This window comes from Homo sapiens, chromosome 10 (genome assembly GCF_000001405.40).
Source record: "Homo sapiens chromosome 10, GRCh38.p14 Primary Assembly".
NCBI classification, from domain to species: domain Eukaryota; kingdom Metazoa; phylum Chordata; class Mammalia; order Primates; family Hominidae; genus Homo; species Homo sapiens.
The window spans coordinates 113,823,124-113,925,374 of record NC_000010.11 but is presented as its reverse complement, the minus strand read 5'-3'; the positions used below and the strand labels follow the sequence as shown (position 1 = coordinate 113,925,374).

Below are 102,251 nucleotides of genomic sequence, written 5' to 3'. Positions count from 1 at the left end.
TTTGTTCTTTTTTTAAGATTGTTTTGGACATTTTGAGTCCCCTGAATTTACATATGAATTTTAGGGTCAGTTTGTCGATTTCTGCAAAATAGAAGCCCTTATCTTGTTCCTGATCTTGGGGAAAAGTATTCAGTCTTTCACCATTAAGTACAGTGTTAGCTGTGTTCTTTTTCATAGATGCCCTTATTGGGTTAAGTTTCTTTCTATTTCTAGTTTATTGAGTGTACTTATTATGAAAAGGTGTTAGATTTTGTAAAATGATTTTCTGCATCTACTGATATTACCATGTGATTTTTTTCTTTTTGCTTTTTATTCCACCGATATGGTGTATTGCATTGATTAATTTTTGGATGTCAAACCAACCCTGAATTCCTGGAATTAATATCACTTGGTCATTATTCTGATACCAACTGGTGTGCTACATTTCATCTCTGGCACTAACCAGCCAAACTTGGTTCACATGCCACAAGTTAAAGGGCATGGTCCACAACAAGATTGCCCTCACTTCAGATCAACTGACTACAAATCTGGGGACTCACATGACCCTGTTGGGTTAATTCACTCGAATGATTCACAGAACGCAGAAAAGCACTATACTTATTACAACCAAATATAGAGTCATGTAGGGTGAGGTTTGGGAAGGTCCTGAACACATAACTTCTGTGCCTTCTCCCCGTGGAATCAGGGTATGTCACTCTCCTGGCACATTAATGTGTTCACCAACCCAGGAAGCTCCACTGATTGTGTCCAGGGGTTTTACTGAGATTTTATTACATAGGCATGCTTTATTAAACATTGACCATGTGATTGAACTCAATCTCCAGCCTCAGCCTCTCCCCAGCCTGTCCTTGGAGGTTGGGAAGCCAGGCTAAAATCATATGGCTCCAAGCTCCAAACTTCTAATTACATGGTTGATCTTTGCAGCTCCCATCCTGAAGCTGTCTCGGGGCACACAGTGAGTCACTTCATTAGTACAAATTAAGGTGTGTTCTAAGGGGCTCATAAATAAAAAAATACATTTTTATCACTCAGGGAATTCCAAGGGTTGTAGAATCTCCATACCAGGAACCCAGGGCAAAGACCAAAATCTTTATTAGACAACAGTCATAATTTTTTTTTTTTATGGCAGCTGTTCCTCTTCCCCATACATCTCATCCCCCTTCCCTGCTTGTCACCTTTTTTTTTTTTTTTTTGAGACTGAGTCTCACTCTGTTGCCCAGACAGGAGTACAGTGGCTCCATCTCGGCTCATTGCAACCTCCACCTCCTGGGTTCAAGTGATTCTCCTGCCTCAGCCTTCCAAGTAGCTGGGACTACAGGTGCCCACCACCACAGACAGCTCATTTTTGTAGTTTTTTAGTAGAGATGGGGTTTCACCATGTTGCCCAGGCTGGTCTCCAACTCCTGACCTGAAGTGATCCTCCCACTTCGGCCTCCTGAAGTGCTGGGATTACAGGCGTGAGCCACTATGCCCAGGTAACAGTCATAATTTTAAAAATGTGTTACTAGATACACCTTGCTAGTATTTTTCATTGAGGATTTCTGCATCTATATTCAAGCAATATTGGTTTGTAGTTTCCTTTTCTTGTGATGTCTTTATCTTGTTTTGGTATCAGGCTCATAGGATGAGTCGGAAAGTGTTCTCTGTTATTTTTTGGAAGAGTTTTGTGGAGAATTGATATTACTTACTCTTTAAACGTTTAGTAGAAGTTACCAGGGAAGCCATTTTTCTTTTGTTTGTGGGCTGTCTTAAAATTACTAATTCAATCTGTTCATGGGTCTATTCAGTTGTTCTATTTCTTCTTGAGTCATTTGCAGCCTTTTTGTCTTTATGGAATTTTAAAAATTTTATCTAAGTTAAATTGTTCATAGTATTCATTTGTAGTCTTGTGAGGTCAGTTGTCATGCTCCCTTTTATTTCCAATTCTCTATGCCACTGTTCTGGAGATGGGAGTGAAGTCAGTGCCCTGCTATTTTTGGAGTGACACCTGTGCTTTGTGAGCAGGGCACTAGGTGGTGGCGGCAGCCTCTGGTCTTCTTTGCTTGACTCTTGATGTGAAATCGCTGTCCTGCCAGCGAGCTGAGATGAGGGTGTCCAAAGCTCCTGTAATCTCAGCTCGTCATGCCTGGGGAAGAAGCTCCACTTTATGAGTGGGGGCTTAGTGAAGGGAGAGGACCCGTGGACTCAAGGCTGCCCTCACCTGGAGTTTAGCCTTTTCAACACACAGCTTGGGGAGAGGAAGATGCTGGCAGCCTGCCCCTCCTGGGGAACTCCTGTAGCCCTTTACTCGGAACTGGGGAAGGGGGAGTCCCACCTTCTTGGCCACAGCTGGAGTGGAGCTTCCATCACATTGTTCTGGGGCAGGGGAAGGGAAGGAATGGTCATGACTCTAGTGTCACAGACTCTCACAGTTCTTATCGAGGTTTAGATTTTCTTGAATAAACGTTTCATTAACTACATGCCTTTGGGACAATTTCCAGAGACTTTAAATAGCTCTTTTAAAAATAATTTTTACCAGTTATGGTTGTTCACTAGAGTTCCTCATGTGCCATTCAGGAATATACCTTCATCTCCAGCACTGGCTCTCCTGTCCACAGAATGCATTAATTCTTGGCTTTATAACTCCAGGTGGCTGTGAACAATTCAGGGAAGGCTGACAGAAAACATAAGACTGGGAAAGAAGATCTAGCAGGCATATGTGTGGGGAATTAATATTGAACTGAAGAAAATGTTAAAAATATGTAATGATTCACTTTGAAATGAGAAAGTTAAGGTTATAACGAGCTAGGAAACATGTTCATTGAACAACAAGCAAGTGGAATGCTTACATCACAGAGCAGGGTACAGAGATTAGACACAAGGAATCATCTCCTGGCAGGGCTGTTAAATAAGAATATACTTCCCATAAAGTTTGCAGAATAGCATTTTAAAATAGGCTAGATCCTTATCTTCACATAGTTAATCTTATGAGTGGCTAAAATGCAGCTTCTCTATCGCCTCACTCATTGTGGTAAGTTTTGACAGAAGGGCTTTATTAACACAAATTATTAAAATGACTTCAGTGCTGTACCTTCCACCTACAACACTGAACCACAGCAAAAACACCCAAGGGTATCCTACAACTTGTAACAGCAAGGTGCAAGGGAACCACAGAAGGTTCTTGGCCATGTAGATGGTCATCTTGTTCTTCCTCCAGAAAGTTACACAAATAAAAGCAGGTGTTTTTTTCTACTTGACTTTCTGCAAGGCTGACTTAAGTTTACTGTAATACTGCCCAAAGACGAGGGAACAGGGTAAACAGCCTCATTAGCTCCCATGCGACGTTAGGAATTTTAGGTCATGTTAGCTTCCTGAACATGGACAAGCTATTGTTCTTCCCTTTCCAGGATGGGCAGATAAACTATACTTCAAATATTTATCCTATCCTCCTTATCTTGCCTACTCTAATAAGGGACTTGGTTGTGATATAATTTCCAATGAAATGCCAAATATAGAACCATGTCAATTTAAAGAGATAGATACTACTGAATGAGATGACTCCTTTCAAATGAAAACCCTAAACATCTTAGGAGAAATGTATGCTTCTCATGTGTTGGCAGCATTCCAGAACTCAGCCTTTCTTAGGCGTCTCCCACTCTTCAGTGGCAGTTCAGTGATTTCTTCAATAAGCGGAAGTAACAGCAGACACATTATACAGTGATAATCTGTTAGTTTCTCTGAGCAACTGAAATTAAAATATGCTTAACATATGCAATCCCAATTTTCAAAGTTTGATGAAAGTTACTACTTACTAAAATGATACCCTAAGATTGACTAGAATTGTGACTCTGGCATCACAAAGCAGAAACTAGAAACTGCAACTGGTCAAATTCACTATATATATACACACACACACATAAAATGTTGGCATACATAATTTAGTATATACAATTTGTGTATTGTATATCTCACAAGAGAGATATAAGCATGGTTTAAAAGTTGTGGAGATGTTTTTAAATAAAAAGCTAAATTATCTGAACTGAAAGAAAGTAAACTTAAAGTGGTTTGAGGAACAACAAAATGGCCCACAGCAGTTAATGTGAAAACACTTTCTCATTTTAGTTTTATTAAAACTAACGATTTTAAAACTGACTTGAAGCAATTTCATTGCTTATTTTGAGGTGTTTATCTCCCTCTTGGAAAGTAACTAGCCAGCACCGACATGCTACTACATGCTGATGAAGGTTGCCTCACATACTAGAAGGCAGATTTCAAAGGGCAGGAGTGTGGAAATACAGTTGTCTGTCAGTTCGGTGATCTTCTTTGATAATTTCTGCTCCTTAGCAGCTGGCAAGATAAGAAATGAGCACAAAATATCATAAAGATCTAAATGTATTCCAGATGTCATGAAAAAAAAACTCAGTAAAGAACAGTATATTCCTTGGAAAACTGTTAAGACTGAGGTCACAGATTTGTAAAATAGCTTGATTATTGTATGTTGAATAGCCCATGATTTAAAAAAAAAACCCTTCCTTTTAATGGAGTTTTAAAATAGCTTGAGTTTTATGTATATAAAGAGTTTTGCAAATATTTTTCATGAACTACTTATACAGAAAAAAGGGAGGGGTGAATTTCACTTTTTTCCCTCAAAATCCTTTTAAGTCTTAAGTTTCTTACCTAGTTAAGAGTTTAAAATATAAGTCGAATTAGCGAGATTAGAGTTATACAAAATTGTATCCATTAATAAAGTTGCATTTGATTAAAAGCATTTTAAATAATTTTCTGAGCCCTATTAAAACTCTGTGTATCTGTAAAATGCACTATTACTTGAATTGGTTTGTAGCGTATGTCTCATTCCAAAAAGTATTATAAAATCCGAAGGCATAAATAACAAATTATTGCTTTGAAATAAAATGAAACAGATTTTTCCATAAATATCTCACATCATGGTCTCTGAGAATGGCTCAGAACTTCAGGTCATCTGGTTCCATTTCTCCCAATGTGATAAATACTCCGATCAGCCACCTCCCAGACTCTTATTTGAAGACAGTCACTGGCAGAAAACTCACTCCTCTCTATGGCATGAATAATGCAATTATTTGAGCATTTAGTAGTTGTTAGTCACTGTGTTAAGTGCTTTTCTAACATTATCATAAAATAATTCTGGGGTATTAATATCCAGATACAGATAGGAAACTGAATGTCGATGGGGATGAAGCAATTCTGTTAAGTGACAGTGTCGGGTCAGCTGGCACAGAGTTGGTATCTTAGACACTGCACTAAGCTGTGGCACGCTTACTCTCATTTTATATTTTTCTCCCTATATTCTAAGATAAACATCATAGGGTTTTTTTCCCCAAACATTTATGTATTCAGCATTCTTATATTCTCATTACAATTCTGGTTACCTTTTCCAGAAGGTACACAAAGCAAGCCTTGTGACTGTGGGAAACGGAAGCAATCTTTTTCCCACTTATTTTTTGTGGAGACAGGGTCTCCTTATGTTGCCCAGGCTGGTCTTGAACTCCTGGCCTCGTGATCCTCCCACCTCAGCCACCTAAAGTACTAGGATTACAGGTGTGCACCATCACACCCAGCCCTTCTACTCAATTTTGTTCTAAAAAAATTATTAATCTATGAAAATTCAAACAATACAAAAATATTGTAGGATCAATAAATACTAGTTCCTCCCTACCCCCTTCCCCAAATTCAACTCTATATTGTTAATTAGGAATTTGTTGTGTCCTACTATATTTCCTTTTTCTATTCCTTTATATATTTCCATAAGGTATGTGTGGAGATGCACATATATACATATATCCTGCATATATATATATGCAGGCAATCTTTGCTTTGAACAATTCTGACAGGCACAATTTCAGTTACATGGTTTAAATAACACCAGTCCCCAAACAACACAGTTCAAATTTCATTCCCATGGCATATTAGCTGTAATTACTAAGTACAAACTTCACTGTTAGCTCTTCAACCCACAAGTCACTAATAACAGGTGTGTCCCATGATCAGTAACCAATAATGTCATTTATCTCAAAATCCGTCAGTGACTGGTCACTATGCATCTGTTATGCACAGACAGCAACGTGTGTAGTTGTATTGCCTTTTTGTGTCCTGGTGATAGAGGCACATGACATTTTACAAAACTGGAGAGTTAAAACAGGGACTGGCCAAAAAAGACAAAAAACACAGCAAAGAAATGAAAAGCGGTTAACACTGGAAATAAAATTTGGGCTGACTGTGGGAATGCTGATACCATGCTCTTTGATAGAAACTCTAGGTAAGAAGCCAGAGACACTTAGTGAAAGGGAACTTAACATTTATCAACATAAGTGAAGATATTGGTTATAATGAAGAGACGATGTCCCAAAGGAAGTGATGCTGGTATAAATACATCATAGAACTCTTAGAGATATTTTACAACTGAAAGGAGTGTAACAATTTGCCAAGGCATAGAAAAGGTACTTGCTCTGTATTTCAAATTATGAGATGCAAGCAAGCACTGTTCAAATGCTCATGGTAAGTTTGACAAAAACTTAGATTCTCAATATTTGCAATGCTTTAAATTATGGTCTACTAAATAAATACTAGCTTTACTATGTTTTTCATTTCCCCATTTATAATTGGCAGAGAGCTTTTAATATTTTCACTAATGTTTTTAAAGGTCATGAGACAATCATCTTTTCCTTCATTGACTGTTAAGATTGCTTTGCACAGCTTCAGCTTGCAAGGTCATTTTTATGGTCATGCATTACTGTGCAAAGCAAGGATGGTTTATAGATGTACATATGTGGACGTGTATAGAGCTTTTAAAAATAAGATTTACATTTATTCAGACACTTGTTTTTCACAACATGTGAGAACAAGTAGATGTCTGATTATTTTTAATGGCTGCATTATATTCCATGGTATGGACAGACCATTGTTTACTTAATATGTTCCTATTGAGACATTTAGGTTATTTTCAGTTTTTCACTATTACAATGTTGATACGCTTTTGTGCACATAGGCAAGTATTCTACTAAATCAATTTCTACAAGTGCAACTACTGGATCAGTGAGAAAATGTTCAGCTTCACTGGTGGTCATGGCAATGCAAATCAACACAATGACATACCATCTTAAAACTAAAGGGCAAAAATTCAAGTCTTGACAATATAATGGTGAATACATGGATTCACTGGCTGTCACGTACTTTGCCAGTGTGAGTGTAACTGGTGGAATCCCTTTGGAAAACAGATGCCTACGTCGCCTCTGCACTTCCCACAGGTGTGCATGACTTGGGCTTCTCTCATCATTCAAATTCATTTGTGAGGCCTGGACTCCCCTATTTACCTTGTTATGGCATTTATCCTTTTTGTTTTATTCATTTTCTTGTCTCTCCTCCCAACTACAACACAAGTTCTAGAGCAGAGATCTTGTCTAATTTGTTCATCTGTGGGCCTGGAATATGGCATAAAACACGTGCTCAATAGATAGCTGAATGAATGCATTTGCATTTCTTCGTTTGGTGAGACTGAACATGTTTCATTATTTTATCTCTTTTGTGAATTGCATGCTCATATTCTTTGGCAATTTTCCCATTGGGATGTCTTCCTCTGATTAGTTTATAAGAGCTCTTCAGATACTACACATAGTAATCCCATGTCCATTTTGTGTCTTGAAAATATTTTCACAGTTTGCATTTCCTCTTTTCATTTCTGTTCTTTCAGTATACAGACGGTTAAAATTTTTATGGGGTCACACATGTCAACTTTTCCAATCATGCTTTTGGGCTTCAGGTCACTCTCAGGAATGCCATCCTCACCCTCAACACTATAGGACATCTCCTTTATCTTCTTCTGGCGTTTCTGTAATTTTATTTTTTATGTTATGTCATTAATTCCTTTCAAATTCAGTGTGCAGTGTTAGATAGAGATCTAATTTCTGTTGTTGTTCTTTTCAAATGTTCCCAGTATCGTTTATTGAATAGATTACCCTTTCCCAATATATATATTAAAAATCTCTAATTATGATTGCATGATTTGATCTTGAGGTATCTGCTTGCAGTTAAAAAAAAATTTTTTTTAAACTAAGTATTCTGCTTTCCATTTCCCCAAAAGCTCAAGTAAATCACAGCTTACAGGTTTCTAAGTAGTAGAGTTACCTCATGATATACTTAGAAAGCACATTAAAACAGAAACATGGTTTTAGAGAGAAAATATTTAATCTATTTCACGAAAAAAATGTACAAAGCTTTAGAAAAGAGGCATTAGGTTTCCATATACAGTATAAACACATTCTCACCTTCTATGATCACTTGTATTACACTTCTCTTTGCTAGTAAAGAAGCCACTGCACTCTCGTTCCAAACAATCTTCTGTTAACACATGCACTTGAAAAAGTCACTGAAAAGTACAGTCTTGAAATAAATGTAGAAATACAATGTTGTACAAAAATATATTAATCTGTCTACATGAAACACTTAAAAATGCACACCAAGTACATTCTTTTAGAACTAGACTATGTCTAGAAATACCAATATATGAACTTGTAGATTGGATTTTCGCTGCATTTTTAATCACTGGAGAAAAAAATATAATCAAGCCTTTGGAATAAGAAACATGAAGTTAGCACAGCAGACCAACTCTATTCTCAGAAATGAAACCATAAACTTTATCCATACAAAAGATGGGAAAGAGTTTGAGTTTCTAAAATTGACATATTTATGAAATGTTATAATTTAAAACTGCAATCACACAGCAAACTTTCATTTGTTCATAATCCACATGTAAAGATATGACAATTACAACATTTCTAATTGTCTCTCAATGCAACTTAACAGTGAGAATTTAAACTTAAAAAAAACAGCCTATGTAAAATATAATTAGGAAGGTATACCTCAAAGTAGAGAAAATTAATTTGAACTCATGGGGTATTGTTCCCCTCCTTTAAAAACTGAGCTATTATTAAGAAATGCTACGGAAAAAAATACTACAACAAAATTGTTCTGCCATATCTGTTATTTATATAACCATAATTTCTCACTGAAACTTCTACAGAAACTACTATTGTTTTTAGTAAGAGGGAGGCCTAAGCTGTGGAGAGGAAGCAGTAGTTTATTTTTTACAGGTATATTTTGATGATGAATATCACAGGCATGCACGAACAATACATTCCAACTCTATACAAACAAAAACTTGCTGGCATTTTGAAAAGTGTAATAAATACAACAGGGAGCCCACCCTGTACATGCTCAAAGAATGAATATATTTCCAGTGGCACTAAGAACAGTGACTACAAATTCTAAAAACAGAAGATAGTTGTAGGGCAGAGTCCTTCTAAATGTTCAGAGAGGAACATGTCTATTTTTCCCATTAATTAGCATAATTTATCAACTAATGTTTTGCCCTATTTACCTCAACATATATTTTTCACAAGCTTAGCACACATTAGATAAAGAAGGAATAACAGGCCAGGTGTGGTGGCTCATGCTTGTAATTCTAGCAATTTGAGAGGTTGGTGGCTTGAGGCCAGGAGTTCGAGACCAGTCTGGGCAACATAGCAAGTCCCCATCTCTACAAAAAATTTTAAAAAAATTAGCCAGGTGTGGTGGCACACACCTGTGGTCTTAGCTACTCAGGAGGCCGAAGCAGAAGGATCCTGAGCCCAGGAGTTCCAGGCTGCAGTGAGCTATGATCATGTCACTGCTGCACTCTAGCCTGGGCAACACAGCAAGACCCTATCTCTTAAAAACAAAAAAATGGGAAGGGAAAAAAAAACTATTTTAATTGGGGAGAGTTAAGTCTGAGAGCTGATTTTGTCTACTTCTCAGCATCAGTTTGAGGTCTCCTTTCATTTTATTTCAAATGGAAATAGATAACCAGGTATATTAAAAGCAAAAGGTAGTAAACTATGTCCGTATTATTCACACTTGGAAGTTTTCAACATTAAAAAATAACTGACCATTTGCTTAATGCTATATTACTTAAAGCCACCAAGCCTGTGGTAAGTTGCTGCTTAAAGAGGAAGGAATTCATACCATGCCCTGACAGTTACAAGAATGCTTTTTGGTATAAGGCTATTTAGTGTTCATTTGTGCTTGTTTAGTGCTTTTTAGTATATGGCTGCTTGTACAGGTAGGGAAGTATGTTTGCAAATAGTTGCAATATTTTCCTTTTGGTCCTGTGGCTTTCAACAGAACAAAATGTCCTTTGGTACACTTGAAAGCGACATGCCAGTGAAGAAGAGGGACACACCAATACAACCAGGCAAACATTCCACAGCAAGTGTCTAGGGTTTTCACTTTCCAACTCCAACCCTTGAAAAGAATTAAACCAAACCAACACACTCAGAAACAGGTGGGATGCAATCAGAAAAGCCGAGTGGGGCTGCCTCCTGTTCCACCTTACCCAGGCTCTGTGATTGGGGCAGCCTTCTGCAAGCCTGAGGCAGCCAGGCGAACCTCCAGAGCTCATATGTAAAGGGGCCAGGGTTTGTTAGCCATGGAATACATATAGGTAGATTAGTAAAGCCTCTGACTTTTAATACTATTCTTTATATTATCCTATTGCAAAGACATGGGAAAAAAGCAAACTCTTAATTATTCAGGACAAAATAGTGACATGATTATTGCTAATACTTCATTTAAATAAACTGTGCCACAGGGGGAAGAAAAGGTAATCTTGGTGCTTAACAGTGGATTCTACTTTTAAAATATGACACTATTATCACTTTCTTATTATCACATTTCCTTACGGATTTCAGGAGAGGGAGTTTATAACAAAATTAACAAAATTCCTTACTGCACCATACTACTACTTAATTAGCACACTAAGAATGAAAAGTTAAGTCTGCATTCTGTGTTTAGGTGATCATGAATCATAATCATTGGTACGTAGCATTTTGCTTAATTCCTTTTAATAGTATTTAGTGCGCTGGGCGCAGCGGCTCACGCCTGTAATCCCAGCACTTTGGAAGGCCAAGGCAGGCAGATCACCTGAGGTCAGGAGTTCGAGACCAGCCTGGCAAGCATGGCGAAACCCCATCTCCACTAAAAATACAAAAAATCAGCTAAGCGTGGTGGCAGACGCCTGTAATCCCAGCTACTCAGGAGGCTGAGGCAGGAGAATTGCTTGAACACAGGAAGTGGAGGCTGTGTTGCCATGGCACTCCAGCCTGGGCAACAAGAGCAAAACTCCATCTCAAAAAAAACAAAAACAAAACAAAACAAAACAAAGTACCTAATGCTAGGCTGGGTACGGTGGCTCACGCCTGTAATCCCAGCACTTTGGGAGGCCAAGGCAGGCGCATCACATGAGGTCAGGAGTTCGAGACCAACCTGGCCAACAGAAACCCTGTTTCTACTAAAAGTACAAAAATTAGCCGGGCATTGTGGTGGGCACCAGTAGTGGTGAGCGCCAGCTACTTGGGAGGCTGAGGCAGGAGGATCACTTGAACCCGGTAGGTGGAGCCTGCAGTGAGCTGAGATTGTACCCTTGCACTCCAGCCTGGGTGACAGAGTGAGACTCCATCTCAAAAAAAAAAAAAAAAAACAAAACAACAACAACAAAAAGTACCTAATGCTGGAATAGGTTGACCATGGTGAAAACTTTACTGTAACAGAATTGCATATATTAATATTTGAGTCATGGGGAGGGGTCTGCATACCAGTGTTATTTATGAAACAAGAAAGCAGAAGACTGTATTTCCAGAGCTCACTTGGACTAATATTTAATACAACAAAATTTTCTTAAATATGAATAGCTTCTTAGGGTTTGAGATAGTCCTGTGCAAAAGGCTCTTTATGATAAGGTCTTAATTACGTTTTGAAGACCAACCGTTAGAACTTTTAAAACAACTTTTGAAACAGCACTGTTGAGAACTAACACTGGAAAGCTATTTTTTTAATACATCCATCTGCCAAGAAAAACTCTGGATAATATCTGAAATTAAGAAAAAGTAGTACATAAAATCTTTTGACAAACAATTATAGACTGTTCCAAGGTCTGAATAACAGTATATAATGCAAAGTTGTATAATTAAATGGATTTATTTAAATTGCAGAAACAATCATTGCTAGTACTTTTGGGGTTCTTTGGATTAAGTTACTATAAATATATAAAGTTATGAAAGATTTATGTTTTAAGAAAACCTACTTTAAGAGGCAATACAGCAGAGAGTTGAACAGACTCCCATCCAGGCCCTGCCACTCGCTAAATGTGTGATTTTGGTTATGCTGGTGTATTTGATTATGCTTACCCTCTCTGTGTGCTTCTTCACCAATCAAATAAGGAAAAATGGTATTTCTCACATAAGGTTGTTGTGTGGATTAAATGAGTTAATACATAAAAGCACTTAATAGATGAGTGCTGGAAAATAGAAAGAACTCAATAAATATCTACTCAATAAATATCTATTATTCTTGTTATTTTATGTGAAGGCTTAAGAAAGTGTCCATGGAAGAACTCTTAATTGAGCAGTTCGTTTTCCCTCTGCATCTTGGAGTTAGGAATGAGGAGACCCGTGCCTGAATAAAGGCTCCACCACTACTTCCCCTTGTTTGACAGAAGTGAACATCTGCTGGCGCCAGGCACCACTTCAGGCATCGAGCACTATTCCGGTTTTCTATTCTTCAGATACGTCACCACTATTCCAAAGCTGTCTCCTCCTCTGTAAACTAACATCTACCTGCCCGATTTATAAGGTTATTTGAAGCTCAAATGAGGCAATACACATGAAAGCACTTTGAAGATTTTGTGAAGCACCACCATTGAAGTGAAACTTTTTGGTTAAGATATAAGTACTCTGGTGCAGGTTGTTGGGCATATGTTGTAGGAATGTGGTTCAGGATGAGTATGTCTGGACCCTCTCAAAGCAAGTTCATTACTTGTAGCTCCAGAAAGTCGTACAAAAAATTTTTAATAACACTATAGGCATGCTTCTTTATAACTACAATGTTGTTTATAAAATAGTTATATGCTTCATTATAAAACATTTCTCTTCTTGAACCCAACTCTATGAAGAATATTAACATAACCAATAGTTAGTGGGAGATTTTCCTTCACAAATTGTAGTTGCAAAGAAAATGTAGGGTGATATGTGTTTATGGTCCCAAATTATCATTACAGTAACTAAGCTAATAATTACCAGTTTCATTAATTACTAAGTGCTGTACACACAATATTTCATTGAATATGAGGCAGGTATATCAGCCCCATTTTAAAGGATTAGAATCCAAGTTACTGCAAAATCCAAGCTCTTAACCACTACACTACGTTACACAATAAAAATAACAGAACAAAAAAGCCATAACCATTGCTATCTTCACGAAATCACGTACTTAAGAGAACCGGTAGATCAAAGGACTCCAAACAATGTTCTGAGCTCTGGTAATAAAAATGACTTTTAAAAAGTTATTATATAAGTGCTTACGATTCAGTTAACTTTAACTCTTTAAACTTTATGGGTTTCCCCCCACCGTGATTTTAAAAATAACAGATTGCTCACTGAAAAGAAAAAAAAAACAGCAAAGTAGAATTAAAATAAAAACATCCATAATTCCTTCATTCACAAGAACTATTGACATTTTCCCTCTGCATATATTCTTATGTAACTGTTAACTATAGAATTTAAGTAGATTTTGATGATTGTGGTTAAACGTGATGCCAAATCTAACTATCGTATTTTTAACTGGTAGACATAAATTAATAGTAAACTTTGTGCAGGCAGAAAACTATTACATTATAGAGATATGTATTTTTAATAACTTCCTAAATTTTCCAACTACAGAAAAACAAGCAAAGAGTAACTTATCTCAGTTATACAAGCTCAAAAGTATATTGGCCATAAAAGAATCATGAATAATTCTTAATCTTTGTGTATACACACACCTATATAAATATACACATAGTAAATTTTTTTTTCTGGCTGTTAGGATTTATAACTTTCTGAAGGTTTGATAATATTATAACTAAATATTATTAGAACAGTTAAGAAAAAAATTATTTTTCATAGTCATTGAATTTTGCTAAAGTTACACTTATGGGTGATTAAACTACAAAGTTTTCTCTTGTTAAATATTTGCTTAAGACAGAATGTTCAAGATAAGCTAAACTCTTTACAAGAATCATATCAAGAAATTCTACCATTTGTGAAATAATAAAGAGGAGAGGAAAAAAATAGCGACAAACCAGCAGAATAATTTAGGGCAAAGATTCCAGGTATTATATAAAATGTGTGTAATACCACATTACTGGCATTTCAAGTGAGGTGACTTACACTAAAATCTTGTTCTTTTTAAACTATCACTGGACATAATAATTTATCCAACAAGAAAAGCAAAAGATAAAAAATATGCATTAGTCCTTATAGAATATGGATCAACAAGTTTTAAAAATAAACTTTCTAGTGCTTCCTCTTATGTGAGAGGTTTATCCTCGTCATAAATTCTAGGAACCTATCTATATTGCTTAAGTGTGATTTTATTCAAAATCATATTAGTCTACTATAAATAATACTTTTAATGTAAAAAACAATGCAGACTGGCAGTGGGTAAGAATAAGAATGTTCAATAAAACTGTATTTTGAAAGTCAAGAAAAGTATAAGCTAAGGCTAACCTAAAACTGTCTAGACAAATGAAGGGGAATAGAGTCTAAAAAATGCCTTTGCATTTTCACTGTACATGAACATGTATAACAAACACTGTGTTTGTATATTATATTGAAAAATAAACTCAGATATTTCTAAATTAGTAAATTAAAATTGTATATACTTCATTTAGAGTGTGAAATTGTTTAAGTCCTTAAACAGAAAATGATTGGGCCAAAATATTCTCATCCTGTCCATCTAGAAATGAGAAACATAATAAGTCAAATGAGATTAAAAATTAACTAAGGCCAGTAGGGCAAGGTGGCTCACACCTGTAATCCCAGCACTTTGGGAGACAGAGGCAGGCGGATCACCTGAGGCCAGGAGTTTGGGACCAGCCTGACTGACATGGTGAAACCCTGTCTCTACTAAAAACACAAAAAAATTAGCTGGGCATGGTGGTGTACGCCTGTAATCCCAGCTACTTGGGAGGCTGAGGCAGGAAAATCTCTTGAACCCAGGAGGTAGAGGTTGCAGTGAGCCAAGATCGCGCCACTGCCCTCCCAGCCTGGGCTACAGAGCCAGACTACGTCTCAAAAATAAAATAAAATAACTAAGGCCTATTCTCATAAAAGAGAGTATGTTATACACCCTTTTATTACAGAACATTTCATTTTTTTGATTGCTTGTGGAGAGAAAAGGTTTATGAGGTAATTACATATAATTTTAAACAGGATTCCTTTTAATTTTATATCTATATTTCTCTTTAAAAGTAGCTTCAGTAGATGACTAATTAAATCAATGTCATGATTTATACATCCTTACTTCAGAGATTCAGCTAACCTTATGAATAAAACAAACTAATACTACATTTCAAACAAAATTAAAAATAGACAATGATGTTTAAAAAAGATTACACTTCAAATTTAGCACTGTTTTTACAGGGAAGGGAAGCATATTATGCCATATTGTCTATAAATATTTACTGAATAAATAAACATGGTTCACCTGATGTTTTTAAACCCTTGTAAGCTGATTAAATCACAAACATGTTGAATAGGTCTTAAGGAAAACAAGATTAGGCTTTTAAGTAGTTATAAATTATGACAATAGAAAAAAAACCTTTCCAATATCTTTTTTTAGGGATAAAAAACAACAAAAATTAAAAAATAGTATCATTAAATCACTGTTTCGGCCTTAATATTTTGAAGACTAATATATTAGGATATACTGTATCTATTAATAGCATGAAAGCACCTCACACTGAAAATTTCACTTTTAAGGCTTAAAAGTGATTTTTAAAAACATCACAATAAATGATCATAATTTAAATTCTGAATATGGGAACGAAAAAAACCTCAAAACCTAAACTCAACAAATCTGCATTTAATGCTTACAAGTGAAATGTACATTTCCAAAACAAGATATGTAACCATCAGATTTAGCTGTCACAATAAATTATTTATCACAGACACTAAGTAATGTGTCCTAAAGTCCCTTTTTCCTTGAAAGTCATAATATTTCTGGGGACTCATTCATTATCTGGTAATGTAGTCACTCAAAAACAGTTAAAGGAGTCAGTCCTTAGAGATTCTATGTCCAACTTTATCTGTACAAAGTTTTAAGGCATTCATAATGGTATGTTAAATAACAAATAATTTATAATAAAAATAGATCAAAACTCTCTTTTAAAAATATCTCAACTGAGAAAACCACAGAAGAGAATAAAGATCGTATTTACCACTGATGTACTCCTTAAGCTTCTACAGTGATGAAAAGACTTTTTTTTGGCTTACAACAGACTTTATGCCTTGAATACTTGGTGTTCTTATACAAATGTGGCCTGGAGCTTAAGTTCTGCCTAAAGTTACTGTGAAATTTACACATTCAAGTGTGCTGATTGCTATTAATAAAGGTAGAAAAAGTTAGTTAAAATATCTGGTATTATTATTATCAGTATTTATTGCAAATTATCTTATAGTATTCTCTACTGTAGTGTGAACTTCAGTCTTGTGCCAAATAGCAGCATAGATTACAATATCATGGTACCAATGATGATCAATGACTCAGCTAGTATCAGCCAAAGCAAAGGAATTTGTTTATAATAAAAGAAGTAAGTAAGGAGCATAGCTTTATTTTAATATCAGTTGTCTGAACTGAGCAATGGGCATCTTGGTATCCAGAGGCAGAACTGAAGTTTTCTTTCCTTAAATTACAGTGATAGTCAGGATGGGAGACAGTAGGTGGTGGCAATGGGTTGCTAGCTAGCTGGCTGGCTAAAATACATACCTGAGCTCTACTGGAGCTATGCAACCTTGCTGTGTATCCGTTATTTGTAAAGGCTGACTGAACAAAATTGCCTTCATCATACAAGCACTGCTGTCTGCACTACAGTAATAAAGAAACACACTGACAGATACAATGGCTTCAAGTGATAAGCAATCATCAGGAATTTGTAGTGAAATTGTTGGTTGACTGGAAATGTTCTCTATATCTCCAGCTGCTATCTGTCCTTGAAGTAGCCATTCATTGCCTAAAAATCAAAAATGAAATTATTAAGACTGTATAAGATAAGTAGAAAACTGGGAACATCTTATGAAGACTAGATAAACTCGATCGACAAATATTTATTAAAAAATCTCTAAGTGCCAGGCATTGCGGTCTGTGGGAAGGACATAAATATACATAACATATACTGACCACTCATTAGAAGTTCCCAGTCTGATGATTATTACATCTAATTATTATAGTTCTTCCTTTGGATACTATAAAATAAATTACACATTTACTCTTATTAAAATCAAGCTGAATATTGCAAATATGGCTATAAAGCCTTAGTCTCTAAAGTTAAAAATAAAACCTATTAAATTTTAGAAATAAACATACGACACTTGAGAAAATGGATCATTTTTACCAAAGAGATGAAAGTCTTTAGGGATATAAAAACTACAAAATAAAATTTTATCTAGGGAATACAAATGTATGTGCAACTCTGTAGTGACTTTCTGGTTAATAATGAATTATTGAATATCTAAAAATAATTTAAAAATACACACACACTTTATTTAGAAACAGGTACCATTGCATATCTATTCTCTGTGGGCTTAAGTAATGTAAAAACCAAGAGATTTTGTATATCTCATTATAATACGTAAAACTCTTCCTAGAAATAAACAGACTATCTATAACAAAAATCGAATAAACCACTAACAAATTTTAAGCCCTCAAGAATTAAAATCATCTTTAAATGTCTTTATTCATCTCGACTTTCTCTTAGAAGGAACACACATGTCATACTGGGGAAGCACAGACACATACAGACATTCAGCCTAAAAAGGTGGCAGCCCTCAAGAGCCAGCATTTGGGAAATATATGAAATGCTTTCCCACCATGTAAATGGAGAACACTGAACATTTTCTAATGACTCATCTGTACAAAAACTGGACCACCTACTGAGTGTGATGAAATGCTGTCTACTTTTTAGCTTTTCTGTCTCTTTCTTTTGTTCTCAGGGTAAGTAAACCGACTCAGAGTGCCTGCCTTTATCAGTCCTCTTGATGTCTCTTTTAGTTTATTGCTTTAGTTTACTGAAAAATCAAATTTGAGAAAAATATGTCAAATAAGAGTACGAAGGTGAAAGATAAGAATCTAGAGAGATAAGTACAAAACTTCTATGCTGAAGCTTTTAAAGAATTCTTTTTAAATTCTCTTTAAAACTCTTTGGCTTTCTTTGTTTATTCCTGGGTTAGAGAGTATCTTTTATCTAATGCATGATTTTGCTAGAGAGATTAGTAGAGAACTTCTTATATTTTATTTATTATTTTTTGAGACGGAGTCTCGCTCTGTCACCCAGGCTAGAGTGCAGTGGCGTGAGCTTGGCTCACTGCGAGCTCTGCCTCCCTCCCGGGTTCACGCCATTCTCCTGCCTCAGCCTCCTGAGTAGCTGGGACTACCCCACTACCACACTCGGCTAATTTTTTGTATTTTTAGTAGAGATGGGTTTCACCGTGTTAGCCAGGATGGTCTCGATCTCCTGACCTCATGATCTGCCTGCCTCTGTCTCCCAAAGTGCTGGGATTACAGGCGTGAGCCACCACGCCTGGCCAATTTCTTATATTTTAAATCAAACAAAGAAAATAATACTGAGCTATTTTAATGTCCAAATCTAGAAATAAAACAGAAAATGTTTCTTTAGATATTTGTCATATATATCACACACACAATTTGTGAAGTTACAACACATGTGGTGCTTTTATGCTGCCTTTTTTTTTTTGGCTTAAAACTTGCATATATTCTAACTTCTTTAAGATTATACAGACCAAAATTTGGCTAAAAATAAGTGTTTCTAAATAACAAGCCAAAAGAGAAAATGTCCTTTAAACATAAGTGTACAAATGTACTCTATAATATTCAAAAACCTTAAATTATTAGGATTATTGCCTGAAAATTATCTGCTACTATATAATAAAAATGGGGCCCATATCTTGGACAAATTAGATAAAGTCTCTATAGACTACTTTATTTGAATACTATCTGTATTTTATATCCCAATGACTCAATATTAATTAGTGTGTCTGACAATGCAGACCAATGTTAATCTGTCAATATCCTATTTTAAAAATTAGTACACTGCTCCTACAGTGACACCATTTAATACACTGCTCTAACAGTGACTGCTCTTACAGTTACACTGAGAAAAATTAATGTTCTCCAACTGATGTAATACTTCCAGACTTAAATTGGCAGTCTAGAACTTGCTCTGAACCTACAAAAGGCTATGGAGTGGCCAGGGTTTGAGTATTCTTCTGTCTACAAAGCAAGCTCCAAAGGTCCTAGTACATGGTTAGCCTTCCCCCTTGTGGGAAGTGACAAGGGGTGGTTTCCCTACAGACTCAATCACCCTAGAACCAGCCTCCCAAACACTAACCAGCAGTTCCTCCCAGCCAGTCTACCAAGATACCGTTATCCTCTTGGTTTAGACACTAAGTTGATATTATAATTGCAGGCCAGTGGCTGCTGCCCTGAGAAAGTTGAAGGTAAGAAGGAATGAATTACCCAGGATTTGGGTAATGTACAAAAGAAAAGTGTGTGAGAGGGTATGAAGGAGGAGGAGTTGGGAAGGAAATGGAAAATTGAGTGAGAAAGTGTGAAAGAGCGTGGGAGACCAGGACAGAGGAATATCATTAGAGACAAGTTGTAATTTAGAAGTTCTGAACCACTAAAATTTCACTTTAAAATTTTTGTCCACCAGGTTACAGATGTTGGAATGCATACTGCAAGGCAAGCAGTATACTGATTCCTTACCATAGATTAATGAAATAAGGAGCTAGCTCATACTGTGATTCACAAATAGAAGAAAGGGAGGAATGCCCAAGAGTGACTGAAAGGAAGAGTCACAGAAAAAGATGTTAAATACGAGGGCTCCACTTTCTCTATTTCAGACTTTTTAACTCTAAGATTCTTTTTGGAACAAGAATAGAATGAAGAACAGGATCAGAATAAGGGATGAGGTATAGGAAAACCCACATTCCAAGAAATCATGCTAACAACTGACTTGTAACTTTTGGTGAGTTACACTGTTCTTTAATAAAAGGGAAGAAAGACTCTTGATGAGTAAAGCAAATGGCCAATGTGGGGTTGGATCTGGATTCATTTGTTCATATGATCTTCAAATCTTGCCTATACAGAGTAAAAATATCACCTAACAAATAAAAAATAACTAGATTAAACATCAAGAATATATGATGTATTAGTATTTGCAAGCTTATACTCATACCTTCAGCTGTTAGAAACCAGCAACTGGATACTCCTTCAGTTAGCTTTGATCCTGATGGGAGGTCTAATCTGAGTTTGAACTGAAGAGTCTGGCCAGCACACGCAGTCACGGGGGAAAGCCTAATGCTTGGAGCAGATTTAGGTAGTTTGGGTAATGTCTTCTGTTTTTCTACTAGGAACGGGCCATCTACCACAGCATTTTCAGATCTGAAGATGGGGAGCTAGGAAATAAGAAAATCTGTTATTAAAACACAAGAACTTTATATTAATTATAGAATGAGAGCATATTTTTAGACTTTAGTAGAATAATGAAGTTCTATGTCAATGAAACTAATCGCCATTCTAGTTTGAATTAGAATGTGTTAGATGCCCTCAAGATTATTTTCGTAGACACAGAGAAAGTTTATCTTAGCGACAACAACAAAACCCAACACTTATGAATGAGGCAGAATTAAAGTAACTGTCCAATGTATATAGACGGCAGGAAATTAAAGCAAAAGTTTATAAATTTAAACATGCTAGATATACATTTTCTTATAATTTTCATTGTCAACTATAAGAAGATGTTATTCATCTTATATCAGAGATCTACGTGAAGAGAAATGACATTTATGTTGCAATAGTAATCTATGTTTCTTTTAAAAATATACCGTGCAAATTACCAGTTTTTCAGAAAAAAACTGTTGCATTTTTTTCAGGTAAATGTCATACATCAAGAGTTAGTTTATAATAGACATTTCCCCTTGAAAATTCTATAAGAAACCACGTCCATATCTTTAAAAACTGACTATAACTCATTTAAGTTTCTTCCACAATCTTATTTTCGATGTCTTGAGAAAGTGGCTTCTAAAGCTTTTGTTAGATTATTTGGTAATGGATTCATCACAGGCAAACAAAGGTTACATGTTAATCTAAAGATCACTGAAAAAAAAAAAAAAACAAAAACAATAAGCTAAATAACCCAACCCACAGAGCAGGTGTATGTAGTGTATGTCAGTATGTCTGTACACTTAAAAACAGATCTGAGTCCTCTCCTTTTTTTTTTCTTGAAGGTTCATTAGATTATCTCCAATTTCCAGTATTTTTCTCAAACTCTCAGCACAGATGGAACTTTTATTTTAAGAATAAAAGGATATCCTTAAAGCAGTCCTGCTGGTCTCTTTGTCAAAGAATACAACAGAAGCATCCACTTAATACTCTCCTGGAGATGGTCTAACCAAAAATGCCTCTGTCAGTGCTGTGAGGATCTTAGTATCATTCTTAAAACCACATTCTTTAACTTATATTTTAAAATTACTTACCACAGATACCATTTTAGTTTCTAAATCCATCACTTTAATTTGATGATTATTGGTGTCTGCTACATATAATAATTCTCCATTCTCTCCAATACACAAGCCTCCTGGTTCATTAAAAGTTGACTCTGTAAAACTGGAACTGGTAACATTATTTGTGTCTCCAGTTCCTGCTAATGTTGTACAGTTTTTTGTTTTTGGATCCACAACTTTAATCTAAAAAAGAAAGAACAAAAACTTATATAACTGAAGATCAATCTCATGTTTGTTGTATGGAAGAGTATGGTATCAAGCAAGCTAATTTCTGATTGCCATTAATATTCTCAATAAGTCTCACAAAAGGAATAGTTATTTCCATATTTTCTTGAAAAGCCAAACATTCAAATTGCAGTCTAAGGGGAGATATTCTATTCTAAGAACTAAAGACTATGTAAAATCCTTAGCTCCATCTTGTCTTCTGGAAGCAATCTTTGATGAAGTTATTTCTGGAATTAAAAAAAATTTTTTTTTATTGAATTGTTTTTCTTCACAATGGGACACACTTTCACAACTGAACTGACTTTGTCTTCCTGAGCATCTAGCATTGCCTGAGAATTTGCTACCTTTGTTAAACTTAATGATTGACAGTTATGTCTCAATTATATTAAATTTATGGTCTCACATCATGAAGTACTGCATGAACATTTATTATCCACTGATTTTTGTAAAAAGTAAAAATGCAATAAAACTTAAGACAATTTAATAGACAAAAATGGAAATGCTGAAAACAAAATTATTTACTAACAAGCACTGTAACTATGCAACAGCTCAAAAACGTTCATTTGTTAGATGACATATAAATTTCCCTGCTACTTGCCTTCTCTTGATATACTGAATATGTTACTAAGCAGCTTTGATGGGTTGCAATTCACAACTGTTGGCTATTGCCATTGGAACTGGTTCTGTGCTTTCCCTAGTTCAGAATACCATCATAACCTCTTGGCAAAGAAAGGACCAAGAAAAGAGCAGAACAGGCTGGGTTATAGTTGTCAAAGACTGTTACTCCTTTCTATATTTTAGAGTGGCAGTTGTAGGAGGCTCACAGATCTTTCAGCATTTTAAATGCCACACACAAAAAGCAAGATATTATATAATTCTGTCACGACTCACCTTGTGATTGTAGGAGTCTGCAACATAAAGTAAATTCCTTTTTTTGTCCCATGTTACTCCAAGGGGGTGTTGAAGCTTTGCATTGATTCCTACTCCATCAACATCACCAAAAGCAAATAAATTCTTTAATTTTTTTTAAAAGAAAAGAAACAGCAGTTATTATAATTTTTACAGTGTTTTGTTAGAATATGAAGGAAAATTCAAACAGTTACAAATGGTATTTAAGTTAAAAGGGAAAATGCTGATTTTCATATAAATAGGGTTGGATACTTCATTCAGATTAGAAAAAAAATGACAGTATTTTGAACCTGTATTAATTGGTGGTGCTTAGTAGTTTTACTCACAATACTACATCTGGTCAGGAATAGGTCAAGTCCACTAGTCTGGTGCTCTTTCCACCCCACTGCCCAATATCTAATTTACATTTTTTTCTTTTCTCCAATAATCAATGCTTCATCCTTTCTTTCTCCCTGAAACCTTAACATTTATACATAATAAAGTAGAGTCAGTTCACTTTTCTTAGATGGTGTGTTCCTCACGTTGCTTTACATTCACATTTCCTTTGGTCTGACTTTCATTTTGATTCGCAGATAGGCCAAGGATGGTCTCTCTTAAATCTTATTAACTTTCCATAATTCACAAAATTGACAGCTTGCTCAGTGTCCGAGCGCACTGTGCAAGAGTGACTGTCATTACCATGGGGTCTCTTTCTCCTCCTACGAGGTGCTTCACTGCTCCATCTTTCAGTGAAACGGTTCTCACTGTACTGCTCTCACTATCTGCTACAAACAAGCAGCTCCAGGGATCTTCAGAGGCCAAGGAAAGGCCTGAAGGTTGGGCAAAACCTGCCTTGTGAGGATAGGCATTGTTTCGATTCTCTTCATTTCCACTTCCAGCAAACCTAAGGCAGGTTCCTTTTGTTAACTCACTGAAAAAGACAAGTTCATAGGTGGAGTCAACATGTGGTATATTGTGTGCAATTTAGTTCTTAAATAAATGAATGTGAATAATCAAATCAAAAGTGATAAGCCTCCTAAAAAAACAAACTAGTGATCTTGGTCTAGTTAAATTGTTCAAGTCAGCTTTCATTATCATTTTTCCAACCATTAACTTATTTACCCACTGTGTAGGGAACTTCTTACTTTACTTTGATACACACAAAACTGAAATCACTTTCAAATGTTAAACGACAAATCCCTGATAGAATTATAAGATAAAAATAATGATCAGATTATTGATGAGATAGGTTGTTTTTACTACCTTAAATTCTTAACTTCTTAGTTTCATGCAATATGAGGTTCGGAAAGGGAACTAAAAAGATCATCTAGCTCTTGATAGTTTAAAGCTTCAATTTTCATTAAAAATGTTTTGTGTTCTTATATATAAACAGAGACCAGCAAAAGGAATTAAAGAATAGTTTTTGAAAGTTGGCCAGGTCAGACATTACTATTATATGAAAAATAATATAATTGTACATAATTATCTTAAAATTACATGGGATAATTATGTACAATTATATCGATTGTACAAATCAATTTCTTATATACATTAGGGAAATTTCTATTTAAGGAACTATTGCAATGATTCCTTTTGTAATGCAGAGAAAGCTTTAGATCCTGGTTTCTAAGTTTATTCCAGAGAGACTGTAAAAAAGACATGGTAGTGTGTTGTGTTGAGGGAAGGGAAGCAGCTGACTCGGGACACAAAATGAGAGTCTGTGTAAATCATTTCTGAATATGGTACAACATGCAAAAGTCTGAACTCACCATCACTTACTGGCTAATATGTTCCCATAATAAGTTAGGTAGGGAGCAGGGGACAGAGGCAAAGGGATTTAGCACGCATAAAATATGGCCACTTATTCAAGAAACATATAAACATAGCAAGTACAATATATGTAATAACTAATATGCTGAACAAATTAATTGAAAGGAGTCTACAAGGAGTCTTAATACTTTAAAAAGGAGTTTCCTTAATTAAATAAAGAAAAGAGTAGGGAGAAACAATAACTTTTAAAATGCTAAGGGTCATTACTACCTGAAGATCGGTAATAAAGATAATACATCCTTAAAATTAAAACACAGGTCAGTGTGGTCCTAGTGCCAATTTCCTATTAAGAAGGAGAGTGACAACTCTACTTATGAGGAAATTCAGGCAGCTCTGAATCATCTATGCCTAAAACAGCCATCACCCAGAACAGCATATTCTGGCAACTTCTGTTACTTCTCTGCTGTTTATAATTATGCCTCATGTAAAATCTTATTGGTAATCTCACTGTTCAGGCTACTATCATCTCTTGCCTGGATAACAGCAATAGGCTCCTCAGTGGTATCTCTTATCTCTGTCTCTAGTCTTGTTCCACTCTGAGTGCTGCCAATGTTCTTTCAAAAACACAAATCTAATCATGTCACTTCCCAGCTTAAACCTTTCTAAAAAGGCTTGTAGAATATTCAGATCCCTAAAAGTACTCACAAGGCACAGTGTGATCTGGCTTCTACTGACATCACTAGTGCCAATTCTTGCCTGGAAAACTTTCCACTCTCCCTAACTCCTATACTCTTATCAGGTCACTGTTTAGTTGCCTCTTCCAAGAAGCCCTCCTTGACAACTCAAATCTTACTGATGTTGCGTCTTCCTCTTACTTATATAAGGAACAATTTCAATTTTTTTTTTTTTAAACGGAGTCTCACTCTGTCGTCCTGGCTGGAGTGCAGTGGCACAATCTCAGCTCACTGCAACCTTCCGCCTCCTGGGTTCAAGCGATTCTCCTGCCACAGCCTCCTGAGTAGCTGGGATTACAGGCAAGCGCCACCACGCCCAGCTAACTTTTTCTATTTTTAGTAGAGACGGGGTTTCACCATATTGTCATTCTGGTCTCGAACTACTGACCTTGTGATCTGCCTGCCTCGGCCCCCCAAAGTGCTGGGATTACAGGCGTGACCCACCGCACCCAGCCGAACAATTTCAATTTGCAGCGATTCCTTTTGCACACACTAACTTTTAATTGTTTGCTGATCTGATTCTTCCTCTGTAAGTTCACTGATGACAACCACATCTTTTCATTGTATCCTTAACATAGTGAGCATATTTCATCCCTATTGCCTAGCATAAATATTTGCTAAACGATTAAATGTCTTAAAACATTACATAAGTGTGTCCAAAGCAACATGCACAAACATACACACTATTTGGAATATCTGCTATTTTGAAGGATCTATATAAAAGCAGCTTTCTATTAATAACGGTAACTTGCAATGATCATTTTCCATGGCTACGTGACAGCCTTTCCGGTTAACGGCTTTTATTCATTTATCCTCAAACCGTTACTGAGCTCCTCTTAGGTACCAAATACTGTGCTAGGTACAAGGGACAGAAAAATGAATGGGAGAGGATCCTTTCCTTTAAGAGACTAGTAGGAGGAAATGGCTAAAAATAAAAACAATCAAAAGGAGAGAAGAGAGAGAAAGAGGAAGGGGCAGCGGGTTGGGGCAGGAAAACTTAGTGCAGTGATGTAACTATACACCAGGTACAGTGAGGTCACAGAGAAGAGTATGGCCAGTTCTGCCTGGGGTATTGGGGGAAGAGGAAAGGGTCTAAGGAAAAAAAATATGAGAAACTTTGCAGACACTACCCTTTCATCCTTATATCCTTGTGACAGCAAAGCTACCTATGTTTACTGTACATGTTAGGTACTATGCCAAGCTCTCCACATATATTATTAATTCTCAAAGCAAGCCTATGAGGTAATATAAATAAGGAAACTGAGGCTTTGAAAGTTAAAGTGGCTCTCCTAAACTCACACAGATAGTAAATGGCAGAGCCAGGATTCAACCTCAGGCCTGACTACAAAAACTGAGTTATTAAGCACTCTGCTATGTGGTATTCAACTGTTTGAATGAATGATTAGAGATAGTTCAACTATGTCTTAAAAGATAAGGGTCCACTGAATATTCTTAGTTCTCTTTCTAGACAGTAAGGAGAATGATTCTTTGCAGGTTCCATGAAGTGAAGTGTGGCCCTAAGACTTACTCTGGCTGATAAAATGTAAGTAGAAGTGACGTGTGTCACTTCTGAGTAGAAATTTTAACAGTCAGTGAGTGACTTACTACCTCTTTCTCTCTCACTGTGCCAGGATGACTGGCGAAGCTCCCGAAAGCTCCAGGCTGTTTCATCAGCCTGGGCAACAGAGGAGTGCTCCCCAGTGAACCCATGTGAGTGAGCAATAAACACGCCTTGTTTTAAGTCACTGAGAATCTGCGTTGTGTGCTATGGCAGTACAACCTAGCACATCCTGACTGGTACAGTGAGGATGGTGATTTTGAAAAAAGAAATTATATGAACACCAAGTAGTACAGTCTACTCAAAGAGAGAGGCTGTCACTTACTTTTTCTTTGGCAGTTTGCCAGAGTCCAGCAGGAGTGCCCATATCTGATGAGTCCCTGCCATGGCTATCCATAAAATGTCACCTCTTTGGACCTCTGAACCTTTATAAAAATAAATCATTATTATTATATACATATCTGGTTAATACAAACACTCCAATGGTTTTAAAATGTTAAATTTATGGAGGATAACAATATGTTTGTGAATCATCTGATAAATAAAAATATCTGCAATGTTTCAAGTTATCTTTGAAAATTTTGTTTTCTTGTGAAAGGTTTACTTTGTTAGACTTGTAATTTTACCCACAACAATTTCACAGGAATCCAAAGTATTCTTACCAGCAGTAAGTCCTCTGCATCTCTGCATCTGAACTCTGCCTCAGCAGTTTGTTAATTTTACAACGAGCATTAACAATGTTTTAAACATCTGATTTCTTATTTTACATGACATAAACTATTAAAAGTGACACTGGCACACATATATTCTGGGGACTGTCTCTGCTTAATCACCTTAAAACTACATCAAAAGCTTTCCACAATTAATTTTTAGCATACCACAATGTTTCAGTTATTCTAGAGCCACAACCCGGGACTACGAAAATGAACAGGAAACCTAAGCTCATAAAATATTCTGTTATGTTACATATACTGGCATCCAAATAAAAGGCTCAAAGCACACGATGCACTTAGAGTAATGCTTGGAGGCAATATCACTCAAATGTTAGCCATGATCATTTAGTGAATCTGGACCTTAATTTTACATATTTGTACTAGGAAAACATAAATACATTTACAAACTGAACAGCCCTTCAATAGACACCATAGAGGGTAAAAAGTATAATACAACCTCTTCCACTTAAGAAGTTCATTAATTTTACAGTGAGTATTAATAATGCATGTATTACCAACAGATCATATTTGGTACCTAAGAAAGCACTCAGTTTAGAATTGCTTATTTCTGTTAAATCTACCATAAATCTAAGATAATAAACTTTTAGTATTAAACAATGAAAATGACTTTTATGTTCCTGCATAGTCAATGATATTATCAACTATGGAAATGACCAAGCAAAACAAAAACTTCAGTAGGTAAGAGAAATAAAAACATGGAAAGCCCACGAAAATGAATAATCTTATTCATTCTAACTTAATTTGGAATGTTTTCCATTCACAATATTTCAAAGCATTTATTGGTTCAAAATTTTTTTTTTTTTTTTTGAGGCGGAGTCTCACTCCGTCCCCCAGGCTGGAGTGCAGTGGAGCAATCTCGGCTCACTGCAAGCTCCGCCTCCCAGGTTCATGCCATTCTCCTGCCTCAGCCTCCCGAGTAGCTGGGACTACAGGCACCCGCCACCATGCCCGGCTAATTTTTTGTATTTTTAGTAGAGACGGGGTTTCACTGTGTTAGCCAGGATGGTCTCGATCTCCTAACCTCGTGATCTGCCCACCTCAGCCTCCCAAAGTGCTAGGATTACAGGCGCTCATGAGCCACCATGCCCAGCCAGTTCAAATACTTTTTTTTCTTTTATTTATTTATTTATTATTATTACACTTTAAGTTTTAGGGTACATGTGCACAACGTGCAGGTTAGTTACATTTGTATACATGTGCCATGCTGGTGCGCTGCACCCACTAACTCATCATCTAGCATTTGGTATATCTCCCAATGCTATCCCTCCCCCCTCCCCCCACCCCACAACAGTCCCCAGAGTGTTATGTTCCCCTTCCTGTGTCCATGTGTTCTCATTGTTCAATTCCCACCTATGAGTGAGAATATGCGGTGTTTGGTTTTTTGTTCTTGCCATAGTTTACTGAGAATGATGATTTCCAATTTCATCCATGTCCCTACAAAGGACATGAACTCATCCTTTTTTATGGCTGCATAGTATTCCATGGTGTATATGTGCCACATTTTCTTAATCCAGTCTATCATTGTTGGACATTTGAGTTGGTTCCAAGTCTTTGCTATTGTGAATAATGCCGCAATAAACATACACGTGCATGTGTCTTTATAGTAGCATGATTTATAGTCCTTTGGGTATATACCCAGTAATAGGATTGCTGGGTCAAATGGTATTTCTAGTTCTAGATCCCTGAGGAATCGCCACACTGACTTCCACAATGGTTGAACTAGTTTACAGTCCCACCAACAGTGTAAAAGTGTTCCTATTTCTCCACATCCTCTCCAGCACCTGCTGTTTCCTGACTTTTTAATGATCGCCATTCTAACTGGTGTGAGATGGTATCTCATTGTGGAGGTTCAAATATTTTTAAAATGCTACATGAAAAAATGTAAATGATTATGTTTTCAAGTCCTCTACCCAGTTCTCCCATTTTTCTCAATGAAATGTAATTACTCCTATGGTAATGTGATAGACCACTAAAAGAAGAGGGCTCCTGAAAGCATTCCTTCACCAATTCCTTAGCTTTGGAACCAGGTGGGTCTGGATTTGAATTGTAGTAGCTACATCACTTTCTAATGTGTGTGCCTCCATTTCCTCATCTGTAAAATGAGCACATCATCACTCTCTACATAAGATTACTGGAAGGAATAAAACAGTGTAAGCAAAGCACCTAACATGGTGCCAGGCATCATGTTAGGTGCTAAATAATTTGCTGTCTTTCAACTTCTATACCTTAGTGTGCTCCCTCCTTTCTCATCCTAGAAAGCTTACATCCAGATATGAACATTCAGATCTCTGCTCAAGCTTCTTCCCTACTCCCCTTATCTAATACCACACACCCATCATTCTTAGCTCCTTACCTTGCCTATTTTTCACTGTAGAATTTATCACTATCTTACATGTTACATATTTATTAATTTACTGCCTTTCTCCTCTACTGAGCATAAGGTCTAAGAGGCCAGCAGCTTTGTTTTATTCACAGTTTTATTAGCAGCACATAGAATAGTGCCTGGCACATGCCAAATGCTCAGTAGGTATTTGTTGAATGAGTAAACTTTCCCCTAGAAACCACAAAAAAAGAAAAAAAGCCCTAAAGCTATCCTAATGATGGTTGGTATTTCCTAATAGTACTAATGATTCATCTCTAATCCCAGAAGTCTGCTATAGATGTGAACCTGTACTATTATCCTCTCAAACAATGATGCTGAATGGGAGTGGCAGCCCACCCTAAAAAATGCTGTGGATATTTGATGGGTAATATATCATATGATAATATAGTCATGCCAGATCACTTACATAATGACTACACTATTTTATTATAAATTATGCTTATTTCTTCTCTATATTTATATTATGTATATATCAATATATAGCACAGGTGGATTATACTACCTATGAATTTCACTTTAGGTATGGTAAAGGAGGCTTTTCATAAAATGTATTATAGGAAGGGGATCTGGGATCTGATAGGGCTGAGAACTCCAAAGCCACACATAACAATAAAGCCTTTCAACATCTCCAACAAGCTTCCATTCATGATAAAAACTCAGCAAACTAGGATCAGAAGGCAATTTATTTAATCTTATAAAGAACATTTTTAAGAAAGTCACAGCAAACATCCTACTTAAGAACAAAATCCTACAAACATCCCCGAGAATAAAAATGAGACAAAGATACCTACTATCAACACTTCTATTTAACACCTTATGGAGGTCCTAGTTTGTGCAACAAAGAAGGAAAAAGAAGCAAAGCACAAAAAGATTAGAAATAAAACTGTAGTTATTAGCAGATGACATAACTATGCACACAAAATCTTCACAATTTTATACAGGAATTTAGCAATGTTGTTGGGTACAGGGTCAATAAGCAAGGATAAATTCTTTTATCGGTTTACAGCAGCAAATATACAAGAAAATTTATAACGACATTCAAAAACATCAAACACCTAAGGGTAAAAAAGATTTATAAGCCTTCTACACTAAGAATCATTATTGAGAGAAATATAGACAGATATTTTTATACAACTTATCTTGATTGAAAAGTCAGCTCCAGCCAATGTTAGGACCTTATGGGTAACAAGACTGGAAGGTTGACCAAGTAAATGAAAATAAAAGGACTCCATCCTTTTAGCTTCTCAGGTCATAAGCCTTGGAGTCATCTTTAATTCCTCCTTTTTCTCACATGTCACACATGATCCATCAGCAAATTATGTAGGCTCCTTATTCAAAATATATTCAAAATCTGACCACTTCTCACCACCTCCACCTTGACCTAAGCCACTATCAGGGATTACTGCAAGAATTCCTTCTGAACTGGTTTGTCATCCTGTTCCCACCTTGAAAACTGCATTTTTCTTTCTCTTTCACATCAATGTCCCACTCTAAGAAAATCTCATAAGGGTGAGTTAGGCAAATTTAGCTCTAAGCTTTAGGAACAAAAACATTTGCTTTTCTTAGCTTGCTTTTAGAGCCTCTGTCTTGGCAAAGGAGAGCTATGTTGGTGCATAGCTGAGTGAAAGATCAAATTTAACTTTGTTATCTAGTTCTCCAAACAGGTCGGTCTAGCTCAGCTGGGGCTTACTATAATAAGGCAAAAGCTTCCCAGTGATAGATAAAGTATGGGCATTGGTTTAGTTTTGGTCTCTGTGTACTTATTTCCTTCAGATGCCCGAGGAAAGAGAAAAAGTAGAGAAGCAGCAGCAGTGTCAGGTCAGGGTTCAGGTGTTTGGAATTCTACATACCAACTTATGAGGATAATGATAATCATCACCCAGGTCACTTTCTGTGTTGATGGCACCGAGCTAATAATTTTACGTGGATTATTTCCTTCAATTTAACAACCTTAACAAGTCTTATTATCATCATCTTCATTTTATAAAAAGCCAGCTTCAAAGAGGCTAAATAATTTGCTGAAATTCACCCAGCTAAACTTGGAAAACGACTTCATTAGTGAATCTGACTCTAGATTATGAGTGTTCTGATGAGAATGAAGGAACTATTTGGTTCAGTTCTCTACTTGCCCGTTTTTCACCCTCCTTCTGCCTCTGACCCATGCAGACTTAGCTCTGGTAACAAGTACTCAAGTGCATTTCTGTCTGTGATCAGAAACAGGGATCTGATTAAATGTACCCACAGCCTCCTACTCCGGGATGCATAGTGAGGTTTACCCCTCTGCCTTTCTCTCCCTGTACCCCTGGGAATGGTCTATGGTTGGATAATGTCTTTAAAGTTATTTTCTAGTCCCTTGCCTTCCCATTTTTGGTTTGGTTCAGATCATCAGCATCTGTTCATGACACTTTATGACAAAATTCTTATCTTATAGAAAACAGTGATAATAGCAAACATGTATATTATATTATGCTTTCTATGCACCAGACACTGTTCTAAGTGCTTTACATATATTAATTCTTATCCTCATGGTAAGCCTTTCAGGTAGGCACTATTTGTATCATCAATTTAGATGGGGAAGTTGAGGTATAAAGAGGCTATGAAACTTGTCCAAAGTCACACAACTACTAAGATGTGGAGCTGCAAACCTAGCTGGTCTGGCTCCAGAGTCCTTGCTCACAGCCACCGTGCTAGACCACTTCTCCAGAAATTTTTACCCTGAGCACTGAAGAGTTTGTTTTTGTAAACAAAATGAAAGTTAAAAAAAAAAAAAGAGGGCTGGCATTTATAATGTCTATCAAAGTAACAAGAGTCATATTAACAATTTACAACTGTTCATCCTGGAGTGTGGCCTCCAAAGCACACAGTTCCATCACTGAGTATGGGTATTAGATTTGTTCCCTCTAAAAAGAATGTGGTAATCATGAACATTTCCATTTTAAATTAAGAGTATACTTACACCTACACAACAAACCTCATACATACCTCCCAATCTCAAATAGAAGGTAAAATTACAAAAAAGAGTGCACTTAATATTACTGACTTTCAACAATCACAAATTAAAAATTTTTTAAAACGACAATGACAGAGGCTGAAAAGGTTCTGAAAATATTTTTAAAGGCAAAACTCACTCATAATTATCAGTAGAGATTAGACATATTTTTAGAAAACAAATAAAATCAACAAAAGAAATATCAACATGAAAATTACCTGAAATCCAGCTTTAAAAAAATTCTGTCATTTTAAGTACCTATGACTAGAACCCTCCTAAGAGCATCCGTGAAATTCTCCATCAGTGCTTCTACACAGATTTGTTTCTACAAAGTCTCTAAACCTCTTATGAATCAAAGTCTTAAGCCACTAGGGAAGGGCAGCAAAGCCTGTCACTTTCCACAGAGCACAGGAAAATACCATTTACAGCTGTGGAAAAGGTAGATGAAAAAATGCTCTACTGACACCAAGCAGAGTTCTCATTCTGCTAGGGGAGAAACAGGAGGCTCCCCAAACCAATCACAGACACAAGACAGATTCTGGCTGCCAGAGAGAGGAACAGCAACAATGAAAAAGCTCCCCACATCCTTTCCTCAAGGCCTAGGCACTCAGGGCCTTCCCAAGGCTGAGGCTGAACAACAGAGAACATCCCCATACACAACACAAGCCTGGGGCAGAATAACAACGAGTAGCAGTCTATCCCTGGGACGGCTGCAAGAGTGGAGAGAGGGAACCACCATGTGGCTTCATTGTACAGGGACGACTGAAAGCTGAGGGTAGAGCACTAACACTAAGAAAACCCTCCAGCTAATCTAGGCCCATGTACTGAGGCAAAATCAGAAGGCAACAACTGCCCAGCTAGAGGAATTTAAAACATGTGGTGCATTGACATAGCAATAATAAAACCAAGGCCCAGCTCAGCTCCTGACCAAATTGACTCAATCTTTCATAATTATAACATAAGTACTATTTATCTCAGCCTCTATTGTTTTATACAAGATGACTGACATATAATAAATAATGAGAAGACACACATAAAAGCAAAAACATTACCCGCTTCCGAGTAACAAAGGAATGATCAGAAACAGACTCGAGGATAGTCCCCAGATTTGGAACTATCTAATACAGACTTTGAAATAACTATGCATAGTATGTTAAAGAACCTAGAGAAAAAGGTGGTCAACACACCTAAATAGATAAGGAATTTCAGCAGAGATGAATCTGTAAGAAATACAAATGCTATATTAAAAAGGCATAATATTAGAGATGAAAAATTCCTTCTACAAATGATATGGTTTGGCCGTGTTCCCACCCAAATCTCATCTCGAATTGTAATCTGAATTGTAATCCCCACAAGTCGAGGGAGGGACCTGGTGGAAAGTGATTGGATCATGGGGGTAGTTTCCCTCTTGCTGTTCTCATGATAGTGAATGAGTTCTTACGAGATCTGGTTGCTTAGTAACTGTCTGGCACTTCCCCCTTGGTACTCTCTCTTGGCTGCCTGCTAAGTAAGATGTGCCTTGTTTCCTCCTCATCTTCTGCTGTGATTTCAAGTTTCCTGAGGCCTCCCCAGCCATGTGGAACTGTGAGTTAATTAAACCTCCTTTCTTTATAAACTACCTAGTCTCAGGTAGTATCTTTATAGCAGTATGAGAATGGACTAATACAACAGGCTCATCAGTTGACTAGACACAGCTGAAGAAAGAATTAATGACTGAAGATAAATTGGTAGAAATTACTAGTACAAAAAGAAAAAATAAGAAGAATGAATAAAAAGAACACAATATGCAAGAGTTATTGAATATAATATTAAGAAGAAATCTAACATGAGTAACTGAAGTCCCAGAAAGAGAAAGACAGAAAGGGGCAGAAAAAAATATCTGAAGAGATAATGAGTGAGAATTTCTTGACAATAATGAACATCAAACCACAGATTCAAGAACTCCAAGCAGGATAATTCTTAGATATATCAAACTGCTGAAAACCAAAGATAAAATCTTGAAAGCAACCAGAGAAAAAAATACACTTTACATATAAAGAACAAGAGATAATATTAAAACAGGTGTCTTGTGGAAAACTATGTAAGTCAAAAGACAATGGAGTAATATCTTTAAAATAGTAAAAGAAAAAAATGTTAATCCAGATTCACATACGCAATAAAAATAACTTTCAAAAATGAAAGCTAGATACTTTTTCAGACCAGAATAAAGGCAAGAAAAATCACTGCCAGCAGACCTGTGTCATAAGAAGTTCTTCAGGCAGAAGCAATGACTCCCAACAGACATTTGGGACTTTAAGAAAACAGCCACTGTGGAAAACAGTCTGGCAGTTTCTTGTACACATTCACTTACCATATGACCCAGTAATCTCATTCTTAGGCATTTGCCCAAGAGAAGTGAATGCATATTACCACAAAACAAAAACTGTGCACAAACGTTTATGGAGGTTTTCTATAGCCACTGAAAACTAGAAATACCTTCAAATGTCTATTAACTGGTGAATGAATAAACAAACTGTGGTAGAGCCATACAACGAACTACTACTCAGTGATAAAAGAGAACAAATTACTGATACATGGAACCACAGGGATGAATCTCAAAAACATTATGCTAAATGGAAGAAGCCAGACATGAAAGATGACAGAGAACAGGAAAGAGATCACTGCTGCCAGTTGCTGCAGTGAGTGTGGTGATGGCGGGGGGAGACTCAACAACAGGCTATGAAATAACTTTTTGGGATGAAAATATTCTGTATCTTGACTGTGGTAAAAGTTACAAGACTGCACTTCTTTGTCAAATTTCATAGAATTATATACCTAATAAGGGTAAATTTTACTGTATATAAATTATACCTAATTAACCTAAAAAAAATCAACACCAAGTCAATGTGATAAGGCAGTATAAGAATCTTCTCTCAAATTTTAGACATAAAGATATAACTTATTTTAACAAAATAAAAATGTACTAGTCATACTGCATCAAATTTATTCCTTCAAAACTCCGTGTCATCTGATTTTTTTAAAGCAAAAATATTTTCATGGTATTTTATATCATATTAATAATGCGAGTCAGAGAAGCATTTATTGAAGCACATAAATACGAACACTGTAGATTATCAGACTAGCATACTAAATAGTTGGATTTCAACCATTAAAGGTTGTAGAAGAATGGCTAAACTTCTATCTAGGGAAAATGTTGATTAAAGGGCCAAGAAAGGTTAATGGGATTCTGGCACGTTATCCTTTCTATAAATGACTCAAAATCAGGTAAAGTCTTAAAGTACTTAGATACTGATAGGGGTTTTGGCTGGGCGCAGTGGCTCATACCTGTAATCCCAGCACTTTGGGAGGCCAAGGCGGGCAAATCACTAGAGGTCAGGAGTTAGAGAACAGCCTGGCCAACATGGTGAAACCCCATCTCTACTAAAAATACAAAAATTAGCCAGGCATGGTGGTGCACACCTGTAATCTCAGCTACTTGGGAGGCTGAGGCAGGAGAATTGCTTGAACCCGACAGGCAGAGGTTGCAGTGAGCCGAGATCACGTCACTGCACTCCAGCCTAGGTGATATGGCGAGCCTCAGTCTCAAAAAAAAAAAAAAAAAAAGATACTGATAGGAGTTTCAACCTTTATGCTAAACGTCTTTCAGGTTGTTGTCTGGTACAAATGGAGTCAACACAGACCTGATACACATTTTAGAAACATTACAATGTATCTGCTGAAAAAATGAACTTACTGTAGTAATTATTTTTGGTGCATGATGTTCTGACCACATTAAGAATGACAATTAAAAAATGAACACAGATAAAATGTAATTTTGTAAAAGTCACTTTATATTAATTATTTTTATAACTATACGGCATAGTCAGGTTAAATATTCAGATACCATTTAAAATACATAAACACATGCATTTACATACTACATGTAGATTTAAAATAATGAGATATTTCTAGTCCCTTTCCTACATCTTTTTCAAATTTTTAATTGACCAATAATAATTGTGTACATTCGTGGGGTACAATGTCATGTTTTGATCTATGTGTATACTGTAGAAAGATTCAATCAAGCTAAATAATATATCTATGAATATACCAACATTTTTTTCTGTGTGGTGCAAATGTTAAATATTTATTCTTTTAGCAGCTGTGAAATACACATTAATAACTACAAGTCAGTCACCATGCAGTGCACAATTATCTCTAAAACTTATTCCTCCAATTGAAACTTTGTACCCTTTGATCAACCTCTTCCCTTTCCCCATACCTTCCCTTATTCCTAGCCTCTAGCAACCACCTTCCTACGTTCTTTTTCTGAGATTTTCTTACAATTTTTTTAAATTTACTTTTTATTTTAAAATTTCTTTTGTAGAAATAGTGTCTTGCTATGTTGACCAGACTGGTCTCAAACTCCTGGCCTTAAGAAATCCTCTCACCTTAGCCTCCCAAAGTGCTGGGATTATAGGCATGAGCCATCATGCCCGGCCTAAGATTGACATTTTTAGATTCCACAAGTAAGATCATACAGTATCTGTCTGTCTGTGTTTGGCTTATTTCACTTAGCATAATGTCCTCTGCTTCCATCCATGTTGTCATGAATGACAGTATTTAAAGCTGTATAGTATTCCAGTGTATAGATATACATTTTCTTTTTGTTTTTTTAGAGACAGAGTCTTGCTCTGTTGCCCAGGCTGCAGTGCAGTGGCATGATCTTGGCTCACTGCAACCTCCGCCTCCCGGGTTCAAGTGATTCTCCCACCTCAGCCTCCCAAGTAGCTAGGATTTTTACAGGCATCTACTATCACGCCCAGCTAATTTTTGTATTCTTGTATAGACGGGGCTTCACCACGTTGGCGAGGCTGGTCTTGAACTCCTGACCTCAGGTGATCTGGCCGCCTCAGCCTCCCAAAGTGCTGGGATTACAGGCATGAGCCACCATGCCCAGCCTTAGATATACATTTTCTTTAACCATTCATCCACTGATGGACACTTGGGTTGCCTCCATATCTTAGCAATTGTGAATACTGCTGAAATAAATATGGGAGTGCAAATATCTCTATGACACAGCAATTTAAATGCCTTTGTTAAGTCAGACTGATGGATCATATAAATATTCTATTTTTAGTTTTTTCAGCCACCTCCATACTATTTTCCAAAATGTCTGTATTAATTTACAATCCCAACAGTGTACAAAGGTTCTCTTTTTTCCGCATCCTCATCAACATTTATCATTTGTCTTTTTGATAAAGTCATTCTAACAGGTGTGAGGTAATATCACATCATTGCTTTAATTCTCATTTCCTTGATGATTAGAGATGATGAATATTTTCTCATATATCTGCTTACCATTCATATCTCTTTTGAGAAATGTTTGTGATACCCTTTCCCTATATTTTAGTTAGGTTGTTTTCTTGATATTGAGTTGAGTTCCTTACATATTTTGGATATTAGCCCCTTATTGGTTATATGGTTTGCAGATATTTTCTCCCAACCCATAGGTTGTCTCTTCATTCTGTTAACTGTTTTCTTTGCTGTATAGAGCTTTTTAGTTTGATGCAATCCCACTGGTCTATTTTTGCTTTCGTTGCCTGTGTTTTTGGAGTCCTATCCAAGAAATCATTCATTGCCCAGATCAATGCTGTGGAGCTTTTCCTGTTTTCTTCTTGTAGCTTTACCATTTCAGGCCTTGTGAGTCTTTAATCTATTTTGAGTTGGTTTTTGTATATGATATAGTCCAATTTCATTCATCTGCATGTGGATATCCAGTTTTCCCAACACCATTTATGGAACGAATTGTCCTTTCCTCATTGTGTGTTCTTGGCACTTTTGTTGAAAATCATTTGACTGTAAATACTTGGGTTTATTTCTGGGTTTTCTATCCTGTTATATTGGTTGATATGTGTGTTTTTATAACAGTACCATGCCATTTTGATTACAATAGCTTCATAGCTTGAAATCAGGAAGTGTGATGCTTCCAGCTTTGTTCTTTCTGCTCAAGACTGTTTTGGCTATTCAGGATCTTTTCTAGTTCCATACACATTTTAAGATAGTTTTTTTCTATTTCTAAGAAAAATCACAACACAGTTTTGATAGAAATTACACTGAATCTGTATAATGGTTTGGGTAGTATGAACATTTTAACAATATTAATTCTTCCCATCCATGAACATGGAATATCTCTCCATTTATTTGTCTTCTTCAAATTATTTCATCAATGTTTTATAGTTTTCTGTGTACAGATCTTTCCACCTCCTTGGTTAAATTTACTCTTAAATATTTACTTTTTTAAATGCTGCTGTCAATGAAATTGTTTCCATAATTTCCTTTTTGGATAGTTCACTGTTAGTATATAGAAACACTATTAATTTTTGTATGTTGATTTTGTAATCTTCAACTTTACAAAATTTATCAGCTCTAATAGTCTTTTGGTAGAGTCATAAGGATTTTCTACATATAAAATCATGTCATCAGCAAATAGAGACAATTTCACTTTTCTTTTCCCATATGGATGCCTTTTATTTCTTTTTCTTACCTAATTGCTCCTCTTCCCATAAGGAACCACTAGTATAAAAATGTACATTTATCATTCTTCTTACTTTTTAACTTTATTATGTCTGAATGGATCTCCCAATGCTTGTATTAAATGCTATTGTACTTGCTATAAAAGAAATCATATTGTAGATTTCTACATACAAAGAAATTATATTGTACATATTCTGTAACTTTCTTTTATCACTCAAAATATCCCTTGCTATATTTGTCCATGCTGCTAGATGTAGCTGTAGTTTGTTTACTTGCACTATAGAACAACTCATGTAATAAATAACATCATACTAAAATACGATTTAGCAAAAATAATCAAAAGTAGAGCAAATAAGGCAGGGAGGTAAAAGTGAAAAGTACTGGTGAAGATTTAGCCCTGAAATTATTTAGAATTGCTAATGCATGGTAATAAAATGGAGACTGAATTTTAGTTCACTGTATTAATATTTCAAAATTCTCTACATATGAAGTATCCCTTTAGTTGGATGCACTGCTCCTACTATACTATCCCCTTCGGTGAGCTATGAAACAAATTATGTTTACAACATACAATTCCATAAGTAGAATTCTCAAAAATAACCTACACAAAATACTTAAGTGTTAAGTGCGGGTAGTACTAGAAGTTCACTCATTTATTTTATGAGTATTAAGTGCTTCATAAAAGTTAATAACAACCAAAAAGTAGGGTGTTTGAATCATAATTAAATTGGCATCATAAAAGAAAGTTACCTCAAATGTAAAGCTTTTCAACTAAGCTGGTACTTATATACTCTTTAAATATATGAAGACAACACCAACCATTTAGTCCAAAATTACATTTTCGACATATTCTAACTTTGTTTACTCATCAATCCAATTTTAGACATGTAGATGACCATCTCAGTATCACTGAGAGCCAATAAAAAATAAAAATACTAATAAGAGTACTCCTGGACTTCTTTTAGTCAATTAATATAGATAATAAAGATAACATTAAGTTTCATTCATTATCAATGTCTACACAATTCACTAGGGTAAAAGTTTAAAGAAGTTATCATACTTTAATATAAATTTTTTAAATCTAAAGCAAAAGCAGCTGCCTCTTTGATTTCTTTTTCAAACTAGAGTATATAATGACACTATAAGTTCCTTATTTATGAATAAATTTATTTTTATTATTACTGATTACTGTTCATGAATAACCTTTTGAAGTTCTGATACTATAATCCTTTCAGTATAAGAAATTCAGAACTACATTAATTGGAGGGTGCATCTAATATATAATTCTTTAGAGTAACACATAGTCTATCTTATAGATAAAATATGTAATATATATAATACATACTCTAGTATATATATATCTATATTACTGCTAGCTTTGTTTTTACACAATTAACAAACTCTGAGGCATAGGTATAAAAGTATAAAATAAAATAACTAGTAATGGAATCCAAATGACCACCTCAAGAATATTTTTAAATCTTACATGAAGTAAAATTTACCTTTACATTTAATATCAAAAGTTCACATACCTGATGTTCCAAAAACTACATCCCAAGGGGAACTAATGGGTTGTTGTTCTCCTTTTGCTCCACCTTCTTTATCTGTACCTTGAATTCCAATACCAGCTACAGTGCTCACCTTCTCAGCTTCTAGGTCAATCTATAGAAATTCAAAGGATGGTTTTATGCAATGAATGTTACTTTTGCTTTTGTCTTTTGCTGTGTAAAGATTTTCAATAGTCAATAGAACATTTAGAGTGTATGTGCAGTACAAAGTTTTATTATGAAAAAAGGCCAATCAATTATAGAATGAACTTCTTATTCAAATGCACATAATCAGTCCCTTTCATATCCCACCTGTCCATTCCTCTACTTTTCCCCTCTTATCCCCATCTCCCATCATGCCTCCAGCAGATCTGGCATTGACCTCATCTTAACTAAACAAAAATTTTAAAATGAAATTTTAAAACACAATGTAGCAAAATACATGTTTCTAAAAATTAAATGCACATATTTCAGTTGTGCTCAGCTAGTAATTGACACACATTAAAACTTACATGTGCCAAGCACTAATCCAATAGTGAGCAAGCCAACCAGCCATCCAGCCATGCTCATAACTGTGTGACGATTTTAATATTTTAGAGAAAACTAAAACACAGATCATTAAGTAACTTTTTCAATGTCCCACAGTTAGTAAGTCAAGAATCTGGGACCTGAACCCAGGCAGTTCCATGACACTTTACGGACTTTACTTTATAAACTGAAAAACTAATGTATTCTACTGGGAAAATATGTTCTGCTTTCATCTCCTGAGACCCTCTCCCCAACAATGTATTGGGAAAATTTTCAAACACACAGGAAAGTTAAAAAATTTTTGTAACAAACATCCATATACCTACCACTGAGATGATATTCAATATTTCACTTAATTGCTTTATTGCACATTTTATCCAGCTATCAATAGACAGAAATTTTCCTTACTTCATAGATATCTTATTCCTCAAAGCTACAGCAAATATTAAACTTCTGGAGAAAATGTACATGTATTCCCTTTAAGATTATAAGCATGACAAGATACCCACCATCATTGCTAATGCTTAAAAGCAAGAGAGGTACTAGCCAGCAATATAATAAAAGGAAACAGGAAGTTTAAAAATCAAAAGGGAATTTGTTTTTGGAGACAATATGTTTACATAAGAAACAATCAAAAGATTTTGGCAGAAATGGACAAGCTGGTCCTAAAATTCTTATCAAATTGCAAGGGACCTAGGATAGCCAAAATAATCTTGAAAAAGAAGAAAGTGGGAGGACTTATACTTCCCAATTTCAAACATTATTAAAAGCTACAGCAATCAAAACAGTAAGGTACTGGCATAAAGACAGACAGAGAGATCAATGGGTCCATACATCTATGATCAACTAATTTTTAACAAGGCTGCTACAGCTATTCAAGGGAGAAAGAACAGTCTTTTGGACAAATGTTTCTGGGGTAACTGTATATCCACATGTAAAAGAATGAAGTTGAACCCCTACTTCACACCATATACAAAAATCAACTCAAAATGGATCAAAGACCTAATTATAAGAGCCATAACTAAAAGACTTTTAGAATAAAACACAGGGGTAAATAATTATGACCTTGGATTTAGCAATGGATTCTTACAACAACAAAAACATAAGCAACAAAAGGAAAAAATGGACAAATCAGTCATCATCAAAATTTAAAACTTCAATGTATCAAAGAACATGATTAACTAAGTATAAAGGCAAGCAGAAAAATGTGAAAAATCATTTGTAAATCATATATCTGATAAAGAACTTGTACCTAGAATATACAAAGGATTCTTACAACTGTATTATAGAAAAGACAACCCAATTAAAAATTTGGCAAAGAATACTGACACTTCTCAAAGATATAAAAATGGCCCATAAGCACAGGAAAAGGTGGTTGACATCATTAGTCATAAGGGAAATGCATATCAAAACCACAATGAGATGCCACTTCATATCCAGTAGGATGGCTAGAATTTTTAAAAAATGAAAAATAACAAGTGACGGTGAACATGTAGAAAATTGGAACCCACATATATTTCGAGTGGGAAGGTAAGATGGTGCAATTGCTATGGAAAATAATTCAGCAGCTCTCAAAAAATTAAACATAAAACATATAACTCTACAATACCAATTCTAGGTATCTACCCATGCCAAATAAAAATGTATGTCCATGTAAAACCTGTGTATCAATGCTCACAGCAAGATTATTCATAACAGCCCAAAATAACAAAATATACAAAATAGCCAAAACACAATCTAAATATCAATGGTGAATTGGTAGATAAAATGTCATATATTCACACAACAGAATACTATCCAGCAATACAAAGGAATGAACTACTGAAATGCTACTTCACACATGAACTTTTCATTATGTGAAATGAAAGAAGCCAAATACAAGAAAATATATATAATTCTATTTAATAAAATGTTTGGAAAAGGCAAATTTATAGAGACAGAAAGTAAATTAACAGTTGCCTAGGGATGGGAGGGGACAGGGACTATCTGTAAGTGGTCATGTGGGTTCTTACTTGGGGGATGAAATGTTTTAAAAACAACGTATGGTTACAGTTGCAAAACCTGTTAAATTTACTAAAAACTAGTGAATTATAGATTTGCAATGGGTTAACTTTATGATACATAAAATATAGCACAATAAAGTAACTAAAAAATATACACAGAACACTTACAAGATCACATACAAATAAAAACATGCATTAAACGTATCACAATGGCTGCTTATAGGTATGCTAATGTAAGGGGAGTGAGAGTTGGGGGTATGGGGAAGTAGGAGAATTTATAATTTAAATAAATTATTCTAAATGAGAAGGGTCTGCATGAAACAATGTTCGTGAGCCATGAATGAGAATATAATCAATTCAATCCTCTGCAAATGAGGTCTTAAACAAAAATAAAACACAATAAATATTCTTGTATTTTTAAAAGGAAAAAATTCCACTTTCCATTTCTGCAGACACCATATTAAGTCACAGAATATAAAACAATTTCAGGTAACCTAAATTTGTTGTGATTATACTTAAATGCATAAATATTTGAAATGGAGCACATGGTCAATACTCGAAAACCCATTAAGTTGTAAAGCAAGAGAAATGACATACAATTAAAAAAGAAGGACAAGTACTCCCTGAATGTTGCAGGCTGGCTATTTTACTAATTCAATACACCATTAGAGGTCTAGCCCCTCTGACGAATTATAGACACATACAACCCCAAAAAGATAATGATAAAGAAATATTAATCATTAAGAATTTAGTAATTTAAAAAACCACTTTTCCCTAAAATATACACCATGGAAACAGTCCTATAAGCAGCTCTGCCTATAAAGGGCTCTCTGGTCAAATAAGTTTAGAAATGCTGCACAGATATCCCCCCATTAATGCACTCAACAATACATTAGCATATTTAAGTCTGGAAGAAAGTCTGCAAGACTTTAAAAAACACATCTGCTTTAATGTATTAACCCACAAAATCTGTTTTTCATGTAACACTTTTATATTGAGGAATACACACTTTCAAAAGTGCTTCCTGAAACAGTATTATTTGCTCATAAATTCATCCAACAAATATCTGTTGAACACCTACCATAGGCCAGGTCTTTTCTAGGTGCTAGGATTCAGTAGTAGACAAAACATATTTCTAGCCCTCAGGAAGACTTACAGTACAGTGGATATTATTATATATTATATGTATTTTTTTCTACTATGTGTATATAAGTGAAAATATTGTCAAATAAATGAGAATAAATGTCAATACTGAAAGAAACAGTGAGAAAAACAAGGCAGTATCTGAAACAATGTATTTAGACAGGATGAGTATGATGAACTTGGTTACTTATTTTCCAAACACATGGCAACTTAAAGACCAATGGTTTAGCCAAAACAACCATCAGGAGGAAATGTCTGAAATAACCGAGTACATCTACAATGGAATGTGATACAGTCATATCATTCAGGTGACTAACATGCAAAAAAAAAAAGTTAGAAAAACCTGCAAAACATTATGTATGCATAGCATCATTACATTTGTTTAAAAAATTCTCTACAAAAAGGCTTTTTAATATCAATTTATTTTTATAAGAGTAGAAAATTTCCAAAAAGACACACACTTTAACAGTGGATGGTTACCTCTGGGAAACTGGAATTGATGGTCAGGGGACTTTTTTTTACCTTTATGTATTAGCTGACTTTTTAGAAATAAGGACACATAATAAAATCAAACAAGTTTTAAGACGAATTGGCTAATCAGTATTTCCAGCCAAAGCATAAAAGTTGAATAGAAGCAGGAATGGTAGGATTTTTTTTCTAGTTTGAGAAAATTCAACTGAAAAAGGACAAAGGATCATTGTAAACTAGTGGTTAGGAAGATACTTCAAAATGAGGAGCTTTTGAGTGATTAGGGACACAGCCTTGAAACAAGGGTTAAAAAAAGAACTGAATGGGGTTTTCTTTTGTGACAAATACATACTGACACAAATAGAAACAGGATACTTGAGAATAAAACTAAAGTACGTACCTCAAGAAAAGCAGAACAAGGACATTGACATACATAAGAATCACGCTTTAACTTCAAATATTTAATGTAGCAAATACATTTCCTTTTTCTGATTGTAAGTATTAAAACAAATTTAAAATGAAAATTACCTTTCTTATAAGGTGGTTTTCAGTGTCTGCCACATATATGATATTATTCATTATGGCTACACCCTGTGGAGAATTAAAAGTTGATTCTGAAAATATTCCATCTTTTCTTCCAGGGTTGGGTCCTAAAATAAGATAAAATTTGCCACTTAAGAAGTGATCTCAAGGTAAAACAAAACAAAACAAAACAAACTTGTATTTAATGCTGGGATTTTAATATAAAAAAATGGTATGTCCATCTAAAAACTAAAATGTTCCCCAAGGAACATTTTTCTTAAGAGTGAGTTTTGCTAATGACAGGGCTCATAGTACAATTACTAGTGCACTTAAGCATAGTAGTATATAGCGAAGAAAATAATTTTAAAAGCATTCTAATTATCCATTACCTAGACTACAAAGATTTAAAAATAACTCCAATTGTTCAACAGATGAATAATTTTTAACAATTTTGAAAGATATGCTCCTTGGATAATACAATGAAAATTATGAGCCCTTTCCCTAGAAAAATACACATGGCCAAATTGTTGTAAACAATCCCAGATCCTGAGGACCACTGAAGACTCTCAGGAGTCCAAGGACCCCAGATTAAGAATCCTTCTTATCTACTATTTCACTTTGTCAGAAAGTCCTGCGATATATCATACACACTGTAAGAGAGAGTGATTCTAGTCCACCTCTCAGTTTTTACAATTCATGTAGAGTTTCAAGGGTGGAGAATATAACACAATAAAATGTAACTATTATTTCCATGGCCAGCAGACAAGCCATTCAAGGCCTCTAAATCAGCAGTTCAAACTGCTTTGTGGAACTCCATTGTCCTAGGCAACCATAAAAAGGTAGTGTAACAGAGTGGCTAGAAAACAAACCCAAGGCCTGGCACAGTGGCTCACGTCTGTAATCTCAGCACTTTGGGAGGCCGAGGCAGGCAGATCACTTGAGGTCAAGGGTTCAAGACCAGCCTAGCCAAAACAATGAAACCCCATCTCTATTAAAAATACAAAAAATTAGCCAGGCATGGTGGTAGGCACCTGTAATCCCAGCTACTTGGAAGGCTGAGGCAGGAGAATTGCTTGAACCCAGGAGGTGGAGGCTGCAGTGAGCTGAGATCATGCCACTGCACTCCAGCCTGGGCAACAGAGTGAGACTCCATCTTTAAAAAAAAGAAAACCAACTCAAGAGCCCAATAGACCTTGTCTAAATCCCAAGTCTGTCTCTTTCTAGCTGGTGATTTGGGAAAGTTCTTTGTGTCTCAGTTTTACTTCTGTAAAATGGAACTAATTACCTAACTCATAGCATTGTGCAGGCAAAAATGAGTTCATACAAGTAAAATGTTTTGAATAATGCCAGACATATAGTGTCTACTGTACCTACAATTGTTAATAATACTATTATTGTGTTGATATTGATAAGAGTTCCCTGAAAAAAAAGGGAGAGTTCTGTGGTTACATGAGATTGGAAAATATTGTGTACTATACCCCCCCATAAGGAAAATTAGGAGAGTAAAAAATTTGGGAAATATTATGATACCATCACCAATAAAAATCTGATAACATTAAAAGTGTTTCCTGAGTGTATCTGACCAAAGAATTCTTTTTTAAAAATTAAAGAATAACTGTATCAAAAGATAACAGTATTTCTAGAACTATGTTTGGGTAGTGTAGCTTGCTGCTGGTTTCTCTTTTAACAAAGAATATTCACCTACACTATTTTGAAAATCACAGAATCTATTAACTTTTAAAACCACTTAAATTCAAACTGCTACAAAAGACACTTTTTGAGTAACAATTCAATTCTCGTAACTGCCTGTCATAAATCAAAATACCAAGTAGCCAAAACAAAACAAACACCACAAAACACAACACATACTGTATCTTGGTATATTAAGAATAACATCAGGGCATAGGACCACAACTAGCTTTTTTATATTAGGAACACAGACATTTCTACTTTATGTACTAATGCTGCATATATTACTAAAGCAGGATTGCAAAGAAATGAATTACTTTTGTCTTTGACTAACATGCTGTCAAATGTCAGCTCAGTTTAGATAAGAAAGATTAATAAGAATGTACTCAGTAGAGTTTATTAATTATGTAGATGTAACCAAGAGGTAGTTTTAGATCTAAGACCAGGGAGATATAGAACAAAATGATCTACGCTTGCATGATACTCATACTCTGCTACACCTATTTCTATTCTGGAAATAGATCCAGAAACATGTTCAAGTTCTTATGGAAGAAAGGAGAGAAAAGTAAAACTATGCACAAATTCTAGCTTATTTATTTTATAAACTACATCTCAAGTTCATGGGGCACTGACATGATCTTTAAAAAGATACGGCTATATTTTGTTGGAAAGTGAAACATAATACTTCTACTTAAAACATCTGAAATCCAAAACGTATGTTTTCATAAGAAACAGTAAGTACAGCAGTTTAAAAAAAAAAAAAAAGATAGAATATACAAATATACCTAAAAGCTGAACTATTTCCTCTTTTTGACCTGGAGCTTTTTCAGTGTTTTTGTTTGTTTTATGAGGGAGTGAGAAGAGGTTAATTCAGACATCATATTAATTAACAAAAAATTTTTATTAGGAAATTAAGTCAATGTATATCACTTTTCTATAATTAGTTTTCATTTAGACATTTCAACTTTTATATTTACCTTGAACTATTTTTTTACTGTAAAACACGTTATCTATCGTAATCAGAAGCAAGTTTTACCTCCAATGCTATATTGAATTTGTCCATTCTTCCAAACGACCAAAATTCTATGATGTCCAGTGTCTGCTATTACCAATCTATCAGTAACTTGGTCTACTGTTACTTTGCCAGGAAATAGCAATGGTGAAGGTGGCAAAGAATCTTTATAGAGTTTTATTCCAATTTTATTATCTCTGATCTGCCCCCTGTCTTTGTAATACTTTAAAGCAATTGAAGTATATAAAAATAATTTATCTTTGTGTCCCTCTCCAATCAAAGAAAACAACATGTTTCCACGAGGTCCAAGTATGACTAGAGTTGGCCAGCAGGAAACTTCTAGTTCTTGCCAAAGGCTGGCATCTGCATCATTAACCATAGGGTGGGTGATGTTGTATCGAAGAACAGCACTCTTAATGTTATCCAGGACTTTTTCATTTGGAAACTTAGCCGAGTGAACACCAATAATAAGAAGACCATCTGAAAGGAAAAAATTATATGTTAAACATTATTAAATATTTAAGTTTGAATATCATCATCTACACATTAGGTTTTGGATCACAAATATTAAAAGTCCATAGATTAAAAAAAAACGAAAAGTAGAACTACGCTGGGATCTTCAACTGCATTTTAACACACATAAAAAACTAACAAATTTAAATCTCATAACAATCTTGATTACTACATAAAAACACACATGATCAAATTCATATGGCTATTGCAGGATTAAAACTTTTTTTCTTTTATTTAGATAATGCTATAAAAATTATCTTTATTTTTTTAATAAATGTTGAAATTTTTTCCACCTATAATAAGCCCCTTTGAAATTCAGAGTTGACTATGCCTGCTTTTGGGAGGTATTTATTGTTGTATCACTGTCTTTTTTTTTTTAATCTAACTTTACATTACAGATTAACAGAATAAATATAAGCAAGATGTTTCCATAATATAAGGCTTTTGATTTATTTAAAATTCCTATTGTATGGTTCTTAGAACAAGCCTTTCTGTAGACAGAACTGCTGAAAACATACTTCTCTTATCTAATCAATACATTATTTCAAGAAATTAGTACCAAAAAAAAAAAAAAAGTGTTTGGCTGGATTCAGTGAAAAAATTCAATATTGACTACCAAAGTAGTAGAGATAATAACAGCTAAGTAACATTCAAATCTCCCAACACATCCACCAAAAACTACTCAAACCTGCAAGATGAACAAATAAAACCACACAAATCAGGAGGTATAATTTCCCAGCAGCTCATGCTTCTATTATAACTATCAATTCCGAATCAAAACACAGACATGCATGCTTGAAGACACACCCTGCTTGAAGATGGAGAAAAGTAAACCCGACCAGATAGATTGTACAGCAGGGCCAAAACTCAGAAAAGCAAATGACAGAAGATCAAATGACAGAAGAGTGAGCTGCCAATTTTATTTTCTTTTCCAATCCTTTTCCTAGCTTTGTCCTGAGAGTGGGTTCCAGTTTTGGAGCTGTATGGAGAGCCAAAACTCCAACAGAAATCCCACTGCAACTCTAGCCCAAGAAACCACATAACCTGGACAGTGTGGGAGAAACCCTGAGGAGAACAGCTGGGGAAGGTGGCTCCTTATTTCTGAGTATGAACACTCAGAAGTCTTTGTTTAACCCCTAAACTACAGTACAGGGAACAGATTTTAAAAAGTGTAGCAAATGCTTGGGGAGCTGATAACTGAATAACTGGGTTTACAGAAGGAGCGAGAGCTGATGGAAGATGAGACAGAAGTTATAATTTGAATTAAGAGGGTTGATGCCTACTAAAATAAGGCTACCAATGTTCCCTACAGGACTATAACAGAACCCAGAGTTCACATATCGTCACATTCCAACGTCCAGGATACAATAAAAAATTACCTGATATTCAAAGAAAAGAACAAGGAAATATGGTCAGTTATCAAGGTAGGGGGCAAAAAAAACAAGCAACAGATACCGATGCCAAGATAAAGCAGATGTTCGACTTACCAAAGACTTTCAAGCAACTAGATAACTATGCTCCATGAGGTAAAGAAAAACACAAATGAAGTAAAAAGACAGGAAATAAAAACAGAGAAATGGAAATTATAAAAAGTAACTAAAAATGTTAGAACTGAAAAATACCACAAGTTCACTGGATGATCTCATTGGCAAAAAGGACATGACAAAGAAAAGGTTAATGAACCTGAAGACAGCTCAACAGAAATTAATCCAATCTAAAGAACATAAAGAGAGAAAGAAGATTGAAAAAAAATAAACAGAACCTCAGGGACCTGTGGAACAGTTTCAAAATATCTAAATAAGTATACTGGAATCCCAGAAAAAGTGAATAAATAAGATTGGGGCAGAAAAAAATAACTGAGTAATGTCCCAACTTTCAAAATTTGATTAAATATATAAATTTAGAGAATTCAAGCTCAACACACACAAAATAAAATACATTAAAACCATGTCTAGACACATCATAAACAAACTGCTGAAAATCAAAGGCTAAACACACACACACACACACACACACACACACACACACACACACACACACACACAAACACATGCCTTGAAAGCAGCTGGGAAAAAAGATGCAATGAGGAATGGTTGCCTGGGGGATGTGGGTAAAGGTGGTGGGGAGGAGTGGGAAGGACTGCACACCTGTTACCTTGGGCAAGTTACTTAACCTGTTCATCTGTTTTCTCATTTGCAAAACGAGGAAAATAACAGCAAATGCCTTATAAGTCAGGTGGATTAAAAGAGATAATCTGTGTAAGGCATTTAGCATAGTACCTAGTGTAGAGTAAAATTTCAACAAATTTTGCTATAATTATTTTTTAAAGTTGTAAGTACAAAGATTAATAAAAGATAAATGTAAACATTTATAAATATCAGAAGAGATTATGAAAATAAAACAGCAAAGAAAGTGCATCATGTTGATAAACACAACAAATATAACCAAATACACATAATACTTGTACATTACCAGTCATATGAATAAGTACCAATGGGCTTAACTCATTATTAAAAGAAAAAGATTTGGATAAGTTCTTTACATAAAAGATACATCTAAGAAAATGTGAATCAGAAAGACTAAAAGTAAAGGGGTAGAAAAAGATATGCAAGGCAAATGAAAGCAATAAGAATATAAGGGTTGTAGATCTCCTCCTTCCGCGTCTCTAATTTCTGGGCCAGATGAGTGTTTTGCTCCACTTCATCATCTAAACTAAAGCTTACATGGGTTTCAGTTTATCCTTGCAAGTTCTAGTTCATGTTTGCACGTTCTTTCTGGTTTGCCCTTGTTCTCTGCTACTTTATATCCATCTTTCCTTCTCAACTGCCTGACCTGCCATCAGGAGATATAATTTGCCAGTAATTACAACTTTAATTCCAAACCAAAGCACAAGAACATACGCACACACACCTCTGCTTGAAGACTGTGAAAAGTTAGTAAACTTAGGTAGGTTGCAGGAGCACACAAAAGCAACAGCCTCACATATACTAGTTAGCCATGTAGCTCCACAATAACATAAGGTCAACTACCTATAATGAATTCTCTATTAGTTCTCTCATTATTATACCCAGTTGTGCTTCTCTGATCAAACTATGACTAATATACCAAAACTCTACATCTTAGTTTTGGTGTTAGCTCTACATGTATAAAATCTCCATCCATCCATTAGCAGTTTCCCTACTCACCCATGGTTCTCTAGCTCTCCCTATAGTAGATTCACCAGAAAGGGCACATGTGCACAGTATTCTCTGAGTTTTGGGACATTCAAACTGTTTTTCTTTAACCTTGATTGATTCTTGAAGGACAAATGGTTGGATATAATCTCTTTGGTTTATGGTTTACACTCATTAAGATTCCTGAAATGTCACTCTACTGTTGCCTTGCTTTGTACGTTATTTGTGAAAAGCATGGCCAGTCTAACTTACATGTCTTTGTAAGTTACGTTCTTTGTTTTTCAATGTTTAAAGTATAATAATTTTACTAGGATACTTCTTGGACTGTTCTGGGTCAATCACCCCCGGTACCTGGTAGGCCCTTTCAATATGTAGATTCAAGGTTTCTTTTCTTTCCAGAAAGTTTTCTTGGATTCTAATTTTAGATATTTGTTCCAGTCAGCTGTTCTGATTTTCTTGAAGGTCTCCAAGTAGTCTTATGTTGGACCTCCTCTGCCTGTTTTCCAATTCAATCATTTTTTTCTCTAAACCTTTTAACTTTTTTTTTTTTTTTAGCTCATTTTCATTCTCTGGGGTTTCCCTCCCTGCTTTTAATGCCCCTTAATAAATTTTTATACAAATTTATTGTCCCTTGGTCAAATTTAGTTTTCATTTGTAATACAATTTTGAATTTGTCTTCTCTTTTCTGGATTCAATTAACACTCATTTCCCTGTTTCTTTTTTGTCCATTTCTTATTTTGAAATTTCTGATTCAAGCTGTTTTTTTTTCATTATTCCTAAATGCTGACTAAGGATATTTAATCCAGTATGAAGCAAGGTGTTACAGTTTTGTCAATTTTGTATCAGCATTTTAACTCTGAATTGCATTTTCAGCTTCTTTTGCAGTAGTTTTTATATAGATGTGATCTGCTTTTTTCTATTCCTGTTCATTTTGCGAATAGGGTTCCTAGTTTGAGAGTGCCCTCTTCTGACAGTTCCCTTTTTCTGGGCAGTTTCATTGATGAATAGCATTGGTGTAAGGAGGGGTTGATATATCTTCTTTCTCTTTTGTTTCCATTAGAACCTTACCTTTTCCTTCATATACGCTTTTTTCCCTTCAGTGGCCTATCTCCAAGGGAAACCACATCTTTCTTATATAGCTGATTATCTCCCAGGAGCAATGCTTCTCTGAGGCTTCAATTCCTTGTCCTGCACTCTTGTAAGAGCTGGTGATATGGTCTAGTATGTCCAAACCTGTGTTCAGTATTTTATACTTTGTATTGGAGCTTCTCTTTCTGGGGGTAAGGAGACTATTCTGTTTGTGCGTTGTCTAAATACTCTGAACCACTCTGCTTGTTCTCATGGAGTCTTTTAAGTCTCCCCTACACTTGTTCTTGGCATCCACAGACTTACAGCAATAGAACCTTTATGGGAATTTAGTTTATTTCTGAACTTCCATCTAATGTCAAGGCCATGATATTCTCTGTCTCCTAGTATTGTGAAATGCAGGGCCAAGTGAGATTTTACTTGTTCTCCCCTTTTTTATTGTTTGGAACAGAGGGGAGGGACAGTGGGGAGATTCAAGATCAGGTAGCCACCATCCTCCTCCAAACCCAGAAGTAGCACAGATAGATTCTTTTTAATCATTAGGTTTATTGACATATAATTACTTACACTAATCTTTCATACTTTGTTAGTTGATTAAATAAACTAAGTATAAAACCAGAAACTGGTATAAAAACAGAAGTACAGTATAAAATAGAAGTATTTCCAGTAGTATAAAAACAGAAGTACTTCCAATACGATAAAGAATAAGGAAAAAAATGCCTACCATCTCTACTATTGTTTAACAATAAATTGAGGTGGGGCGTGGGGGATTAGCCAACATAATTAGACAAGTGAAATCAATTAGAGGCATAAGACTGAAAAATTTCTATATGGAGCTATAACAGTATATCAAGAAAAGTCCAGAGACTCAATTATAAAACTAAGTCAAATAATAAAAGATTCAGGGCCAGGTGCAGTGGCTCACGCCTGTAATCCCAACACTTTGGGAGGCCGAGGCTGGCTGATCACCTGAGGTCGGGAGGCCAAGACCAGCCTGACCAACATGGAGAAACTCTGTCTCTACTAAAAATACAAAATTAGCCGGGCGTGGTGGCACATCCACGTAATCCCAGCTACTTGGGAGGCTGAGGCAGGAGAATTGCTTGAACCTGAGAGGCAAACGTTGCGGTGAACCGAGATCACGCCACTGTACTCTAGCCTGGGCAATAAGAACAAAACTCCGTCTCAAAAAAAAAAAAAAAAAAAAAAAAAAGATGCAGGAAGCAAGAATAATTAACACATGGAAATCAGTAGCCTTTATATACTCAAACAATAACCAGTTAGGGGATATAATGGCAGACAAAACTTCATATACAATAAATAGCCATATAAACATAAGATTAACCCAACTCAAAAATACATCTTAAAATTACACCAAGATACCACTTCCTATCTATTAGATTGGTAAAAATTAAAAAGTATGTCAAGACAGTTTATTGAAGCAGCATCTGAGAAAGAGGTACACTCACACACTGCTAGCAGAAATACAAACTGGTACAACTTTCCTGATGAAGAACTAGGCAATACCTAACGAAACTACATATGTACTTAACTTTGACCCAGCAATGCCACTTTTAGGAATTTATCCTTAAGTGATTCCACCAGCAAGACAAAAGCATATCTACAAGATTATTTATTGCTTATAATTGCTAAATATGGAATGATCTAAGAGCCAACACACAGGATAGGAGAGTGGCTGAATGAGTTATGGCACACATATAGCGGAGTACTATGCAGTTATTTTTAAAAGTCAAGAAGTTCTCTATGAACTGTTATGAAGTGACTCCTGGGATAAAATTTTACATGAAAAAAGCGAGTGTATAAAAATGTCTACAGTATGTCACCTTTTGTTTTAAAAAAAAGGAAATTTTAAAAAATATAGGACAGAAATGGGAAGGCAAGAACAGTTAGAAGGGATGGGTGGATAGAATGAATATCTGTTTCATCCTCACTTTGAAGACCATGTTGTCTTACACACTCAAAAACTAAGTCAACAAAGATGGGGGGACTTAAAATGAAATACAAATAGAAAAAAATAAATCTAACGATACTTTAGATGAATAACATAATTTAATGGGGGAAGCTGAGAAGTGGGAAGGAATAGCCTAAGTAATTTCTGAATTATTTGAGAAACTAGAAGCAAAAACACCATAGTAGCAATGAGCACATCTAGTTCCCAGACCTTGGTTTCTCAATACCATTCCCTACTAAAAGGGATCAAAGCTCCTTAAAGAAATAGCTGACTCAGGGTTGGGCTGGAAAAACACAAGATACATATGGAAATATTTTGGTGTATTTAGTAAGGAAGGGCTCAAAAAACGACAAAGAAATACCAAAAGATCACAGAAGACAGCCTGAAGGGGATCCTATTAGTCAAATCTTGGACCATTGGAATACCAAAATAAATTATCACAGTAATTATTTATAACCCAATGAATTTTAAATAAGAATCCATGAGTTAAATCTGTATACATTTTATGTACATTATATATATGTAATATTTATCATAAAGTATGTTATCATGTATCACACATTTTCCTACTGATAAATATATCCCAACATTTCCTTGAAGAAGTGATGACTGAAGTGAGATGTGAATGATGAGGTGTTAGGTGCAGAGAACGCTGAAGGAGATTCCAGGGAGAGACAACAGCACCTACAAAGAGGAAGCAGGAAGGATAGAAGAAACTGAAGAAGGTAAGTGACTAGGCACAGAGAACAATGGAGAACGTGGGACAAAATGAGAACAAACATACAGATGGGATCAGTCTTGTAAGTCATGGTAAAGATTTATATCTTTATCCTAAGAAAAATGGGAAGTTATATGGAGAATGAAGGGCAAGTCTCAAAGATATTTCAAACTAAACTCATAACCTTCTCCTCCAAATATGACCTTTTCAGTGTTTCCTGTCACTGCATGGCACCATCATCCATCCAATTATAGAAGCAAAAAACCAGTCTAGGACATCTCTGTAGTAATCAATCAGCCCACTCTCATCATCCATACTTAATCCACAATCAAGTCCTATTGCTCTTATCAGCTATGACTAGTTTCAAGTTGTTATCCTATTCACAGAGAGCACAACAGCCTTGTCACAGATTTCCCATATCCATTCTTGCCCACCAAGTAGTTATCCATCCTGAAGTCACTGATCTTTTAAAAACACAAATCTGATCATGTCACCTTGTTGCAGAAAATCCTTCATTGGCTTTCAATTGTTCCTAGTATAACAAATCTCATCTCTCCAGTATCTTCTCCACACTCTTTTCCTCCTGCAGTATATTCTAGGACTTCCTTTGGTTCCTCAATAATATTATTCCTTTTGCTTTATAGGGTTGGCATACAGTGTTCCCTCTGACTGGAATGTTCTCATCTGTTCTCACCTACTAAAGCCACGCTTGTCTTTTAGAACAGAAGTTCAATTTTTACTTTCATAAGAAAGATTTCTTCCAGATTAAACTCTATAATGTCATCATAGCAGCCTGTAATTTTTCCTATAGATCACTAATCAGAAATTATAAAAATATGTATGATTATTTAATTATATGCCTTCTTTTGTTAGACTATAATGCCTACTAATTACATAGGTCCCATGCATGTTTTATTATTCTCCAGTGCCTAGTACGTAAGTAGGAAACAAATGATTTCACAGGACATAAATACTGAAGGAATTTATAAATCTGTATAATAAACCATATCATATTGTCCAAATAGGAGATCTATATTGATCTACGTACAAACACAATTGCCAAATATCCACTCCCATTTGTTTCTGTAAGAACCTCAATATGCAGATTTTTCTTAAATTATTTAGCTTTTTCTGTTAATCATGCATACTGAAAAGCGGATGTAAAAGATTCTGCCCTTTATGAATCCTTTGCCAACATAGGGATCAAAATTACTCCATTTAAGAGAAAATACAGAAGAAAGGAAAGAAGAGAGGGAGACAGGAAAGAGGGAGAGAAGAGGGCAAGGAAGAAGGGAATGAGGGAAGGAGAAACTATATCAAAAATTGTAACTTCCTTCTTCTCAGTGAAGTAAAACACCACCATCACCACCAATAAAAAAACCACACATACATGGTGGCTCAGGCTGTTTGTAATACCAGCACTTTGAGAGGCTGAGGCGGGCAGATCACTTGAGCCCAGGAGGTCGTGGCTGCCGTGAGCTGTGATCGCACCAGTGAAATCCAGCCCAGGCAACAGAGTGAGACCTTGTCTCTGACTAACCAACAAAAAACATGATAAATATATAACTGCTTCTAAAATATTAGTAATAAAACCACTTTTTAAAATACATATTTTTAAAGCTTCAAAAGTCTTATTGAGAGACGTATACTTCTAAATGCACTCAATTACAATTGTATATACTATAGTAGAACGTGTAGTTTAATCACAGGCAATGTAAAAACCTAGTTAAATGCAAGGATTGAGACTATTTGAGGCATTTCGAAAGATGCTAAAAAAACAAAAACAAAAACAAAAACAAAAACCTGTAATGGAGACATTCTGAGATCCAGAAGACAACCATGGCTTCACTAGACAAAAAGGATGAGACGATGATTCCAGGCAGAGGGAACACTGTGTCAAGGTGTTAAAGCAAGAGGAACAATGATACTTAGGAACTGAAGGAAAGCCAGGGAGGCTAGAACAGCCTTGAGGAAGGATGAGAAGGGTGTGGAAAAGATGCTGGAGAGGGAAAATTTTCGTTTTTATACTAAGAACAATGGAAACATAAAAATGAAAGGATCAAAATCGCTGAACACTAAATTGGGAAATAAATGAGAAGCAAATTTGAAAGCCAATCAAACACTGATATCAGGCTGTTGTCCACACTAAACATCTGAAAATGTGCCATAAATTGGCAATGTTTTCATAGTACTTTATTTAAGAACATAGAATAAATAGACAAACTACTGAATAAAGAAAATATAAAGTGTGTGCAGAAAGAGTTAACATAGTAGCCCTGACTGCTATCCTTTAAAAGGTGTGCAAACAAGATTGGCTCTTGCCTGGCTTCTGGGAGCTTAGATTTCGGGAGGGTTTTCACCATTCCTAGAACTGATGAGTGGCTCACTTTGCCTAAAATGTTTGTACAAACAATACAGCTTATACTGAATACCTGCTTTCCTTCTGAGAATCTGAACTTTTGAAACATGACAGCAGGCAGAAGCTGCCTACATGACCAGCCCCCAATAAAAGCCTTGGTTATTTCTAAGCTTCTCTGGTTGGCAACATCCCAAATGTGCTGTCACAACACATGGCTGAGGAAATTAAGAGCACCTTGGGTTGACTCCACTGAAAGAAGACTCTAGAATCTTGTACCTGGTCTCCCTTCAACTCAGCCCCATGCATCTTTTCCCTTTCCTGATTCTGCTTGGTATCTTTTTGCTATAATATAGTCATGAGTACAATTATATGCTGAATCTTGTGAGTACTCCTAATGAAAACTATCAAACCTGGTGAAGGAGCCGGGGGTGGAGGCGGGGAGGCGGGCAGGCGAGGTTTGAGAACAATGACACAAAGTGAAATTATATATAGACTTATTTAAAGGCTTATTTTACTATAAAATTAAAAGTGCATTCTTCTAATTTTTAATAAAGTATAAAACAGAAAAAAGCATATACTATATGATAATACTAGCATTTACTCAATAGTAATAAGAAATTCAGATTTTTAGAAGTCTGACTTAGTTATACATTAACATACACCTAGCAATCACATTAAAATACACAAGGCTTTCCTAATAGAAGTTTTCTTATAAAACAAAAGTGCTTTTCCTTAGATAATAGCCATTATGTTCAATTTCAGTACTACATAATAACATACCATTAATGTATACACCATAAATAAAAAACTTAGAAGTTCTCAAGTAGAAAATGGTAAAATATCACTTGCAGTTTAACATAAATATGTACTAAGTTATTATTAATTAATAACAATCTTAGGGCATAGTTGCTTCTTTAAAAATGTTTAAACATCAGAACAATTCATTCCTATTAAGTAGGTTTTGCTTTTTGCTTTCAAACTTCTTGGCATTTGCGATTTCTCATTTGCGACTGTGAAAGTGGCACTGGCCCCTATTACAAACCTGCATTTAAAAGCTGATTTAGAGGAAGCAAGTTGATTATGAAATTGGGCCTCTTTCAAGGTTTTGAATTAATAAACACTTCCTTATTCAGTGGAGCATTTTTGGCTTTATGGTAAAATGAGCAGAACATTTCATGGAATTTTAAATATACTGCCAAATGTCACTTCGAGAACATAAATAGCACTGCTGCAGATACATTCAGAAGTACATCAAATAGTAATGGGAGAAGATATTTAACTACAAAAAAGCAAATTCAATTTAGTGACTTAGTGACAGCTTATTGAGCTGCCATGTGATCATTTCTGGTTATGTCTGCTTTTATGAATATGAACTGAACTTATCTTCTAATCAATATAAAAATCTTTTAAGTTATCAGGATTTTCACATAGTAGCATATTACAGAAGCAATGTTTCTTTGAAATACAATGTTGAGACTACTTACAAAATATTTTTTAATGGTTAAAAATTTATTCCACTATGTAACAAACCTGCATGTTCAGCACATGTATCCCAGAACTTAAACTAAAAAAAAAAAAAAAAGTCGAAGTTATATTAAAAAAAAAAAAAAGAAAAGAAAGCCTCTGTGAACACTTATCACAATGGCATTCTCAACTATTTCTCGTGCTTTTCCTTTTTTCCAATATTCTTCACAAACCTGTGGCAAATTAAAGAAAAAGTTCTACGGTAATCTAAAAAAGAAATATATTCCACAAACAATATTCTAAGCCAAATACAGAAAAACACTAGTCAGTATTCTCCACCACATTAACAAGTGAGTTATTGGGCCAGCAAATCATACCCAGTAATATGCTAATAAACCAGCTCTATTATATGGTGAGAGGAACGGGGGGGGGGGATGAAAAGCGATTTTTAAAAACCTCTCATTTGTGGCCGGGCGCGGTGGCTCACACCTGTAATCCCAGCACTTTGGGAGGCCGAGGCAGGCGTATCACGAGGTCAGAAGATCGAGACCATCCTGGCTAACACGGTGAAACCCTGTCTCTACTAAAAATACAAAAAATTAGCTGGGCGTGGTGAGGAGCGCCTGTAGTCCCAGCTACTCGGGAGGCTGAGGTAGGAGAATCGCTTGAACCCGGGAGGCGGAGCTTGCAGTGAGCTGAGATGGCGCCATTGCACTCCAGCCTGGGCGACAGAGCAAGACTCTGTCTCAAAAAAAAAAAACCAAAAAACCTCTGATTTGTAGCATTTGTTGATTTCCATGGTCTAAATACTCCCACTATGGCTGATTTCAAGATTACCACTGGCTCATAAAATTTCTTACATATTTAACAAATGGCTCTCACCAGCCTACAGGAGCCAGCTCCAACAAACCACTGAGTGTAACCCTCCCAGTGGTGCACAATTCTGACCTTGTAAGGTTCATTTTTAAAATAGTTGTTAAAAACCCATTTTTGTGTGTGTGTGTGGTTTTTTTTTTTTTTTAGACGGAGTCTTGCTCTGTCGAAAGGCTAGAGTTCAGTGGCGCAATCTCAGCTCACTGCAATCTCTGCCTCGTGGGTTCAAGCGATTCTCTTGCCTCAGCCTCCCTAGTAGTTGGGATTACAGGGGCGCGCCACCACACCCAGCAATTTTTGTATTTCTAGTAGAGACAGGGTTTCACCATGTTGGCCAGGATGGTCTCCATCTCTTGACCTCATGATCCGCCTGCCTTGGCCTCCCAAAGTGCTGGGATTATAGGCGTGAGACACCACGCCTGGCTCATTTTTGTGTTCTTATAGTTTCTTCCATAAGATTTACTATTTTAACCGTTTGTTAAGTGTACAGTTCAAGGTATTTAGGACATTCCTATTGCTGTGCGACCATTGCCATCCTCCATCTCCGGAACTCATTTCATCTCGCAAAACTGAAAATGTACCCATTAAACAATAGCTCCACATTCTCCCCTCTTGCTAGTCACTAGCAACCACCATTTTACTTTCTGTCTCTATGATTCAGATTACTCTAAGTACCCTGTGTAAGTGAAATTATGTAGTATTTGAATTTTTGTAAGTGGCATAAATTGTGAATTTTTTTTCACCTAACATAATGTCCTCAAAGTTCATCCATGTTAGAATTTCCTTCCAAGGTTGAATAACATTCCACTGTATGCACACACCACATTTTCCTCACCCACGATCCATCAATGGACACTTAGGTTGTTTCTAAATCTTGGCTATTGAGAATAATGCTACCAGATATAGGTCTATTCAGGTTTTCTATTTCTTCATAGTTTAGTCTTAGTAGGTTTTGTTTTCAGAAATTTGTCTACTTCATCTAGGTTATCCAATTTGTTAATGTACAATTGCTCATAGTACTCTTATAATCCTTTTTATTTCTGTAGAATCAGTAGTAATGTTCCCATTTTCATTCCTGATTTTAATAATTTGAGTCTTCTTTTTTCTTAGTCTAGCTAGCTAAAGGTCTAGGAATTTTTCTGGTACTTTTAGAGAACCAACTTTTGGTTGGTTGTACCCAAATTGATCTTTTCTATTATCTATTTTGTTTCTCCCTGCTTGAATCTTTATTTCCTTCCTTCGGTTAGCTTTGGGTTTACTGTGTTTTTCTTTTTCTAGATTCTTAAGGTGTAAAATTCTAAGATATTACACCTTAGATTTAAGTTATTTCTTGTTTTTTAATATAAGCATTTATAACCATAAATTTCTTCCTTAGCCCTGTTTTCACCATGTGCCATAAGTTTTGTTACATTGTGTTTTCATTCGTCTCTAAGTATTTTCTAATAATTACCTATGTGTTTTCTTCTTTGGTCCACTGGTTATTTAAGAGTGTGCTGTTTGATTTCCACAAATTTGTGAATTTTCCAATTTTCCTTTGGTTATTGTTTTCTAACTTCATCTGTGATCAGAAAAGATACTTTAATATTTATCTTTAAAAAAAATCTATTGAAATTAACTTGTGGCATAACTAATGGTCTATCCTGGAAAATGTCCCATACGCAATCCTGTTGTTGTTGGGTAGTGTTATCTTGTTGGGGAGAGTGTCCTGTATATATTGGGTATAATTCTCCAACTACTATTGTAGAATTGTCTATTTCTCCCCTCAATTCTGTCAATTTTTGTTCATATATTTTGTCTGTTATTAAGTGCCTGTTTATAATCATTTTATCATTATAATCATATCATCTATGTATTAATTTATTTTTTAATAAATGAGGTCTTGCTATGTTACTCAGGCTGGTCTCCAACTCCTGGCCTCAAGTGATCTTCCTGCCTCAGCCTCCTGAGTAGCTGGGATTACAGGTGAAATCTGTGCTCAGCTTGGGCTTTTTATTAGTATATAATGTCCTTCTTTGTCTCTTGTAACCTTTTTAGATCTAAAGTCCATTTTGTCTGATACTAGCATAGCCATCCCAGCTCTCTTTTAGTTACAATTTGCATACAATATCCTTTTCCATCCTTTCAATTTTAACCTGTTTGTATCTTTGGATCTAAAGTGAGTCTCTTGAAGACAACATATAGTTGGAATATGTTATTTATTCATTCTGCCAATTTCTGCCTTTCAATTAGAAGACTTAATCCATTTACATTTAAAGTAATTATTGACAAAGAGGGACTTATCTGTCATTTGGCTATTTGTTTTCTACATGCCTTAGAGCTTTTTTGTCCCTCATTTTCTACATTACTGTTTTTTTTTTTGTTTAGTTGATTTTTATTTTGTAGTGAAACATTTAAATTCTTTTCTTATTTCATTTTGTGTATATTCTTTCTTTCTTTTTTTTTGTGGTAACCAGAGGAATTACATTTAACATCTTAAAGTTATTACGCTCTAATTTGAATTTATGCCAGCTTCAATAACACACAAAAACTCTGCTCCTTTAACACCTCCATCCCATCCCTTTCAGTTGTTGATGGCCCCAAATTACATCTTTGTACATTATATCTCCAAATATATAAACTAATAATTACTTTAATGCATTAGTTTCTTAAATTACATAGAAAATAGGCCGGGCTCGGTGGCTCATGGCGTTAATCCCATACAGCAGTTTGAGAGGCTGAGATGGGCGAATCATGTGAGGTCAGGAGTTCAAGACTAGCCTGGCCAACATAGTAAAACCTGTCTCTACTAAAAAAAATACAAAAAGTAGCTGGGCGTGGTCGCAGGCACCTGTAATCCCAGCTACTTGGGAGGCTGAGGCAGGACAATTGCTTGAGCCTGGGAGGCAGAGGTTGCAGTAGGCCGAGATGCGCCACTACACTCTAGCCTGGGGAATAGAGCAAGACTCTGTCTCAAAAAAAAAATACATAGAAAACAAAATGTGATGTTACAATAACATTAGCTTTTAGAATAATTTTAAAAATATAGTAGTCTCTTAAATCATGTAGAAAACAAAAAGTGGAGTTAAATACCAATGTTACAGTAACACTAGTTTTTATACTTGCCTATTATTTACTTTTACTGAGATCTTTATTTCTTCACTGGCTTTGAATTATTGTCTAGTGTCCTTTCATTTCAACCTGAAGGACTCCTTTAGCATTTCTTTCAGGACAGGTCTATTAATGAACTCCCTTAGCTTTTATTTATCTGGAAATGTCTTACTTTCTCTCTCACTTTGAAGGACAGTTTGCCAGTCATAGAATTCTTGGTTGACAGTTTTGTTCCTTTAGTACTTTGAATATATTGGCCCACTGCCTTCTGGCCTCCAAAGTTTCTGATGAGAAATCAGCTGATTATTGAAGATTCCTTGTATGTGATGAGTTGCTTCTCTCCTGCTTTCAAAATTCTCTCTTTGGTTTTAGGCAGTTTGATAATAATGTGTCTTGGCATGATTCTCTTTGAGTTCATCCTACTTGGAGTTTACTAAACTTCTTAGATGTTTGTGTTCATGTTTTTCATCAAATTTGGGATGTTTTCAACCATTATTTCTTCAAATATTCTCTGCCAAAATGCACATGCTGGTCTGATTGATGGTGTTCCAAGGTCCTTTAGGCTCTGTTTTCTCTTCCTCAATCTCTGTTCTGTTTGTTCCTTAATCATTTCCATTGCCTTATCTTCAGGTTCACTGATTCTTCTTTCTGCCTACTCAAATCTGTCTTCGAGTCTCTACATGGCCCCTGACCTATGAGGGTATGACTTATAATTTTTCAACTTTACGATGAGTTTATCTGGACATAATTCACTGTAAGTCAAAGAGCTCCTTAGGATTTAGAAAGTTATGATTTCTACTGAGTATCACCTTTCCACCATCAAGTCAAAATATTTTAAGTCGAATCATCATAAGTCAGGGACCATCTGCTGTGCTACCAAGCATTAAACATACTTTCTCAACTTCATGATATTTTCAACTTACCATGGGTTTATCAGCTGCACTATAAGTCAAGGAGCCTCTGTAGTGAGTTTCTCCTCACTGTTAGTCCACTTTTCAGTTCCAGAATTTCTTTCTAGCTTCTATTTAGGTTTTCTCTTTATTGTATTTCCATTTTCTTCATACATTGTTTTTTTAAAACTTTTTCCATATTTCCCTTTAGTTATTTGGGCATCTTTAAGACAGTGTTTTAAAGTCTTTGTCTCATAGATATGTATCAGGTATTTTTTAGAGACAATTTCTATCGGTTTATTTTTTTCCTTTGAATGGGCTGTACTTCCCTGTTCTTGAATGGGCTGTACTTCCCTGTTCTTTGTGTATGCTTTGTGATTCTTTGTTGAAACTGACAGTGAATTCTTGCTCCACTTACAAAGTATTTTGCTTTTCAGAAGCATATTTGTATATAAAAATATTTTTAATTTTTTTGTCACAATGTGCTATAAAAACAATGTTTCCAGTAAACTAGTAGGAGATTATAAGGATCCATTCTAGGAAGTCACTGAATCTGCTTAAGGTATGGGGTTAACCATGAGTTCACCAAATAGTCTTTCAGGGGTGATCTTAGGTATGGAACTGGTAAACTTTGAGATTCTTAACTCCATGTGTAATGCCATTCTAAAACACAAATGTCATCCGTCTACTAAAAAAACAAATCAAAAACAAACTTCAATCTCTGTATCCTCACAGAAGGAAAAGTCTAAACTATTAAGAACGCTATACAATGCATTTCACAATGTGCTCCTAACCTAACCTACCTTTGTCTCCTTTTACTTTTACCATGAACTCTTACAATCTTGCCACACTAAATTATTTACCTGTTCTTGGAGCAAGAATCCTACTCCTCTGTGATTCCATGCTTGTTTACCTGAAGCTTCCTCAGCCAGGAGTGTCCCTTCTGCCCCACTTTCATTTTCAGCTGCACTCCTGCTTATTTTTCAAGTTCTAGCTCAATTGTCTCCTTCTCTGAGAAATCTTTTCCAATGTTTCTAGGCAAAGTGACTTATTCCTTTCCTTAGGTTCCATAATGTTTTTTATTCAATTTTGTTACATATTTCCTCAGCAGTTAGCAGAGTACCCTGCACATAACAACATGTTCAATAAACGTGATGTCTTGAACAAGAAACACTGGCATCTAAAACCTAGGAGATAAGATATCCATATTTCTTAAATCCATACAGATAAATTTTTAATAACAGGATTTAGCTAGTAGAAATATTTGAGTTCTTGATAAATCATTTGACTGGTAATTTTAACATACAATGTATTACAATTCAAAAGCATCTGAAGTTTCAGTTGCACTGAAGATTTCTCTATCACTTCCCCTTTAAAGTTAAGTTTCAGAATATCCTTTACTTTCACACGTATATAGTCTATTCTCATCTTTACTAACACAGGATCGGTGACCCTATCTCTTTTTTTTATCCACTCCAAGATTAGTGCTTCAATTCACTTGAACCTAATTAAATGATACTTTTAATTAATTTCATTTACTCCCATGTTCTTTTTTTAGAAAGTAGACAAAAAAAATTTGATTAATTTTTCAAACTTCTAAAGCCAATAAGTATAATCTCCTACATCTTTAGAATTTGTAATACCATAAAAATGGATTTCCTAGTGTGCTTTGAAAAACATTAGCTGTAATAAATCATTTTTTAATGAAGCAGGGTCAAAGAAAGAGTATCTGTTATATTTTGCATTCCACTGCAGTTCATGTCATTCAATATTAATGAAAGCCTAGTCACATTTCCTAATAAGAACTTTAAACCTTTGTATCACAGTGAAAACAGTGTAAAATTAAGGTCAGATATTTTATTTTTTTAATAGAACAAATTTAAGTCAGCCTCAACATACAAAAAGACCTTTTAAAATATCTGATCATGAAAAATAGCAAATTATGCCCCTATCCGCAGAGAAAAACCATATACTAAATGCTGGTTCTTTAGATAGGCAAACCACTATCACTAAGCTTAATCCTTTATGAAAAGGTACATGAAGTCTTTAATTCATAGATAAGAGATTACTTTTAGAATCCCTGAAGCCTTGCCAAATGTTCATTCTCCTATGAGCTAATGAGTCAGCCACTCTTCCAGTGACTATGCCAGGACAGTCTGTTAGAAACTAATTAAAGAGCAGATACCTTTATCAGAGTATGTGTGTTCTAATGCATGGAGATCAGGCAATAGGTGAATACAGTTTATGCAGCAGTAGGTGAAGAAATCAAGGACGACTATTTTTCCACATAGATCCTTGTAGACAGAAATAGGTTCTTCTGTGTTCAGCCATTCTAATCCTGAAATTTACATAAAATAAATTACAATGATTAAAGAGAAAGATAAAATTTACCTAAAACTTTCCATTAAAATGTGACCTTTTTTTTTAAGACTAATGCAAATAAACACTTTGAGAGAGTAGCACCATATAAAGGCTGTGGCAGTTGCATGTATTTATAGTTGTTTACTATGAACCATCATTTTCTATCAACAAAAGAAATAAAAGATATATCTTTATGACTGTAACTAAACAGGTATTTGGGTTTGGAAGAACATACCAAAAAGGCAAATTAGCAGAGATTAAAAGCCCAAAAAGGGAAGAAAGAAAAGGAAGGGATGGGGGTACGGGTGGGGGAGCAGGAGGAGTAGAGGATGGGAAAGCTGCTATTATGATGCCATCTGCAAATAAAGCAAGAAAAAGCTACTAAATTCTTTCAGAAATAGGGTAACAGTCTGTGAAAAGGAGTAAAGGCAACACACTTAGGCAAAAAAAAAAAAAAAGGAAGAAATATCAAATAGTAAATGAACCTAATTACATAAACAATTAGATACAAATGGGCTACTGAGAATAAAGGTCAAGCTTAAGAATAGTAAGATATAACTAAACATCAAAAAGGAGTGAAATGTGTGTAAGGATAAACATACAAAATGCCTAAAACAGTTTCCTAAAGGAGAAGAAACTGAAATATTCTGGATTTGGATGAGACCGTAAATACAAAATAAAATATGCTAAATGTAAAGTTAAGCAAAATACACTTATTATTGTCACAGATTTCATTGAGGTAACATTAATATTAATGAAGAACGTGTTCCCTTTCCTCCAAAAAAAGAAAGCTCTGTACTATGAAGAAAGATTTTGTTAACTAATAATAAAGTACAGCATCCCTATTTAACCAATTTAAGAAAACAAAGTTTACTGCTTATAAATAACTCAATGCAGCTATTACAACTATTAATTATGCCTTGAAGCAGGTATTTAGAATAGCTTTTAGCAACTGAAAGCCAAACTTGGGAGGAAGAAGTAAACAGTAACAGCTAATGATTAACAACAATAACTGTTGTTACTCAATCATAACAAAATTCTAGAAAAAAAAATCTGCAGATCAAACTAGTATTTGGGCCAATTAGTCCAAACTAATGAGGTTTCAGGGTACAGTGACCTCTTAATTATCCATTTTGTTAAAATATTAATTATATACCAGATCAAGTGATCATACAAAACTTCAGACTAATTAATGTATATTTCATATCCTACTTGCAAAATATTTATTAATCTGTCTTCTGTGACTTTTCTGTAAATAGTCAAGAGTGGCTTAGATCAGGGGGTATAGAAAGAATGACTACATCTTAGTCACCGTGCTAGATACTTACCAGGCTTAATAAAATTTATTTTACAATAACAATAATTACAATGAATACAATAAAAAGCTGCTAACATTTAGTAAGCTTTTCTGTGAATTAAGAATTTTACATATATTACTTTCAATACAAATAATAATCCTGAAAGGTAAATAATAGTTCAGTTTTGCAAGTGAGAAATATAAGGCTTTGAGGTCAAGTAACTTGCTCAAAATCACACAACCAACAAAATGGAAATAACAAGGATCTAATTCCAGGTCTCTGTGAATCTATCCATTACACTGCACTGTCTCCTATAAACATGTAAGTCTTCTAAGAAATGAACAAAGCATACAGTTTTTCAAATAAAGTTATGTTTATGACTTCCTGATTATAGTTTACTGCTAAAGAAACCAAGAAAACAGTCATTTCTAGCATTCTGTCCTCAATAATCGGGTCCAGGAGAAAATCATACTGTGTTAAACACAAAGCCTGAATATTTTATTATATGTTTTTTTAGTTATGAGTCACAGAGGTCAAATCTCATGGGAATAAAATACACTCCCTGTAAATACAAACAAGACTAGAAAATAAAAAACATTCCCCAAATCCCAGTTGATGGCCTGCTTGTTTATAACAGTGTACTTACTATATAACTACCTTCTGCACCAAAACTTTTTAAAATCATATATTTGTATAGATGTAAACAATCTTTTAAAGTTTGATGGGATAAGCATTCATGTACCCAATTCTTTTGTAAGAATTCCACAATATTTCAAATCCAGTATAAGATTAATAGCAGGAAAAATAAGCACTTCTCAAGGTGAGTAGTGCAAAAGACTTGGAAAGACACCAATACTCTGTTGTCGGAGGCAGGTTCCGATATACCTCCCATGAGATAACTGAATTCTGCCACATCCAACCAATTAACTATACATGTGGTTTCAGTGTCACGCCAGGACACATGCCAGCACCATCAGGCAAAGCAATGCTACTCCCATCCAAAGAAGGTAAAATACGTTTTCATTTATCATGGCAAGATATGCTTCACAAACATCCCTGCCGGGAATATCTGTTCCTTCATGCTCCAAAAGCTCACATGGCCAGGATTTAAACCCTGGAAATAGGCTATAATTGATTCCGATTTTTAAAAGTATTAGTTTCACGACTTTGAACGGAGAAGCACAGTACAGCTAAGAAACCAGCAAATCCAGGGCCTGTATAATCCAACTGGGGCAGTTATCAGCTGTGAGGCCCTGGGCATGTGACTTAACCTCTCTGTGCTTCCATTTCCTCAACTGTGAAAGGGGAATGATAGGAGCACCTCACTGGGATATAGAGGTAATTGAATAAGGTAATATCTCCTCAAGTGTTTAGGTATCCCCTCAAGTGTTTAGGACTGTGTGTGGCAGGCCGGGCGCGGTGGCTCACGCCTGTAATCCCAGCACTTTGGGAAACGGAGGCGGGAGGATCACTTGAAATCAGGAGGTCGAGACCAGCCTGGCCAACATAGTGAAACGCCGTCTCTACTAAAAATACAAACAAAACAAAACAAAACAAAACAAAACAAAACAACTAGCCAGGCGTGGTGGCGCGGGCCTGTAGTCCCAGCTACTCCGGAGGCTGAGGCAGGTGAATCGCCTGAACCTGGGAGGCGGAGGTTGCAGTGAGCCAAGATCACGCCACTGTACTCCAGCCTGGGAGACAGAGCGAGACTCCGTATCAAAAAAAAACAAAAAAAAACCCTGTGTGTGATACATGAAAAAGTGATCAATAAATGTCAAGATGATGCAGAAAGATGACCAGAAGACACTGGGGAACCAGATTGAATGGACAGAATGGTGTGGACGTTGCAATCATTGCCACCGGGGACACTAAATATTCACGGAGTGTCCACTTGGCTAATATCAGGCGCGGGCGGAACTCAGGATACACAGACGAGTATGTGGATCCCCGTGCCAGGGAAACCCCCGTCGGTGGCCGCTTGGGGACCCCTGGGAATTGCAGAACACGCGAACAGCGGCCCAAGTTAGGCGAAGGGCCACTCCCCGGGGCGCCAGCGGCACAAACCCGCCTAGCCCACCGCTTCGCGGGAGGGCGCCGTCCCCGAGGAAGGGGAGGTGCCGGGAGGGGCCCCCACCCCGACGCCAGCCCCTCACCTTCCGGAAACTCGGGTACTGACAAGTCCTGCTCCCAGCCGTCCACCTTCTGCAGATACTGGTAGACCAGGCTGTCCTTCTCCTGCTGGGTAACGGCGTCGAGCAGGGCGTACTCTAGCGAGGTCTGCGCGGGGAGCAGGCCGGAGAGGCTGCGGCCCCGGCCTCCGGGCGCCGCCATGTTTCCGCCGGGCTCCCGATGCGGCCGCCGGGCCCGCGGGAGAGTCTCGCTGGGAGAGACGAAACGTTCACTGTCCTGTGGTTTCCAAACGGCGCATTCACCTCACCCTCCACTAGCCCCACTCCACGCCAATGACACTTTTTTCTTTTTAAAGCATAGGTCCAAGTGCCAAAAGTCCAAATCGGCGCAGTTCCCGGGGACGTAATTAAACTGCCGTCCGACCCACCCCGCCCCTTTTCGGTCCCCACGCCGCAGCCGAGCCTGGACATTGAGAGCGTCAGATTCAACATGGAATAAGGCCTTAGGGACAGCGTCCCAGAGGCGCTAAGGGAAACATCCCCAACCCTCCACATTGGGAATTAGCGGACTTTCGAACACAAATAAAATACAATAAATCCGTAGGACTTAAAAGGGCAATGTATTTTTAAAAATTATTTTTAAAGTCTCTCTCTTTGAACAGCATCCGCCGATTCGACACGGCACTGGCAGCGGGAACTTGTTCCCGCCAAGACCCTAAAGGTAAAGCGGGTAGGGATAACCTCCAGAGAGAAGGCTTTGTAAACTGGAAGTGACTGGCGCGAGTGGCTTTCACTTATACACAAACACAGCGTTTTGTCATCTGGGAGTGCTGAAAGTGCGGGCGCGAACACATTTTTAGATGGGGGTGCCGGGAGGAGCGGATGCAGCTGGAGCGGCTCCCTTGGGGTGCCGAGTGGCAGGTGGGGGGCGGTGAGGGTCCTTGAGGGCGGGCCTTAGAGTCTTCAGAAGGGCAGGACTCTGAGGGCTTTTTGGAGCTCGCTATGCTTAACCTGGAGATGATTAAGGCCCCGCTTCCTGGCCTCCCAGCCTCTAATGCCAAAAGATAAGGGAGAGGCTGGCGTGTGACCCCGTTTTGAGTCAGGTGGACAGAGGGCTGGCCACCTTCGGAACCATGGGTGCAATACGGAGTCAGACCTCAATACAAGCCCACTCTTTCACATATTTGAACTTTTTTCACATATCAACTTTTTTTGTTCACTGTGCAGGGATTGTTCATTGCTGCTGGAGGAAGATCATGGACTGTCGCGGGAAACTGAAGTGGTTGAGTATCCACTAGTCGTGGATGAGGGCAGTGACTTCGCAGTTTTTTGCGAATTACACATCTCTTTGATTATGTTGTGACTAGTTTTGTTAGATAGTCATTTAGTGTTTGGGATACCTGTTAAGCCCTTTGTCCAGGGACTGTGGTTGGATTTATGAATTATTTGGACGGTTGTCCACTTGAAAGAACTGACAGTAGCTTCATAACAATGTTACAAATCTCGTTCTAAGATTAAGCTGTTGAACCTATATTTGCCATTAGCGCTTAATTTTTGAAGTATTATTTTTATGAATCAAGCCCTGGAAAAGGACAAGATATTTGAATGAAATAGCACCCATAATGGAGAACTTCACAGTTGCTACTCCTGTGATAGGTTTATCTTAGTTTCATTGTGGTATAAATGGAATAGCAGGTGTTGTCAGGTACAAGGTTTGTAGCTTGCCAATATGTTCATTACCAACACTGCAGATTCCCATTGAGTTGGTGGGGGTTTTGTTACCTTTGTTTTTTTTCTCAGCAAAATAATTCTATAACTTTTTGTTTGTGACAAGAAATGGACTTTCAGTTTACTTAAGATTAATACTTCTTGAATGATAAAATCATTTTGCCATGTTAGAAGACATTTCCGAAGAAGACATTTGGGAATACAAATCTAAAAGAAAACCAAAACGAGTTGATCCAAATAATGGCTCTAAAAATATTCTAAAATCTGTTGAAAAAGCAACAGATGGAAAATACCAGTCAAAACGGAGTAGAAACAGAAAAAGAGCCGCAGAAGCTAAAGAGGTGAAGGACCATGAAGTGCCCCTTGGAAATGCAGGTTGTCAGACTTCTGTTGCTTCTAGTCAGAATTCAAGTTGTGGAGATGGTATTCAGCAGACCCAAGACAAGGAAACTACTCCAGGAAAACTCTGTAGAACTCAAAAAAGCCAACACGTGTCCCCAAAGATACGTCCAGTTTATGATGGATACTGTCCAAATTGCCAGATGCCTTTTTCCTCATTGATAGGGCAGACACCTCGATGGCATGTTTTTGAATGTTTGGATTCTCCACCACGCTCTGAAACAGGTAAGACTGCAGAAAACGTAGTAGTTTCTAAATAATCTAAAAAGTCTTCATTAGGTCAGACATACCAATTCAGTGAAACAAGGAAGGCAAGCAGTAACCTAAAAGAGAGATGAGACACTGGGAAACACCATACCAGTCAACGGTATAATTGTAAAGCAAATGGCAGACTAGAAAACAGTTTAAATACATTGTGTTATTTCATAAAAGTTCCTAAGTATCTGGATTATTTTCCATAAATGTTAACTGAATCCTTACTATGCTGGGTACTTTCACACTGTCTACTTACCCAACTTTCACAATCACCATATAAGGTAGCTAGTATTGACATTTTATAGATGAAAGTTCTTAAAAGTCAGATAACTTGTCCAATTGGTTATTTATTTTTTTGAGACGGAGTCTCTCTCTGTTGCCCAGATTGGAGTGCAGTGGCGCTATCTTGGCTCACTGCAAGCTCCGCTTCCTAGGTTCATGCCATTCTCCTGCCTCAGCTTCCCGAGTAGCCGGGACTACAGGCGCCCGCCACCGCACCCGGCTAATTTTTTGTATTTTTAGTAGAGACGGGGTTTCGCCGTGTTAGCCAGGATGGTCTCGATCTCCTGACCTCGTGATCTGCCCGCCTCGGCCTCCCAAAGTGCTGGTATTACAGGCATGAACCACCGCGCCCGGCCCCAGTTGGTGGTTATTATGGAACTCCATAGAAAATTATAAATAGGCTGGGCACAGTGGCTCATGCCAGTAATCCCAGTACTTTGGGAGGTGGAGGCAGGCGGATCACTTGAGCCTAGGAATTCAAGACCAGCCTGTGCAACATGGTGAAACCCCATCTTTACAAAAAAAATTACCAAAAATTAGCCAGGTGTGGTGGGCTACTTGGAAGGCTGAGGTGGGAGGATCACCTGAGCCCAAGAGGTCGAGGCTGTAGGGCCCTGTGATCATGCCAGGGCACTCCAGCCTGGGTGGGGCGACAGAGGGAGACCTTGTCTGAAAAAAAAAAAAAAAAGTATAGATATAATGTGGTTTCTAAATATGGTTATGTTTTAGTCATCGTGCTATGTATACAGGAAGAGGAACTGTGAAGGAGTCCTAGGTGATTAAGATTCTAACAAAAAACGTGTCAAATGATAATAAAAGTATGCTATGTTTTTTATCTTTTAAAATATGTAATAAGTATTTAATGTAGAAAATCCTACTTGGAATACATATGGAGAACAGGTTGTTGTGATGATTTATATATTTTGAAATCATTTATATTCCATATATGGATTTTTTTAATCTGAAAAAGTTAAAATTCAGTAAAATAAAAAAATACTCAATATGGCTTTCATGTTAGCTATGATTCAGAATACATTTTATTATTAACCTGTAGTTATTTTAAAGTACTGCATGAAGATACAGAAAAAAAACAACTCTTCTTTAAATTTGGCATTAGCCTTTCCCAGAAAAGGATAGCAAGTGAAAACCTCACAAATTTGCTAGTAATTTTCTTTCATGTAACTTGAAAATCAAGAATGGAAATTGGAGTCCATGGTTGAAGACCTTAGGGTAAAATGTCATATAGATGAAGCCACCTCAAAAAATTTTTCTTTTGGTTTTTCACTAAACTCCTTTGAGTAGACTCTCAGATGGCTCTTGAATTAAATTCCATTCTATAACAAATGCTTTTAAGAGGCATTTTTAAGTTAGGTTGTAAGCCATGAAGTTTTCTAATTTAATATAACAAATATAACATCTTTTTTGAGGGGAGGGAGGTGTCATTTTTTGATAAATCTGGAAATTAACATACACAGGGATATACCAAGATGGCTTATAGAAAGTTTCTCAATCATGGTAGTATGATAGGGAATAGTTTCCAAATTAGTAAAGCCTTATAATTAACCAATTTCTCAAATTCTATTCTTAGAATAGAATCTAAAACTTGTTCAGTGTATCAACAATTATAACTAATCTTATTAAAATTGTTGCTTTTTATTATATGCAATGTGGATATTAAATAATGGAACCCAATTTATACTGCTAATGTTGTCAAAGCTTAGTCTATGCTTTGATCGTGTAATATTTTTTCTTTATTAAAATTTCAGAGTGTCCTGATGGTCTTCTGTGTACCTCAACCATTCCTTTTCATTACAAGAGATACACTCACTTCCTGCTAGCTCAAAGCAGGGCTGGTGATCATCCTTTTAGCAGCCCATCACCTGCGTCAGGTGGCAGTTTCAGTGAGACTAAGTCAGGCGTCCTTTGTAGCCTTGAGGAAAGATGGTCTTCGTATCAGAACCAAACTGATAACTCGGTTTCAAATGATCCCTTATTGATGACACAGTATTTTAAAAAGTCTCCGTCTCTGACTGAAGCCAGTGAAAAGATTTCTACTCATATCCAAACATCCCAACAAGCTCTACAATTTACAGATTTTGTTGAGAATGACAAACTAGTGGGAGTTGCTTTGCGTCTTGCAAACAACTCAGAACACATAAATTTGCCATTGCCAGAAAATGACTTCAGTGACTGTGAAATCTCCTATTCTCCACTTCAAAGTGATGAAGACACTCATGATATCGATGAAAAACCGGATGATTCACAAGAACAACTGTTTTTTACCGAAAGCTCAAAAGATGGCAGCCTCGAAGAAGATGATGACAGCTGTGGTTTTTTTAAAAAACGACATGGTCCCTTACTGAAGGACCAGGATGAGAGCTGCCCCAAAGTGAACAGCTTCTTAACTCGGGATAAGTATGATGAAGGATTGTATAGATTCAATAGTCTAAATGATTTGTCTCAACCTATTTCTCAAAATAATGAGAGTACTTTGCCTTATGATCTGGCATGTACTGGTGGTGATTTTGTGTTGTTTCCACCTGCATTGGCAGGGAAGCTTGCTGCTTCTGTTCATCAGGCAACTAAAGCAAAACCTGATGAGCCAGAATTTCACTCAGCTCAATCAAATAAACAGAAACAGGTAATTGAAGAATCATCTGTTTACAATCAAGTTTCTCTTCCGTTAGTTAAGAGTTTAATGTTGAAACCTTTTGAAAGTCAGGTAGAAGGGTATCTTTCTTCCCAACCAACCCAAAATACAATTAGAAAATTATCAAGTGAGAACTTGAATGCTAAGAATAATACTAACTCAGCATGTTTCTGCAGAAAGGCATTAGAGGGTGTGCCAGTTGGTAAAGCTACAATTTTAAATACAGAAAACTTGTCTAGTACACCTGCTCCGAAGTATTTGAAAATATTGCCTTCTGGTCTTAAGTATAATGCAAGACATCCTTCTACCAAGGTAATGAAGCAAATGGATATAGGTGTGTATTTTGGACTACCTCCCAAAAGAAAGGAAGAGAAATTGCTAGGGGAAAGTGCATTAGAAGGGATAAACTTAAATCCAGTTCCAAGTCCTAATCAAAAGAGGTCCTCGCAGTGCAAGAGGAAAGCAGAAAAATCTTTAAGTGATTTAGAATTTGATGCAAGTACTTTACATGAGAGTCAGCTTTCTGTGGAACTTTCTAGTGAGAGGTCACAGCGTCAAAAAAAGAGATGTAGAAAGTCAAATTCACTGCAGGAAGGAGCGTGTCAGAAGAGATCAGATCACCTTATTAATACAGAATCTGAAGCAGTCAATTTAAGTAAAGTCAAAGTCTTCACAAAATCAGCTCATGGTGGGCTGCAAAGGGGCAACAAGAAAATCCCAGAGTCATCTAATGTAGGAGGATCAAGAAAAAAGACATGTCCATTCTATAAGAAAATACCTGGTAAGTTGAAATGTCAATACTCGATATATCAACAAAGACAACGTTTTTGAACTTTGTGTTTATTGCCCATTGTGTGTGTGTGTGTGTATGAGACAATTTTTTGTATGTGTTTCCTTTGCTTTTGTGATACTTCATGAGCCTCTAACGTAGATATGGTTTTTGCCTATTTGATTTTTTTTGCTCCATTCAATTCATCAAGTTTCTATTAAACATGCCCTCTATGTAAGTGACTATACTAGTTAGGTGGATATTACGGGCTATAGAAAGATTAGTAAGAGAGGAATAGGGATTCAGCTTAATATGAAAGGAGGAAAGGCATCTCTGTAAATAACTATAATAAAAGGCAGCCTCTAAGTGCTTGTGAGAAATACAAAGTACTAAATAGTTTCAAAGATGGGAAATGTCACAGGTTTTACATATCATAGTAAATGCCAAAAATTTTAAAACCGTATTAGAACTTAGTTTCTCTGCCCTTTCATATACTTTGGTTGCTGCCAAAATATACTTGGTTGCTGAAAGATTTTTAAAGTGCTTTATTGATGTTCTAGATCTATAATTTGTTCAATGTATTTATGTAAAGAATAGCATTTATATACTTCATAACATCAGTGGTGTTTTTAATAATTATTTTGATTAATTTTCTGTACTTCATTTATTTATTTAAAGACAGAGTCTCGCTCTGTCGCCTAGGCTGGAGTGCAGTGGCGCGATCTCAGCTCACTGCAAGCTCCACCTCCCGAGTTCATGCCATTCTCCTGCCTCAGCCTCCCAAGTAGCTGGGACTACAGGCACCCGCCACAACGCCCGGCTAATTTTTTTTTCATATTTTTAGTAGAGACGGGGTTTCACCGTGCTAGCCAGGATGGTCTCGATCTCCTGACTTCGTGATCCGCCCGCCTCGGCCTCCCAAAGTGCTGGGATTACGGGCGTGAGCCACCGAGCCCGGCCAATTTTCTATACTTTAAATGATCCTAAAACCATGTGTTGATAAGCCTCAATAGAATTGGGAAGTTATGCTTATTTATTTGCACATCGCCAGTCAGTACACTTAATTATTTCTTGCATGAGCACATTTTAGAACAGTATTTCTCAACCTCTTCTTCATTACTGCTCCTCTAAGGAGCCTTTTTAGGCATTTTTTTTTCTTGTTTCCCACCCCCTCCTCTAGTTCGACTGTGCAGCAAAATTCAAAGATGGTAGATACGTTGTTTGTCTCATATGTGAGATTATGTTGGCCCTCAACCATTTTGGCTTCCTTAGATCAATACTGCCCCCATTGAGAATTCATGTTTTAGAAGAAAGTTAGCATTCTCCTTTTGCTGTTTTGCAGAAGTAAAGTGCTAAGTATTATGAAAGTATTAGTTAAAACAAAGAAGTAATTGGTTTGTAACCTAGAATTTAAAAAAATTTTTTTTGGTGCAATTATTCACAAATAAAAGTCTCTATACTGAGATACTTGGTAGAAACTTTTAAGACATTCTCATCTTTAGTGTTACCTTTTGTTAAATTTATGTGATATAAGTTTTTAAATATAGTTAAATTGGAAATAAGAGGTAAAGAGGATAGAGGGTTCATTCAGTATTTATAATCAAATTGGGTATCTTAGCTCTTGCTCAACCTACTGTGTCGGTATTTTTATTGCAGGAACCGGCTTTACAGTTGATGCCTTTCAGTATGGCGTGGTTGAAGGTTGCACAGCCTATTTTCTCACACATTTTCATTCTGATCATTATGCTGGATTGTCTAAACACTTCACATTTCCAGTTTATTGTAGTGAGGTAAGTTTTAGTATTCTAACTTTTGACTTTGTAGAATGCTGTGAATTTCTAAGCAATTTGGTTAAAAAATAATAATTAAACCAGTAAGATCTTTCATTCTACTAGAAAAAAAATGAGAAAACATATTCCACATAAAAGTCCTAAACTTAAAACGAGTTGATGTCAAGTTTCAGTTTTTAGAAAACATCTGTCTTATTACATGGAAACAAAAGATAAACTATTTCACGATGTACTAAAAACAAGAAATTTCATTTAGTTAACATTCACTGAAAGCCTAAATGGATTCTCAAGGCAAAATACAGTCAGCCTGCTGTATCTGTGAGTGCCCTATCCATGGATTCAACCAACCGCAACCGAAAAGATTCAAAAATAAAAAATAATACAATGAAAAATAATGCAAATTAAAAAATATAGTATAACAACTATTTACATAGAATTTACATTGTATTAGGTGTTATAATTAATCTAAAGATGATTTAAAGAGGATATGCATAGGTTATATGCAAATACTATGCCATTTTGTATAAAGGACTTGAGCATCCTGAGATTTTGGTGTCCTCAGGGGGTCCTGGAACCAGTCCCCTGCAGATACTGAGGGACATGACTGTATCGAGCTTCAAGGAGCTTATAACCTCCAGAGGAAACATTCATAAATAATGCCATATTGGGATTGGTATCATAATAGAAGTAGTACTCCCTAGGAGTAGGGAGAAGAGAGTGCTTTATCCTGTCCTGGGCTAAGGTTAGACACAGTTTTGTGGTAAAAGATACCTCGAACTAATTATTAAAAAGTGAACATTTTAATGCTCATTACTAAGGGCTTGAACTAGAATTTGATTTAATCTTCACAGCATTCTTGAAGCATGCTTCAGGAATTCTTTTTATTAATGAAACACCTGGGGTTTGGAGAAGTTAAGTGACGTGCCCCAGGTCACAGAGCTAAAAATGGCAGAGTCTGAACTTGTATGCAAATCTGTCTGATTCCAGGACCAGGCAGAGGAAAGAGCATTCTAGGTAGAGAGTAAAGTTTATGTAAAGGCACAGGCACCTGAGAAATATGCCCATTCCAGGCACTTGAGATAATTCAAAATGGCTAGAACACAAGGTAGGGAATAACAGGAGACAAACCCACAGGAATGGGCTGGAACCAGATCACTCAGGCTTTTGTATGTCATGGTGGGAAGGATGGACTCTTCACAGATGAGGCGAAGTCAGTGACGATTTTCAAGCAGAGTAGTGGCACAGCCATTATAGGAAATTCTTCCTGGCATTGTGGAGTGTTTACTTAAATATAAGTAGGAAAATGGATGTTATTAAGATGCTATGGTTCTAAACTAGATATGAAATAAAATATTTAGTGTTTTACTGCATCAGCAATAAGCACGTCCTGTTTTGCAGATAACTGGCAATTTGTTGAAGAACAAGCTTCATGTGCAAGAACAATATATTCACCCATTGCCACTGGACACTGAATGTATTGTGAATGGTGTCAAAGTTGTTTTGCTTGATGCCAATCAGTAAGTATTAAAGTCATCTTAATAGCACATTTTTTAAATGTTCAAAAGGACAACACATTGGCATGATTAATAACTTTTTTCATTATAATTAATATGCTTGATATTTCTTAAAACTTGAGTAAGATGTTTCTCCTTTTGAAAAATAATGTGCCCAATTATAGAATCAGAGATGAAAAGTAAAGGGATCTTCTAAATGTTATCTAACCCATTTTTTATCCAGTTTAAATTACTACACTTGACATCTGAGATTCCATCTTATTTTTTAAAATACTTTAACATGTTGTTGCTGTTCTTTGCAAGATAACATTTTGCCATTTTCTTTAGTATCATTTATCATTTACATAAATTAACAGCTTGTATTCCATTCAGATACTAGAGGTCGGTTTTATCTCCCCCTACCCCTCTTTAAACTAAGAAATCATTCAGGCTTTAGATATTAAAGGTTTGGAAGACTTTTTTTTCTTGGAAATGGCCTCCATTTTTCCCTCTTTTTTTCTTTTAATATAAAGTACTATCAGCATTCATGTTGTCAAAACACAACTGTCAACTCTGCTTCTTTCTACTTTCCATAGAATGTTAGCCCACTGTAACATAGAGGTCATAGATGAAGAGAAAGAAGACTAAATCTAGGTTACCTAAAATCCAGGCCAAGCTATTACATTAGGTTGCCTTTAAGTTTTTGTCTGCTAACTTTGCTACTGTTTTTTTTTTTTAATTGCCAGTTTGAATTCTGATTTTTTTTTTTTTTGAGACAGAGTTTCGCTTTTTTTGCCCAGGTTGGAGTGCAATGGCACAGCCTCAGCTCACTGCAGCCTCTGCCTCCCGGGTTCAAGTGATTCTCCTGCCTCAGCCTTCCAAGTAGCTGGGATTACAGGCGCACACCACCACACCTGGCTAATTTTTGTATTTTTAGCAGAGACGGGATTTTGCTATGTTGGCCAGGCTGGTTTCGAACTCCTGACCTCAGGTGATACACCCGCTTCGGCCTCCCAAAGTGCTGGGATTACAGGCGTGAGCCACCATGCCTGGCCGAGTTCTGATTTTTAAAGTCAACTTTATGGGGTTTTCACCATAGATCACAAAGTTAGCGTCAAGCTAGTATCACATAGTTCAATGTCTCAGGCATACAAAACAGTCTTACCAGGCATAATATTCCTAGGGTTCAGAGTTCATTTCCTAGGAGCCAGCCAAGGGCCAGTCCTGAAGACATGCTTTTCTTGGGAATGTTTGGAGTTTGAGCAACCTGGGTCTGCCTTTCCTGCACACCAGTTCTTTTTATGATGTAAATTTCCTTGAGTTGAAGTGCCGCATTTCCTGTAGTGCAATGCTATGTCATTGTGGTCAGCTAATAAAGCGTGCTAACTTGTTGATATTGAAATAGATACTGTTCCTTTAGGTGCTTGCCTGTGTTATGAACATTCCTTTGACATTTGTGTTCAGCTGTCCAGGTGCTGTCATGATCCTCTTTTATCTTCCTAATGGTACTGTCATATTACACACGGGAGACTTCAGAGCAGATCCCAGCATGGAACGTTCTCTTCTTGCGGACCAGAAAGTCCATATGCTGTACTTAGATACCACGTAAGAGAGGCTTTTTTTGTGTGTTTCCTTTTCCCACTGACAGCCTTTGCTCTCTGTATTATGGTTATCAAAATGATGGCTTATTGCCAATTATTATTTTAAGGCTCTTTATCAGAGGGATGCTGTTTGAAAAATATGTATATACTTGCTTAAGGGCAAATTTGAGATTGTATGTGTTAACTGACTACAGCTCATTTTTTTGTGTGATTTATTTTTGAAAATATGTTACATGAGAATCCTGTTACTAAAACAAGGAAGAAAAACTTAGGAGCAAACTTTAGGAAGACACCCTTTTAAGTTGTCCTTTCAGAGTAACTGTGTAGCTATTAATTGTGAAGAGAAGACAGAGGTCAAAATGTGATTCTGTTTTTGAGTATCCAAACTTGCTGTTGTTCTTTTCTTAAAAAGATAATTTATAAGTGACAGTTTTGAATTCCTGAGTGCTATAAATATAATGGCACAAGCCATTACATTTTAACTGTGTATGTATTTCTCCCTAGCTTTATTAAGTAAATAAAAATTGTATATATTTCTGGTGTATGATGTGATTTTATATATTAAAATATCTCATCAACTTGTTAGAAATTATCTTAACCATTTCAACCTGTTTCAAGGAGAAGTACGTTTGGATGCAATATTTTAGTAAAAGATGGTCTTTCCGCATCCAGTTTTCTCACACTATAACTGGTTTTTCCATTCTTCTATATGAGTTTTAAGCACTGGATAAATTAAGAAAATAAGTTTTTAAAAAAACCCTTTTTTGTTACCTAGTTCTATTCTGATACGATTCTGAATTTCCTCATGGGTTGTTATAGGAGAAAGGTTATTCTTACTCTTCTCTAGTAGTTGACTAGCAAAACAATTCTGAAAATTGGGAAAAATATGTTTCTTTGGCTTTTGCAGTTTATTACATTTTTAGTGAAAAAGTGCTTACTTTTCATATCAAATATAGATAGATAGATAGTAGCTTAATTTTTCACTGGGTTATATTGCATGGAGATAGACCCAACTGGATCTGTTGTATTTGCATGTATCTGTGTGTGTGTGTGTGTGTGTGTGTGTGTGTGTGTGTGTGTGTGTACACATGTACATATATATACACATAGTATATATATTTTGTATCTGTAAGAAATGATATTAATATCAACCATGTCAATATTAACTGATTTAAAACTGTTTCACTAAATTCATATTTAGTTTCATTACTTTAATCATTTTTTATTGACAGTCTTTAGTCCAAATATAATCCTTATCAATATGATTTTTTGATAGTGTTTGGAGTTAAATAAAAGACAGTGAGGTTTATAATTTATAACTAAAATAGCTGGCTTGCTAGAAATATTCTTGGAGGAAAAAAGTCTTCAAAAAGACAATTTTTTGAGAGTGATAAAAGAAATATAATGAAAAAGATATATTGAAAACTTACAATTTGATCTTAAGTTAGTAGTAACTGGCAAATAATTCCAACCACAGGCAGTGAGATAACTTGTGGTATTAATATATTACATTGCTGTTGTATGTAAGTTGCTAACGCTTGTTTTCTAAAATAGCATCCAGCTTAAGGTGATGGCTTTTTTATTGTTCTTTTAGTAAGTACCATGTTTCCATACCACAGATATTGTAGCCCAGAATACACCTTTCCATCTCAGCAAGAGGTTATCCGGTTTGCCATCAACACTGCCTTTGAGGCTGTAACTCTAAACCCACATGCTCTTGTTGTCTGTGGCACTTACTCTATTGGAAAAGAGAAAGTCTTCCTAGGTGAGTTGTAGGTGTATCTAATTTACATTAATATATTATAAAGATCAGATTCTTTTTGCATAATGCCCTTTCAGTTTCTACTCTTGCATTTGATAATTATTTCCTGTAATGATTCAATATTACCTTTGAAGTTGAAGGAAAATTTGACAGTTTGAAACATTTAATCTTTGAAAGGTTTGACTTTAGGGAAACATTTGATAATTGTGTTTAATTTAGGCTTTCTAGATATAAGAAATTTATAGAGCAGCTGCCCATGCTACATTGTTATTTAGTAAACTTTGAAAGATGATTAATGCATAGTTGTATTGCTGCATTCTTTGAGGATAATAATTACATTGGCAATCAGTTTTAATTTTTGTTCCTAAATGATTTCTGGATGTATAACTTAGTTTGTCCAGGTAGTATTGTACTAATTTGCAAAATACTTTCCATTTCTTCTTACGTATGGCCACATTATATCAAACATTAAAGATGATAAAGCTGGGGCTTTTAATTTCTTCAAATTTAGTTCCTTCCCTTCCTCTACCCACTTTCTATACACTTTTGCAGTTTTTAAATAGTAAATAATAAGCCTTTAAAAATAAATTATTTAGTTTTCTCACAATTCATTCCACACAGTAAACTAACAAAATGATTCAGCCTTTTTGAGATATCATGGTAAAAGTGTGAATGTTTTGAATTTCCTTTTATTTGGTAAATTCTTACCTTAAAATTTGCTTAAGCTGTAACTTTTTTTCACAAGCTGTAAGTTTACTATTTTTAATCTTTTCTTTTGCCCATAGCCATTGCTGATGTTTTAGGTTCAAAAGTGGGCATGTCCCAGGAAAAATATAAAACTCTACAGTGCCTCAATATACCAGAAATTAATTCACTCATCACTACCGACATGTGCAGTTCATTGGTTCACCTTCTCCCAATGATGCAAATTAATTTTAAGGTAAGCATTCAAGAGATATGTCTTTTAGGATGAACAAAAAAGGTAATCTGATTATTTTAAGCTTCATTTAACTTAGAGGAATTCAATTATAATAGAGTCACCCATAGTAAAATTTGCCCTAGACAATCTTTTAAGAGGAATTTTAAATGTTCATAGTTTTTCTAGATGTGCAACTCTGTAGAGTAATTCATATGCCCACCAGAAGTTTAGGAGCTAGAGAACTAATATATAGGAAGGAACAAAAATGGAAAGGTATGCAGCTATCTGGTCATTCAAACCTTCAATTTTTAAGATCATTTTCCAGTTCTTTCTGGGTGAGTGGGGAAATGAGTGAAGAATCTAAGAAGTTCTTAGTTTACTTCAGGTCTATTCTATTCTGTATTAATATTAAGCCTTTCTAGATTGATAAATATTGAAAATTTACTTGTTGCGACAATTAAATGAAATAGTGGAAGTGTATCCTAAGAGGAAGTTTGAGCATTAGTTCCAAGGTGTAAGTTAAGACGTATGATATGACCTTGCTGGGATTTGGGGGCTTATTTGTCAGACTTATTCATATACTAACTAACGTTTATTCCATATACTAACATTTTGACACCTGGCAATTGAATACATCAAACCTGTATATTAAAATAAATTCAGAACATAATGCATGAAACAATGTATTTTCACATTTGCTATTGTGTTTATGAAATAAAAAGAATGAATGAGAGGTGAGGCAATGGAGACAGGAAGACTAGAGCATGGTGTGAAGAGGAGCTGGATACTTTCATGGCCAAAGGGAGGAGGGTTGCTTGTCTGTTAGCCATCAGAGATGAGGATTTTTATGTTTTAATGGACAGGGAGAATCTAAGATAAGAGAATAATTGATGAAGTAAGATTTCTGAGCAAGATCTGAAAAATAGGTAATGAAGCGCATCCACTTTGAACAGGAAGAGGGCCACCTCTTCCTCTCTGACAGTTCCGTCACAACCTACCACTCTACAGACTGCGTTCTGATGCATATGGCCTTCTTGTAGACAGCATATATTTACAAATCCCAACTTAAACAAGATTTAGATTTTCACTACTACAAACTCAAACTTTTTTTTTTGTTGTTTTTTTTTTTTTTGGAGACAGAGTCTCGCCCTGTTGCCCAGGCTGGAGTGCAGTGGTGCAACCTTGGCTCACTGCAACCTCTGCCTCCCAGGTTCAAACGATTCTCATGCCTCAGCCTCCTGAGTGGCTGGAATTACAGGCATGTGCCACCATGTCCGGTTAATTTTTGTATTTTTAGTAGAGATGGGGTTTCACCATGTTGACCAGGCTGATCTCAAACTCCTGAGCTCAAGTGGTCTGCCCGCCTCAGCCTCCCCAAGTGCTGATATTACAGGTGTGAGCCACCATGCCTGGCCTAAGCATAACTTTTTAATACAGGAATTCAAGTTGGTTTTTAATAACTCAGGAATGTTGATTTTGAATGATTTTTTGAGGCTAGTGTCCTTGGAGGAGTGACCTGGAGTCATTAAATCTATATTTTTGATAGTCGTCAAGTCTGTATGTTTCCACGTCTAGGATTTTATAATAAAACACAAGTTCTTTGTGAAAAGGTCAGTCTGTAAGGCTCCTAGCTGCTAATGGTGTAATAGATGATGAGAGATAGAAAAAGCTGAGAAAGGGCAGGTGGTTTCCATTAGAAGGTGAGGTTTACTGACCTCCTGCCCACTAGGCTGTAAGCTCGCAGAAAGTGAAGTCTATATCTTCTTGTCCTCCACACTGACCCAAGCAACTATGTAATACCAGAATGGATATTTACTGGTATTGCCTTCAGTAGTCCCTCCTCTTCCTCCATTAAAGTGACTGGGTATTGATCACATTTTCTGAAGACTTCTTTTTTTTCTTTTAATATTTGTTTATTAAACATTCTAGCAATGATAATGGAAATATGTATTTAAAATGTTTTTGAATAGATGATACATTCACAACGTTAAAAAACAAAACTATAAAATGGCATATTGTGAAAAGTTTTTTTTCCTCCCCTGTCCCTCATTTACCCAAATATTTTCGGAAGATTTCTTTTTTTTTTTTTTTTTTTTTTTTTTGAGACAGGGTCTCGCTCTGTCCACCAGGCTGGAGTGCAGTGGCATGGTCTTGGCTCACTGCAACCTCCACCTCCCGGGTTCATGCTATTCTCCTGCCTCAGCCTCCCGAGTAGCTGGGAATACAGGCACCTGCCACCATGCCCAGCTAATTTTTTCTATTTTTAGTAGAGATGGGGTTTCACCGTGTTAGCCAGGATGGTCTCAATCTCCTGACCTCGTGATCTGCCCGCCTTGGCCTCCCAAAGTGCTGGGAATACATGCGTGAGCCACCACGCCCGGCCTCGGAAGATTTCTTACCTCCAAAACGCAGATGGAGCAGAAGCTGATGTTTGTAATTAGAGCCAATTTTTTTTTTTTACCAGCCAAAAGTTGTGTTTCATGAGAGATAATTACTTTCTGTGAAAAGGTAATCCTAATACAGTTTTCAAGGTGCCCAGGGCATGCCTGAAAGCCTTTGAAAGGCTATAAATACAATTCATGCTATCTAGTTCAACATCCCAAGTTCACGTATGTGCTACGTAGTTGACTATCACCTGATTTAAACCTGATTGATTGATTGTGGTAAAATGTTATAACAATGATGTTATAGATGATTATTTGCATGCTGAAAAAATAATTCTAGTAACATTGCTAAAAGTGTTTTTCTCCCAAACTGGTTACCAATAAACGGAGAGAGACAAGTCATAAATCAGGGATTTCATATTGACTAAAGTATTCTTAATAAATTTCCTCATGAGAATAGTTCTCAGATTGTGGTTAATGGACTATTTGTAGCTGCTGGTAGTCTTTTTTTCTGTAGATTTGGCTTATATGATAGTATCCAAAGTTTTTGTTTATGGTACAAGCTAATGATGTTTTTGTGGTAACTCCAATTTGTCCCACAAAAAGCAAATATTAGTTATCATTTAATTCTTCTGGATGGTTTTGCAGAGACAAATAGGAATGGACAGGTTTGATGATGTGTATTGAAAGTTGGACTCAGTTTATGTATTATATGTATAGTTACTCTAAACCTCAGTTTCTTATTATTTTCTTTCTTTGTGAGGACAAGGGCAGAAGGAATAGTGATTAAACAAATAATATTACATTAACTAGGTCCTAGAGTAAGCAAGGCAAAAACTTGCAAATTTGCAGAGCCAAGAATATTGAAATGGAAATTTAGTTACATATCAATAACTTTAACTTTTTTTTGGTGTGCATAGTAATTGGTAAGAAATATGGTTGTCTTATGGTAGGTATTTTTATATTCACTTCTAATTAATAAAAGGCTCTTATTTGATACAAAAGATTAAAGGATTGTTACCAATTCATCAATAAAATGAATTTTATTATTCATTCTAAGTCTTTGAAACTATGGATTTTAGTCCTCAGACCAAAAGTATTAGATTTTTTTGTATCCCTCGTGCCATTATTATTTGTAACTGGATTTCTGTTATCTTTCGAAGACTGAACTTCAGTCATTGATTTTCTAAGAGTTTTATCAAATGTCATCATTTATGATTACTTTAGTTTGGGGAAGTTCTATCCTACTCAAGACTTATAAGGGGAGCATATTACTTCCAACAATAGTGGTATGAAAAGTTTTAAAATAAATCTAGTTCATGTTTAAAGGGTAAAAGGCATAAACACCTGAAAAGAATGCTATTAAGCAGCTGTAAAATGTATCTCTGTGTTGAGTATAATGCCATTCACATAAAATTATTTCTATCCACCTAGCTATCCCCTTTTGATGTATATGCATGGAGATATGTTTGCATTGGTGTTTACCATTGTTGATATTATTATCTCTGTAGAGTAAGATTTGGAGAGTAGTTTTGTTTTTGTTTTTGGTAGCTATCAGAATTGTAATTTGTTTATACCTAATTACTTGTGTTTAAAGTTGTCTCGCTATACTTTTTTTTCCAGACTGTACTTGTTTAACTTCAGATAAGTAAAGGAGAAAATATTTTATATATTTTTTTTTCAGTGATTATTTTTTAGAAGCATAGCACTAGGTTGTTGAAGCTAATGCTTAAAAATGAAAACTCCCCATGCCTGTGCCAGTATAACATCTTTAATCAGTCTGTTTTATTCCATATAACTCGTCTCCATTGACCTCAATATGCTATTTTAATTTAACAGGGCTTACAGAGTCATTTGAAGAAGTGTGGTGGGAAATACAATCAGATTTTGGCATTTCGACCTACAGGATGGACACACTCTAACAAGTTCACTAGAATAGCAGATGTTATTCCCCAGACCAAAGGAAACATTTCAATATATGGTATAGTTATTAAATTTTCTCACTTTTAGTGTTTATAATGTTTATAATTACATTTTAAAAAATGTAATAAGGTTCAAATCCAACAAAAACAGGCACCAAAGAATTTAATAATTCAAGAGTTTTCATCTCTCTACAACTCTAATCCTGTATCTAGTCCATTGTAAACTGATATAAAGGAGCTTGACTAGTAGATAGACATTAATGAATACAGATCATTTCACTTTGTGATCAGTGATATTGAGAGGAAATCGCAGAATTAACTTGAAAGGACTACTGTGGTTGTATACTGGAAGTATAGATGACAATGTGAGATTGGGAGCGGGAAGATGATGGGTTAGATGTGGTGACAGCAGGAGATACAGACTTGCCTGTTTTCATCCTTGAGGGAGGTTTACTACTGCCTTCTGAGTTGGCTTATTGCAGTGACAGCTGATGGAAACATGTTTGGGGTGTCACCAGACCAGTGATTTACCCTCAGCCTCTGAAGACCCTAGTATACTGAAAATAGGACCCTTTTCACCTTTCTCTGTGGTACTTGATCTTCAACAAAGAAGATAAACGGTGTGTTATTTTTTCTTTTTTTCCTATTTTTTTATGTGTGCAAAGCTTGGGGACAAATCTGCTTACCTGCTCTGGAAGTGAGAGTCTCCTGCTTGTTATTCTTCACATTTGACTCATATTTCTTCCATATTTTCCTGAAACCTGTAGCTAAGTAAAGTGTCTAAAGGAAGAATTGTTTAATAAGAAAAACCTAATTAAATAGGACTCTCTGGAAATGCATGTTATTAAGTATACACGCAATAAGGTAATCGATTTTTGAATGTTCTAAGTTTCATATCTGTATTAGTCCATTCTCCCACTGCTTTAAAGAACTATCTAAAACTGGGTAATTTATGAATAATAGAGGTTTAATAGACTCAGTTCCACAGGCTTAACAAGAAGCATGACTGGGAGGGCTCAGGAAACTTACAATCATGACAGAAGGCAAAGGGCAAGCAAGCACATCTTACATCTTATCCTAGCGGAGTAGGAGAGTGAGAGAGAGCACAAAGGGGGAAGTGCCACGCACTTTCAAACCATCAGATCTCCTGAAAACTCACTATCTTATTATTTTTTTTTAATTTTTTGAGACAAGAGTCTTGCTGTGTCGCCAGGCTGGAGTACAGTGGCACGATCTCGGCTCACTGCAACCTCCATCTACTGGGTTCAAGCAATTCTTCTGCCTCAGCCTCTCGAGTAGCTGGGATTACAGGCATGTGCCACCACGCCTGGCTAATTTTTGTATTTTTAGTGGAGACGGGGTTTCACCATGTTGGCCAGGCTGGCCTCGAACTCCTGACCTCAGGTAATCTGCCCGCTTCGGCCTCCCAAAGTGCTGGGATTACAGGCGTGAGCCACCATGCCTGACCAAGAACTCACTATCAGAAGAACAACAAGGGGCAGATCTGCCCCCATGATCCAATCGCCTCCCACCAGGCCCCTCCCCCAGCACATAGGGATTACAATTTGAGATGAGATTTGGGTGGAGACACAGAGCCAAACCGTATTGGTATCATTTTAATGTCTTAATCTTTATTATTCATAAAAGATATCAACAAGTTTTCTTTTCAGAACTAAAGCACTGAGGGGTTTTTGACAAAAATACTGTGGATTGCTTTTCTCTTTTGTTTTATTCTATTTTATTTTAGGATTGTGAAAGTTTAAATTAGTTTGATTTTAGTGTACAAATTCGTTTATTTTTTGTTACAGGAATTCCTTACAGTGAACACAGCAGCTACCTAGAAATGAAGCGCTTTGTCCAGTGGCTGAAGCCCCAGAAAATCATACCTACTGTAAATGTGGGCACCTGGAAATCTAGGAGCACAATGGAGAAATATTTTAGAGAGTGGAAATTGGAAGCTGGATATTGATGATACCTCCGAGGATTCAGTAGTAGTTAAGTTCCTTGGATGTAGCTTGTTAGTAGTTAAATCTATAGAAATGTGAAATACACTTTGTGTGGAAAAACCTCATGAAGATTGTTCAGATACTTTATTTTCTCATTTATGTTTGAACAACATGTTCGTGGTGCTGAATGCCTCTCAGCATCATCAAGGATAACTGAAACTGGGTCTCCCTGGGACCCTTAATTTCTTGTCCCCTGCCCTCCATGGGCAGTTATATTCTGCATCAAGCCTTAGAAGAGGAAGCAAAGGCAGATTCAGGGACCAAAAGGATTAATGATAATTAATAAAGTAGTTTGAAGCATTATATATATAAGTAATTATGTGTCTTTAAAATTATGAGATGAAACTTTTATATGACGTGTATACTTAAATAAAATTAATATAAAATTTGCTCTGGTGTCTTTTGTTTTTTTTGTTTGTTTTTAATAGATTTTATTTTATTTATTTATTTATTTATTTTTGAGATGGAGTCTCGCACTGTCACCTGGGCTGTAGTGCGATGGCTCGCTGCAACCTCCCGGGAGACCTCCCGGGTTCAAGTGATTCTCCTGCCTCAGCCTCCCGAGTAGCTGGGATTACAGGTGCCCACCACCATGCCCAGCTAATTTTTTGTATTTTTAGTAGAGACGGGGTTTCACTATGTTGGCCAGGCTGGTCTCGAACTCCCAACTTCATGATCCGCCTGCCTTGGCCTCCCAAAGTGCTGGGATTACAGGTGTGAGCCACCGCACCCGGCCCAAGACTTTATTTTTTAGAGCAGTTTTAGGTTCACAGCAAAGTTGAGTAGAAGGTATGGAGATTTCCCATATACTTCCTGCCACCCCCACATGCTTAGCTCCCCCGTGATCAACATTGCTCACCTGAATGGTACATTTGTGACAAGAGATGAACCTACGTTGACACATCATAATCACCCAAAGTCCACAATTTACATTAAGGTCACTCTTGGTGTCCTACATTCCTTGGTTTGTATAATGTATAATGACATATCCATCATTGTAATATCCTACAAAATTTTTGCTGTCCCCAAAATCCTTTTTTCTCTGCTTATTCATTTTTCCATCCCCCCAAACCCCTGGCAAACAGTGATCTTTTTGCTATCTCCATATTTGCTTTTTCTAAAATGTCATGTAGTTGGAATCATACAATAGGTATCCTTTTCAGATTGGTTTTTTTCACTTTGTAATATTTAAGGGTCTTCCATATCTTTTTGTGGCTTGATAGCTCATTTATTTTTAGCACTGAGTACTATTCCTTTGTATGGATGTATCGCAGTTTGTTTATCCATCATCTACTGAAGGACATCTTGATTGCTTCCAAGTTTTGGCAATGAGGAATAAAGCTGCTATAAACATCCTGATCCAGGCTTTTCTGTGGGCTAAGTTTTCAACACCTTTGGGTAAATATACTACCCAGCAACCTCAGTCCTTGATAAGAGTATGTTTGCTCTTATAAGAAAATGCCAAACTGTCTTCCAAAGTGGCTATACAATTTTATATTCCCACCAGCAACTAATGAGCATTACTGTTGCTCCACATCTTCACTAGCACTTGGTGTCAGTTTCCTGGATTTTGGTCATCCTCTTAGGTGCATAGCGATATCTCATTTTTGTTTTTATTTGCATTTCCCTAATGACATATGATACGGAACATCTTTTCATCTGCTTATTTGCCGTCTATATATCTCTGATGAAGTGTCTGTTCAGATCTTTGGCTCACTTTTTAATTGGGCTGTCCATTTTCTTATTGTTGAGGGTTTTTAAATTTGTATTTTAATTTTTCTTATTTTTTTAAAAAAATACAGTACTTTGAGTTGCTATTTTATTTTATTTTTAAGAGATGGGGTCTCACTAGGTTGCCCATGCAGGAGTGCAGTGGCTATTCACAGGTGCGATTATAGCACAGTACAGCCTCAAACTCCTGGCCTCAAGCTGTCCTCTTGCCTCAGCCTCTGGAGTAGCTAGGACTACTGGAGCATGCCACTGCACCTGGTTATTGTTGAGTTTTAAGAGTTATTTGTTTATTTTGGGTAACAGTCCTTTATCAGATATATCTTTTGCAAATATTTTCTCCCAGTTTGTGGCTTGTCTGTTCATTCTCTTAGCAGTGTACAATGTCTTTTTTTTTTTTTTTTTTTTTTTTTTTTTTTTTTTTTGAGACGGAGTTTCCGTCTTTCACCCAGGCTGGAGTAAAGTGGCACAACATTGGCTCACTGCAACCTCTGCCTCCTGGGTTCAAGTGATTCTTCTGCCTCAGCCTCCCGAGTAGCTGGATCTATAGGTGCCCACCACCACGCCTGGCTAATTTTTGTATTTTTAGTAGAGATGGGGTTTCGCCATGTCGGCCAGGCTTGTCTCGACCTCCTGACCTCAGGTGATCCACCCGCCTCAGCCTCCCAAAGTGCTAGGATTACAGGCGTGAGCCACCGTGCCTGGCCTACAGTGTACAATGTCTTTTGGAGAGCCAAAGTTTTTAATGAAGTCTGTCTTATCAATTATTCCTTTAATGGATCATGCCTTTGGTGTTGTATTTAAAAATTCATCTTCATACACAAGGTCATCTAGGTTTTCTTTTATAATGTCTCTTAGGAGTTTTATTGTTTTGTGTTGTACACTTAGATCTGTGATCCATTCTGAGTTATAGTGTAAGGTCTGTTTCTAAATTTATTATTTGGCATGTGGATGTCCAGTTGTTCCAACATCATTTGTTGAAAAGACTATCTTTTCTCCATTGCATTGCTTTCATTCCTTTGACAAAGATCAACCAAATATATTTATGTGGGTCTATTTCTGGACTCTTATTTGTTCTTTCACCAATACCACACTCTCTTGATTACTGTACCTTTATTTTAAGTCTTAAGTCAGGTAGTGTCAGTTCTCTAACTTTTTTCTCCTTCAGTATTATATTCGTTTTTCTTGGCCTTTTGCCTCTCCATATACACTTTAGAATCAGTTTGTCAATATCCTCAAAATAACTTGCTGGGAGTTTCATTAAGATTGTACTGAATCTGTAGATCAAGTTGAGAAGAACTGTCATCTTAACAATATTGAGTCTTCCTACCTATAAACATGGAATGTTTCCATTTATTTAGTTCTTCTTTGATTTATTTCATCAGTTTTATAGTTTTCCTAATATAGATCTTGTGTACATTTTGCTAGATTTATACCTAACTATTTCATTTCTTTTCTGCTAATGTAAATTGTAACATGTTTTAAATTTCAAATTGCATTTGTTCATTGCTGGTATGTAGGAAAGCAACTGGCTTCTGTATACTAGCTTGTATTCTTCAACCTTTGTATAATCTTGATTTCCTATATAGACAGTTACATCATTTGTGAACAAAGATGGTTTTATTTCTTCATTCTCAATCTGTATACATTTTACTTCCTTTTCTTGACATTGCATTAGCTAAGACTTCCAGTATAATATTGAAAAAGAGGGGTGAGAGGGGACATATTTGCCTTATTCGCAATATTAGTGGGAAAGCTGCTAGTTTCTCACCATTAAATATGATGTTAGCTGTAGGGCTCTTTTTAGATATTCTTTAAGTTGAGGAAGTTACCCTCTATTCCTAGTTTACTGAAAGTTTTTATCATGAATGGGTGCTGGATTTTGTAAAACGCTTTTTTTTTTGCATCTATGATCTTGTGGCTTTTCTTCAGTCTTTTGTTGTGATACATTACGTTAATTGATTTTCAAACGAGCTTTGCATACCTAGGATAAATCCCACTTGATTATGATTTATAACTCTTTACACATTGTTGGACTTGCTGTAATATTTTGTTAAGGGTTTTTGTATCTATGTTAATGAGAGATATTGGTTTAGAGTTTTCTTATAATCACTTTGTCCAATTTTGGTAATAGGGTAATGCTGGCCTTTTAGAATGAATTAGGGAATATTCCTCTGCTTCTATCTTCTGAAAGAGATTGTAAAGAATTGGTGTAATTTCTTCCTTAAATGTTTAGTAGAACTCACCAGTGAACTGATTTGAGCCTGGTACTTCATGTTTTGGAAGGTTGTTCATTATTAATTGAATTTCTTTAATTGATATGGGCCTATTCAGATTGTCTATTTCCTCTTGTGTGAGTTTTGACAGGTTGTGTCTTTAAAGAATTGGCTCATTTCCTTGAGGTTATCGTGTGTTTTGCTTTTGGATTTTAGGATTTATAGCTGTGACATTCATGAAATTTTACAGAATCTCAGTGAAAATAATTCAACTTGTGGCTTTGAACAAGACAATTCAAAAAGCTTAGATAATCACCCAATAGAGGATGCAGAAAAGTTTGCATGTTTATCTGAACTATTCAACTTAAGACATCAGATAACTAAAAGTTTAAGTTGCAGTGTTTTATGTAAAGTGAGATTATAGAATTTATTTATGGATCCTAATCTCTCCAACATAGACTGAATAGTTGATCCAAAGTGGAAATTTGCAGCCAATGCATATTAAAGATCTTTTTATGTGGTCTAAATAAGACAATAGCTAGTACAATGAATGTATGCATGTGTGTATTTGTGTATTCTTGCATTAGCTCTAGCAACGAAATTAAGGAATTTCTTAATGTTTTCATAGAAATAGTCATGGAACATTTTCAGTAACAATCAGAAGGATAGTATTCTCCATGAACTTTATTTCATGGGTTTGGATTTTACTTTGTAGAGGTAAGAATTATAGGGGATCACATTTAGAAGAATAGCAGCTTTTGGGGGGCACAGTGGTAGTGTTTATGTTCTCAGTTAAATTACAAATTTAAAATATTTTAGCTTGTCTTGATGTTTTAAACTTTTTGTAAGCTATTAAGAGTTATAATTAGAAAAACTTTATATTTCTGTAATTATAGATATTCTTAACATAAGGGAGATAGTCAAGTCGTCTGGGGTTATTTTTATTTATTAATTGAATGATTTTTCCCACTAGAATTGTCATTTTTCATAGGTAAAAAGATTTTTTATGATTTTGAACGTTTTTGAAAATCCAAGCATGTTATTTCAAGAGCAGCCTCAGCCTCAGCCTTTTTATTATTCTATGCAAAAACATCTTTCTACGTGAAAATCATCATTTGTGGCAGCTTGGAATAATGTCCCGCTATTGCTGGACATACCAAATTAAGTACCTCATTTAAGGGACATACCAAATAGTGTTATAAATAAGTCACAACCACAACTAAACTTTTCTAGGTTCTATTGACAGCATATATGAAATTCTTAGTTCTGATACAACATTTTGGTAGGTAAAAATTTTCCATTTTTAAGCGAAATGAAAGAAAAAGAAACCTACCACCAACCCAAAATATCTGGCAGCTCTTAACATCCTAAAATATGTGGAGAGAAGGGGAAGTAGAATCAAGCCAAGGTGGGGGAAATGTTTTGCTTTATATTTACTTGGAACTTTTCAGAAAGCATTTTTGTTTTTTAGATGGAGTCTTGCTCTGTGGCCCAGGCTGGAGTGCAGTGGCGCGATTTCAGCTCTGCAACCTCTGCCTCCCAGGTTCAAGCAATTCTCCTGCCTCAGCCTCCCAAGTAGCTGGGACTACAGGTGCACGGCTAATTTTTTGTATTTTAGTAGAGACGGAGTTTCACCATGTTGCCCAGGCTGGTCGCAAACTCCTGAGCTTAGGCAATCTGCTGGCCTCGGCTTCCCAAAATGCTAGGATTACAGGCGTAAGCCACTGCGCCCGGCCTTCAGAAAGCTTCTTTACAAGCTTATCTGACATTGAACATTTTATTACCAGGTGTAGTGACACTTGAAAGACTGATTTCAAATTGTTTTAACTTTGATCTAATGGGAAAACCTTTCTTACTTAATGTCAATGCCTTTTACATTTAAATTATCACTTAGTCTATATTTAATAATGTACCTAAATATGAAATTTCTCTTTTGGACAACAAATTTAATTTTAATTTCAATTTTAAATTTCATTCAAATTTAAAATTTAAATGAGTTGTATTCCCATGGCTCAAGTGCATCCAGAATTTCCTTATTCAGTCTTGAATAACCATCAATAACTACACTAAGGAATTAAGAAAATAATCTTCAGGTGCTAATCTCCAAAACAATCTGTCTTAGAGTGTCGATATTAGCTTGTAACTTACTGTTTTTTTATTCATTTAGTTCATTTGGTATTGATCTTAGAAAAACGATAGGGTTGGTTGTGTCCCCACCCAAATCTCATCTTGAATTGTAGTTTCCATAATCCCCATGTGTCCTGGGAGGGACCAGGTGGAGATAATTGAATCCTGGGACTGGTTTCCCTCATCCTGTTCTCATGATAGTGAGTTAGTTCTCGCGAGATCCTATGCCTTTATATGGGGCTTCCCCCTTTCGCTGGGCACTCGTCTTCTTCCTTGCCGCTCTGTAAAGAAGTGCGTTCAGCCGTGATTGTAAGTTTCCTGAGGCCTCCCTAGCCATGCGGAACCGTGAGTCAATTAAACCTCTTTTCTTTATAAATTACCCACTCTTGGGTATTTCTTCATAGCAGCGTGAGAATGGACAATTACAGATGCCAATACAAGTTATTTGAAGTTAACAAAAGCATAAGTTAATGGTTATAAATAACAGTAGAACAGTTTAGTCATGAGAATTACTTCCAATCTGAACACTTGAAAGCTTTTAACTTGGCAATCATTTTAATGTGCTAATTCTGTTTCATTTCTCCTTTTCCCTAAGTATCTACTCTTTGCTCCCAAAAGTAAACATATTCCCTTTGCATCATAATGCATTCCCTCCATAATTTCAAAGTTCCATTTTCTATAAATCAGAAATAATTTATAAAGCATTTGTTGTGGAGTATACCAAGTATACGCAACCAGGTATAACACAAAATTACTAATTTCTTAAACATTCATAGCTGGGCCAGAGCTCAGGTAAAGCAGAGGAGGTGACTAGGGTGATGAATTTAAAGAGGCACTCCTTTTTAAGGCTGACCCTGTATTTACGGGACCCTGAGAGCGAGTGGCCTCATGAAATTTTGCTCTAGAAAACCTCTCTTTACTCACCCTAGTCCCAGCCCTGACTCATAGCATCTAGTTATGTTCTTTTGCTGTTTGCATGAATAAAAATGGCTTTCTAAATATTGTTATACCTTTGTTTTTAGTACACATTGAAACATAAACATTTAAATCTGAATTTAAAAGAGTACTTTTTAAAGAACTTCTAAATTCATCAATATCAAGATAATTAGTACCAGTTTTTCTGAAGCATCAAACCTAGATTCCTTTGAGATCCTTCCCCTAGTATACTGTAAACACTTAAGGTCAGAGCCTGTATCTTATTGATGATTCAGTACCTTTTCCAGTGTCTGCCCAGGGACAGTTCACATAAGTGATGAATACTTGAATGAATCTTTAATAAACAGTGACAAAAATCCATGTACATTCTAAGAATTGACTTCCAAAATTATTTTATGTGTATTCCTCAGATGAAAATAGTTTTATTCCAGAAGGAACACTGGAAATAAAAATATATTTAAACACTCAGCTAATTGTTTTGGTACATTAAAGCATCTGTTACTTAAGCCCAATTCAGTGTAGGAACAATTTAGAGAATAAACTTTTTTTGGTGATGATCTATCACTTCACTGCCACTAAAATCAGTCATTGAGCATCTGAATCTTTGCCCCAGGAATGTATATTCTATCAAGTAACATTATTTATTGATTAACTGCTATATGCCCCATACCATTCTTGGTGTTTTGGGGAATTCAAGATAAGAGTAATTCAATCTAGCAAGCATTTATTTTACTTTTCTTAAATTTTACTTTAAGTTCTGGGATACATGTGCTGATTGTGCAGGTTTGTTATATAGATAGACAAGTGCCATGGTGGTTTGCTACACCTGTCAATGTGTCATCCCTAGCAAGCGTTTGTTGAGTGGTTTTTATGTAAAGGGTGAAGGGGATACAAGCACAGTGCTTTGGTAGGTGAGTCACACATAAACAGTTGCAAACATCAGAGAATTAATACGAGGAGAGAAGGCATGTCTTAGGCACCATATAAGTCAAGCTGTGATAAGGGGTATAGTATTAGACAAAGTGCTATGAAGGGATTTAAAAAAGAGAAATTCTGAAAAGGAAGGGTCTATACAGAAGATGGCTCTTGACATGGACTTAAAAGTGTAGCAGATTTTTCATAGACTGGATAGCAATCCAAGAGACAGCAGAGGCCTGGAGGTGCAACAGCAGAGGGGTGGAAGAAGAGCTTTAAGTAACTGGTGTGTTGGCATCTGATGCTCAGGCTAGAAAGGGTAGATGGGGAAGTTGACAAAGAGCTTTGAAATCCATAGGAAGGTGTTTGGGGGTTATTCTGAAGAAAATTGGGAGTTCTTAAAGATTTGGGGGTAGTCAACATATTATGTGTTGGAAATGAAGTATAAAAGAAAAATAGATGGTAGCGGTATAAAGATATATAGATATAAACTTGATACACACACATATATACATACCTTAATAATATATACAGTATATTATTGTAGCTTGACTAGTCTAAGGTCACGCCTTAGACCTTGAGAAACACATTTCAGTTGTGGGGTCTCTGTGAAGTGTTGAAGCTTAAGACGAGGTCCTTGCCTTTAAGGAATTTAGAGTTTCCTTAGGAGGCTGGACAAAAGCTAATATATATAAAATACTTAAGAAATTAATCTGTGTGGTTTCATATCTTGAGAAGCCTGAGATTTAGGGTAGATTGAAATTGTATGATCTAGTTGGTGAAATAGAACACACAGGAAACTAATTTAGAAACAAAACGGTATGTAAAGTCGTAAGTGATGAATTGGACTGATCTTTAAACAACTTATTTGATTTAAATCAAACTTGGTTTTACATAAGTGCTACTTCTGCGTTTCAGACTGAATTTGCGGGGTTTAAATCCTGGTAGAACTATAGTAGATTATGTAGAGATTCAGAAACACCACTTTGTCCCAAATATGATAGGCTTTTTTTTTTTTTCAAAGGAAAAGGAAGTTTAGCGAAGTCAAATTTCATTATCTGTATAAGCCCTTCTGTTATTTCAACATGGAAAGCAAGTGCTTAAGATCATAAAATGGCATCAAAGCAGGGCTTTAATACACCATTAGATAATGTTACTAAACTGTTTTTTAAGTTTGTTTGAAAGGACTGTTACAAATTTCCTGCTGAAGCCCTGAGCTCTGATTACATATCACATGGGATAAACAGATAAAATTGTAAAATAAACTAAAAGCAACAGTATCTGGAAGCAGGGAATAAAGCCCAAATATCCTTGTTTGCTAAGTCAGCCAGTTTTTTTTATTAGTATCTTTTATCTGTGGAGAGTGCTGAACTCTATTTTTTTTTGAGACGGATTCTTGTTCTGTCTCCCAGGCTGGAGTGCAGTGGCGTGATCTCGGCTCACGCAACCTCTGTCTCCCGGGTTCAAGCGATTCTCGTGCCTCAGCCTCCTGAGTAGCTGGGATTACAGGCGCACGTCACCATGCCTGGCTAACTTTTGTATTTTTAGTAGAAACGGGGTTTCGCCATGTTGGCCAGGCTGGTCTTGAACTCCCGAAGGTGATCCGCCCACCTCGGCCTCCCAAAGTGCTGGGATTACAGGCGTGTGCCCGGCCCCCAAACTCTATTTTAAAATGTTTTTAAAACAGTTTTATTGAGAAATGATTCACATACCATACGATTCACACATTTAACCTGTACGACTCATTGGTTGTTATTATATTTACAGAGTTGAGCAACCATCACCACAATCAGTTTTAGAATACTTTTATCATCCAAAAAGAATCCCTAGACTGGGCACGGTGGCTCACGCCTGTAATCCCAGCACTTTGGGAGGCTGAGGCGGGTGGATCACGAAGTCAGGAGATTGATACCATCCTGGCCAACATGGTGAAACCCCGTCTCTACTAAAAATACAAAAATTAGCTGGGTGTGGTGTTGCACCCCTGTAGTCCCAGCTACTCGGGAGGCCGAGGCAGGAGAATCGCTTGAACCTGGGAGGTGGAGGTTGCAGTGAGCCGAGATCGCGCCATTGCACTCCAGCCTGGGTGACAGAGCAAGACTCCATCTCAAAAAAAAAAAAGAAGAATCCCTGGACCCATTAGCAGTCATGCCCCAGTTCCCTACCACCTGCCTTCTTTGGTCCTAGGCAACAACTAATTTTCTGCCTGTATGGATTTAACTGTTCCAGACATTTCTTATAATAGAATTATATAACACATGGCTTTTTTCACTTAGCATATTTTCAAGGTTCGTCCATGTTGTGGCATGTGTCAGTACTTCATTCTTTTTTATGGCCAAATTATATTGAATTGCTTGAAAATGCCACATTTTGTTTACCCGTTCATCTGTTGGTGGATATGTGGGTTGTTTCCACTTTTTGGCTATTATGAATAATGCTGCCATGAACATTGGTGTATAAGGTTTTGTGTGGATATACATTTCATTTCTCTTGGATATATACCTAGGAGTAGGATTGCTGGGTCATATGGTAACTTTAAACTTTTTGTGGGACTGCCAAATTGTTTTTCAAAGTGCTGCATCACTTTACATTCCCACCAGCAATGTATGAGAGTTCCATTTTTTCCACATCCTCACCAACACTTGTTATTGTTTTTGCTTGTGGACATCTTGGTGAGTGTGAAGTGGTATCTCATTGTAGTTTTGATCTGCGTTTCCCTAATGACTACTGATGTTGAGTATCTCTTCACTAACTGTTTTGAAAGGGAACAATGTATAGAAAGCTCAATTAAATGGATGTTCTAAAATGTATTATTTAAACCCAAGCAAAATAGTTTTATAGACTTTGGCCTTGAATTGCTATATGATTATGATGTTTAATCATGGGAAGCCTACAATTTTGTTTCAATGAGAATTATTTGAATTAATAATAGGGTAAAGTTAAAAGGCACAGCAGCATTGCAGGTGTCATGAAGTGGTTGTATGCAGTGCAGGTAGGACAGTTACTGCTCCAGATTGCAGAAAGTAATGAAAATGAATTCATAATTGTCAGTTGGAATGGAAAACTTGAGATAGGGGAGTTTTAAATATCAAGGTAGATAACATCAGCTGACCTCGAATAAGCAATGTCATTTTTAAAAAGTGTTGATGTGAATATATAAAATGTAAATCTTTAGTTTTTAAACTTTAAAATTGCAGCAGGCTCTTATAGATCTTCTCTGAAAGTTGGATAATGAAATTGATAAATTATTTGAGTTACTTTTAGCTCAGAGTCTATAATTATATAATTCCTGGTTAAGATCAAGTTTTTTAAAACATACATAGTAAAAGCATAGAGTTTTAAACAACCCAGCTATTCACATGTCATGCGAATAGATAAGCAGCCAAGAAACTTATCTTTTTGTTTCCAAGGTCTTGACTTTTATATAAGAACTCTATTCTTATTCCAGGTTGTATCCTAGTACTTTATTCATATGTATTAAAATTTTTAACAGGTTTTTGACAAAGAACAGGTAAGATAAGTCAGGAGTCATTAGAAGTTCAGCACAAAGCGTTTTTGGTCAGCGTTTGAAATCCCTGGACGAGAGGAAACAGATGGGTTTGGTTACATTATCGTTGCTGTGCCAAATAAACAGTTGGGGAAAACATTAAATATCCTTTTGCTACATATCAGCTTGGTGTTTGATGTTAACAGTGGTAGCCTTTTCATCTAATTTAGTGATAGAAGCTTGAAAATGTTTTAAAATATATAACATAAAAAACAAAGTTTATTTGAATCCTCATCAGGTGACTTAGTTTATTCAGGAAACATTTGCTGAATGGTAGTTATGTGTAAGACACTGTGACGGACAGAGGACAGGGAACTTAGATTCATTCCTTTGGGAAATCTTCAGGGACAAGGTAGCATTTGAGGTGCAATTTTATTTTATTATTTGTTTATTTATATATTTTTCGAGATGGAGTCTGACTCTGTGGCCCAGGCTGGAGCGCAGTGGCACTATCTCCGCTCACTGCAACCTCCACCTCCCAGGGGGTTCAGGCAGTTCTCCTGCCTCAGCCTCCCGAGTGTC

The 102,251-nt window shown here is 36.1% G+C and overlaps 2 protein-coding genes and 1 long non-coding RNA gene across 7 annotated transcripts, besides 3 other annotated features; 1 reads left to right on the top strand and 2 right to left on the bottom strand.

Annotated features, from left to right (window-relative positions):
- Positions 1-8,180: 8,180 nt before the first annotated feature.
- On the bottom strand, positions 8,181-70,714 carry NHLRC2 (NHL repeat containing 2). Of its 2 annotated transcripts, none has more exons than NM_198514.4 (11): positions 70,325-70,714; positions 66,695-66,847; positions 48,399-48,854; positions 45,680-45,801; positions 40,995-41,124; positions 27,166-27,265; positions 23,478-23,709; positions 22,782-22,904; positions 21,639-21,848; positions 20,339-20,558; positions 8,181-17,095 (listed from the first exon to the last, which is right to left on the bottom strand). In NM_198514.4, exons 1-11 carry the CDS (start codon positions 70,500-70,502, stop codon positions 16,839-16,841), a joined length of 2,181 nt encoding a protein of 726 aa, NP_940916.2. In that variant the 5' UTR covers positions 70,503-70,714; the 3' UTR covers positions 8,181-16,838. The 2 variants fall into 2 exon arrangements, with proteins under 2 accessions (NP_940916.2, XP_011538071.1); XM_011539769.4 differs by lacking the exon at positions 8,181-17,095 and adding an exon at positions 17,113-18,149.
- LOC124902506 (uncharacterized) lies at positions 61,735-66,688 on the bottom strand. Its single transcript, XR_007062295.1, has 2 exons — positions 65,373-66,688; positions 61,735-62,090 (listed from the first exon to the last, which is right to left on the bottom strand). It is a non-coding gene; the product is annotated as an uncharacterized LOC124902506 (long non-coding RNA).
- Positions 69,530-70,234: an enhancer, noted in NCBI's record as "NANOG-H3K27ac-H3K4me1 hESC enhancer chr10:115614900-115615604 (GRCh37/hg19 assembly coordinates)". NCBI's record gives its function as "activates a minimal SCP1, AML or CMV promoter by ChIP-STARR-seq in naive H9 embryonic stem cells {active_cell/tissue: H9 hESC(naive)}" and the evidence as "EXISTENCE:reporter gene assay evidence [ECO:0000049][PMID:30033119]".
- Positions 70,245-70,604: a silencer, noted in NCBI's record as "silent region_2838". NCBI's record gives its function as "represses an Ori minimal core promoter by ATAC-STARR-seq in GM12878 lymphoblastoid cells {active_cell/tissue: GM12878}" and the evidence as "EXISTENCE:reporter gene assay evidence [ECO:0000049][PMID:35858748]".
- A 266-nt stretch (positions 70,715-70,980) lies between the features above and the next one.
- DCLRE1A (DNA cross-link repair 1A) lies at positions 70,981-90,650 on the top strand. 4 transcript variants are annotated; one of them, NM_001271816.2, is made up of 10 exons: positions 70,981-71,021; positions 71,528-72,652; positions 74,731-76,395; positions 78,040-78,173; positions 79,572-79,690; positions 81,131-81,271; positions 82,887-83,032; positions 83,815-83,969; positions 88,172-88,313; positions 90,063-90,650. In NM_001271816.2, exons 2-10 carry the CDS (start codon positions 72,193-72,195, stop codon positions 90,221-90,223), a joined length of 3,123 nt encoding a protein of 1,040 aa, NP_001258745.1. In that variant the 5' UTR covers positions 70,981-71,021; positions 71,528-72,192; the 3' UTR covers positions 90,224-90,650. The 4 variants fall into 4 exon arrangements, with proteins under 4 accessions (NP_001258745.1, XP_011538731.1, XP_006718153.1 ...); XM_011540429.2 differs by having other exon boundaries at positions 70,981-71,136; XM_006718090.2 differs by having other exon boundaries at positions 70,981-71,221.
- Positions 73,521-73,740: an enhancer, noted in NCBI's record as "active region_4072". NCBI's record gives its function as "activates an Ori minimal core promoter by ATAC-STARR-seq in GM12878 lymphoblastoid cells {active_cell/tissue: GM12878}" and the evidence as "EXISTENCE:reporter gene assay evidence [ECO:0000049][PMID:35858748]".
- Positions 90,651-102,251: the final 11,601 nt, after the last annotated feature.

What these genes read in the sequence shown, in the direction of transcription:
- NHLRC2 (NM_198514.4), bottom strand. Translation starts at nt 70,502, where the DNA reads ATGGCGGCGCCCGGAGGCCGGGGCCGCAGCCTCTCCGGCCTGCTCCCC. An exon ending in TGTAGTTTTTGGAACATCAG is followed by an intron (nt 27,266 to 40,994) that starts GTATGTGAACTT and finishes ATTTTTATAAAG; the next exon opens with GTTCAGAGGTCCAAAGAGGT. An exon ending in GAGGAGAAAGAGACCCCATG is followed by an intron (nt 22,905 to 23,477) that starts GTAATGACAGTC and finishes AAAAAATTAAAG; the next exon opens with AATTTATTTGCTTTTGGTGA.
- DCLRE1A (NM_001271816.2), top strand. Translation starts at nt 72,193, where the DNA reads ATGTTAGAAGACATTTCCGAAGAAGACATTTGGGAATACAAATCTAAA. An exon ending in TCCACCACGCTCTGAAACAG is followed by an intron (nt 72,653 to 74,730) that starts GTAAGACTGCAG and finishes TTAAAATTTCAG; the next exon opens with AGTGTCCTGATGGTCTTCTG. An exon ending in ATTCTATAAGAAAATACCTG is followed by an intron (nt 76,396 to 78,039) that starts GTAAGTTGAAAT and finishes TTTTTATTGCAG; the next exon opens with GAACCGGCTTTACAGTTGAT.